This window comes from Phyllopteryx taeniolatus, chromosome 16, assembly GCF_024500385.1.
Source record: "Phyllopteryx taeniolatus isolate TA_2022b chromosome 16, UOR_Ptae_1.2, whole genome shotgun sequence".
In the NCBI taxonomy this organism is placed as follows: Eukaryota; Metazoa; Chordata; class Actinopteri; order Syngnathiformes; family Syngnathidae; genus Phyllopteryx; species Phyllopteryx taeniolatus.
The window spans coordinates 21,881,849-22,002,609 of NC_084517.1; the positions used below are offsets into that span (position 1 = coordinate 21,881,849).

At 45.1% G+C, this 120,761-nt stretch overlaps 10 protein-coding genes and 1 non-coding gene across 17 annotated transcripts; 6 read left to right on the forward strand and 5 right to left on the reverse strand.

Moving 5' to 3' along the window:
* The first annotated feature begins 3,682 nt into the window (after positions 1 to 3,682).
* On the forward strand, positions 3,683 to 17,169 carry iqck (IQ motif containing K). 4 transcript variants are annotated; one of them, XM_061748841.1, is made up of 10 exons: positions 3,683 to 4,105; positions 4,634 to 4,725; positions 5,011 to 5,179; positions 5,257 to 5,354; positions 6,126 to 6,178; positions 6,294 to 6,371; positions 6,529 to 6,613; positions 11,311 to 11,422; positions 12,140 to 12,158; positions 13,904 to 14,078. In XM_061748841.1, exons 1-10 carry the CDS (start codon positions 4,021 to 4,023, stop codon positions 13,944 to 13,946), a joined length of 834 nt encoding a protein of 277 aa, XP_061604825.1. In that variant the 5' UTR covers positions 3,683 to 4,020; the 3' UTR covers positions 13,947 to 14,078. The 4 variants fall into 4 exon arrangements, with proteins under 4 accessions (XP_061604825.1, XP_061604823.1, XP_061604822.1 ...); XM_061748839.1 differs by lacking the exon at positions 12,140 to 12,158 and adding an exon at positions 17,031 to 17,169 and having other exon boundaries at positions 3,805 to 4,105; positions 13,904 to 14,093; XM_061748838.1 differs by lacking the exon at positions 12,140 to 12,158 and having other exon boundaries at positions 3,808 to 4,105; positions 13,904 to 16,780.
* Positions 16,929 to 32,038, reverse strand: gprc5ba (G protein-coupled receptor, class C, group 5, member Ba). Its single transcript, XM_061748837.1, has 4 exons — positions 31,696 to 32,038; positions 24,524 to 25,552; positions 23,215 to 23,354; positions 16,929 to 21,016 (listed from the first exon to the last, which is right to left on the reverse strand). The coding sequence occupies exons 2-4, from the start codon at positions 25,548 to 25,550 to the stop codon at positions 20,972 to 20,974; spliced, it is 1,212 nt and encodes a 403-aa protein (XP_061604821.1). The 5' UTR covers positions 25,551 to 25,552; positions 31,696 to 32,038; the 3' UTR covers positions 16,929 to 20,971.
* Positions 32,039 to 39,574: 7,536 nt separating this feature from the next.
* On the reverse strand, positions 39,575 to 44,230 carry proza (protein Z, vitamin K-dependent plasma glycoprotein a). The gene is made up of 9 exons (XM_061749738.1): positions 44,071 to 44,230; positions 43,361 to 43,483; positions 43,143 to 43,285; positions 43,051 to 43,075; positions 42,736 to 42,849; positions 41,795 to 41,929; positions 41,606 to 41,721; positions 41,064 to 41,181; positions 39,575 to 40,373 (listed from the first exon to the last, which is right to left on the reverse strand). The coding sequence occupies exons 2-9, from the start codon at positions 43,440 to 43,442 to the stop codon at positions 39,835 to 39,837; spliced, it is 1,272 nt and encodes a 423-aa protein (XP_061605722.1). The 5' UTR covers positions 43,443 to 43,483; positions 44,071 to 44,230; the 3' UTR covers positions 39,575 to 39,834.
* A 2,066-nt stretch (positions 44,231 to 46,296) lies between these two features.
* On the forward strand, positions 46,297 to 58,229 carry gpr139 (G protein-coupled receptor 139). Its single transcript, XM_061749211.1, has 2 exons — positions 46,297 to 47,073; positions 57,250 to 58,229. The coding sequence occupies exons 1-2, from the start codon at positions 46,926 to 46,928 to the stop codon at positions 58,227 to 58,229; spliced, it is 1,128 nt and encodes a 375-aa protein (XP_061605195.1). The 5' UTR covers positions 46,297 to 46,925.
* A 17,067-nt stretch (positions 58,230 to 75,296) lies between these two features.
* LOC133466615 (lipid droplet assembly factor 1-like) lies at positions 75,297 to 79,234 on the forward strand. The gene is made up of 5 exons (XM_061750529.1): positions 75,297 to 75,454; positions 75,557 to 75,657; positions 76,511 to 76,679; positions 77,438 to 77,583; positions 78,882 to 79,234. Exons 2-5 carry the CDS (start codon positions 75,583 to 75,585, stop codon positions 78,948 to 78,950), a joined length of 459 nt encoding a protein of 152 aa, XP_061606513.1. The 5' UTR covers positions 75,297 to 75,454; positions 75,557 to 75,582; the 3' UTR covers positions 78,951 to 79,234.
* A 1,623-nt stretch (positions 79,235 to 80,857) lies between these two features.
* LOC133466613 (ER lumen protein-retaining receptor 2) lies at positions 80,858 to 87,364 on the reverse strand. 2 transcript variants are annotated; one of them, XM_061750525.1, is made up of 5 exons: positions 86,726 to 87,364; positions 84,827 to 84,927; positions 84,573 to 84,731; positions 83,178 to 83,430; positions 80,858 to 81,786 (listed from the first exon to the last, which is right to left on the reverse strand). In XM_061750525.1, exons 1-5 carry the CDS (start codon positions 86,814 to 86,816, stop codon positions 81,752 to 81,754), a joined length of 639 nt encoding a protein of 212 aa, XP_061606509.1. In that variant the 5' UTR covers positions 86,817 to 87,364; the 3' UTR covers positions 80,858 to 81,751. The 2 variants fall into 2 exon arrangements, with proteins under 2 accessions (XP_061606509.1, XP_061606510.1); XM_061750526.1 differs by lacking the exon at positions 86,726 to 87,364 and adding an exon at positions 85,559 to 85,689.
* A 513-nt stretch (positions 87,365 to 87,877) lies between these two features.
* On the forward strand, positions 87,878 to 90,749 carry si:ch211-139g16.8 (immunoglobulin superfamily member 6; the record flags this gene model as incomplete). Its single annotated transcript, XM_061749955.1, has 5 exons — positions 87,878 to 88,226; positions 88,985 to 89,085; positions 89,174 to 89,221; positions 89,795 to 89,911; positions 89,979 to 90,749. Coding segments are annotated over 5 exons (669 nt in total), but the record flags the coding sequence as incomplete, so codon positions are not given.
* Positions 90,750 to 90,876: 127 nt separating this feature from the next.
* mfsd13al (major facilitator superfamily domain containing 13a-like) lies at positions 90,877 to 95,956 on the reverse strand. Its single transcript, XM_061750520.1, has 7 exons — positions 95,552 to 95,956; positions 95,160 to 95,474; positions 94,191 to 94,592; positions 93,953 to 94,107; positions 93,792 to 93,875; positions 92,715 to 92,858; positions 90,877 to 92,094 (listed from the first exon to the last, which is right to left on the reverse strand). Exons 1-7 carry the CDS (start codon positions 95,747 to 95,749, stop codon positions 91,953 to 91,955), a joined length of 1,440 nt encoding a protein of 479 aa, XP_061606504.1. The 5' UTR covers positions 95,750 to 95,956; the 3' UTR covers positions 90,877 to 91,952.
* A 210-nt stretch (positions 95,957 to 96,166) lies between these two features.
* On the forward strand, positions 96,167 to 102,922 carry cdr2a (cerebellar degeneration-related protein 2a). 2 transcript variants are annotated; one of them, XM_061750524.1, is made up of 7 exons: positions 96,167 to 96,574; positions 98,819 to 98,931; positions 99,528 to 99,676; positions 100,023 to 100,178; positions 100,253 to 100,567; positions 100,884 to 101,139; positions 101,993 to 102,922. In XM_061750524.1, exons 1-7 carry the CDS (start codon positions 96,496 to 96,498, stop codon positions 102,233 to 102,235), a joined length of 1,311 nt encoding a protein of 436 aa, XP_061606508.1. In that variant the 5' UTR covers positions 96,167 to 96,495; the 3' UTR covers positions 102,236 to 102,922. The 2 variants fall into 2 exon arrangements, with proteins under 2 accessions (XP_061606508.1, XP_061606507.1); XM_061750523.1 differs by having other exon boundaries at positions 96,174 to 96,574; positions 100,881 to 101,139.
* Positions 102,923 to 102,965: 43 nt separating this feature from the next.
* trnal-uag (transfer RNA leucine (anticodon UAG)) lies at positions 102,966 to 103,047 on the forward strand. Its single transcript has one exon. It is a non-coding gene; the product is annotated as a tRNA-Leu (tRNA).
* Positions 103,048 to 103,779: 732 nt separating this feature from the next.
* sdr42e2 (short chain dehydrogenase/reductase family 42E, member 2) lies at positions 103,780 to 119,565 on the reverse strand. 2 transcript variants are annotated; one of them, XM_061750521.1, is made up of 15 exons: positions 119,384 to 119,565; positions 115,782 to 115,866; positions 114,719 to 114,770; positions 113,089 to 113,297; positions 111,842 to 112,214; positions 110,155 to 110,250; positions 109,813 to 109,870; positions 109,603 to 109,721; positions 109,452 to 109,527; positions 108,633 to 108,715; positions 107,688 to 107,825; positions 106,808 to 106,873; positions 106,336 to 106,399; positions 106,183 to 106,256; positions 103,780 to 104,711 (listed from the first exon to the last, which is right to left on the reverse strand). In XM_061750521.1, exons 5-15 carry the CDS (start codon positions 112,205 to 112,207, stop codon positions 104,451 to 104,453), a joined length of 1,401 nt encoding a protein of 466 aa, XP_061606505.1. In that variant the 5' UTR covers positions 112,208 to 112,214; positions 113,089 to 113,297; positions 114,719 to 114,770; positions 115,782 to 115,866; positions 119,384 to 119,565; the 3' UTR covers positions 103,780 to 104,450. The 2 variants fall into 2 exon arrangements, with proteins under 2 accessions (XP_061606505.1, XP_061606506.1); XM_061750522.1 differs by lacking the exons at positions 113,089 to 113,297; positions 114,719 to 114,770; positions 115,782 to 115,866; positions 119,384 to 119,565 and having other exon boundaries at positions 111,842 to 112,313.
* Positions 119,566 to 120,761: the final 1,196 nt, after the last annotated feature.

Genomic DNA, 120,761 nt, shown 5'->3' on the forward strand with positions numbered 1-120,761 from the left:
TAGTAGTCTTCCACTGATTCATGTTGCTGGACGTTGACATTTGTTATTTATTTTTCATTACTGCTACTGTAAAGTCTCTGTGTGTGTGCGTGTGTGTGTGTGTCCTTGAAGGTCAGAGGTCACTAAACTTTGTTTCATCAATAGTCAGTTGGCTCAGTGAACTTCGTGCCGCCGATGGCAGTTTTTTTGTTTTGTTTTGTTTTCTCCTCTCGGCTTCGGTTTAGCTCCTGCGGCCCATCTTCCATTTTCCACCGGGAGCCGAAAATGCGGAAGAGGCATCGTAACGTGCCAGGAATTGTTCTGACTTGTACGTTGGCCGCTGACTCAAGTGGCCAAATGTCAAGCTCAGTTTCGAGTGTTTTCACCGATTGGACGGAAGGAGCGGATCACGATCACGCTTGCAAAATCGTCGCAGTTTCCGAGACCCGGGTGTGAAGTTGAACTCGCTTCTATCGCCCTGTTGTGTTGAAAGCAAATTAAGCTGTCAGGCGTGTCTTTTTATTATGCGTCACAGTGCTGCAGCTATTAAATCTTTTTTTGTTTGTTTGTTTTTTTAGAATCGAGTATTTCACTGATTAGCCCATCGATTAATCAAGTGATCGGAAACAAATTTGTTTTGCATTATTAAACACTAACATGCATGTGAGGTGCCGGTATTATTTTGACCACTTGGGTTCACCATCTTCACTGTAGTATCTGTGACTGAGTGTGTATGGCTTTAAAAGGCGGGGCCATGCCTGGTGAGCAGTGTTGGGGAGTAATTAATTACATGGAACGCAATTACATCATTTGATTACAAAACTTGTAATTGTAATCTGTTACATTATTGGGAGAAAATGTCACTAAATTACAATTGCTTTTGGCAATTTCCATAATTAGAATTTTAGTTACATTTGAAAAATGATTTGTTATTTTCCATATCACTTCTAAAGTCGACGCTTGCGATTGGCTCTCTCTGGTCATGTGCCTTTCTGCTGTCGTCTCAAACGTCACAAAAGTCTCAATATCACTTATATGGGTTGTCATATGAAGCAATATTGTCAAACTTGGGCACATTTGTCATTACGTCAACATGGTATCATGTTTTCCACCTGCTGTACACGTATAAGGCAAAACAATGCATTTTATTAATGATATATCTACATTTCATCTTGTTTTGTTTCTCAGTTTATTTGTGTCAAGAACAAGTATGTGGTTAATTCCAAAATAATGATCTATGCTTTTAATCTACTTTTTTAGAGTAAACATCCAAGGGTCCTGTTGATTCATTCATTCAAAATTAAGGAAAGTCCCAATTCCACATTATTTAAAAAATAAAAAATAAAAATAATAATAATAATAATAATACTTGAGTTGTACAGCTTTTAGGTCAAATTATTTCTTGGTTTGATTTTCTTCTTTATTGTCACAAAACCCTGACATTTCAGGGGTGTGTAGACTTTTTCAACCCATTGAAGGTGTCATCCTGCCCCTGTTTTGGCTCTGATTCGACCGAATACACTAAAATTCTTGGTTGACTTTGCCCTTCCCCGTTGGCGGCTTTTAAAGACGGTGTGAAAGGGGCTAAACCGCAGATGTCATCGCACCTTTTGTTATTGTTATGGCTCTGATGCTTCCCAAAAAGCCAGAAAACTGTCAGGTGGACTTTGTCCGCCCGTTCTGAGTCTGTGTCCGTTACTCCAGTGACACTAGTAACGAATGCAAAGAAAGGTGACCTTTATTGTGAAAGCAGAATTTTCGATTTGCACCTCCAAGAAATGAGTAAATGTGTTCACAATCGATTAGTCCGAGGAAACTATTGCAGCATGTGGAATTCATGAAAAAAAACAACAACAACAACAACAAAAAAACTTTCCCAGTATACTAGTTCCTAGTATTCCTAATTTCCTAGTAGAGTTTATGAACACTGGCGGGTCGGCAGATTCGCCTGGAGACCCTCGAGCAGGCCGTCGATCTCGCCGCACATTTTGCTGACACTGGAAATAAAATTTGCTCTGAGAACTGTCAAAGAGCGAGCGCTTTCGTCCAATCGTCTGCCCTGATGCAGTTGATCTTCTCTTTTGGAAAACACACACGCTCCTTTTGAACTTTGCTCATAAACAAGGTTGGATGACCTGAAAGTGGCAGAAAAAGCAGCAGGGGAACAAATGCCCTCATTTGCATTGCTAACAGTAGCTTTTCCTATTTCTGTTTTTTTTTTGGTTTTTTTTTGTCCAATACTAAATATCAGCTCCTAATTATGATTTATTTTTTTAATGACCAGTTTAAACGTTCTCATGGGCCTTTAATAGCGCCGGAGCCATATTTTTGTTGTTCCCCCCCCCCCCCCCCCCCCCCCCCCCTCATTATCTCCTTTGTTGGTTAATGTTCTTTGTTTTCTGAGCGTTAAGAGGAGCCGTGTCGATTCCCCCGAGAGTTCCATGAAAAGCGTCGCCTACTTTACAGCGACGCTTAAATAACACAAGTCACTTTCTAGAATGGAAAACAAAATGAAATTAGCCCCCTTGGGAATCATAAAGCCGATCATCTAAATCATTAAATATGACATCATCTCCTTGTATTTATGGACTTTTAATTGAAATGTTCACAGCATCCTTTTTAATATTCTCAGCAGTAATGACATCCCAATGACTCTTTAAAAACAACCTCACGTCCTCCCCGCAGGCGGAAGACGTGAATATTTTCTCAGATGCAAAAGTGCTTGAGCTGGAAAGAGCAAAAAAAATAAAATAATACAATTCTCGCCTGGTGTTAAGGAAATGGCCGTGCAAGAAGCGGCATTGTTGAATGTCAGGCGTTCCACTACGTCGCAAATTTGTCTCATTTCTGCAGAACTCGTTTGGAAACAAGGGGAGCGGGAAACCTTCCATAAATACACAAATGGTCCCAGCCGAACCCTGAAATGGCAAAAAAGTCAATTCAAATAAACCTTCCGGGCAATTTTGACAAGTCTGGCTGTCGCAAAAAAAAGCCCCTTTTAGGTCCAGAAGTGCCAGGAAATCTAACACTAGCTATATAAGTTACTGTGCGGGCTCCCTCTCGTGCTATGCAAAAGAATTTCTGCCCAAGTACAGTTCACTTGTATTTCACTTTTAAGAGCAATACATTTGAGAACTATTCGTTTTCAAACATTCATTTCCATACAATTTTGATGTAACTTTTATGTGCAATCCTTTTTAACTGAATCATGAGGTACAGTTTTAAAATGTCCTATATTTAAGAGCAGTGTTAACGCTCAAACTGTGCATCATGTTGATCTTGACGGGGAGGAGCTAAGTTTAGCCTGGGTTGATAGTGGAAATCACAGAGACTTCGCCGAGTGTGCATGTGCACGAGCACTTCTGGTGCATTTTGCAAGTGCAACAGCAAATTAAATCACTTACTCCAAAATTACATAAAATGTATAAAACTACAAATAAATAAAATGTCTTACAAATACCTAGAATAACAAAATGTATTAAAAATAAATAAATAAAAAATTAAATGTCTCACAAGTACCTAGAAGAACAAAATGTATTAAAAATAAATAAATGAAAAATAAAATGTCTTACAAATACCGAAATAATGATGTTAACTGAACAGAGGTACATGAAACAAGGTGACAAAAACATACATTATAATATGAATAGTTAGGTCTTTAAAGTGTTTAAAAATGTGCAAAAGCGTTAGTAAAAATAAATACATAAAATCCAAAGTGCTGTAATCCAATTGGTTCCATTTTGTTGCCGTGTTCTTCCTCAACGCTGCAGGCTCAGTGGACTGTTGTTTGCGCTCGGCGGCCCCCTAGTGGTCACTTCCTTGTTTGGCATTTACAGCCGGAAGTGATTCGTCTGCACTTCCTTAGCAACGAGCGACTGCTTAGCAACCGCTTGGCAACAACAAGACTGTGCCGAAAGCGACGCCAGCGACGATTTGGATTGTTTTCGAGGCTCATGTTGACTCGAGGAGCGAGTTAAAAGTGGTAAATTCGAGTCGTTAAATTCGAACTCGCAACGCGGAGCAGCTCCAGCCAAGCCCAAAATGTTGAGCTACCAACCTGAGGAGTCCCCACGAACTCCAAACCCAGCTGGTGCCAAAAGGTCCCTCTGGGAGGAGGTTTGTGCCGGTAAATATAAATAAATACAATAAGATCAATAAAATGTGTTAATATTTGAGTAGTAGTTCAATTTCACGTGGTAAGAGTTGAGTTATATAATATGTACACTTTCAAATGTTCCTGTTTACCAATAGCTGAATTAACTGCACTTCAAATGAGTGTGTTGATGATTTAAAAGTGGAATATTTCATATCGCTTTCATAACATTTGCGTATGTTATGTGTTATGTGAAATTGTCTTCAATGTGCAATGGTGTGTGTGGGTGTGACGACATGATGACAGTCTCTTTATTCACCTCAATCTTCATTTTTCTTATCCTGCAATAATGTTTGTAGGAATGGTTTAATTTGAAGTCAACTATGGAACATTTTTATTTATTTTTTTTGGGGGGGGGGGGGGGGGGGGGATGGTCTGACAAAGTTGTGGGTGATGTGAGATCGGTCAGAGCGTCAAGCTCAGCCTTTGTCAAGTAGCAACCTCCAAAAAGAAGCGCAAAGACCCAAAGCATCCGATTGGCGTCCATGTGTTTGTTCGGAGACTTTGAAGCAGGCCTGCCATGTCCTCCCGGCGCCGTCGGAACCGCTTCGGAACCTTCCAAGGACAGCAGCGCATCGCGCACGCCCGCCAAGGTCAGCCTGTCCGAAGCTCGAATACGTTCTGGATATGCACTGTTCTGGAGTTTTCCCAAAAGTTGTAAACAGCTACGAGCAAACAAACTTTATTGCGATGTTTGGTTTGATTTCGTGTTTTAAATTCAGCGATTGTTTCGTGTACCACGAGAGGGCGCCAATGTACCACCCTAGCGGTCCCTCTTGCCACTGAGTAAAGTGAATCCATTGAATTTCAGTATGGGTGCTTGTGAACAGTGTTCAGGCCTCGCTTGGTCTGACGTCCCGCCGCGATTGTGCCCGCAGGTGTGGACGGAGGACGAGGAGGACGAGGAGGAGGAGAACGCGCTGCTGTTGGACCTGGACCCGCTCCTGCACCACCCTGCCCACGCTGGTTTCTCCGTGTTTGGGGTCCATCCTCCACTAAGCCACAAAAAAGGAAGTCAGCCTCCTTTTTGTCCTGAAGCGTTTCAGCGTAAGACAACATGGACGTCACTCGTTTTGTTTCGACCACACAAAAGGTGGTTTTGGTTGCGTTTTTGTGCGCGGCAGATCCCGTCACACAGTACATGGAGGAGAAGGTTTTCCCCGTGCTGGTGCCCGCACTTGAGGCTGTTCTGAAGGAAGTCAAGAAGCAAGGCTCTTTGCAGGTTGGCACTTTCCATTTTGGCTCAAATCGTTTCTGCCAAATGCCCTGGCCGCAGAGACGATGACTTTTGATAGGATCGGTTGCAAGTTTTAAGTAGTACTGTGTCACAATTGTAGTCATTCATGGACACGTTTATGAAAAAGACATATTTTACATGGAGAGCTGAAGCTACTGAAAATTATTGGACTTTATCCTCCATCCAGTCATCCATTTTCTACCACTTAGTTTTATTTTATATTAAGGCAACTTACAACGGCACACATTTTTATTGTAATATTGCCTTTCAATTTCTCTAATTTTTCTTTATTTTTTATATTGAGGCAATTTATAATGGCAGACATTTTTTTTATTTCTGTTTACTATATTCCATGTATTTTTACTTTCAGTTTCTCTGCTTTGTCTTTATTTATTTTTTTATATTGAGGCAATTGATAAAGGTGCTGCTGTTTTTTAAATTTCCTTTGCAGTCCATTCACTTTGTACTACTTTTCCCATTTTTGTTTAATTTCATTTTATTTTATGAAGGCTATTCTTCGAGGCAAAACTTTTGCCTTGAGTTCAATTCCTCCAGTTTTCCCGCTTATTTTTTTTGTGTGGGAATTCCTAATGGTATCACTTGATTGTATCATTTATTTTCTAGCTAGACTACTACTTTATTTTTTTATTTCATGTGTAGAGGGATTTTTTTTATCATTGTGGTAGTGATGCTTTTTTTTTTTTTTTTTTTGCTTTACCAGCATGCTAACAATGAATTTATGTGGTTGTTTTTCAGAAGAAAGTAATAACCTTTAACCCCATCGACTTCCTGGTGGAGTGGCTCTACAAGTAAGTCATGTCATATCAGATGACAATGTGATATTTGGGCAAAGATTTGAATTGTGTTGATGAGCGATTTCGACGTTTTCGAGACTTTGCTCTTCTCTGCCTTTCTCTCGGCCAGCCACAACCCCCGCAGACGAGGACAACCCCACCGACAATTCAACAACATCCCGTTCGTCCGAGCCTGGCTTAGCATGCAGTGAGTGTCATTGAAAAAGCAGCAACAATATTTGTCATGTTAATTATCATCACGCAGCAAGAATATGAATAGCCCCGCATTGAGCTTGATGTTGATTTGCACACATTTGTGATTTGTATTTGCAAATAACACGGGTTTGTTTCTTTGACTTTGTCAGCCCGAGGCCTCCCGTGCCTCTCTTTCTGCAGCTGAGCGACGAGCAGGCGGCGTTGGTCATCCAGGCCTTCTGGAGGGGCTACAAGGTGCCACACGCAAGACCGCAGCACACGCAACATGCATACAAACACACAACACACACAACATGCAAACGGCACGCGGGAAGGCGACAAGCCCAGATTCGCACCCGCAGCCGGCCGCTCTACCGGAGCAGGAGAGCGCCACAGGATTGTGAGGCCTGCGGGGAGCAAAACGTGAAATGGATTCATGTATTCAGCATCTCCTTGCTTACGTCTGCAGTCGACGTCAGGCTTCATTCTGTCATGAACGCGACAAAGGCTGTGATGATGATGATGATGATGATGCGTGGGCTCAGGCTCAACTCGACAACAGCAATTGAGCCACGCGGACAGTAGGTGGCGGTAGAGAGCCAGGCACCCACTGTCACTGTTCAAACGGTCGTTGCAGCAATTATTCGGTTATTTCTTTGATTTCCATCTTGGGTGCACGCACTAGTCAACTCTGTGTCCTCACTAGTAAGTCAATTCAGCTCCCTAGTAGAACGCTAGTAAGGATTTTTCCACCACAATCACATTTCTGCACACTATTAGCACAACTCTGGCATATTAGGAGGACAACTACATGTCACTAGTGAGTTAAAGCTGTGCACGAGGTGATAACTGCATGCTCCTAGTACTACTAGTGAATCACTTGATGTTACCTAGTAGAATATTAGAATGTCACTTGTGGTACTAGTAGCACACAGCTGTCAACTAGTGCACAGTTTTGTCTCCCTAGTAACAGTTGTCCGGCTTAGTATACCAACGTTGTCCTACTAGTGAGTGCAAAGAGCATACTAGTACATGGACCTTAAATTGGATATCAGGGATATCGAATAAATGGTCAAACGGCTCTCCAAATGTTCACCAACAGGCTCCGCCCCATTTGAAAGAACAACAGAAATGGTTCCGATTGTTTCGTAGTTGTCCAAATGACGGAGAGCATTTTTGTTTTGCCGTGGAGGCCTTGAACGCAGCACAGCTCGGCTGCAAGGTTGGCTGAGGGTTTTGGCGTCTTTGAGGACACAAGAGGATCATAACTTATTTAAGATACACAAGATATTTCGGGCATGCGGTGACTCAGTGCGTGTGTGCGCGCCTGCGCGTGCGTGTCTGTCACACAGTGCCTTTGCAAGAAGCATGTGATCATTTATGGTCGGAACTACTTATTAGCTCAATTTGTCTTATGGCCACAATATTAGGTACAACTGCACAACTAATGTGGTCTTTCCAAAGATATTTTAAATGCTCTGTTTTGATTGACAGCGTCAGGGAGGTTTTAATTATTGCGAGCTGAGAGCTGTTTCTAATCTTATGCTTACCAAGGGAGGCAAAGGATTAGATGAGTTGCTCCTTCTGGTGTGTGCGACTTGGCCACTGGGGGCAGTATAATACAGTCATGCAGACACCAACGAAAAAGAAGTAAGACGCAGTAATATGAGTCATTTTCTGTAGAGGATAAAGAATATATGCCTGTAAGTATTGTTACGTTGTCTGTCCGCATGCGTTGATGCACCGTTGAAATATCCGTTGCCTAAAGGTTATAACGCTGCAACTATCGATGCTATTCATTCGCCTGTCTATGGCGTTTTTCATTGTGTGTTAGCATTCGGCTCGCAGAACATTCGATTAAATGATGTCATTACTTTGTGCTTTTTTCAAAAGTACGTAGAGTGCTATATTTCTTCTGGGGCAAATGAAAGTCGTATCTCAAGGCACCACTGTATTGTCAAATGAAGAGCTGTCTGCCGCCATCTTTGTTGTAGTGCGGCTCTTCTATTGGCTCCCATCCCATTGTGTAAGTGTACCTAATGCTGTGTCTCGTGGTTGTATCCATGACTAAAAACTGCCTAAGACTTTTTTTTTTTTTTTTCTTTTTTTTCCATGGACAGAAATATTTGAAAAAAATCCCTTCTATTTTTAACAGCAAATATTTTTGAGGGAATCGTAGCCTTGTTGGATTACCGTTTCTAGTCATCCAAATTTGCTGCTTGTCAGCCCTTCGCCGCCCCAAGCTTTCACGCGCACGCACACACACACACACACACACACACTCGTCTGTTATATAACCTGTGTGACGCAGCTTTGACTGCAGTGTAACACAGAGGAATCATAAAGTGTTTTTTTTTTGGCGTGTTTGTGTGTGCGCTTAATGTTATGCATCTGCATCAAAACATTACACGCAGTGTACACGAGTGGAGAACAAGCTGACGCTTAATGCGATTGTCGCTCCTGCCGAACTCCGCGGAGTGCTGCGGGGGTCTGAACGCATTGCGTAATCGTCTTTACATTCTGGGCCTTAGCATCGCTCGCTAATCCATTCATCCACGCTCGCACGTATGCATACACACGCACTCGGCTGACGGCTAAGACTTCTCCTTCTGTCAGCTGAGCCAGAGTTGTCCCTGTGTGATAAGAAAGCATCACATTTCGGCAGTCAGCGCGAATCGTATCCTGTGCGCACACGACGGCCTCCGCAAATGACGTCCAGTCAGTGCCGTCGTCACGTGACCGCCAAGCTATTTGTCACGACGTTTTTTTTATTTCCGCGGGGTTCTAGCAAGCGTAATGGCCGCACACCCAAAAGACAAGAAAAGGAAGCTGTCAGCAAGGAAATGATGTAAAGCCTTTAATAATGCAAAGGATCTGCGAGGAAGCAGTCGTTTTATCTCTCGGCTTGCCGAATCGTTTCCTGTGGTTCCGCCAAGTCAAATGGCCCTTTTGTTGCTTCTTCCGCACGTGAGCAAATTGTGGCCAAACAGAATCGGCGATTAGGCAAAAATTGGAACGGGTTGTTATTCTGTCAGGCGACCCCCAAAACGCTTCAGGGCGCAAGTTTTGAACCTGTTCGAGTGTGAATTGGATTTATTTATTTTTTTCAGACCGATACCAGTATGAGTATTCACTCTTGAGTACTCACCGATACTAAGTACCTATACCACTAGTACTTTGGATACATAAAATTGTAATTAACACAATGACAAATAGTGAACTTTCTTTCGGGCGCACACGATGATTCGCCGATGTGCCAAACCGCCGCAGTGCAGTGCCGACGACTGGTGAGGAGGACTTATTCCGTGTCAGATTTTTTCCCCCTTAAGTATCGGTGGCTGGTCTAAGTGACCTTCATCAGTACCCGATACCTTGAAATACCTTGCACCACTTTGCTTCACTGTTGCTATGGAGTTGTTTTGGTGATGAGCAGTGTCGTGGTTGTGCCATAACAAACTGTCAAACACTTCTAGGGAAAAGTGCGCATTCAACATGAATGTGATTTGACTGATTCCAAACACAGCCACATCCCAGTCAAGAGGGTGTGCACACTTGTGCAACCACATTGTCAGCATACAAAAAGTCAGAAGGGATAGGCTGCTTTGAGTACAGGGCCTATGGAAAATGGATGCTGAAATGTTCCTTCAAGTCCACATTCGTTCATTGGCTGAGTCAAGTTATCCACGTGCGCTCATCGTGTGACGTTTATGGTCCCCAAAAAAATAAAAAATAAGTGGGGCAGCGTGAGTGCTGATTCCACTTGACACAAGGCTGAAAAGAGCTGAGAGTGGCACACACACACACACACACACACTGGCGGTCACCCAGTTTGCTGTGGAGTCCAAAGCAGAAGTAGGTCTGTGTTTCCGGCCGAATGAGTCGCTTGCCGCCGTCCGCGAATCGTTTGAATAGAAGGCCCCACGCGCGGCCACCCTCGCGCCGGAAACCTGCCAAGTGGGCACAGACGCACCCACCGCCCGTGGACTCTGCAACGCACATCCTCGCGGCAGGATGACAAAACGGAATTTTTCACCGCTTTGGCTTCATTCTCTGCGGGAAAGGTCACGCGCGGCGTCGCTCGCTCGGATGACGACAGCGCGAGTCAGCGAAAAGCGAGCCGCTGTCCCAGTGAAAGCGTTGAGCGAAGGCATCGAGAGTTGAATCGAGTCCCGGGCAGCTTTGCGCCGAACAAAAGGCTGCGCCACGACCGCCGAGAATGTCACTTTGTGGCTTTTGAACTAGGAATGCGCTCCACGCGTTCCGCTCGCTGCTGAGCATTATTTTCACTGTGTGCTTGTGTTGTTGTTGTTGTTGTTGTTGTTTTCTAATCCCTGTCGTCATGCAGACGCAGCGTGAGAAGACTGACTCCAAAGTCGAAACCAATTCATTCCGTGAGCGTTTGCCCATAGGAAGCAATGTCATTTTAATTAAAACATTTTTTTCATTAAACCTTAATTAACTGCACAGGCCATGTTTTAAGTAACATTTCAAAATTCCTCACTGTATGAAACCTATAAATAGAAGGCAACCACTGTCAAGTAAAAGTAAAGCTACTCGCCTTGGTGTTTTATGGAATTAAGCGTCATGTCGGCAGGCAGCATAAAAACACATTTTGTGGTTTTGTTTGTGTGTGGGCCATTCCATTTAGTCGTGGCCATTTGCTTGTTTTAACTCTCTCAAAAGCAACTCAAATATGGGCGGCATGGGCAGACATTTTCTGGGGGGGAGGCGGCACTCCCGCCCCCCAAACCTGCTCTCGACGACGTCAGGGGGTTCCGCAATTTCGGCGCGTCGCACAGGGCGCGGATTTTTGGGACAGTAATATCTCCGGCGCCATTGCACTGGCAGCAACTTGATGAAGTTCTTGATGGTGTTTGTGTCTGGGGATAGCGCATGTAGTATGTACTGTACTTGTGTGATAATGTTACCGTACGCGTGTGTATGTCATGTAGGTCAGGGCACAGCCGCACGTGCAGGAACTGCGCCAGTGGCAAAAGAACCTGCGGGAAACCCGCGACATTCCCAAGGCCGTCTCGGAATTCTGGACTCGGATCGAGAAGCGAGGTGAGACGGAACGCGTCGCAACGGCCACGTACGCTTACGCGGCGTCCGGTCAGGGAAGCCGCGTTCGTGCGGATGTGGCTCGCAAGCCCACAGGATGAGGATGCGTAGAGGCCACACGCTGGGAAACGAGGGCAGAGATGGAGGGAGGGAGCGAAAAGCAGAGAAGGACGACAAGTGCAGAAGAGAGCGAGTGACTGCAGGGCTTGGTATGTGTGTGTGTGTGTGTGTGTGTGTGTGAGAGCGACACACATAGAAAGAGGATGGGGGCTGGTGACACGAATGAGAAGAAAAAGATGCAGAGGAAGGAAGGAAGGCCTGTGTGTGTGTGTGTGTTCTTGTCTTTGTATGCTTGCACGGCACAGGCCATGACGGCCACCTTTTTGTGCGGCCATTTTTGGGCTTCACACAAGAAACATGCTACACTGTGTGTGTGTGTGTGTGTGTGTGTGCGCGCGCGCGCCAAGGACGAGGCTCATTTCTCTGTACAAGATGAGATAGCGTTTCTGTCACAGCCGACATTTTCTCCATTCTCAGCTGTTGTGCACACACACACACACACACACAGGAACAGCTCCTGATCCAAAGCATACCACATCATGCCAGTTCTTTCTCGCTCACTGTCTGTGTCTCTTTTTCTCTCTATTATTTAATAATGTATTATTGTTGTTTCTATTTCTGTTTCTCTCTCCACACATCCATCCATCCATCCTTTCAAAGGAACGGCTCGTGATCCAAAGTAAACCACATCATTTACTATAACCCCCCCCCCAGCCCCCCCTCCCCCGTCCCGCCCTCCCTCATCTTTGTGTCGAAAGGATAGGATCAGCTCCTAATCCAAAGCATACCACACCATAGGTAATCTCCCCACCTAAACCCACGCCACCCCTTTTCCTCTCGGCCTTCACTGGCACTCGTCTGTGGCGACGTCCCCAGATTTAAAAAGCCAAAGAAAAAGCAAAGTCCGCTTGTGCAGTGACTCTTTCAGATGCTGAGCGAGCGAGCGTCGCGTTTCGTAAGTGGGCACACGTCGTCCCCGCCTGACTGTAAACGCCGCCGCTTTCGGCTCACACGCATTCCTCACCGCAGGACGGCTGCTGACCTGACATTCTATCTAACGGGGGGCAGGGGGGGCCGGACTGTCTGCTGCCCCCCCTGAGCCCCGAGCCCACTCTCTCCTTTCCAAACCACAACAACAGATGGATCAGCATGTGAGTCAAATCACAGTTTGATTCCACTGTTGTTTAGGATGTGATGGCACAGAAAAAGAGAAGCACAGGATTATTATTATTTTTTTTTTTTTTTAAAAAGACCCCCGCCTCGTTAGAAAAAAATACAATAAAATCAAATAAATCCCCTCCCTGATCGCACGCTCGCTCTCCAAGCCCATCCAGCCGCCATTTCGCATTTCACAGCACGACGTCGGCAGCGGTCAGGCGGGAAAACGATGAGCTCCCCAAGGGACGCACGGACATACTTTGAGGTCACGGGGTGAAGGGTCGGAGGACAGCTGCAGCGCTCGGCACCTCGGGAATCACGTAACGCATCTTTTCGCTCGGCATGTCGGGCGCGCGCTGCCGAGGCCGATGTTCGCGTCTTTAGGTGGCTATGAAAGGAAATTCTTGTAACGGGAAATTATGTTGATAAAGTAAAAAGCATCATTAGGGAAAGGAAAACAATAATGACATTTTGAGATCAGTCACAATTTTTACGAGAATACATTTGCATATTTTCAACATTTGTCATATTATATCAATAGTCAGATATTTTTCCCCCAAAAAAGTTGTAGATTTTTGAGAATAGTTGCATATTTTCAAGATTAATGTCAAAATATTACAAGTTTAGTCCTATGTTCACCTCTTTGTGACCACGTGCGTGAGAAAATAGTTTAAGGACAATGTTCCTCAACGTACAATTGCAAGGAATTGAGGGATTTGGTCATCTCCGGTCTATAATATCATCACTGCATGGAAGCGGCGAGGCCGAAAACCGACATTGAATGCCCGTGACCTTCGATCCCTCGGGCGGCGCTGCATCAAAAACAGACATCAGTGTGTAAAGGATATCACCGCACGGGCTCAGGAACACTTCAGAAAAACAACGTCAGTAAATACAGTTGGGCGCTACATCCGGAAGTGCAACTTGACACTCTACTATGCAAAGCAAAAGCCATTTATCAACAACACCCAGAAACGCCGCCGGCTTCTCCGGGCCCGAGCTCATCTAAAATGGACCGACGCAAAGTGGAAAAGGGTTCTGTGGTCTGAGGAGTCCGCATTTCAAATTGCTTTTGGAAATGGTGGACGTCGTGTCCTCCGGGCCAACGAGGAAAATTCATTTCAATGGTGAAAACAGATTTGAGATAAATATTAAAATTTAGATGTTGCGGGTGTGGTCACCGAAGGAAGTCAAGTATGACTTGAGAAGTCTTTTTATGCACAATCACCCACAGGCTAACAAGATGTTCCTTTTGTTCGTCCGCAGTGGGCGCAGCCACGGCAGAGACCACCGAAAGCACGGAGTCTGAGAATTCCGACTTGTGCGTCAACGTGCTGTCTCCCACGCCGCTGAGCACGGCTTTCCCCACCCCCGCGATCACCCCGGACGGCGGGGAGCGGCCGATGCCCGGCCTGCCCGGCGCGGACGGGCTGAACTACACGACGTCCGTGTCCAGGTCCTCAGTAACACTGTCGCCAACTTAAAGCAGACTCGGGAGCCATGTCGGAAAAGTGCCAGGACTGGTGTCACAAACGATATTTCAAACCCAAACTACGAGTTTTCCCCTTCAATGTGGGCCAGACGATCAACCAGCGCGTCTACCAAGAGATCCTGCGGCGAAAGGTTGTGGCAGCTTCACCATGACAATGACCTGAGCATCGGACAGTTCCTGGCCAAGAAGAACATCACCGTGCTGGTTTAAGCTTCCTAATGGAGCCGTTTAGAAGCCCCGGACGACATCAAGATGCCCGTGATGATGAATAATCCTTTGGGGGAGGGCAGAGAAGGCTAGCAAAGTGCGTTTGACTCCAGGGGGAACACCTCCAAGGGGAAAACGTGCATTTTGGGTTTGAGATCGTTTGTCACAATAGTCCTGGAAGCTTTCTGACATACTGAAACATTGAACAGCCGGACATACAAATGTTTAGAGAATGTCAAATTAAGTCAAAGCTAAATTTTAGGCTCATCTTGAACTTTGACCCGACATCCCCAACTTTTTGGGAGTAGCGCATGTTTTACAAATGCTAACTGACAAATTCTTTTAGCGTCGGCGGATGTCGCGGCGACCGAAGCCGTCTGTCACACGGGCCGTTAAAAATCTTGTAACCAATCAAACGCAGCCAAGCGGGATTTATGCTCCGACATGCGCGTCCAATCGGGTTATTGCTTCCTTTGCCTCCGTTTATGCTATCGCCTCGCAGTACTTCCGCTTCACGTGTCGTCGTACGCTCAAAACCAAAAAAACAAGTGGAAATCTTCCATTGAGGCCAGGAAGCGAGAGCAGAGGAAAAGCGAGACGCCATCGTGCAGAGCTGCAACTTCTGTCCTGTTCATCAGGAAATGATCGCACTGGGGAAGCAGATGATAAACACAAACCGTTTTTTTTTGGGTATTTTTTTTCTTTTCAATGACAGCTCACTTTGTTTAGGAAAAAAAAAAATGTATTGCATTCAGATTTTGCTCCCTGTTAAAGAGTCCAGAACCGGTGGATGAAAATACTGTGATTTGAAAACAACAATAACAAATATTTTGTACATTTTAATGAGGCACTAAAAGCTGCAATTCTTGTATATGCAGTATGTTAAAATGTTTGCGCGTTAACAATTTACTAAAGGAACATTTTAAAATGATAACCTCAGAAAATTATTGTAGTATGTTAATATAAATTACCACATAAATATAATGAGAAATATCAGAAAAGTACCAAATTATTTGTGCTTTTTTCATATTTTCTCTTATTTTTACTTTTATTTTTTTTTAAATGATTCTATTAATAATAATATTCCAGCATGTGTGCTTGTCCCAGTAAATGTAGTTATTACTGTTGGATGCAGATCATCAGCTTTTCTTTTTTCTTTTAAGTGTATAAACCTTTTACGCACCTACCAACGCACTTGCTTACTTATTACTTATTTTGACTTAACTCTCTTTTTCTTGAATTTTTGAAAAATCATGCTTCTACACCAGTATGTAATACTTTAATACATTTTCCTTTCATTATATTTAATTATAACAATTTCATGACATTTATTGGCATATTGGCTGGTACAAATCCCATGGTGTGACCACTTTTAACCTTTTTTTTTTTAATTTGGAAAAAATCCTTATTTGAATTCTATACCAATATGATATACTGTATTTTTCTTTCATTATATTTAATTATAACAATTTCATGAGTTTTTGGCATCCTTTTTGGCTCCTAATAATAATAATAATAATAATACTGTGAAGATTGACTGTCGTCGTGGTGGATTGCAGCAAACTGCGTCATGGCGAGAGCTGTTCCTAATAATTTGCCTCTCTCACGAAACCGTTGTGGAAAACAGCGAGACCACTTTGAAATGATCAGTTTCTCCGATGTTGCTATTTATAGCCGCACGCTGACTCAAGTGAACTTCTTTTTGTTTCAGTCCTGCTAACTATTGCTTGGGTAACTCCCAAATTTCTTCTATTGGGTCCCATTTTCTGTCCTTCCTCGGCCACAAAGTACGACCTGGCGATTTGACGCAGCGTGGCCGCGCCGCGCGTCTCCCTTTGCGGCGGTTTGGGTTCCCGGGAGACGGCGGCTGCTCTCGTTGGGCGACACGATGGGTTGATCCATTTCATTCGGACGACATCTGATATTGTCGAGTCTAGCGCTTCTGGGCCTGACTGAAACTGGATCGCAGCATTTGGTTGGCGGTGCGCGCCCGCAAAAGATTTGATTTGTTTAGTGAGGCTCTAACCACATTTCACAGTCTATGGAGTCGTCCCCGCATCTTTAATAATGCGCTTGGAACTCGGTTACAACTACACTTTCATTCGTCCGAGAGACTGTACGTGCTGCTGTTTTGGCTAGCGACCGGAGTGCAAATGGCTCGGCTGTGTGCACAGCAGCATCTACCGACTGAGGTCGTTACAGTTGCTGCCTAGCTACTTCCCCTTCATGTCACAAAACTGCCATCAATCTTCTTCAATCAATCTCCCCAATCTTTTGCATTTGATGGAGGTCAGTCAGCCGCCAGGTGTGCGGCCGTGAGCTGCCAACTGTATAATTTGTTTGCGACTGTCCACTTCATGGCTGGAGCAACGTTGTGGTTACAGCTCGCTCGCAGAAACTTTTTCAGAAATCGGCAGAGGGCTGAAGATGTACTCTGTTGTTTCATTTCACGCCTCTCGGTGGCTTGCTTACTGGCAATTAAAAAGTCCTCATTCCGTATGTCCCTTTTCATGAGGCCCTGCTCACCTGGATTCTTTCATATGCACGCGTAAAAGCGATAGGGGGGGAAAAAAAATCACATCCAATCGAAAGTACCTAAACATTACACTTTTATTGAATGTTTTTCCTGAATTAGTGACACAAAGAGTGAAGTGTTTCTTTTTGTTTGTAATCATGATATTTTAATTGTTGTAGTGGTGGGGGGGAGGAGGACTGAAGCTCGACATGGGCATGCCGCCTCAGTGCACGGTCACAGCTGTGAAAACCAACACCACCCCCCGTCAGCGGTCCCGACGGAACGGTCTGAAGGCGACGCACATCGAGACGGGACAAGGACGAGTCAAACTCGGGGGAGGATAAGTGAGCTCGACCCCCACCCCCGACCCAAAACCACCCTGACCCCGCCCACCTCCACTTAACAGAGAAATGTTGTGCAAATTCACCACATAATTAGACAAAGATGATATATCAGTTGGAAGAGTCCGTACCCCCTTTCAAAGTCTTTTTCGGGTCGAGCGATGACATTTTCGTTTTGAAAACCCATTCCCCTTCTGACTTGAAGCTTAAAAATCCGCTTCCGTTGACAGACACTGAACGCCTCATCCGATGTACACTGAAATTATGATTGTTGTCACATGACCTGCACATAAATAGTTAGTATTCAAAAGTACATCTGAGAGAAAGGTCTTATACAAATGGTGCAGAGCATGCACACATACTGTAGGACAGTGCAAAATCTACAAAGTCACATGTTGTTATTTCTTTTTCTTTCTTTTTTTTTTTTTAAATGCTTGACATTGAGTGAAAACATCACAAGTGTTGAAAACGCTGAGACTTAAGTTTCATCGTGTGCTGCGGACCCTCCGAAACGTTGTTGCAGTCACTCACCCGTGCTCATGTTAATGCTCCTGTGACCCGTGTTGACCCTTGTTCCGCTACACCTTGTAGTTAACCCTTGTTCCCGTTAACTCGTTCACTGCCGTGGACGTTTATATTCGGCGACCGGAAACCAAGCGCGTACCGTCGCCGACGTAGGTATTCATCACGTACATTTTTCAACGGCTAGGCGTGGAAGAGGGTCTCGCCTAGCTTGTCTGTGAAATTCAGGTTTGTGGACCCCTGTAATGACTGAGAGATCCCTGTAGATGGCGGTGTTGCATTTGCTTTGCTTTTGAGATCAGCACCGCTTTTGATTAAAAGATCAAGATTATGAGGTCAACCTCAGTTTTTTTACGTCAGTTATGACGGGGGACATGTTAAGAAACCTCAAACTTGAACAGAGTCTGGATATGTATGGTCTCAGTTGCGTGGAAAGGAGGAGGGGGCGCCAGGCCCAGCCATCAAAATGGCATCCAAACGGGTTTGGATGGGCACTGAAACCGTCCCCCCTCCCTGTTGATGAATGTATTTTGATCAGACATGAAGTTTGTGAGGTCGTTTTCTCCACTTGGGTCGGAAAGCGGTGTTTTGGGTGAAACCGACCCGTGTTCTACTGCCGATTACTTAAGAAAGGAAAAGCTAGAAACAAACTTTTTTTCTGGTGAATGAGAGACAACTCTTCTGGTGCAGAAGACAAGTTAGTGTCGGTTTTGAAAAGATCAGATCAGCCTAAAACTGCTGGCAGTGAATGAGTTAAACAAGGTTCCTGATCATGTTCACCGCTCTTTCCTGTAGCCCATGTTGTCAATCCTTGTTCCCGTTGCCCACGATCCCATTGCCCGTCTGCCACGGTTCCTGACCATGTTAACCCCTTCCTTCCTAGCCCCTGTTAATCCCTGTTCCTGTAGGCGGTCTTAATTGTTGTTCCTGTAGCCCATGACATTGTTCCTGTGTGTTCGCGTTGCCCATGTTAACGCTTGTGCCTTACGCCCATGTTGTTGAACCCTGTTCCCGTTGCTGATGTTAAACCCTGTCCATGTTGTCCATGTAAACCCTTGTTCCTGTTGCCCAAATTAATTCTTGCTCCCGTGGCCCATGTTTTTCAACCTTGTTCCAGTATCCCATGTCGTTAACTCTTTCATCTTGTGTCCCACTTTTGCAACTATTCCTGTTGCCCGCTCTACTAACCCCTGTTCCTGTTGCCACTGTTAAATTGTTCCTGACCATGTGAACCATTGCTCCTGTGTTGTACAGTATATTCACCCAAGTAGTCGCGCTCATGTAGCGTTAGCAGTAGCACCCCCCCCCCCCTGTTCTTGTGGCCCGCACTAACTTTTTTCTACCCTGCTTCAAATCTTAACCAGTGGCACAAAAAGCTCAAGGTGGGAGTGGTGATGAGATTTTTGATCCACTGATCTTGACCCACCACTTGTTCTTGTACCGCAAGCTAACCCCACCCCAGGTTGCCAATCTTACCCCCTGTGGCCCACGTCGGGCAAGCGGCGTTTGGGCGTGTCGTGTAGCGTTTCCCGTTTTGGAACAAACGAAAACGCAGCACGGCGGCCTTTTCTCGCTCGGGTGTCGCTGCGAGGGCACCACAATGGCCGCCGCTTGGCTGCTGTTAAGCGGCTTTCCTCCCCCTGGCCCCGCGCTCAGCTTTTGGTATCAACTCACAACAGTAGCTTTTTTTCTTACTGCATGAAGTGCCACTAATTATTATTCACAGCCATTTTTTTTTCTCTGATGCGCAAAAAAAAACAAACAAAAAAAAAAAACACTGCCTGGACTTGACACCATGCTGCTAAAAAAATGTAATCAGAAATATTGAAAAAAAGACAGTAAGAGCACGCTAATGCATGAATGCAAAGAAACAAAAAAAGTTAAAATAGTAGTTATAACATTAACATTATGTTATAATTTGTCTAAACCAGTGATTCCCAACCACTCAGCATGCAGCACATTAGTGTGAATTATCATTAATATACTCCAAATCATTTATCTTTGTTTAGCTCGCTATGCTAGCGCTGTATAGTGACGGGCAGAACAATGAAATTCTCTTCCAGTAGATGGCAGAAGGTCCAATTCACCTGTGTTCACCTGTTGCCGTTCATACAACCGAATAAGATAAAGAGCTTATTCTGCGTCGTCCTTTCTGCCGCAGATGTCAGGCGATGCCCCCGACTGCATGTTTTACGGACATACATACGTAGAAAAATTGTCTTAATAGCTTTGTGTTCAATTGAAGCGGTAAGCGGTTTATTTGTGACCCAATGAAGACAAGATCATCTTTATTTCAGTACATTGTATACTTGTGGGGACATTTTTGTTAAGTGGTGCGCCCCGGCTCGATCAAGGTTGGGAATCACTGGTCGGAACGTCTTATGGTTAATTCATAATAGAATCACGTAAACAAGCAAGCTGGGCTTTTTGTGTATGTATATGTATATATATATATATATACACACATCAGTTGTACAGTATGTACACAACTTCTCCAGTGCAAGCCGGTGAGAGGATGAAGGAGAAGCAGCGTTGACAAGGAGACTGTGGTGAAACGAGAGTCGTCCTCCAGACGCGAGGAAGAGGAGGAGGAGGAGGAGGTGGGCCGCTCCCACTCACGTCCACGAACGGCGATTTTGTCTGATGGATGGAAGGAAGATTCCCCAGTTGCACTCTCCCTCCTCCTCCCTCTTCCAAGCTGGCACTGCAAACGTGATCTGGGCAGTCCTCGCTCCATTTCCGATAAAACTTCCCCGCCGCTTGACCCAGATTCAACCAAGCCGCCGGTCGGGACGCTCGCTTCCAGCGCCGCTGTGCAGGTGGTGCTTTTTTTTGTGGCCGTGTCACTTCTCGTGTCCATGCAAAGAAATGTGTGTGTGGGGGGGGGTTATGTATCATCATACAGTCTTGAAAGGGGAGGGGGCTTGTTGTTGTTGACACTGCAAGGACGGATGGAGGACAGAGCCAATTAAAGGACGTTCACAGTTGCAAGGATGATTACAGTGCTGCAGTCGAGCCGAAGAAGAAGCCGTGTTTTTTCTTTGGCCGTCTGCCGGTCACAAAGGCGTTCTCGAGAGATTGGTGTGCTTGAAGACGTTTAGCTCTGTCCCCCATGGCCTCCTTTCTATACGCAGTGTTTGCTTGGCACACATTCTGTACAGAGTGAAAGTGGCATCCGTGTAGTTTTCTTTTTTTGTTTTTTTTTTGTTTTGAAGTACGCTCGCCGCCCCTCGCGCGTCTGTCCGATCCGGCGCCGCTCACCACAGCTGCCTCCCCGTGTAGGTGGGAGGGGCCGAGGGCACCTGCGGGGCGGGGCACAAAAAAAGCCAGTTTGTTAAATTGATGCCAATCTCAATCCTGAATTGTAAATATGCTGAGTCATTATACGCTTCACAGCCAAACGAACAATACAAATTCAATTTGTATTAAGGAAAGCAAATGTATATACAAAATACTTTACTATAAATAGAGTAGAATTCTTCTAGTATTAAACAAAAAAAAGGTAAGCTTCTTTTTCGGTTTTGTTCACGCATGCATCGTCACACTCGTTAACATGTGCGCCGCCATCGGTGGAAAACGGTATCACACTGAAAAAGCGCAAAAGCGCAATTCATCCAATTATTTTCATAAGATTACAAAATACAAAAGTTGTCATTTCAATTCATATCTTATGCAATACAAAGTTGTGATTTCTCCCAGTAAACGTGTAAATAATTTTAAGAATTCTACTGACTGACTATTAATATTGAGAATTAATTATGTTATATGTGATGTTGCAAAACCATTTCCAAAACAGCAGAGTCTAGATTAAATAAATAAATATAAATATAAATATTCCCCTTTAGGTAATAAAAGGAGTATAATTAAATGCATATGTAAAAACGTGACATTTTAAAGTTGTTTTTTTTCTCTCTCACGTTTTGTTTACGTTGTAATACTATTTTCCAAATTGGGATTGTTCATCTGAGAGGAGTACATTGGATATAAAAAGTCTACACACCCCTGTTCAAATTTCAGGCTTTTGTGATATAAATGCAACAAAGTGCTTTACAGAAATTCAAACGGACCAAATAAATTACTAAATATACAATACAAGAAGTGTACCCACCCCCACACATTACATTATATACTGTATAATTATTATTATATATTATAAATAGACCAAAATAATTCATTTCAAAGCATTTTCCAACATTGCAAACTACAACCTATATTTTTTAAAATCTTTTTGAGAGGAAAAGTAAAAATAAATGAGATAATTTGGTTGCACAAGTGTACACACCCTCTTCTTTCTATCTGGGGACATGGCTGTGTTGAGAATTAACCAATCAAATTCAACTCAAGTTAAATGGGCGTCAGCACACACCTGCCGCCATTTGAAGTGCCTCTGATTAACCCCAAATAAAGTTCAGGTGTTCTAGTAGGCTTTCCTGACTTTTTTTTTTGTGTGTGTCTTTTAGCAAAAGCGTGAAGGTTTTTGCGCCAACACTGCCTGCTATTTGGAACTGCTTGCTCGTGCTGCTCCCACCGCGCTTCACTGTAGCTATGATGTTTATTTCCGGTGTGAAGAGTACAAGAAGTCCCTGTTGTAGCTTTAATACATGAACGTGCGAGGCGGATTTGTTGGAGCCGTTCAGCGCTAAAAGTTGAACGACAGTGCAGTACTAAAAATAGTGTCAAGGGGCTATATTTTAGCCGGCGTGCCGCCTCTGCATCTGCGGCGCGCTTTTGTGGTTGCGCGGCAGCTTAATGGGAAGCCCGAGCGCCCATTCGTCGTGTTTAACGAACGGCGGGACAGAAAGCGTGGCGGCTTATATACGCGCGCTCGTCCCCGCTCGGCGATGCGCAAATCGACGTCAGCTGAGTGACCATTTGTGTCAAAAGCCAGGCCGTGCATGCGCTTGCAAAACACACACCTTGACAATGGAACGCCATCTGCGCATTTATTCCAAACCCTTGAGATCCAGTGTACTAGTGCGCTCGTTGTCCTTATACTAGTAAGGCAATTTAGCACACTAGTAGAAAGACTGTCTTACAAGTAAATGTTTTTTTTCAATTACTGTATGTTACTGCACACTATTTTACTTAATATATCTGATATCTTGGATATCGATGACTAATGACATTCTAAAATTCTTCTAGTTAGTATCTAGTGCATCACTAATTGTACTAGTAGTGCGCAGATGTCAATTAGCTCACAGTTTTGGATCAATAGTAACATGTAGTTGTCATACAAGTAAGTTGTCCTCATTGTGAGCAAAAGCATCCATGTACACAGAACATAAGCCAGATATCAAGAATATCAAATTCTGCGGAGGACATGGAGGAAATGCGCAAACAGCTAGCTTTCCGTGGGCCACGCTGGAACATGCAGACACTCACAGCTGAAAGCTTCGCTTGGTGGGATTGATGCGGAGACGCGCGCGCGCAATTGTGCATGCAGTCCAGTCGGCGGCGCGCCAGCGGCGTTGCGCACCTGCGACTGGGAGGATGTACTCACCGCTCCCCCGTTCAGGATCATGGTCATCTCGGTGGGCTGGTAGACGTTGCTGCGGAAGGGGGCGCTGGGCCTGGCGCCCGTGTTGCTGTTGTGTTGTCCGCCGCCGCCGCCGCCACCGCCACCGCCGCCGCTTCTCAGGCCTAGACGGAAACATTAGTCACTCGCTGAACGTGACTTGAGTCATCGCACATCTTGAGCTGAGTCTACAGATATTTTCCTCCAGTTCTTCTACAATCAACCTCTGCCGAGTCACCAATTCACATTCTGTGTCTAGTTTAATGCCGAACAATGCAGAGTGATACCAAAACGGCAAAATCAAATGAGGAAGTGCGGATTCTCAGTCATCAGGTCATGGTAATCCGCAAAGGTTGAACCAAGGCAACTGCACTGTTCTTGTTTGTTTAAGAAGTTTCACCTTTAATCCAAAGGGCCTTCTTTGGTTCAAAATTTCCAACGAGGTCTCCTTCTAACGCCCTCAGACAAAAGCTGGTTCACCCCAAGGACAAAATCCAGAAAAGCAAACTCGGTGAGGAGTGAGGAGTGCAATGACCTCTACACTGGAGAGACTAAGCAGCCGCTGGGTAGGCGCATAGCGCAGCATCGACGGGAGGTTTCTTTGGGTCCAGAATCAGCGGTTCATTCAAAGCGACATTCCTTCGAGGACGACAATGTCCAAATGCTGCATAGAGAGAACGTTGGTTTGCAAGGGATGGAAAAGAAACTCAAAAAGCCGTCTATAAACAGAGGAGGAGGTTGAAGGCATCACCTAGCGTCTGCCTACGAACAGTGTCCTGAACCCATCTACCCCCCACCTCCAAAGATCGCCTCATTCAGCGGGAAGAGCGACCCTCACGAGCTGTTTTGCCACAAGGCGAGTAAACGACTAATTGGTATGCAGGACGGTCGTTTCACTAACCGCAAGGACGACGACGTCCTATTGTTGACCCACTGAGGCATAAATAGAGGAAATTTGGAACGGAAGAAGCCTTTTGGATTAAAGGTGGAACGTCTTCAACAGACAAAATCAGTCCAGTTGCCTTGAATCTGAGGAAAAGCACCATCTCTGGAAGAAGTATCTCGAAAAAACAATCACTGCCATACAAATTGCCAAGCTTTAAATCCCGCAGATTTGATTGCAGCCATACGTCATGAAATCACTTCCCTACAAACATGGAGAAACCGCACTCGAGTTCTCAGTGGCTCATTTCTGAATTTACAGTTTGATGTACGTACTTGCTGCATTTCACATTGGCTCGACTTGCTCGGTTTTCCACTTGAAAGTGTGAAAACCGCGTAAACATTTGCGTACCTGCAGTGTTCTCGTCGTTGTATCCGTAGCCTTGGTTCTCCACAAACTGCCTGTGAGAGAGCGGGATGTCTTCGTCGAAGCTGGTCTCCCTCATCCGCGTGGAGTTCTGCGACGTGTCGAAGTAGTCCGGGGCGCTGGGCTGCGGCGGCGGCTTCATGCACATGTGCGCCTCGGGGATGGCGTGGAAGATGAGCAGCAGCCAACCCTGGGCCACCAGGGCCACGGCCAGCGCCGGCTCGTTCCATTCCGGCGACTTCCCCAGCCAGGCGTTGCCGTAGAGATAGAAGCCCACCCAGGCCACCCACAGCAGCAGGGACAGGAGGCAGGTGACCAGCAGCCAGACGGCGTTGCAGCGCCACTGCCGCGTCTTCCCGCACAGGGCCAGCGCGGCGGCAGTCAAGGCGGCTAGCAGCAGGGCTAGCACGTAGCTGCAGGCTAGCGAGAAGTCCATGGGGAGGTACTGGCAGGCGCCCCGGCCCTCCCTCAGCACGGTCAGGAGGAGCCACTCGGCGGCGATGATGCCCTGCACGGCGCTCAGACCCAACGCCAGGCCCGTCAAGGCGCATCCGCCCGGGCTGCGGTGCTCCCGTCCCACCCGGCGCAGGCGGACCCCCTGCACCAGCAAGCAGGAGAAGCAAATGGCGAACAGGAGGCCCCACAGGGCTCGTCGCAGCAGACACAGCGACTCGTCCCGCTCGATCAGGTAGGCGAAGCTCAGCCCGAACAAGCCCACCACGCCCAGGAGCAGCAGCAGGACGGGCCCCGCGCCGCTGCGCTTGTCCGCCTCGCCGATGCGCCGCAGGCGGCACAGCAGGACCGAGGCCAGCAGGACGGCCACCAGCGTGCCGCCTGCGGCCACGCCCTCCACGGCCACGCCCCAAACGGCGTCCAGGTCGCAGAGGAGGGTGTAGGGTCGCCCCAGGCCCCAACCGCAGCCTGGCGGGAGCGCCTCCGAATCGCCGGGGTCTTGGCCGCTAGCCGCGTGGCTGAGCAGCAGCAGCAGCAGCAGCGCCAGGGGGAACGCCATCTCTTGAGAAAAAAAACGTGAAAGTTCAAAGGTGAGGAGAAACAATGGCCACGGCCGGAAACGAAGCACAGCAGCTCGCCAATGACTGCGGCCGGTTTGCGACCCTCATCGGACCTTTTAGGAACCTTTCAAAGGCCAACACACCACACTCGCAACCCAGAGAATGGAAAAGGGTCAAAGGGTCAAAGGGTCAAGTCACTCTTAGGAGTGCTGGAACCAACAAAATGCAAATTGAAGTTTATTGTCACAGTCCTGGGCGGCCGCCTCACAGGGGTTCAATCCCCGGCTCCACCTGTGTGGAGTTTCCATGCCCCCCCCCCCGTGCCTGCGTGGTTTTTCTCCGGGTACTCTGCTTTCCTCCCACATCCCAAAAACATGCATGGTGAAGACTCTAAATTGCTCGTAGGTGTGAATGTGAACGCGAGTAGTTGTTTGTTTCTATGTGCCCTGCGATTGGCTGGCGACCGGTTCGGGGTGTACCCCGCCTCTCGCCCGAAGATAGCCGGGATGGGCTCCGGCACACCCGCAACGCAACGCAAACAAATGACTCCTGAATCTCAAACCAAACCCAACCGAACTAAAGCTCCACAAAGAAGAAACCAAATTGAAAGTCTTGGATCTTGGATCACTTTAACTGGAAGAAATGTTTTTTTTTTTTATTTCCTGAGATCTCCTTTTTTCGGAGATGTGCGGATTTCTCAAGCATGCGACATTTTGTATTTTTCAATATTGGAAAAACGAGCAGTGCTTTTCTCCACAGCATCCCACTAACAGACATATTGTCAATGAAGCGTCATCATACCTGTCAAGGTAGAATTTTGTGTCTAGTGTGTCCCCACGCTAATGATGATATATGCTTTTTATCGTAGCACTTGTTTACCACCTGAAGCAAACGATCATCATTGAGTTCTTCAGCACCTCAGGAGTGTTCTAATATGCGTATTGATGTTTACAGCTCTTTCATGTACATTCACACCCGCACACATTTTTAACCCTCCCCATTTCCCTGCTGCAATTTCACTTTAGCGCCCCCCCCCCCCTACCCCTGTGGTGCCCCCCCCCCCTCCCCCTTCCTCACTCACATCCCCTGCTGAACCAGGGATGAGTCAACAAAACACACAAGCGCGGACAGAAGCAGTGGTTTGCGATGTGCACGCCACCTTCACATTCAAGACGCACTTGAGCTCCTCCAAAGGCCTCGTTTTCCTGCCGAGCCCCCCTGGTAACCATGGTTACCTCCCCCATCTCGACTCAGACGAGCGCGCTCGCTCGTCCGTGTTAAGCAGCGTGGACAGCTCCTCCTCTGTCTCGCGTTTTCCTTTTTTAATTCGGTACCTTTCTTCCTCTTTGTCAGCTCCTAATGAGCGAGCATGAAGGAGAACACAGTGGAGACATGAGGCAGGAAGACCCTCCCCCCTCCCGCCCCCTGTCACGCTGTCACTCCTTCTCGCACAGATGGTTGCTCTGGCTGCAGGACGCACACGCGCACACAAACACAAGAGCCAGTGGCAACACACACACGCACTCTCACATGCGTGCAGTCACATGCAAAAAGTAGAAACAAAATAGAAGCTCACATGCACGCACAAGATGCCGCAAAGCACACGAATCATCTTTTTTGGGGTCTATTTGTCTCGCGTGAGTCACAAAAGAAGCACACAACTGAAGGTGACCCATAGAACGCAGTGGACGTGACACTGTTTGCACGTTACTTTGAACTGATCGTTTTTTGAAGTTTGAAGTTGTTGTTTTTTTTAACAGTATACAAGCGAGTCTGAATTTGGAGTTGTGCACCTTCAGTGTAGTACCGCGTTTCTCCACAACATCCCGGGCAGCAGTGAGCTCTACCGGAAGGGATGCAGCGTCATTAAGAGCACGAAGACGAGGCAGGGAAGGTCCTCAAACTGCGCGTCAGTAATAGTTGTCCCCACAGAACAGAGAACATTTGCGTGCGATTATTTTCCTTTGCTTTATTTGACTAAGACTGATTCTTAGCCCGTTTATGGCGTTTCATATGATACGTGTCGAGATGAAGCCGAACTTGGTTCACATGAAGTCATCAACCGCGCCGACTCTAACGAGGACAGGCGCTATCGTGAATGGAAGGATGATTTCTGTGGGAAAATAGAAAAAAAAAAAGCAAAGCACGTTCAAGTCTAATAGAGCTAAAAGAAGGAAACGTTTCATTCTGTTTCTCTTTCTTGCTCCGTTTTAAGAGCCTCTGATTTTGGCTTCCAACAATGCGGCTCCTCCGCATCTCCTTAGCAATTACATCCCTCCGTCCTCCATTTTGGCTCCCCCCTCCATGCGCTCCCTTGCCTCCGTTCTGCGCGTCTTACGTAACGAGAGGGGGAAGGATCCGGCTTCGGCCTGTTGTGCTGCTGCTGCACAACTGGCAGAAGCTGCTGCCGTCTTTGCGATCGTTCCCTCTTGTGCCCCGCAGAGGTAGTTCGCCATTTACTACTGCTGTTCCAATGTGTCGTGGGCACAAGCTGTCCCCTCTTCCGTTTGTGCCCCCGACCTTTATTTAGCCAATGTGCATATTTTACATCAGACGCTCGCGCACAGCACCAAACAAAAATATTAAGCCGAGTGGAAATGCAGGGTAATTGTAGAGTGGTGGCGGTCCGAGCTTGAATGGCGCCCCCTCCCCTGCCCCGCCCACCATCTCTTCTACAGAGGGTAAATCCTCATACAAACAACAAGGATTTACGTGTCTGATGCCAATACAAAAGCATTTCACAGAGCACTTCCTTTGGAGGGGACCGCCGTGCCCCCCCCCTCCAGAAATGCCGCCCTGTGCACATATCAGAAACCACCGCTGCCCAGTTGCGGTTAACTGTTAAACTGTTAAATAATTCCACTTTGTGCATTTATAACAACCAAGAAAGTTTGCCTTCGAAAAGTACACAAGCTTAATGCTAACACACAATGCAAAACGCCATAGACGGGCTAACGAAGAGCTTCATTAATATTACTCACAGGCAAATATTATGTATCCTCTATGAAGTTGAAGTTCCTGTGCAAAACGGGACGGCGAGGCGACCGTCCCGTTTTGCCGAGGAACGCCGCCGCTCGGGACCGCAGCTGAATGCTGCGTTTACTTCCGGCAGCGAGTACAACTTGGTTTAGTACTGTAATTCTCCCATCTTAACTCATGCAGCGCTTGCTCCACTAAATAAACATTTAATATAAATATAAATATAGTAAATATTCGTGAAAGATAAAAAGGCTTCACATTTTTTATTGCCACTCTCGGCTGAAGGTTGCTGTCAAACTAAACCTACAGCAAAGAGATATATATATATATATATATATATATAAATATAAAGTATAGTATTACAGAGTGCAATTTTCCATTTGTTTCACCGCTGTCTAATCTTTGGTGCTTATTATGCTTGAGCTTCTTCTGCTATCTTGAGCGAGAATAACTGTGTGTGTGTGTGTGTGTGTGTGTGTGTGTGTGTGCGTGCGTGCGCGCGCGCGCGCGTGTGTGCTTTCTACTCGAGCAACTTTAAGTCCTCTTACTCAGCGACCTGCTGACAGGACACATGCTCGTTGTGAGGAACTTTCCAGACAACGGCGCCGTTGTTCGCGGAGCAGACGCGGTGTTATTTTTTGGTTTGTCGCCTTTTGGGCAGCAAGCAGGCGGGCACACTAAATGCAGGACGACGTACTTGGCGCCCCGGAGGAATCTTCCACTCCCTAGTTGAACATCCATTTGCGCCGTCTGCTCACCGCACCGATGTCATTGATCCTTTTCGTCTTCATGAGTGATCTACGATGCAGCGGCGTAGTAAAAAGTCGCTGGTGATATTTTAGGGCTCCGGGGGGGTCGGTCGCAGGGGGGGGGGGGGGGGGGGGGGGGGGTTGCGTGGAATCAACTACAGGGTGAGCGGCAACATGCGGAAACATGAAAGTAGATTTGCCAGCCTCTTCGGGGCGTCCCCGATCGCCCTAATTAGGTCACATTAGCATGGGACAAGGACCTTATGATAATTGACTTGGCAATTAACAGTGCCAGTCATTAAGATGCCCCCCCCCATCCATGAAAACATAACGTGGCTTGTCAGATGCGGTTTGGAGGGGAGGGGGGGGGGGGGGGGGGCGGTCTGTCCAAAATAGACAAGGAGTCACGCCGAGGTGTCATGTGGCCATCGTTCACTCTTTTATGGGATATAAAAATACACAAGACACACACTCAAGTGACAACAATTGATTTGCAGGAGTTCGTTGGCATCACAAACGAGAGCGGAGCTGGCACGGAAGATGACAAATGCGCGTGAGTGTGTGATCTTTGTGCGTTGACTGCATGTGGGTTAAATGTGCGTGTGTTTGCGAACTGCATGTGTGTGTTGCTTGTGTGATTTGTGTTTGTGTGATCTGTGCTTGTTTGTTTGTGAGCTCTGCGTGTGTACGTGATGTGCGTGCGTGCGTGCGTGGAGGAAGGCTTGATGCATGGACACAAATGCAAAGGGGGATCAGCGACGTCCCCGCGATTTGAAAAGCAAACAAACAAACAACGGCAGCGCACACGGAGTCCTCGCAGCATTCCGACTCTCATTGACACCTTTGGACAATTCGATGAACATCGCATGCGTGTTTTTGGAAATGGGGGGAGGGAGCTTGAAGCTCGGAACCCAGCACCTGAGAAGTGTGGGGCGGGTATGCTAAACGCTAGCGTCCCGTGCCGCCAATATCGTAACCCAATTTCCATTCGTTCCAGTGTGGAAGATTCGATTGTAAATCCTGACAAACAGGATGTGAGCCAGAGTGAATTGAAGCTTCTGGAAACAAAACGTCTTCGGCGGAGGTCATCCGGACGTGCCTTGAGATGCGAGTTTAGCAACAAACATTTTGGGAATTTTTTCAATTAAACAAATAGCGCTATAATATTGCACATCATAAAGTCCTGCTGTAACCACCTCATTCAATAGAATGTAAAAAATGAAACCGTGTTCGTCGACATTTTTCGCTTCAATTCAGTGGACGTCGCGCTGCTCCTTCTGGTGTGTGAGCCTTGACCACCGAGTGGCAGGATAATAGAGACAAACCGACAGTCATTTTCCCCAAAGGGTAAAGAATATCAGCCTGTGAGTCATTGTTATATGGCCTGCCCACACGTGTAGCGCCACGGTTTGGGTTCAAATATCGACACTGATGCGTTGCGTTAGCTGGCGTTGGCGTTTTGCATTGTTTGTGAGCATTAAGCTAAACAGACTTAAGGCTAATTGTTTTTATGTTAGGGGAGTGGCTACCGGCCGCTTGTTGGGAAGTGAAGTGGAAGTGGGAACTTGAGTTGTATCGTAAATGTTTACTCACAAGTCAAAGCAATAAAAAAAAAAAAATAGATATCGTCCGACCGCCAAAACTCGCGAGTCGGTTCGCTTGTATCTCAAGGCGCGACTGCAGTCCAAACGGGGTTCGTGTACGGCACGTAGCGTCCCGTCCCTCGCCGGGTGACAAACCTCGGCCTGTTACGCGGCAGCTGACGGTCGCGAGGCTCGTCGCGTGTCGCCAAAAATCACCCGTCGGCGCTCAAATGGCATTTCCAACCCGGTTGGAGGCAGCGGCAGAGTGGGGTCCCCACCAACAGAAAAAAAGGGGGGTGGGAGTGCTCTCCTGGTTTTAGCTGACCTAAGGAGCAGCTGAATGCAAACACACACGTAGAGAAAGCTCTTTTCCCAGACCGACCCCCCCCCCCCCCCCCACACACACAAAAAAACAGCTCCCCTCTTCTCTTGACAATGTCGGCCGCTCGCATGCACGGAGGCTCCCCAGGGCCTTCCAGAAGCGGGTTTGTTTGAGGAGCCATTGTTACAAGAATGACACCTCACCTCTTAACAATGACGGACTGCTTGACACACCCCAAAATATACAAGTGCGCGCGTGCGTGGTGAGGGGGGGGGGGGGGGGGGGCGGGGGGGGGTGACATGGAGGACGCCAGAGCCAACCAGAGTTACACTAACATGTTTCTTTCTTTGTTTGTTTGTTTGTCAAATGATGCTGTGTTGTGCGCATAAATGCAAAAAAACCTGGAAAATCCTGCAGCAGCACACACACACACACACACACACACACATTCCCTGCAGGTTATTCATGTCCCCCCCACCCTATTTCTGGTGACATGATGGACACCACCGACCTTTTCTAATCGATGCAAATAGATCCGCTGGCTGCTGCTGGGCGCGTGAAGGAGATGCGGTGCGCGGCGTCGACCAAAATGTCACATTTCGGAAAGAGCCGCGTCGCCGGCCCAGATGCTCTCGGAACCGGCGGTGGTCGCGGTGGCCCGGGTGGCGCGGACCGGCCAACGAGCAGGTCCGACCCAGCAGAGCGTTCGCTTAAAGCATCTTGCGCCCCGCGCAGGATGCGACGTGCCGCGGCGTCGTTCGAGTCCACTTTGACGCTCGCTGCTGCACAAACTGCGCTCCGCATAATCACGCGCGTGAACATGAGCCCCCACCGGCCCCCTCCTCTTCCTCTTCCTCCCCCTCCTCTTCCTCTGCGCATGCACACACGCGCGCGCGCGCCCGCTCGTCCACGCGCAGGGCACACCAAATCCACTCCGCGCGTTCTTATAAATGAATTGCTGTCCGACAGACGCGATAGTAAACTGCTTTTAATGACTTCCTCTCAGTATACTGGATGCGCGCGTGTGTGTGTGTGCATTCACAATCCTCCACGCATGCGCAGTCGCGCGTTCCAGATGTTCCGCGCGCTTGTTTTGGGCTTCAGTTCCTAGCTTCATTGAAAATGTTTGTATTTGCTCACTTTGTTCCAGACGAGAGAGGTGAAGTAATGTTCACAGCGCAAAGTCAAGTGAGGACTTCCAGGTCGGCCCTTTCGCAATAAACTTGCTGTCATGCACCAAATACATCAATAATTCAATATTCGATGAAGTTGCAGACCTAGTTGAAAATTATTACAGTCAATTATTTATATAAATGATCCATTTTTTTATTCCTGCCTTTATAGAAATAACGTGCTATAGAAAATGGATGGATGTATTATATATATATATATATATATATATATATATATATATATATATATATATATATATATGTATATAATGTGCTTTGTACGTTCTGTTTTATTCTTCAATTGTTTTTTTTTGTTTTTTTTTCCCCATGTCCACAAGTGTACAAATTCCACTTTGAGTTTATGATGTACTTCTATTCCCGGGCGAGGGGGGATCGAAGTCATCGGCTCGGTCGGGACGGCGTCCCAAGTCGTCAGTCAGACAGATTGATGGATGGATGGACAGATGGGTGGATGACGATAGCTCGATGTGAGGATAGCCGGATACACAAATGGATCCGAGGATGGGTGTGTGATTAATTCGTGAAAGATTCATAGATGGATAGATAGCTTTCAGCCTCTCTTATTGTGAAACAGTGCCTTGTTTCCTGTAGACCAGGGTGTCTCGTTGGCATCGGCTCGGGAAGGACGGAGTACCGCATGGGTCTGTTGTTAGACACCCATTATTTAATCTTGGTGCCAAGGAGTCAGATATACAGATGGATGATGATAGATGGACAGATTGATGGATGGGCCATATACTGTAATTAGATGGCTAGATAGCTAGATGGATGATGACGGATGGATGATGACAGATGGAAGATGGATAGATAGCCTCTCTCATTGTGAAACCGGTTCCTTGTTTCCTGTGTAGTGTCCTATTACAGTGTACTTAACTAACCCTTGGTCGCCTCAGCTGCTCCAGTCCATCTCACTGAGGGGATGGGTGGGGGGGAGGGGCTTTAAGAGGGCGACATCCCCACCCCCCACCCCCCACGAGGACTCCCATCGTCCCTGTCGCTTGATTTGTGAACATGTTGTTAGAATTTGAAGGGGGTGGGGGGGACGTTCTAGTGTGCTGCTCGTGTTAAATCATCGGACTAATAATAGCCATATCTCTCCATCCACTTAATTTTATGGGATTGCATAAAAAGGCTGTTGGTGTTAATCTACTGACTGGCTTTGTGCATTAGTGCTTTAAATCCTGCTTTTGGGTCTGGGCCAGTCACACCCACCTTTTGTTTTTTTCCACCTTTTCCCCACGATGCGCTCGAGGGTGTTGTCTTTTATTGCTTTATTCTCCCTACATTTGGCATAAATCCCCGCAAAGCGATGTGACAAGCGGGCCGACGGGAGGCGAGGAGGGGGCGTCTCGCGCAGACTGGCAGCTGACAACTTGAGGCTAATGTGACAGGTGCAGCCCAGGAGAACCACAGCACGGGAAGATGAGGCGGGCGGCGACCGCGGAGATTAACCGGCGGCTCCATTCGTCAGGTCGCTCAATATATCATCACCGGCGGCCATTTGTGCACAACAAGGGGGGGGAGGGGGGAGGAGGGTCGTTATCGCAGCCATCGTCATAAATCGGCTGTAAATGTGAACGCCTCACGATTGGTAATGGTTGTCTTCGATTACGTGACAACAGTTTAAGGGATCATAATTTGACATATTTGGACTAGGTCGCCTGGTCGGCCTCACAGTTCAGAGGTTCTACAGTCACATGTTTGCCTTTTAAAGGCTACAAAATGCCGTCGTCAACGATACCAACAACCTGAAATGACTGAGAAGACTTCCCGTACCACCCCACAAATCTTAAGACTCTCAAAAGAGAACGCATCAGCTCAGTTGTTAGGCCGCTCGCTTTCTCACTGATAATGGGTTACTGAGCATCAGAGCCGCTCCCGAAGACATATGGAGTACCGCAAGGTTCTATTCGCGGACAGCAGTCATTTGGTCTGCTCATGCTGCAAGTTGTCAATAACTTTTTCCGTTGCATATTTACGGTATATTCCTGTTACTTGCAGATCATGTGGTAATGCATTGCGGTGTCTCATACGTAGACATATTGATCACATGATAGGGCGTTCCTAGTTTTCGACTGTAAGCACTACTGGAAGGCAAAGACCCTTTGAGATGACAGTGGGGGTCTTTTCTGTTTTTCCTGCTCAAAATCCGCTAGGTAAATTGTTACGTTAAAGCAGCCAATGAGGGATTGCTGCTGCTTCATTCAGTATTCATGGTAGAATAAGAGTGCGGTCATGTGACAGGCTCAGACGTTGACTTGCCGATTTAGAGCTTGTGTATCGATAGGAACAATAGTTTGTTGTGTTTGGAGCAACACAACTGCATCGGTTCCCAGAGACCGACACCGGGATGAAAGCCAGGATGTTTTAACTATGACAGGACGCAGGTGTCCAAAATTAGCAGGAAGAGAGTCTAATTTTAAACACACACAAAACGTGTTTCCAGACACTCCTTGCATCTCAAACAGGCTCTTTTCTTCCAGGGCAGTGGCTCCAGTTTCATTTCTGTCTATGTCGCTGGCCGTCCACCTCGTCCTTTTTCTTACGAATCGGGCAGCAGAACCGTGACTGACGTGATTGTGGCAAAGTTTTAAAACAACTTGGCTAGCTATCACAAGAGATAAGTCAAATTGTTCATAGCACGATGTGAGCTGAGGTTTTTTGAATACAATTATTCGCCCTTTTAAAATGTACCTACCTACAGGGCAACTTACTTTAGCTCCCTCATTTATTTATTCCCTTGTTAGCTATCATTTGCAGTCTATCAATCATTAGCATAGCACATGAGAGTTATTCTATTTGTAGCATATTCTATTTAGGTTATCATTAAAATGGTCTGCGTCTTTTCTTTCTTTCTGCCCATCTATCATTCCTCCAGCCACTAGCTAGCTATCATTAGCACAACACAGGAGAGTTATTGTATTTACATTAACTTAACTGAAATTATTTAGCTAGTTTATATTTACTGAATGGCGATTAATAGAGCGACTTCCAAATCTATGCAATGTGTCTACAATCAACAGTTATTTGTATCTGGTCAGTAGAGTTGCACTTTCTGTACTTTTTTCATGAGAATACCAGTTAGCAGTTAGCTTAGCTTTGCTTTAATGTAGTTGGGTTTTGTTTTTTTTGTCCACTTTCTGTGCTCATCAAGGCTACCATGGATAAAATAGAAACAAAGGCACGCTAACGAATAAATGCTAGCTGGTTAGTTTGTAGAGTTGTTGACAGTTAGCATCCTCGACTGTCTGTAAGATAATATCGCTCATTTAGATTGGGTCATTGTGGAAACTTTTGTCCGGCTTTTGAGACAATGGAGCTAAGCTAAAGCTAGGAAGCTAACGTGAGTCTTGACTACTGTGACGGCGTGAACCCTGCGGCTGTTGCTTCCCTCTTCAGTGGTCGTGACCTTTCAAGTAGCCCAACCTCACAGATGGCTGGCACATATAAAAGGGTTTAGTCCCTTTTTTTGTATTTATTTTTATTTTGAGCTAAAATCGTTGCATAAAATGATTGAAACGCTTCGAGAAGCGTCCCTCGCATGAACCCCCACGTACACATGCACCACGTCTGATTCGGTCAGTCGTGTTCTGCACGTGAGCTCCTCATGTTTCTCCAAACAGGATTTAACCCTTGCTAGGTCAGGCTGAGGTCAGTGGAATAAAGGAGACCGCAGGATTTATCTTCCTCCTCTATCACCAAAACACCGTGACCATATGTTGAAAGCGACTCAGGGGCGGGGTGGCAATTGGGAAATTTGGTACAAAGAACCGAACGGCCGGAACTGGATCTGAGCTCTGGACGGGATCCATCCATCCATCCATAGGGACTGCATTTGATCCCACATTCACTCGTCAGTTTTTATGTATATACAATGCCAAATATACAAAGTTCAAAGGAATATGTCCATTTCAAATCCATCCATAAACATACACCCATATACCGGCACTAAAATTCCAATGTTTACGTCTTCCCCGTGAGCCTCGTTCATTTTGTGTATGCTAATTAGCCAGTGTTAGCATGCTAAGCCTTGGCTCTGGTTGCCTTCCATTGTTTCCCCACCGGCGTGTTCGCAAATCCCCTGTGAGAATGCTGACTTGAAGCGTTGACTTCAATCCCCTCGCCTGCTTCCAGCGAGCGTGTCTGGAATTTCAGCGGCGAGGTTACGTAAAACACTGCAGCCTGCCTCTCTTGTTCTGCATCAGACCGGGCCTTGACCTCCAGCTCTCAAGGGTTGCTTCCATGCTCATTGCGCAATTACCCAATCAAGTGGGAGCTGGCATGGGGCACAGATTGACTGGGGGGGGGGGGGGGGGGGCAATCACACTGTTAACCCCCCCCGTGTGGAATCAGACGCCACACAGACAGATAATCCCCCACAAAGAGTCTGTTTTGAGGCTGCGTGCATACGTGTTATGCATATACTTAGCACTTGCAGCATTTGGGGTCACAGCATGGGCACGGATTACCGATTTAGACGGACAGGAGCCACATTGTCGCCCACGACTGGCGCACTTTCACCTCACGCCACGACATCATCATCACGTCAAGTTCCAGCACAGTGAAAAACTCCAAAAAGTGGCCGCTTCCCCATGAAATACATTTGAATGAATTGAAACCTCATTCATCTGCTTCAGCCGCCCCCCAAAACAAAATTCAACATCATCAAAGAGAATGGACAGAAATAAACCGTTTTTAATCAAGTCCAGTCTCGAGTGCCTAGTACTACTACTGCTATTACCAACACGAACCCCACTGTCAATAGTACTACTATCACCACCAGCATTACTACTAGTACCACCAACATCAACCCAACCACCACCATCATTAATGTTACTATCAACACCACCTTTACTACTAGTATCACCAACACTAACCCGACCACGGCCACTACAACTACTACCACCAGCAACACTACTACTACATCACCACCATTTCGAGCACTGCCACCACACCACGACCACAACTGCCAACAGTAGCAGCAACCGTAGTAGTGCTTCTGTAGGTGATGGAGGAATTGATCGTGCTCTCGTGTTTGAGCCACGAGAGCTGGAAGAGAACGTTCCACCAGCTGCATCCGCCGCGATATCCTGACGAGGGCGCCCGCGTGTTCCTACAGTTCGTCTTCCTCCGTCAACGACGCAGACGCGCGTTTTGCTAACAGTTTGGCCTGGGCGGAGGTCTGCAGTCAACTGAAAGATATTCTAGTTACGGCATTGGCACAGTGACAAGTCTCACGATGGCATACGAGAACGGCACACTGGCAATGCCGCCTGACTGTTGCACATCGCAGAAGGTTGTGCTGTCTATTTTCCATGACGATATCAACGGCGCTCGCGACAGGAACGAGTCGGAGGGGACTCGGGGAAGGAAGGAGCTCCTCTTATAAATCAGCGGTGGAGAGAGCGTGAAGGAGCAGGCCCATTTTTGGGCGCAAGGAGCCATCTCCTAGGCGAGCGTCATGGCAACAGCCGACGTGGGCCCCCGGCATTCAGCGCTGGCCTTTTCAAAAGTGGCAGGCCAGGTTGTTTTGTTTTTTTGGGGAAAGTTGAGCGTCTCCTACGTTCCTTGTTGCTCTCATTCTTCCGTTCCCTTGGCGTTTGTCGCCCCCCCCCCCACGTGACGCGACCACGAAAGGCAGGAAGGGCTGTGAGAAGACTGCCGAGTGGGAATCTGTGGGAAAATGTTGCCAAACAACACAGGGTGACTGGCACGGAGGGCAACGTATTGAGATGCACGGCATAAAAGACCAGAAACTCTTCGGGAAAGACTTGATTCGTCGATAGTGGCGGTTATGTGGCGCGTATTACGTGTGCATCCGTCACCATCCGCTTGGTTGAATGCATTTTTGTGTTTAATTCCTATATGATCCATTGAATTGCTCATACTGCACTCAGTACCTCCATTTTTTTTGCAAGTCGCTATAAATTCTATTTGCTGTTTTCTTCACAACGTTAACGCTTCATATTCTACAAAAAAATATTTCGGGGAGACCAAAATCCTGTTAACAGGCAGATTAACAGATGAACAAAGGATTTTTAAAAAAAATCTCCTTGGTGGACGTAAAAAAATATACTTCACAACCATCTTTGCATATTTGTACAGGGGTGTAAACATGTTTTTATGAGTGCTCTGTATTGATGGAAATATTAAGTATGAGTCTGCTCATCGGTTATGATTCGTCATCGCTCATCGGCCGCTACAGTTTCAGAGGCATTTTATTAAAATAGATATTCACACATTTGCAGTGGTAGTGATCCGTTTTGATTAACATTATTCATTCAGTCATTGGCTACTGAGCAATTTGACTCATGTGTAACAGACCCAAAAATTTTAATTGAACTGTGATTTAAAAAATGAAATGTAAACGAATATGAAAATGCACAAATATAACTAACTGCTACATACTGAGGTGAGACATCTAATATTTCAACATTGAAAGAAAAACTGGAGATCATGCAATGGTTTTAAAGTTGTGAAAAAAAATCATGATTATTTTAAATATTTAACAAATATTAGAATTTCCAGAAATTTGCAGGAAATTCTAAGTGCAACAGACTGAAAGGTGTTTCTAATATTGATTCATTTTCAACTTCTGTACCGCTTATCCTCACTAGTATTAAAAAAAGTGGCGTTATATGTCGTTAATTTCACTTATATAAAAAATTATTAATTAAACGATTATTTAAAATATTTTTTAAAAACAAAACTAAATACAATATCTAATTTACAGGGTTTTTTGACTGCAACATATGCTGTTTTTAGTGTTTCAATATTTAAAAAAGACTGTTGTAGTCATTTAGTTTATTTCAATTATAAAAAATTAAATAAATATAACGAACTATCTTAAATTTAAAAAATTTAATATTGAAATTTACTGGAAATTCTAACTGCAACATACTAAGGTATTAGTAATATTTCAATATTTGAAAAAAAGATGTGTTTCAGTTCTAAAAATGAAACATAATTTAAGTCTAATAATATAATAAATTATGTAAAAACATTTTTAAACATTTCTAGAAATTAACTGGAAAGTTAAACGCAACATACAGAGGTGTTTCTAATATTTCAACACGTAATGAAATAAAGACAATGTGCACTTAAAAAAATATATATATTAAAACTTTCTAAAAATGTATATGAATTCTAATTGCAAGACGCGCAGAGCTGTTTTGAATGTTTCCACAAAAAATAGACTGCGAGATGACGTGTAGTTTATTTCAGTTATGAGATTACATGACATGCATGTGAACAAGTAAGAAGTCAGTCGTTCTCTTCTAAAGTGGTTACAAGTTACAAGTCAGTGCATTCTTTTTACGATATTGGGGCGCCGCCTTGTGGATAAACGATGAAGTGTACAACATCGGGATAATACATTGGGGTTGCTGAGAATGCGTTAAATGGACAACACAGGTGCCGTCAAGATGGCTTCACCTTGCATGTTGCAATGTATTCCACTAGAGGGAGCTCATGAGCGACTGCAGCCAGCCAAGATGGCGCGAGACTTTCTGAAAGATGAACCCTTTGCTGCAATTGGCCCCCGGCGGCTGGCTGACCACGCCGGTGAGGAAGAACGCCTCCCCGTACAAGGTGAGCAGCGGGCTCCCGCCGCCGAAGCCGCAGTCGGCGTTGGCGCGGGCGGCCGTGCAGCCCATTTTGTTGTCCACCAAACCGCCGTGCGTCTCCAGGCACCGGGGCAGGCCTTCGTACGCCAGCCCGTTGAGCGTGAGCGCGCCCTGGAAAGAAGACTCCGGCGGCCGGGGGTCTTTCCAGCCCGTCGCCGCGGCGGGGAGATCGCCGCTCATCAGCACGCTGTCGGCGAAGTCTCTCTCGGGGAGGCAGGCGGCCGTCGCCTCCTTCCCGAAGACGATGCGGCCGCGCAGCTCCACCACGGCCAGGTCGTTCTCGGGGCGGCCCGCCGCGTAGCGGGGGTGCGGGTGCGTTACCTTCACGTTCAGCGTCTGCTCGCCGTCCTCGCTGGTCATCTTACGCTTGCCTGGAGGGAGACGCCCGCAACAGGTGAACATCCCTCAACTGTCTTTCTCAAAGTGGAGTACCACTCACTCGTGGAATGCGTTTATTTTTTTTGGGGTGGTACGCGAAAGTATGACTTTATTTATCACAAGAGAATTATGACATTCCATCACTTTCATGTCAACAAAAAACATTATTTCATGAAGCGTATAAGGGCGTTTTCCCCCCAAATTATGATTTTTCTTGGAAAAATATCTATTTTTCTCACGATTGTTTTTCTTGAAAAAACTCCCAACTTTAATCCTGTACGTTTTTTTCCAATTCAAAATGTCCGCTTACCCTAAAAAACTTTTTTTTTAAATTTTGTTTAGTTTTTCCGTACATTGTACGTACAATATATACTGTTTAACTGAATCAGCTTTTTTTTTTTATTTCTATATTGAATCGCATTGTTAATGTTCAAACAGTGCATAATGTTACAGTGGCTTTCAAAAATATGAATTACGTACTTTTAGGAACAAAACCGCCACCTTGTTTTAGAAGACCACAAAGGCCTACCACACTACTGTCTTTTAACATCGGTCAGGATGGCGGTTGGACCGTGAAGAATTTCTTTCTTTGTGTCAAAAGTGTGACACGCACTGTTGGAAGCACCCGGCAACCGTTTTGATCGGCGCAACGCGTCTTTGACGCGCGTGCGTGTCCTCCTCACCCACGGCCACTTGGAAGGCGTCGTACTTGCTGGCACACTGCGCCGAGGTCAGCACCAGGTTCTCCTTGAGGATGACTCCGCTGCAGAAACCTCCCGACTCGGAGCTCTTGAGGAGCGCCTGCCGGCCCGCACGGACACACGCGCACGCACACACACACACACACACACACACACACACACACACACACGACAGCAGCGCCGCCGCCACGGTAAGCGCTCAATTCACTTGGCTTACTCCAGACGTCATGAAATGAAATGGATGCGTACCAAATAAATTCATCTACTGCTTTTGCTCAAATTCACTTCATAACTTAGGTCAAAGTAAAAGAATGTTCAAATAATGTGCTTTCTTACTTTTTCATGTATTTCATTTGCCCTCAATGTACCCTCTATCTCGAAACCTTTGAGCTCACCCATTTATGCATATAAAATCTACTCATTAGCATTTTGCCATTTTCGTTTGTGTTTGTTTTTTGTTTTGTTTTTTTCCGGGTTGTGAAGCCGGCATCCTCGAGCTTCCGCTGGGTTTGTGTGCATTGTACCTGCCAGGGACATTCTCCCGAGGCGCAGGCGAGCCCTTGAAAGTCGCTGCGGACGTTGGCCGACCGTCTGTCCTCCCAGCGACTCAGACTGTTCACCTTCCCGCAAGGATAGCGGACTGAGGAGGAGGACGAGAAAGCGTGTGCGATTGCGCAATTGACTAAGGGCGGAGGTCAAGCCGTTGACATTACCCGCGGGCTCGCACTTGTTCTTGTCCGTCGGATGGAGCTTCCAGCCTCTTGCGCAGGAGCACTCGTAGGAGGTGTAGCCCGGTTTGCAGAACTGGGAGCAGCCCTTGCCCTTCTCCACGACGCACAGAGTTTGGTCTGCAGGATCGAGTAAAGACACGGCATCGAGTCGGGCTGCGGGATTCATCGGCTTTATCTGGCAGGACCATTCATTTTCTTAGAGAGGCGCTAGATTACAAAAACAGATGACGTGTTGCCAACATGGCAATTTCGTCTCTTAGTCTAGCGATTTTTTTCCAATTCATCGAGTTCATTTATCAGGATGATTTGGTTTTGTTTTGAATCATTTATTTTAGAGAGGTGCTAGATTACAAAAGAATACGTGTTGCCAACATGGCGATTCGGTCCCTAAATCTAGCGACTTTTCCAATTAATCGAGTTTGAGATTACAAAAGCAGATTACGTGTCGCCAGCACGACGATTTGGTCCTTATATCTAGCAACCTTTCTGGTTCATTGAGTTCATTTATCAAGATGATTTTGTTTTGTTTTTAATCAACTATTTTAGAGAGGTGCTAGATTACAAACGATTACGTGTTGCCCACATGGCGATTCGGTCCCTATATCGAGCGACTTTTCCAATGAATCGAGTTTATTTGTCAAGATGTTTTTGTTTGTTTGTTTTACAGGGGTGCGAGATTACAGCGCCCCAAATGAGTTTAGGTAGTATAGAAAATGGAAGGATGGGAATTTTGGAACATTTTAAAATGTTAATTTCTTAATGGACAGTTATCCAAGAGGAAGCACTTACTGTACTTTCTTAAAAACTAAAACTGTCATTTACTTTTTTGTATATGCAAAGGGGAAAAAAAGTCGATTTTATTTTAGGGCCATGTTGCCCAGTCCTTCGGACAAAGTGACTTTGAAACGACGAGTAGGCCTGACCGGTTTCGCAGTGGACCCCCGAGAAGCCCGCCTTGCAGACGCAGTCGTAGCCTCCCACGCTGTCGGAGCACAGGGCGCCGTTCTTGCAGGGGTTCTCCACGCACTGGTCTCCGTCTGACCACACGGGAAACGGAGCAGCGTCACACGGAGGCTTGCGGAATTGCGGGAATTTCCAAAGTTGGGAAAACCAGGAACGTACAAATGTGAAGGTTGGCTGAAAATGTCTACACTTAAGCCTGAATATGACACCTTTCGATCTTAGGTTTCCTGGAAACGCCGACGGGAGGTGACGCGAAAAGCAAGCGCAGCACTTACCGATGTAGACGGACCAGAAGATGTCCTGCAAGAGAAGGTGAAGGCGGTCAGCGAGCGCTTGAAGGAGCTGGCGGCGAGCGTGCCGACCTCACCGTGCGGTACGAGTCCTGGAAGTGCTTCCGGGCCTCCTCGTACGTGCACACCCTCTCCATGCAGGCCTGCTCCAGCGTGGGCGGCGGCGAGCTCCGCTTCGGGCGGGACATCAGCGAGCTCGCCTGCCGCTTGTCCAAGAACACTGCGTGAGGACGAGGAGAAGGAGGTTACTTGTCTGTGCCACGTGACGGGCTTCTTTCGTTCCCGCCCTCCTCACCGGTTTGCGGGGGGGCGCCCAGGGCGGCCACGGCCCCCGCCAGCAGACACGCGAGAGCGCCCATTGGTGCCGACGTGAGCATGGCGACGCAGAAGATGCGGGGGGATCGGGGCTCGTCCGCTCCTAGACACAAGAAGACAAGAAATGAGACACACCCGACGGGCAAAAAGGAAGCGTGCCGCCGATCAGCAGTTAGGAGACAAAAGAAGTCCGAAAAGAGGTTGCAATTATTGCACATCGTCCAACAGGACTGAAATTGAAACTGCATCAATTCAGTCGCGGTTGATGGCAGTTCTTTAAAAGGAGGCAAATTAAGCTTGGCGGTGAAATTTCAGGATCAATAAATTTTGTCCTAGTTTATCACTATTTCATGATTTATTATCATTTTAGCAAAACACACAACACATCACATATTATTATTATATATATTTTTTTTTAAATGTCATGATGATAAAAGACATAAATGTAGTTTATTCTGGGTGCATTTTGATGACAGCTGGCTCGTTTGTTTACTTGCACTCTAGCTTCGCTTGTATGCACATCAGACCCAAAATCACGAGCAAATAACGTGTGTCATAATATTGCTGCCTTTAGCCTTTAGCATTAGCCCGCACGAACAAAGATGGAGGCCACCAATCGTAAACAAACGAGGGAGGAAAACTCGTCAATGGCTTCATGGGACATTCGGGCGAATTCTTCTCACTACTCACCTCCACCGAACAGAAGGTTCGGAAACACAAACACAAACGCAACGAGACGAGACGGGAACCTGCGGGCCTGTTGATGACGCCCAATAATAAATATTCATACGACGGATGCGTGACGGAGCCTCGTTGTTTCTTCAGGCCATGGATTTTGGGCGCTGTCATGTCGGGAGATGTCCGGCAGAGGGCGCTGCAGGACAAACATCAAAACTGGAAGGCAGCGCTCACTCGACGACTCCTGTCGATATTATTTTCAATAAAAAATAAATACTTAAAAATATATGTAATATTAATATTATTTTCAAATGGAAATAAACACCTATATTTAGCTAATATTCCATTTTATTTTGTAATATTTTATGGTATTTAATTTTTTATTCTGTCAATAAAAATAAAAATTGCTCATTTAAAACAACACTAGTTTTATTCTGTTGTTGAATTTGATTTATTTGCTGTTATTTTTAATACAAATTGAAACTAAATGAATCATTTTAATAAATACATCTCATATTACTTTCAACATTTTCAACTAAGATGCAATGGCAAATAATTTATTTTACAGTTACCTTTTTGTCTGCGCGACAAAAATCCGGATGATTTGAGTTATCAGCTTGCATTTGGAGTTGCTGCATATTAGGATGTCAAACATTGCTGTCAGCGACTCTTATGATTAAACACGCACTGACAACAATGGCAGCTCTCGATGGCCTTATCGCCATGGCTATTTGTGTGCTACACCTTACGCTGTTTATTGCAGAGATTTTGTTCCGGACCCAACCGTAATATAGAGTGATCTTAGGCATTTTTATTATTTAAAGTACTTTAAACACATTTATATTTAATAAAACACATTCAAAAAAAAAATATTCCTTAGTAGCTCTCCTCACTCTCTCGCTGTCATGAAACGTGAGAATAATGGATAACATCTCTTTGAGAAAACGAAAAGAAGACTCAGTCGCATAGTCCTCCAAATAAGAGGCACAGCGTGCTTGCTTCAAGCTATTTAATTGTCACGCCCGGTTGAAGTTTACTGTAAAGCTGACACGTAAAAACAAAAGAGAATTTAGCATCGTATGTTCCAACACTTAAAGGTTCAACCCAATTATTTTGTCTAATCAAAGTCAGCTAGCCTAGTGCTAGCATACTGCATCATGTGAGACGCCATAGAAAATTAGCATAGATTTGACACTACTGCTACTTCAACACATACGGCGCAGCGACGCATACAAACAGAGCATCCAACAATACTCATGGGAATATATTTTCCCTGTTCTGTGGGAACAATTTTTATCGGCCGTATGCGGAACGTCATGTGACCAAAACCCGGAAAACAGGTTAGCTGACTGACCGTGTACGCTACATGACTACATTTGATGACCTCATTGTTTGAAGCTGAACTGGCTAAAGTTTGGTTTTCTTTATGGCTGGTGTCTTCGGACAAAAGTTAAATACAAATAAAGGCTAAACATCGAACGCACACGATGCGATCACGCCTCCATCGCAGAGCCACAAAATTGTGTGTAATCGCGTTGTTTTGGGGACATGCGCCAGCGAGAATGTCGCATTAAGTCGCGGTGAGCGGGCCGAGGCTCTGTCCCACTTTTGGACATTTCTTCCTTTTTTGGGGGGGGAAATCCATACCAATTAACGCCAGCTGGACATTATTTATTTAAGTCTTAATCGCGGTGCCCCAGTCCCCTGAAGCGAAATTATCGGAGAGGAGGTGTGAGTGCACGTGACGCACTCCTTTCCTCACTCCTCCCTTTACACACTTGCACCCTCTCGCCTTTTTCTTCTTGCCTGGTGCTCGTTTGCAGAAATCATGTGAGATGGGCGTTATTATCGTTTCCGTACGCCAGCGCTTCCACGCTCAGCGCGACCTTCTCTGCTGACCTCAGAGGCAAAATCAAAAGCGCTGACCTACAACTTACATTTTTTCCCCCCCCTTGAAATTGTTTTCTTTTATTCCCAATAGACTTCCTTTCATAGCATTTCTCTTGGCCGCACTGCTACCAGTCTTTCATTTTGTTGTCCAATGCGATTGCAGCCTTTGAGTGTTGCCATGTCAATCTAATCTTCCCATTATTTCAGTATCCATAGATTTTTGGAATGTAAAATGAGTGCCTTGGCGCCGTCAAGATTCCCGCCCTTTTTCCACACCCACGACTGCTCCGATTGCTGGAAATGTTCGACCTGTCCAGCACTCGGAGGGGGGGGGGGGCTTTAAATGATTTGGCATGTTTTTTTTTTTTTTATAAAAGAATATTACATTTAAAAAAAAAATGTTTTTACATTTTTTTGGGATTGTTTTTTCCTTTTTTCAGGGGGAACCAACCTTGGAAACGCTGAGTGATGATTTATCCCTGACTGTTCAATAATTTTGGGGGTTGGTTTAAAAACTTTTCCATGTGACCGGCGACGCTACCGGCCGATGCTAACTTCCACTCCATCTTTCTCCACGTTCACTCGTCACGTGTCTTCCCTTCTCACACATTCCCTCGTTCCTCCTCTCTCTCTCTCTCTCTCTCTCTCTCCTCGCTCTCCCAACAATACTCTCCTCCGTCGCACACTCACGCAGCATCCTCCCCTCCCCTCCCCTCGCACTCGCACTCATCTCTCCTCCTTCCTCCTCCCTCATCCGCCGGCACATCTCACCTTTCGCATCCCACCACGTCCCGCCTCCGTCTCGTCTCACCTCCATCGGCTCCTTTCCCCGCTTACCTCCCGACACGCGTCCGCGCGCGCGCGCCCGCCAGCGACCGACCGACCGACCGGCGGACGGCGAGCGGAGGTCGCCGAGCAGTTTGCCGGCGCCGTCCGGCTTCTCGACACCGAGCGCGGCTGAGGAAGAGGACGCGGCCATGGAGCACAGCCACATCTTCCCCGTCGCCACCCCCAACGGGAGCAGCTGGCGCGTCGGGCAGCATCCCTGGGCAGCGGCCCCGGGGTGCCCCCTCGGGCCGCTGCCCGTCGTCTACTACAGCGTCTTGCTGTGTCTGGGCCTGCCGGGTGAGAAACGTGCGCACGAGTCTTATGTGCGGCTTGCACGTGGCTTCCAAAGTTGATTTTGATGTGTGTGTGTGTGTGTGTGTGTGTGTGTGAGTGAGCGTGCGCGCGCGCGCGTGTCAGACTGACCTTGTGGCAATCACATGCGCATGCGTCTGAATACTTTGACGCTCTGTCGTTACGGTCAGCATTCGCATGAAAGAAGAAAGATTTCAATAAACGTGACCGTGATGTCAAGTTCAAGCTTGCAGGAAGCCCCCCCCCCCCCCCCAAAAAAAAATCGCCCCATCACCTCCAAGAGCAGAATATTTTCACATGGCGTGAAATATTTTCACTCAGCTCAGCTTTGACCTCTGCGACAAGTCAGCGTTCGCAGCCGATGAATTCACGCCGATCAGTTCGTTCGCAGGCGTATTTGACTCGGCGAGTCGCTTGCATGGCGCGATCTGCGAAAGGTTACCCGAAGCGAAGTGTTGCGTCCGTGTGGAGGTCAGATGAAAGAGGAAGACGGCGCAGCCAGTTCGTCATAAAAATCACAAAAGCTTTTTGTTCTCACCGGCTCGGCCGACGAGCGTAAGTTTATCGCGTCGTTCTTTTGTTTTTGCTACAATTTGGCGCAGATTTCCCACATTTTCAGGACGCCGTCGTCGTTCATTTCACGGTGACATTCGGTCGGTGGTTCCGGCCTTCCCGTGTGGAGTTCGCCAGTTCTCCTGGCGCTTGCGTGGCTTTTCTCCGGGTACTCCGGTTTCCTCCCGCATTCCAAGGTTCATTCAAGACTCCAAATTGTCCATAGGTGTGAACGCGCGTGTCTAAATGTGCCCTGCGATCGGCTGGCAACCAGTCCGGGGTGCGTACCCGCCTCTCGCCCAAAGTCACCTGGGACGGGCGAGCCGCGTGTCGAAAACGGACGGACGGAAGAGGTGTACAATCGGGCGCGGTTCCAAATCGGGATCGTCGGGCCCGCCGAGTACCGACAGCCGTTCCAGTTCATCCCGAGAGCGATGTTTCGTTTATGTCTGACCTCTTCCTGTCAGCCATTTTGGAAATGACATCATTGTCGGATGTTGGTCAATGGTCAGAAGCAGAGACCTGTGATTGAATTTCAGGGTTCAGTGGAATATTGGAGTCGGCAGGACTGCCTCACACTCAGACGTTCCAGGTCGGAATCTCCGCAATTACACCGAAGCCAGTTTCTTTCTGTCCATTCTCGATGAATGGCATTTCAATTACGACTTAAACTTCAAAGTCGTCTCTTTCGGTCCGGAAGTCGGACGTTTCCGGATTCAAGCCGCAGCGCGACATTAACGAGGCAATTTTGTCTGCCCGTGCCGAACAGGAGTTCTTTTGTGCACAAGTTAAAGCCCCCTTTTCACATCTCCATCGTTATTCCTCCCAAGATGCCGCAGGAACAATCGCCTCTGTCGCCAGCGTTTTATTCCATCGCGCCAAACGCGACGGCGGCCGGCTGTTTGTTTAATCAGCGTAACCCGAGAGAGTAATGGCATCCCGCAACAGTTGTCTGAATTAATGGCCGGCTTGAGTGCGGCGGGCTGATACTTGGCGGCAGCCGGTGCAACTCATTCAATCATTATGACGCCGCTCGTCGCTCTCCGGCCGGGCGCATAAATGTTTCATGAGCGTTCCGCGCGCCGACGATCGATCGCGGCTGTTAGCTTCGCGGGGACCCCGCGTTTCACGTTTCTCGTTGCGTCAACTGACAAGGCTTTCTGGTTACGACGCAATCTGGAGATGAGCTCTCACATGTGCTCTCCCAATTGCAGAGGGTTGTGCATTCAAGGGGGATAATCGAATGCTGGGTGTCGCATCTGACCTTTTTAGGGAGGTCACGTCGATCGCGCCGACGTAAGGGCGGCTGAGGGTGACGGGAAATGGGATTACGTGGCGTCAAGTAGCGGGAAATGATTATTGCGTGACAAGCGAGCGCGAACGCGCCAAAAGAGATCAAGGACAGCCAGACTGGAATTTTGCCATCGGAAAAGAGAAGAGCGATTAATAAGCGACGAAGCAGTCAAGTTGCACCTCTGCGCCAAAAGACGAGAGGAAGAGCAACCTGCAGACGGCAGCTGAGACCAATTGTCACCTTTTTAATCAATGACGTTACCGCGCTTCTTCTTCTTCTTCTTGCCTGTACTCGCTCGCCACAGCAAACAGCGCCGCCGCCGTGCAGCATCGCGTACTCCTCGCAAAGCTGCAGCTGCTATCGCAACTTGTGTCTTTACAAAAAGCCGCCCGAGGGGGATTGGATGAAGATTGTCGCGAGCGGAATGGAGCCCATCCCAGCTATCTTCACACCCCGAACTGGTCGTCAGCCAATTGCAGGGCACATAACAAGAGTTACATTTCATGCAAATTTCCATGACGTTGTTGAAAAATGTTGTGGCTTGGATTTAAAAAATATCACGTAAAAAACAGCAGTCCTGGAACTCTTCTGACACAGTCGGAACATGATATATTTATATAGTTATACGAAACTTTACGATACTTTGATAATGACACAATTCAAATGTATTGCACGGAAAAGAAAAAAGAAAAATTGTACCGAAATAAATGTTTAAAACGAGCAATTTCTACAAATTAAACGCAAATGTTTTGAACTTTAAAGGGAAATACAACTGAACTGTAGTTGGCAAGGATTCTGTCACGTTGTAGGAAAAAGGTTGTTCCTTGGCCTCGTTGTTTTCTACCCGTAACCTCCGTCAGTCGCCATCTTTTTTTTTTTTTGTGTTCATGTCGGTGACTTGCTCAAGTGTCCAGCCGCCAATTTCCAGCTTGTCCGCCCACATCAGGGGGGGTGAAAGGTCAGGGACGTGGAGCGCTTAACACTCCCCCCCCCCCCGATCCTTACTTGGAAGTCCGGGCCGCTTAATGAAGTGATCGCCCTCATTGATTTTCTGTTTAGGTTATTGATCTGCCAATCGTCAGCGGCGTGAGGGCGCGCGCGCGTGTGTTTGTGGGGGACGAGGGAGCGGCCGCTAATGGGAAGGGAATGAAAAGGAGGCCAAGGTGTTGTCATTGTTGCGGTTGTTGTTGTTGTTGTTGTTGCTGCTGCTGCTGGAGCGAGAAAATCAATATCGATTGAAATCGACGAAAGCCAGAGCGAGCGGTGTCCGGTGTGCAATCGGGACACGTCGCGCGCTAGATAAGCCGCGCAGCGCACACACGAGGGCAAAGGAGGTGTGTGGGGAGTGTTTGAAGGCCGAAATCTGCGGCGCTGTTGATGCTCGCGTTGTTTGAACAGCTGACAGCAAAAGGCAGCGGCGGCAAACTGTCGCCGGTTCCGGGGCGAGCCTCATTGGCTCCTTTGGCTTTCTTTTCAAACAAAAACTCTAGCATGCAGCGCAGCATCAGGGAGCGAAACGTGAATACTTCAATATGGATTGTGATGTACGTGGCAGAGTTGCGTCGCGTCGCTTTCTATCTTTGCGACGGGAGAGTGGCGGCCACGAACAAGGGGATTAAGTCGGGTGAGTCTCTGTCGCAAACGCTAGCGATCGCGTTGTGCGAGCGCTAAAGGGGACGCGAACATCGCCGAACATCAATATTTCAACCGGGCAAATCGGCCGACTTCCGTTTTACCTTTGCGCTCGTCTTTCTATTTTTGACACACTCGCACACAGATCGTCTCACACTCATTTTGAAAACATCTCGCTCACACCATTTTTGCACGCAGTTCATCATATTTTCTCACTCGCTCATTCGTACATTTGCCGTAGATACATTCACTCCCTCACAGTGCGCACAATTTACACTCACGAGTCACCCAGTCACTCACAAACACCATAAAAGGATACACTCACTCATTCACCCACTCACAAAAAAGTTTCATTCATTGAAATTCACTCATTCAGCGAATGAGCCGCTTTAGATTTTCTGTCACAGATATTTGTTTCGTATCATGAATCGGGTTTTCCTGGTGCGGATGAATAAATGGAACGTCGGCCTTTTTCCAACCGCCGCTTTTCTTTGTCCCGGTCCGGCGGACCTTCCGGAATCAAATATGCAGAAATAATAAGTGCGTCAGGGCGAATCCCTGTGAGGAAACGTGTCTTCTTGCATCTCTCTTCTTCGTTAAGAACGTCACGCTTTCCCTCACAGGAGGGAAACGTCCCCGATCGCACACGAGCTTATGTCATGTTGTCGTTTTTTTTTTTTCTTTCGTTAAGATGAAAGCTTTGCAGCTGTGATGTGCGCCTGCTTTTTTTGTTCGGGGCCAACGCGGGAAGAGTGTGGCCCTGCTTCCCGTCCGCTCTGACACTTAAAGGAGACAAAAGGTGCTGAGGAAAAAAAGGGCTTGTCATCATTACAAAGTGCATGCGACCTTTAAAGCCCCCTTTGATATTCAGCCCTTCTCTGTGTGTGTGTGCGTGTGTGTGTTGCCGCCGCATTGTCATTGTCATCCGTATCTCTTTGCATCTTTCCACCCCCTCCTCTCTTTTTAACACACCCCAGCCCCTTTTCATGTCTACTTCCTCCTGCACTCTTATCAGTCTTCAGTTGGCAATTGTTGAAGGGGGCAGCGGGGGTGTCTATCTCCCGGGTAGCATCGGCGATGTTCAGGCCCCCGGGGAAAGCTCGATGACTGCGGCGTCGCCTCGCTGCACGGACGATTCTCGAACAATCGTTTTGGATGGGTTTTTACAATTCACGGGCAAGTCCGAAGCGAGAGTTTGCGCGCCTTCGGTAGAAAGTAGAGGTGGGCCCGAGTCGTTGCTTTGCGAGTCAGCGGTCGGTCAGTCTCGAGTCCCGAGTCCTAGACTTTGACTTTCAAAGCCGTGGACTTGCCTGTCTCGACTTGGGACTTGAGTCGGGACTCGAGACTGACTTGTGACTTGCAACGCAATGACTTGGTCCCAGCTGTGCTGGAAAGAAAGACAATATATAACGCTGGCTAAGCTAGCTGACTTAGATTTTTGATTTTCACCGATTACGGGTGTGTTTGGAACGTATCGGTTGGGAGTCACTGTGCCGTGCGTCTGGCACGTTTTGCCTCGCCGACAGGTCGCCGAGGGTTAACGGCGCGCCGTGTTTGTTTTTTCGACACCAGCGGTGCGAACTCGGCGCTTTACTGCTGAGGATGAGTCAGCCGGGTTCCGCGGCCCGGGGACTCGTGCTGCGCCGTCGCCTTTCCTCGCTAAACAACGGCAGCGGCGCCTCGGCGGGAGGGTGGGGGGGGGCAACAAAAAGCACTCGCAGGTAAATAGACACAAAGGGGTGACCTATGCAAACGCACGCTCACACACGTGTGCGCAAAAGCACACAAATAAACACACACGGCATCCTATTATCTGTCCCACCGGCCGTTCTGATGGCCTCTCAGCTGGAGACAACCCTCTTATTACCTGCGGCTACAGATGGGGACATTTTGGAGTTCTGTGTGTGTGCGCGCGTGTGTCCGAGTGCGCGCGCGCACACGCCAGCCGCCTCTTCTCCCCCAAGGTCGAACGCAATACTTGTCTATGTGCTCCTGATTTGTTCACATTCGCAATCAACCCTCGTGGATAATCATGGAAATTCAATTCATCAGTTTCAGTGCCGTCTGACTCGACTCGCGCACTCACAAGAACTCATCCCAGGCTGCTAGGCTATAGCTATCTGGAGTGGTGTGCAAATATAAGTATGGCAAATATGCAATGAGATAAGCACCTAATTCTCATTTCATACTTGTGATAATATACAGCGGCAAGCATACAATTGGATGAATGCATAATTCTCGTTGGATATTTCCCTGCTACTCGATATAGTTGTACCACTATAACGGTAAAATTCCCACATAGGCAGCAGATGGGTGTAAAATTTGAATGTCTTATTAATAATATTCATGAAACGATATGACTAAACCCAGTGACCTCACGTTATCTTCTTGTAAATATAAATTTAGCCTCGTTCCTATGTTTCCCTCGCACATGCTTCAACTGCATGTTCAGCCGTGCCTGGATGCCCCCCCTCGAGACGAGCCCGTTGTTTGGCACCTCGCGCCTGCGGAATGGCGAGCGCTTTCATCTGCGCCCGGGCCGCCTCCCCCGTGACCGCACGGGCGACATCGTTCATTGAAATGAATCGGGAAGCCGCGTGCCAGCGAGCCACGGCGAAATGGAAATGTCAGACTGGCCGTGAATCTCTTTTGTCCGAGGCAGGGGAGCCCGGGCGGAGTAATACCTGAAGCCCGGCGGCCGTCAACAATTCCCCGCAGCTCTCGGTCTCCGACTGGCAGTTTGGCGGCCAGAGTGCGATAATTGGCAGGCGGATTAGAGAAAGCGAGCTCTCGGATTAAAGGTCAGCGCTATTGTGCAGGATTTTTAATAGAGCTCATCTGAAAACGGTCGAGTCTGAGCTGCCAACTGGGACGCATCCAATTAAGATCATTCTTCTTGGAGAAACCGAAGCGTACGAAAAGACAGTCGATGCCTACTATCAGCTAAACTACAAATTGGGACATTAATGAGAGTTATTTCAGAAATTCCAGTTGGCTTAGCAAAGCTCAAAAGGCAAAGAAAGCACCTGGCAAAGCATTTGAACTGCCCGCGGACCTGCAATGCTAATGCTAAATATAATGCTATCACATTAGCAGTGCAGGTCGTTACTGTTCCCCTTAAGTCTTGTCGGTAGCGTACGTTTCAAGCTATTTTCCACTGTTCAAACTAATCCAGTTAAGTCCTGTAAGTGTCAGTGGCGCAAGTGTCAAGCTGTTGTTGACCATTTTGAGAATTACATTTAACTGAGGGACGCTCGTGTTAAAAAAAAAAAAAAACACAACATCCCTATTGCACGATGCCTTCAGGTTGCGGCTGGTCTCCTTAAATCGAATCCAAATGTAAGTTTCGCTCGCATGACTTCCGAGCTGATGTCGAGCGTCAAAACTAATCAAGACGACGAGGAAGTTTGCTTTTTTCGTCGTCGTCCTCTGTCTCGACCGGTTCGAAGGCCAATCGAACGGTGGAGCTCTTTGAATTGAAAGCGAATAAGCAGATGGGGAAAAAAAAAACAATGACCTGTTGATGAAGACAAACAATCAATCACGCAATCACTGACCGGTTCACCTGAGAGCAATTTAACGTGTGTGTGTGTGTGTGTGTGTGTTGTCGCGTACGTTTGGCTTCATGTCTGCTGCTGGTTTCCACGTTAAAGGATTGCCGCATGTCTCGTGATCGTCATTTTTGTCCTGTGTGCGTGCGGTTGTGTGTGTCTCCAGTCTGACAAGGACATTGTAACTGGTGCCGCATTGGTCATTTGGAATTAGCTGATCGCGGCTGTGACGTGCGATGTCGTAGACTTGAAGATGGCCGCTTTTAATCCGATCTCGGTTCTAATACCAAACAGAGGGCGGGACCACAGGGATACACACGCGCGCGCGCGCACGCACACACACACACACGCACACACACACACTCAGCGAAGTGCATTTGATGCCGGAATGCAAATCAATGTCAAAATGCATCTTCATCTGTAAAAAGATTGGCGTCGTGCTGCAACAGCACTTTTGAGTACAGGAAGGTTCAAGTTATTTCCGATATTGTGTTTGGATTGTTCATGTCAATTTGCATCATTTCGGAATATGAATTGTGTATTTTTTTTTTTCATATGATGCCTGTAAAATGAGACACAAACACAAACACCCGATGTTTTATTAACAGAGGCATTTGTTCTGCAAGTAGCTTTAGTAAGATTAGCCCGCTCTTATCAAATTTAAATTGCATTTTGTCGCAAAAAATGATGCGCTGTAATTGGTTGGATTATTTAAAGTCCCTGTAAAGTTAAAAAGAAAAACAATGTCTTCGAAATTTGACTCATCACAGAGAAAACAACAATGCCAAATTTGAATGGTTTAAAAAAATCGCATCGTATGTACAGTAAAATGAGGCTTCAAAATCGTGAATTACGAAGCCCGTCTTGCCGCTCTCACACGATGAAACGACGGCCCGCTCCACTGTCAGTTGACATGTTTGCAAAATAAAATCCGCTTAAAGCCTCTGGTGGCTGGAATACATCTCACCGTGTCGTCGTGGGGCTTTTACACACTGTGACAACGGGGCGCTCTAAAGCGGCCACGCCAGCCCGAAGCCCGTACCACGCCCTACTTGTCAAGTTGGACTCCCCGCCTCACTTTTCAGATTTTTCTATGTAATGTGCGCATATTCATGGCGGACAACGAGGCACTCTAAAGCGGCCACACCAGCAGACTATCCTAAGGGAAGCTGTATTTTCGGGGAGTCGGCGTAGCTATGTATAATTCTTATAAAATGGGGAAGGGGCTACTCGTGCTGGACTCCGAAGTGGGTCACGTGGCGCCATTTCAGCCACGCTCCAAAAAATCTGAAAACTGAACTGGTGAAAAACAGTTTCACGCTGGAATTCCACAATTGAGTGCTACATAGTTGTCAGTCTTTGCATGTTACAGCAATTATCGTGTATTAGTTCATTTTGTGAAAATGCATTATGAAAATAATCCATCCATTTTCAACACCGCTTATTCTGGTTGGGGTCACGGAGCGCCGGAGCCTATCAGGCGAGTGGACCACTACTCCATCAGTGACTGGGTCAAATAATAACATGTTATTATCCCATTCAAATGGCTAATACAGCTCAAAATGCACGTCGTGTAGTCAACGTCTCGAGATCAGATGATATTCCGGGATATTAGTGAGGAGCTTCCTTTGGATCATCCACAGCTTTAAAGAAAATGTTAATGTTGCTGCAACACTGTAAAGTGCGGTTTTATGAGATTCCCTATAAATATTAGCGTCCTTTGGGAATCCATTGTACTGAGGGCGTCCTCTTTTGCCGCAGCCTGCACGTGCCAATTATCCAGAGTGAATGAATCCAGACTGTTTCTTCTTGCGATTGTCAAGCAGATGTGAGCACAAACGGGAGGCCAGTTGACATGGGAGGGCTTCAAAAACAAACAAGGTCATCGTTTGCTGCACCGGAGAAAACTGCTCCTCCTGTCTGCTGCACTTTAAGTTATTGCTGTGATAAATCTTTCAGGAGATTTCTCTCTACCTGGCAAAAACAAAAGAGAAGACTGCACAAAGCGATGGGATGTCCTTGTTCTTTGGTGTAGAAGCTCCGTTGGCAGAGGTGGAATGTTGCTTGTGGTGAACTCAGTGGCCTGCTGAGGATGTCTTGCTGCATCTGAATTCATCTCCACTTTCTGTTTTGCTTCTAGTTGACCTCTATTGAAGTATTTTGCCAAAGGCGCAGACTGGTGCTTTCCGCAGGTGCACGTGGAGGGGACGGCTTCATACAAAATCTAGGCAGACACATCGCTCACTCATTGACTTTACTACTGAATTTGCATAGGTTAACATTAGGGGGAGGACAAGATAGTTAGTCACATTCTTAGTTGGCCGGATGTTTTTGGGGCGGTGCTCAAACGGGTTCGTGCCGACGTCACCTGGGAACAGCATGAGTCGTCCCTCCCCCGCTATATTACTAACGAGCACCTTATATGGCTATTTGGTGGAATTGTGAGTTAACTAGTAGTGATAGCTTAGCTTATTTGTAGCACTACATCATGAAGGTAGCCATCAAGCTATGCCTACAACCCAAAAAAAGGCATCTTCCGTGAAGTGTTTGGTGTCATTTGGGCTAGTGTCTCTGTTGCGGTGACGCAGCGAGCCGACGGCCCTACTGCGAAGTGGCCTGCTACTAGCGGCTAGGCTAGTACGTATTAGCCGCTAGTGGGCTCGCGGACCGACATTGGCTCCACCCAAAATTCCACAGCCTTGCTCCACACAACAGACACTTAAGGGGAAGTTAAACATTTAGTACGTTTGCTTGCCCACGAGCTAACAAGATCACGAGCTAAGGAATAAAGGATTTAAAAACACTTTTCTCTGTGGTGTGTCAAATTTATTTAAGACATGTTTTGACCTCTTTGGTGGGTCTTTCGGTGCGCTAGCTTTATACTAACGCACGGGGAGTGCCGAAGCTAACAAATAGCATCTATGTGCCTTTGTGTCGCTTGGGTGTACGTACTGCAGAACCATGTTGCCCCTCTAAAATGTAGCTCCCTACTAACATCCCAAATTCTCTCTTTTCTTCCTTCCTCCCCCTCGCCTCCATCTACCAATCACCTCTTTAACCTTTCCCGTTATTCCCTGTCTTTTCTACTAACCTGGTATCATCATCATCATCATGACAACCCCACCTCTGCAGCCAACATCTTGACGGTGGTCATCCTGTCCCAGCTGGTGCTGCGTCGTCAGAAGTCGTCCTACAATTATCTCTTGGCGCTGGCGGCCGCCGACATCATGGTCCTGCTGCTCATTGTTTTTGTCGACTTCATACTGGAGGACTTCATCCTGGTCACGCCGCTGCCGCCGTCCGTAAACAGCGCCGTGCAGGTGCTGGAGTTCTGCTCCATCCACACGTCCATCTGGATCACCGTGCCCCTCACCGTCGACCGCTACATCGCCGTTTGCCACCCGCTGCGCTACCACACCGTCTCCTACCCGGCGCGCACGCGCAGGGTGATTTTCGCCGTCTACGTCGGGTGTCTGCTGTCGGCCGCACCGTACTACTGGTGGCCAGAGTTGTGGCACAGCTTGCCCGCCGTGGCGAGCGGGGGCGGCGGCGAGAGTAACGGTCGAACCGCGGCCCAACACGTCCTTGTGTGGGCCCACTGCGCCACCATCTACCTCCTCCCCTGCGCCGTCTTCTTCACCCTCAACGCCGTCATCGTGCGCAAGCTGCGCCGCCGCCGCAGCTGCTTCCGTATGCGCGGCTACTCCACCGGCAAGACCACCGCCATCCTGCTCGCCATCACCTCCATTTTCGCAGTTCTGTGGGCGCCTCGCACCCTCATGATACTTTACCACTTCTACTCATCGCCTCCGGCCTCGCCGGGCGCCGGACGCCTGCTGCACATGCTGACGGACCTGGCCAACATGCTGGCCTTGCTCAACACCGGCGTCAACTTCTTCCTCTACTGCTTCATCAGCAAGCGTTTCAGAGCCATGGCGGCCAACGTGCTGCACGCGCTGGTCCACTGCCGGAAGCAGCCGCAGCCCTTCTACGCCAGCCACAATTTCTCCATCACCAGCAGTCCCTGGATCTCACCGGCCAACTCCCATTGCATCAAGATGTTGGTGTACCAGTACGACAAAAACGGGAAGCCTATTTGTATTTCCTCTTGAGGGCTTGGGCTCAGTCGTGGGTGGGGCGGAGGGAGAGTTGGCGGTAGGGGGATCGTCGGGGCTTTGGTCTCCTTGGAGACCATCTTGCCTCCATGGGACTCTTTGAGAAAAGGTCAGCCTGCATAGCGGGAAGAGCGGTGGCACTTAAGCTAGCTTTGAGGCAAAACAAAGCGTTATGACGGAAAAGCATGCTATGGCGACAAAAGTTGTTTCAAATAATGATGCGGAAACCAGCATCTCTTTGCAAAAAATACAATCTCTAGACTCTTGACCTGGTCATTGCCCCAAACCACAGACTGATTGTCCCTTATATACGGTTTATGAGTCGCCATCTGTACCAGCGTAGTCGCAGCCCGGTGGGGGGCATCAGAGGCTTTGGTGCCAGGAGTTCACCAGTCAGCGCTCGCTCTGCGCGACTTTGAACACCTGCTACTTTGCGCGCCAGAATGTTCCCGTAATTCCACCGATCGGGGGGTGCTCAGGCACAGCCCCGAAAGGCGCGTCCAGCCGTTATCCTACAAAAAATGTCAAAGTCTGTCTAGTTTGAATATGCAGAAGAGTCTCAAAGTAAGAACCTTTTCTTTTTGTCTGGTGCTCGCTCTGGAAGTTACAAGCTCGTTGTGACAACTCTGTATCTTCTCAGTACAATATGTATTTACGCTAGACTGTTACTGTAGCTTGACAAAGATGTTCAGTGGTATGGCTATGAGCTAGTTATCGTCGTTTCCAGTATTAGGAGGAGGAAATTTCTGCCATTAGTGGATAGTCCTCTGTGAACTAATAATGGCCCTGGATGATTTACCGTCAGCCATTACCTGGATGAGTATAATGAATGTAATTGAACTTCTCTTTAACCCTTTATCCAACCGAGACTGAGCAGAGGGCAGGACAAGACAAAATCCTTCTTTCCACACTTTGTTACATATTTTGAACAAATATAACTGCTGTGTACTGGAAGGGGGCAGCATGGTGGACTAGTGGCTAGCACATCTGCCGCACAGTTCTGAGGTTTAGGGTTTGAATCTCAGCTCCAGCCTTCCTGTGTGGAGTTTTGCATTTTCTCCCCGTGCTTGCGTGTTTCCTGCATGTTAGCTTCATTGAAGACTAAATTGTCCTTTGGTGTGAATATGAGTGTGAATGGTTATTATGTGCCCTGCGATTGACTGGCGATAAGTCAAGGGTGGAGCCGACCTCTCGCCCAAAGTCAGCGGGTAGGCTCTTGCTCACCCGTGACCCTAACGGTGCGCTCGCGAAACGTGAATTTGTAGCAGGAGTTATCAAAAAGTATGGGTGCCAAAAAACAGCAACGATATTTCATCTTCGATTGTTCTTCTCAGAAACTCCAGGACGTTGTGATCCAGTATATTCTCAACACCGATTGGCTGTTGTGATGCAGCCTCACGCGAATTTGTGGCTCCAGTTGGAAAATTGGGGCGAATCAGAAAAGAAGCGTTTTTGTACTTGTCTTTTTGAGTGCCGACCACAATCTGGTAGAAGTCAACATGCAACCCCGTGAAACGAATTTCTGGGGGTCCTTGGTTCGAGACGACACCGACGCAAAGTTTTCAAGGCTACAAACTGTGCGCAATCAACGAGTTTGCCGGGGCCGCATTAGACCACGTCATCACGTGGCACAACGAATGGCACGCTTGGGTATTGCCGTACTTACCGTTTTCACTTGATTGTTTTATATTTATGACCTAAAACTGTTTTTCATGCAAATATTTACTGTGATTATGATTTTACTCTTGCACAAGCGTAGGTTAGACCACAGCACGTTCCGATGTCGAAATTTGGCTTCCATCGTAAACCGAGGACCCCCTGCACACAAAATACTGTAAATTAAACGACTACTTGGTGCAAAATGACATTTAAACAAATCTGCGCGCCCTTCAAATTTGTTTCTCCCATCCATACATTTCCAAGTAGCGACTTTGGTCTCGCGGGCACAATCCACCCCAAACTCATTCGTCGCACTGACAACAACAACATCTGTCCCGAGTGTCATAAAAGTGAGCGCGTTGCGATTCCAAAAGGGTCCCGCAGACACCTTCAGGCCTTGCATTCGTCCATTCATCAGAGTTGGCGAATTTGTTAATACCCGCCGGGAGGGATTAGACACAAAAAGATCTGAAGCCGATGATTGTTTGATGCGGGCTGATTGCGTTGTGACCTTCACATTCAAACGTCCCACGTACGTTCACATCTTTATTCCAGCTTGGCAATTCATTACGCAAAACAAACAAACAAACAAACAAAACCTTGCTGCAACTGCAAAGTATTTTTTGAACGTATAATAGTGATTGCATGTTACCATGGTGAAACGGCAAGATGCTGTGTATTGTTGGTGTCTGATACAAGTCAACATCATGGCGTATGTTTTATAGATTTTTATGAACGATATTGATGATATCAGAACGGTAATGGAAGTTCTTTCGATGTAGGAAAGGTGCGCACGTCTCTGCCCTGGCTGCTCAGTACAACGTGAAGAAGGGAACAGACACAGTCCGCCAAAGAGTCTTTGACTCGCTAATGCGACATGTCGGCAGAACGACGATTTTCCGTGTCTCGTTAAGGAGCAACAGTTGGGCTCATGTGGTTGGTCCGTCTCTTTCCATCAACAGTAACTGCTCCCCTGTTCCTCTTCAGGTGCGCGTCCGCACAGATGAGCTCAGCCGTTTCAGTCCACGTTTTTGTTGGGCTCAAATTGATTTTCCTCCAAATTACAAAGCGAACCTGCCACCTGCTCCTCCGCTTCCTGCTGTTGTTCCACGCACGCTCTTTGTTTCCACTTCATGTCCGACGCACCTGCGCAGACTTCATTTTCAACTGTTGTCCTTGTTACCGCTTGACCAACAGCCGGTGCGGTAAACAAGAAAACCGGCAGATTCGTATTCAGTTTTCTTATTCGTTGTCATTTTAAAAACATTACTTATGTGGCAAAATGTAGCATTTTCAGTCCAGCGGGTTATTTTAGTGTATTGTGGCAATAATTGCCTTTTTCTTTAGGGTTGTACAGGAGCAAGTCCCTCTTCCTGCACAAAACACGAGCATCACTTTTCCTGCACAGAACTGGTTTGTTGCTCAAATGCATGATACACTACAAGCTGTGTCATTCCTACCCGTAACATGAGCATCACTGTTCATGCGCACAACTTCAGCATTCCTGCGCAGAATACGATCATCAATATTTCTGCGCAAAATATCACAATCACTTTTCCTGCGCCGAACACTAGCATGACTGGTCCTGTGTCAAAACACTTAACAATGTTCCTGCATGGATCATAAGCGTCAGTGTTCCTCCATAGAACATGAGCATCTGTGTTCCTGCGCAGAATACTGGCATTACCGTTTCTGCTCAGAACATTAGCATCATGGTTCCTGTGCACAACATCAGGATCCGTGTTCCTATGCAGACTATGATCATCGACGTTCCTGCGCGCAGCATTAGAATAGTTGTTCCTACACAGAACATGAGCGTCACTGTTCCTGCGCGTGACATGAGCATAGCGATTTTGTACGCATGACATCAACCATGCCGTTCCTACGCAGAGCACGAGCACACGACATGAGCATTGTCGTTCCTGCTTAGAACAGAGTGTCACTGTTCCTGCAGAGGTCATGAGCATTGTCGTTGGAGACTATAACGGAGCGTCACTGTTCCTGCACGGAATACAAGCATCAATGTTCCTAGGCACAACGTGAGCATTGTTGTTCCTGTGCATATCAGAGTAGGCAGATTCGATTGACATGGCAGCACAGAGGCTGAAATCTGATTGGATTAAAAAAACAACAACAACAACATCCACATTTACTGGAAACAGTGCAGCCAAGAAAAAATCAACACAATGAAGACTGTTGGGAATAAATTCATACAATTTCATGGAACAAATATTACGATTTAGGTCAGCGTGAATGCAGTGTTGGGAAGATTACTTTGGAAAATTACAATTACAAGTTACCCTGTTGAAAATAACTTTCAATTACTTTCTCAAAGTCATACAACAAATTACATTAGATTACATTTCTTAATTTTGATTGAATGCATCAACCTTTCCTTGAAAAAAAAAGTGGACTAAAACCGTCTCAAAATCTCAGAAAAACTAATAGATTGCACCACATGGTGGCACTTCGAGGTCCTATTTGGAAAAATACGTCATGTTTGGGACGACGGCAGAATGGCACATGACCAGAGAGAGCCAATCACAACTGTTGGCTTTAGAAGGACGACGTGATATGAAAACAAATCTGAGCTTTTGCGGCTATTTTTCAAAGGTAACTAACATTGTAATCATGGAAATTTCCAAAAGCAATTGTAATTTCATTACATGTCATTATTTACAACGACTGTATATACATTTTGTAATGAAATTACATAATTTCGTGACATGTAATTAGTAACTCCCCAACACTGTTTAAATGTAGGTCAGTGCTTGCTAACAATAATAATCTTTAGGCGCACCACCGCTGCGTAGTTTCTGTCTTAAATTGTTTTTCTTAAAACATATTGCAAGTGATCGTCTTTCATTTCACACTGCGCACTTTAGAACGTTTGCGTTGAGGCCGTGGCTGGGGATTATTGGCGAGAGACGCGGGACCAAAAGAAAATCAATCGATTGGCAGTCGTCGTTCGGCGAGCGCCTCCACCTGCGCTCCGTCAAGGTCCGCAAAGCAAAGGGTCGTTGCGTTTTGTTTAGCGCCCGGGGAGCACTTGCGCGACATGCTAAAGTTAACGTTGCCTAACGAGTCGGCGGTTGATCATTACAAATTACGATCACACACACACACACAGAAAAAAAAAAAAAAAAAAGGTTCACTAAGCCCGAGCTCCGGGGCGCCCCGATGACATTTGTAACAACACATGCAGCCGTTTTGGCTGTTTGGGGCCATGTTAATGTGACATTTGCACGAGGGGGCCATCTCCCGCTTCCCGAAGCCCGCCGGGAACGAAGTCGGCAAGCTGGGAAACCGACAAACAAGCGATGAGCAGATAGGCGGGCGAATAATGGCGGACGGTTTGGCGGGTGTCACCTGCAGGTGTCCTTTATGCAGGAACAGGTGCGCAAGGAAATCCTGAAAAATAATGAGGGCAAAACGGCAAACTGTATTATATTTTCTTCAGCCACACACTTAAAAACACGTGAAAGAGTTTAAATGCAAAAGCAGATATAGTGAAAAAAGAAAAATACATATAATATATATTTATGGTTCCAGGTTAAAGCTGATCATTTTTATATTTTCGTATGACAATTGAGAGGCTAATTTGGAAAAGAAAAAAACAAAACCTTTCCACTGCAATGGTGAGTGTTTTGCTTTGTGAATACAAATGAATGACAGGCGCGTGCGCTCCAATTAGGGGTGGCAAGAGTAGCCGCAAATTGTTCTCAAGTAAGAGTACGGCTAGTTCACAATAATATGACTCAAACGTAAACATTAAACCAAGTACGAAGTGAAAAAACAATTCAAGCACGTAACTGATGGGAAACTTTTTCAATCAAAGCCTGAACGTCAACTAGACAAAAATAAAAAATGGGAATGTGCAAATTCAGATCTTTAACTTTAACTTAAACAACAATAAATGTAATCTTTATAAAATGACGTAAATTAAGTCAAATTCTGCTACCAGAAAATCTCTTAATTTAATTGTCTTTTCAGGAAACAGCACAGTAGGCTCACCAGGCAGATATTACTTAGTTGATCTTTTCTTTTTTCTTTTTTTTTAACCAAGTCTTAGGAAAATTAAGTCCCTTTGAAAACGTTGCTTCTGTGCGAGGCCGCGTAGACTTTGCGTGCGGTCATGTGACTGCCCGCCTCCGTTTGATTGGTCAAATGGAGTACAACCCTCACGAGTAGTTCCGCTGGATTGGTGAAGCAGAGTCACGTGACAGCGCCCAAGTCTCTCTGACAAACCAAAACATTCAGAACGCGCAAACAATAATGGGCTCATAAAAATAAAAGTAGCGAGCGGAATGTAGCTCTGTGTAATAGAGTACTGTTGCTTCTCAACAAAAGTACTCAAATAAGAGGAAAAAGTACAATTCATCCCAAAAATGTAAATCTTGCGCTTTACTACACACCTCTGACGAGAACTACAGTCACTTGAACTAACCCTTAACCATAACTTCCCCTTAATCGTAACCCTTTAAAGGGAGGCAAAAGTCTCATTGATTGCAGGAGAATCGGCCATCTCAAGATGGCGTCGCCCGACTTGATTGCGGCCAACATCGGCGAAAGGCTTTCTTGCAGAATTTGCGGACATCCTTTTTGGCGAGTTTCATTTTGGTTTCGCAGGGTGAGGAATTGCACCACGGAACGATGTGGTGGCAGGCAGCCTGCTCGCCGGCGCGGCGCTCTTTGTTTCGATTTGATTTTTGTCTCGATGGCGCTTGTCGGCTTTTGCGCTTGAACTCTTCACATCGTCGATCACGGGCGGGGATAGAATTTCCTGCTGTCTCCTCCCGCTACACCGTTTTTGTGGGCGTTAGAAGCTTTAACAAGTGCCATAGGAATGTATCAAATCAAATATGTATTTATATGAAATGACAACTATATGACAGCTAGAATGACGTACAGCACAGTAATGTAAAAACGTGTTTGTGAATGTACAACTGATGCTTTTCGGGTTGTGATTTTCTATTCAATGACGTTTTTGAGAAGTCTTTTACCTCCTTCCATGGCTGTGTTGAGTTAAAAAAAAAAAAAAAAAATACATAAATAAATAACATGTTTTTAGATTGTACAGGAGTGACTATAGGCTTGCATAATTAACTGTTTCCTGCTAATGAATGTATTATCGACTTACAGGTTATGTATTATCGTGACGTGGGAAAGTATGCAGAAAAGCCAATATTTTTATTGAAGAAATAAAAAAGAGTGTCTCTGAGGACTGTGATGAATTGTGTTGTTTACCGCGTCTAATATCGACTCCTTTGCTTAAAGCAAACTAAAGTAACCTTAAGAAAATATGCTCCCTTCTGTACAGTACACTGGTTGCACCAATACAGTCTGAGACAAGCGTCCTGGGGCTTTTATACTTTGACTAAAGATTCTTCCAAGTGTAACTTCAGGGCGTGAAAGCTAGCAAAACTGACATTTTACAATTCTGAGTCAAACTAAAACTCCTCTTCGGAAATTTTCACAGAGATGACATCTTTTATGTCAAAAGCTCGATCCCCTCTGAGCCGCCAGAAGCGGCTGGCCAGCTGACCCGAGACACTCGGCAGGTGCGTATGGAACAGCTCGGCGAGGTAAGGCACGTGTGATCAACAAACAAATCAAAGAATATAGGTTTTGTGCTCCCTCTTACGTGCTCCAGTTAAGAGGCGAGCAGCAGCACTTTGAGCCAACCAAAGTGCATTACAGTAACCCGGCCGAGGTGTGATAAGACATGGATTGCTGTTTCGAAGTGCTGTCGTGCGAGATCCCATCCAATCTAATTTCCAATCAGTGTCCAATTTAAAAGCCAAGCTTGGGACTGTTGGCTTCACGTACTGTGCCAAGAGGCCGCTGTGACCAAACACCATCAGCTCTCTCTTCTTGTCATTCAAATTTAAAAAGTTCAAGGCCATTCCAGGTTTTAATGTCTTTAATACAAAATAAAAGTGGCTTTAGGAGAATGCATCGTCCTTTGTTCATGAGACAAAGAGTATGAGCTGACTGTCATCAGCATAGCAATGAAAGGAAATCTCATGCTTTCTCAAGATGAATCCTAGGGGCAACATAATAGAAAGAAAAGAGAAAAAAGCAGGGGTCCTGAAATTGAACCTTGTGGAACCCCATAGAATAGCTGAGCCAAGCCTTACACATCCAATTCTATCCGCCAGACAGGGTCTAACCAATCCAAAATGGTTAATTCATGTTACACGGGGAAAGTCCAAGCCTCCTTACATACATTGTGTACATTACGCTAATGCAACCGGGTATTTCATAACAGCAACACACTTCAGCTTGTGGAGGCGCACTGGTTGAAGATTAAAATGTGCAATCTGATCCATCGTCAGTAATGCGTTTGACTTTTGAAACAACCTCCTCCGCCACCGGCAGCCCGATCGCTCGTCTCGCTCATATTCTCACTCTGCTAATTATCAATACACACAGCTGACGACGAGCTAATTAACACTCCTCTCACCAAAGAAATCGTCTCCCCGCAGAAGTGATAAGGTCACCAGCTGCTGAATCAGAGTGCGCGTGCATGCGCGCGTGCGCGCCTCACAGATCCCAGACGACTGGCCTAGTTCTGTCAGTCCACTCAGACTTTCAACTCCTCTCGTAAGACGGAGGAGGAAGTGAGAAATGTTCGCGAAGGTTCCGTCACGCGCGAGAGGTGTGAAAATGCGCCAGGCTGATGAGGTACGTAAAGGGATTTCAAGAGATGCGAGGATGGTGGAGAGCCGGAGGTGCGAGTGCGTGCGTGCGTGCGTGCGTGCTTTCGTCCGCCGGGGTCGTGGTGCTGATGCGGTAATAAAGACAGATGAGCTCGTCTGCCGCAGCTGTGATTAGGGCTGCAATTGTGTGCGTGTGCGCGTGCGCAGAGTAAAGTAGAATGTCTTTCATCCTTTGGCCTTTTTGGGTTTCTGCGCTCACTAATAAACTGTCTATCCAAAAAAAAAAAAAAAAAAAAAAAACCCTTCCCCACCCAACCCATTTGTAATGTGAAATCATACTGGCCCAAATTGAGGAGGAGGTGGGACCATTTGGACTATTCGCATGCGGTACCTTGACTTCAGAGTGTTTCAAGATAGAAGCCGATTATTTTGTATTTGTTTTTTGTCTCGAGCTGCGACCAAACGAGTGAGTGAGTTAAGTGCGCTAGTGATGGTGGCAGCCAAGTTCACAACAAGCGGCGGTTTGCCAAGGTCGTCAACAATTATTCCAAAAACAGGCCAAGTGTTGTTTGTGGACACTCCTAATTGAAGTTTACTTTAAAAACAAACATAAAGCGAAGAGAATTACACGTTATGCATTTAACCAAAGGACCAACTTTCTCTTACTAAAGTCCGCTAGTTTAATGCTAACAAACAATGAAAATGCCATAGACGGGCTAACTGAATTAGCATCGGTGTCACAGAAATTCATTCGAAACCTTTCAACATTTGAAAACAAATGGCAGCTACACCTACAGCAGTTCTCACAGGCATATATTCTTTATCCTCAGCAAAAAAACAAAAATAGTAACAAAAGTATGTCTGTATGTCTTGTAAAGCCATCTGGTGGTCAAGGTGCACACACCAGAATGAGCGGCACAATGCCCATTGAATTATCATGATGCACTAACTGTTATGTTTGCAAAGCCTTAAGTCTGTACATTGTATTTAACTATGTTATTTAACTATATTATTACGGCAAAAGTACAATAGTGGGAAAAAAAATTTTGTTTTTTTGGTGGTGGTTTTAGGGTGCTGGAACAGATTATTGACATTTTTGGGAAAGATGATTTGGGGTATGAATGTTTTGAATTATAAGTGTGGTCAATTTAATGAATTAAGCTTGTAAGTCAAGGCACCACTGGGCTTTTTTTGTTGTTGTTGTTATTTAATTTTCAAAAAAAAAAAACAGTAACCCAGTTCAATATTAAATGACATAATCAATAACAAGGAAGGGGCGCTACGGTAGACGAGTGAAGGGCGGAAACTGTATGCTAACATCTGGTTTTTTGTTTGGCAAACACGTTTAAGGCAAACAGCAGCTCATGCAGTCAGTCACGTCGTCACTTCATGTTTTGTTCCCCCCCTTTAGCGACCGTTGCCGTCGTACTTGCCGCTCACGTAGGCGGCGTTCTGTTGTGTGGTGTGAAGCTTCAAAACTTGCCAAGTTTGTCAAATACCCGTAAAGGTTCACTTTCAACACGGGCCTCAATTCAAAGCTGGACGGCGGCGTATCCCAAGCACCCAAATCGAGCGTCAGATGAGAGAGCTGCTAAAAAAAATAAGACGAGAGAGCTGACAGGCGACGCGAATGCTGATTTCATGCTTCTCTCATGCATATCCTTTATCAAATTGTACTGTCACAACTACAAAATGGAATTTCGACTTGTTGGACAATTCATTAGGTACACGCAGCGATGGTAAGATGACGTTGGAAATGTGGTTGGTTCCAATTCCAAGTTGACCTGTTGCAAATGGAATAGCACTGAAACTATTCCAATGACTTTCTCAAACTAGTTATACATTTGATTACATTGAAATTGCGTCGCTTGGCCTATTTTAGGGAGCTCAAGCAACACACACACACACTTATTTGGTATTATGTATTAATGCTGAAGTTTTGTTGTCTAAGACCGACGTTCAGACCAACCCCCCCCCCCCCCCCCCCCTAAAATAAATGTGTGTTTCCAAAACAATCTTCGAGGTCATATTTGGAAAAACAGCCCAATGGCACAGAATCAGAGAGAGCCAATCACAAGCGTTGGCTTCAGAAGGCGGAAGTTGATATCGAAAAAAATGTAGCTAAAATTGTAATCATGGATACATTCAAAAACAACTGTAATTGAATTACACATTTTCTCCCAATAAAATGTGCAGTTTTACTCTGTTACTGTGTTTACTGTGTTACGTGCAGTGCCACATATTTATCACACCGGTGAGCGTTCGTTCTACGCTCAGTTTTGAGCGACACTCTCAGAGAGATCTTCATTTCTCAATATGCTAATGAAGGTGGCGTAGCATCAGAATGAGCGCTGAGAGCACGTAAGGTCTTTGGGTGGTCATTTTGTTCTGCCGAGCACAGCGCATGTATGAAGCACAGGCCTGAACACAGTATTCTCATTCAATTGAATAAATACGTGTATGATACAGCATTTTTTCCCCCCAACAAATATACACGTGATGAAACTAATTCCCGTCGCTGCTCCATTCTTGTCTTGTCAAAGACGTCAATGATCAGTTGCCATTTTGCGCCGCTTGAAGCGAGCAAACGTCGGCCCGGTGGAAAAGACGTGACGAAGCCTCGCCAATCCGGCCTTCATATCCGCCTGTCTAATTTATAAGCCGCCGCGTCCGCTTTTGATGTGGCTAGCCGCGCCGCCGTGATGTCGTGGGGAGCGGCTTCAAACGAGCCGCTTGCTAACAAGCGCCCGTAACAAAAGGTCACCTGTGAAGCTGGCGTTTGTGTGATGAGCGAGTGTTGAAAAAGCAGACAACGTACATGAAAACAGCAAAATGTACGCTTGCTGACAGGGTGGACCTTTCTGGCAATTGAATAAGCTCGTGCCGGACCGTCGCTTAGTAACATGATTCGCTTAACAAGCCGACTGTGTACTGTATAACAAAAATATTACGGCTGCAACTCACGGTTATTTTAATAATCCATTGATCGGTCGATTATTTTGGGGATTCATCGACCACTCGGACAAAATAAACGTTTTCATTTCCATCCCTTTATTTAAAACAAAAAAAACGGCATTAGTTCAAATAGGCAATGCAGAAAATACACGGACATAAATGGATTTTGATTCATTTACTGGTTTGGTCCGTAACACTTCCAAAAATGGGCAAACATATTGATCATTGTTTTCCAAAGTAAAAAGCGGATGTTTGCAAATGTCTTTTTTTTTAAATATATATATACATATAATTCAGTTCCGCGTTCATGGGACGACAGAAATCGGCAAATGTTGAGAGGCTGAAATTTTATGGATAGAATTCTTTGTATGTTGTAAAGCATAAACAGAATTAGATCCATAAAATACACACATAATATAATGAAAAGTATGAAACCCAAGTGTAAATATGTATTCTGTTTCAATTTCCAATGATGAAAGACAAAATGTGACTGAAATGGAAACTAAATAAATTGGATTTGAGTATGATTTAAGCGCTGAATACACACATTGTATTTGTCAGAGCCGTGTGTGGCGCATGCCAAAATCACGCACATCCAATCACCCCCCCCCCCAAAAAAAAATTCATAATAATAATAATGATAATAATAAAATGAAGGAAACACATGAAGAGACTCTTCATTGTTCTGGTATGTGTGCAAATGTGTGTCTGCTTATAATAAGACTTGAGAGTTTCATTATTGTTCTATATATATATATATATATATATATATTTTGTTTTTAATATATATTCATGTCTGATTCCGATAGGGACACCAAAGACACTTTATGGTGACATTATCCCATTTGCGGATTTTGCCTATTTGTGTCAGAGCTTGACGGCGAATAGCAAAGGTTCGCCGTATTAGCAATGAAGTGTCTATTATCAAGTCATATAATATCATTCAAGAAAGGACAACGGATAGCGCAAGAAGCACAAAGTCCACTTTCCCCCCTGGAAGACTTACGATGAAGACCCTCTTACCCCGGATGCCCTCCTTATCCTCCAGCCCGAAAGGTCAGACCTCATTGATGACAAAGTGATTACGTACTATCGTGTCCTTTGCTGCCTCTTCTCCTTCTTGCTCAATTGGACCGAGCGTGTAAATCTGCATCAGTCTTAATCTTAAAAAAAAAAAAAGAATAACAAATGACACTGGCTGCAACAATAATCCATCAAAACTCAGCTCCATTTTTCCTTTTTTTTTTTAATACTATAAACTCAGTGACCTGCAGAAATTCCATTCTCCTTCATTATTCAAGAGCTCCTCATAGATTTTACATCTAAAATGAAAAAAAAAAACTTTTCTGCATTGAAGGCTGCTTGCTGGGTGTTGAAACGTTCTAAGCGAACAATATGGGAAACACTTATCACGCATACCGCATAATGGAGCCCTCTCGTTTAGCCTTGTTGGCAGATTTGCTCGTTATAGCAGACGTAATTCTTACTTTTGTCAGAATTTTAGTCTGCTTCATTTGTGAATACCTTTAAAGGGCAAAACTAATTCTATTCGGTCACCTGTGAATTCTGCGACAGGAAAGGAAAATGTCATAAAACATTAAAAAAATGAAAAAAAAGTCAGTAATTCATTATCGACCATGAAACACGGCTGAAGCTTGTTATGTTCTGGGGTTGTTTCGGTAACTCCTTCGCAAGGTGTCTTGAATCTGTGCAGGGTACAATGAAATCTCAATGTTTCATGTTTCACAGTAAATATTTGGTTCTGTCAATGTTTTTGAGATGGTAACTGGCTGATGGTGTTACTGAATTAATGTGCTGTTAAAGTTTAGGGCTGAGTGCATTGTTACCCCTAGATTTCTGACCTGGTTTTTAGGTTTTAGAGTAAGCGATTCAAGTTGACTGTTGACATTTTCTCTTGGTTTTTATGTGCTGAAGACAATGACTTTGGTCTTGTTACGTTGTTTGAGTTGAAGACAGTTGTTTTGCGTCCTCGCAGTGATCTGCTCGAAGCTGTGACAGAGAGAGTCCAAAGGCTCGTATTCACCGACTCCGGGCACCATGTAAAGACTGAACAAAAAGGGTCCCGAGATAGACCCCTGCGGGATCCCACAAGTCACCGCCATTTAGTCAGACCAACAGTTTCCAATTCGAACGATGTAATTCCTGTCCTCAAGATAGGATTTGAACCATTTTAGCACGAGACGAGAACTACCTAGTCCTCTCGCCTCTGTAACAGGATCACATGGTTGACTGTGTCAAACGCAGCACTCACATCAAGAACGACTCAGACTGAGAAGTTACCTGCTGCAGTGTCCTAGACGGATGTCATTTGTCGGGAATTTATTCAGTAGAAGAAAGTCAGAGAGCTATTGGTAAACCACTTTCCCAAGGACTTTACCTAAAAACCTGAGATTCGATATGGGCCAATAGTTGTTCAGCACTGTGGCATCAAGACTACACTTTTATTGGAGTGGCCCTAATGATAGAATCTTTCAAGGTCCTGAGAAATGATCCAGGTTGTAGTGAAATACAAACTAAATGAGTAAAGTGAGGTAATAAACTGATCAGCACAGATTTTAGAACTCGATTGAGCACGTGGATGAACTCCGTCTGGGGATGGTCTCCAAAAGCTAAGCCCAGAATGACGAGTACTGTTTATGTGAGCTTTGACTCTCCTCCAATGGCGGCGGCCTTTAACACACTCCGGGGAGCTCTCTTTGAGCTAGTAGCACAGGAAGTGAAATCCCTGCCCCCTCCCCGTCATTGAACAAAATGACCACCACTGACAATGAAAAGCGTCCCGCTGCGGGTGGAACCTTCCTGTGCAACTCCAAACAAAGGCGAGAGGGGGGCGGGCACGAGTGAGCGATGCAAGCTAGACCGCTTTGATGGTCGGGTCTTGTTAGTATAGACGTTCACAAGTCAAAAAGGAGTCAAAAATAATAAACGTGAAGCAACTTCCTTTTATGTTCTCATAAATTCGGTGAGGTCAATAATGCAACACATGATAGGATCTCGAAATCCACGCGAGAGGTGGACGCGCGTGGGTGGACATTCAAGCGCGGGAGATTTGCGGCTATTTCACGCACTCCATCCCTCCCCCGACCCCCCGACATGACCCCCCCCCCCCCCACTTCCTGTCTCACTGATTGGATTCTTACAATCAGCTCATGCAAATTGGAATAGCCTGACAAGCCATCAATCACATCTAGGGGGCGCAATTTGTTGAGCGGCTCGGCGCGTGCCACTTGACACATTGTTCCGTCAATACGCTCGCAGACAATCTCATACATCTTGCAGTTGTGTGTGTGTGTGTGTGTGTGTGTGTGTGCATGTGTGAGTGTGTGTGGGACACACATTAGGAACATTCCATTTTCATCAACTAGTGCTCCACTAACGGACGTGACAGATTGCGTTGCCATGGAACAACTCTGTTACTTTCATCGAAGCTGACATGGATTTGCTCATAATCATAATCATCATCATCGTCATCATCATCATCATCATCATCGTATCACTATTTGCTTGTGAAATGACTTTCAAAAGTTGAATCATTCTTATCTGTCAAGACTATTACCTAAATCTAAATCTAGAATCTAAAATATTCTAATTATGATTATTACTATGTTTTTTTTTAATATAAAAAGATAAAAATATGGAGAACTTCTCCAATCCAATTGAAACAAATCACCGCTCAGTATTAAATATAAAATCACAACGTACTAAACTAAGTTTGTTTAGGCAGAATTCAGAGGGATCAATTATTGGAAAACAAATATATATATTTTTTTAACTATATACTTGCCACAATTCGGTTTCCTAGGCAACTTGGGTAAGCATGAAGCAGAAAAAGGACATGGAGATGTGGCAGAAAACAGAAGTCAAACAGAAAACCAAGAAGTACACAAATAAAATATCTTACAAGAATACTTCACTACACTACATGTAATATTACGCGCCGGAGCCGATCCCAGCTATCTTCGGGCGAGAGGCGGGGTACGCCCCGAACCGGTCGCCAGCAACTCGCAGGGCGACAAATAAAATATGATATATGAATATGTCACGAAACCGTATTTAATAACTAATCAGAAAGCCCTAGAAAATTGTATGTTTGCTTGTTGCTAGGCAGAATGCAGAGGGTGCAAATATTAGTGACTTAGTCTAATAAAAATGCGCAGAAGGATCCACGAGGAAGAAAAAGGATCTGTCTATCACTATCAAATACTATTTTTCATTAGTTTATTTATTGACTTTTTATGTACAGGAGTTGCAAATGTAAGTAGATGCAATAAGTAAGTCGTTTGGTAGGTAGATGATGTGGTATGCTTTGGATTAGGAAATATTCCTTTCCATAAACAAATATATACAGTATTGTACATACTAGATAGATAGATAGATAGATAGATAGATAGATAGATAGATAGATAGATAGATAGATAGATAGATAGATAGATAGATAGATAGATAGATAGATAGATAGATAGATAGATAAAAAATCGAATAAAAAGTGAGCGTGGCCCCGATATGGAGCGAGGCCGCCATGATTGCCGCCTGTCGTGGAGTCCACGCCGCTCAGTCAGTCTCCTAACAACAGAGCGGAAAACCTGCTCGCCGCGTCCCGGAGGCCATTTTGAGGCGGAACAGAACAAAGGCGGCCTGCAGCCTCCTCTGCTGGATTGCTACTCGAGAACGACGGCTGCGAAAGGGAAATCAGCGCCAGGCCCAAGGCGCATATTTTACATGGATTAAAAAAAAAAAAAGTCATAAAAAGTATACATGCTGAAATAATGATTGGATTGGAATTGGTTGATTGTGTCAACAAAAATCAATCAATATATACACGAGGACAAGACCAAACCTTCAGGCTTCTGCTAGAAAGTAAAGAAAATGTCAGGAAAAGCCTACTAGAACATCTCCACTTTATTTGGGGTTCATGAAAAGCACTTTAAATGGTGACTCTCGATTAACGAGTTTGAATGTGATTTGTTCATTCCCAACACGGCCGCACCCCCAGTTAGAAGAGGGTGTGCACACTTGTGCAACCACATTATCTCCATTGTTTACTTGCCTTCTCAGAAAGCTTTCCCTTTTTTTCAGTTGAGAGCGAGAGAGGCAGAAAAATAAGTTCCATTTTTCATTTGTGGTTTTATTTATTTTGTACAATTTTGATGTTTCATTTTACTTTATTTCGTCAAGTTTCTCCTTTTTTCTGTAATCGTGTTGTGAATTGAACATGGAATTACATGTATTTCTTTTTAAAATGTAATAAGGGGTCCAAAAAAAAAAATATATATATATATATATATATAATAATTATGTATAATATAATGGTGTTGAAATAGTACTTTCAATGGACAAATTTGTATTAAAAAGATAGTTTTGTACAGGTATAAGAACAGAAAAAAAATTTCTCATCCCAGTGGGAAAATAGTTTTTACAGTACCCAGACTGTACACCAGGGGTCAGCAACCATTTTTAATCTGAAAACGATTTATTTTTGTGTAGCACTTTGGAAATAACACATTTGCTCAAAATACCGTTACTTATGTTATTGTTAATGATTAATGAAATATTCCCCCGTGAAGACACAGATGTCCGACCACTAACCGCGGGCAACACATCAAGTATACCTGGGAAATCACAATGTCCCACTACAATGTTTTTGTGCTCCTCATCGGGTCGGTGAGGGCCACCTGGCGCCCCCTGTCGCACGCCATTGGAAAAGCGTTTCTGCAAGCATGCAAACGCTAGATGGCAGCAGTGTTCCCAAAAGGACTTTTGGAGAGCAAGCAAAGGAGGAAGGAGGAGGGAGAGGGAGGAGGAGAAAATGGAGGAGGAGGAGGAGGAAGTGGAAGAAAAAGGAGTACAAGAGAGTGTGTCATGTCTGACGAACATTCTTTGAATGCAACTTCTGGCAACTTGTTCTCAAGCAAGTTTCTCCTTCAGGTTAGTATCAGTTGAGAGTTAGAAGTGTGTCTTAACTTTTCAGTGTTCACTTTGACGAGCTGCGCTTGTGTCTGTGTGTGTGTGTGTGTGTGTGTGTGTCAGGCCAAGGACGTGTGCGTTGTGTTGAGATGCAGCCGAGCAGCAGCAGCGAGATGTGGGAAGGTTGGAGTGCAGTGACCAACCAAGTGTGCAACGACCCCAAGGTAAGGAAACGTTATACACAAATATAATACCCTAGTACTTACCAGTGGTGGGAAGTAGTAACTCTGTAGTTAACACCAGAGGCCCAAAATTCTACTCTGTTAATATGACTTGAGTCAAAGTCCAAAGCAGTCCTCCAGATAATTACTTGAGTAAAAGTAGGTGAAAAAAAAAACGCATCCATTTTCAAATGGTAGTACTTCTTCTAAAACAATAACAAATGGAATTGTTGTAAAATAACAAATGAACTTGGAGACATGGTGAACGAGTGCAAAAAGGGATTGCTTGCTTGTAGGCTGCAATGCAGACATTTTTATGCAGATGTGACGTGAGGCCGGCAGTGTTCCGCCGTTGTTTCTGCCGCAGTTCGCATCATTTAGTCACTGCCAAAACTTGCCTTCTCCGTTGGGGCTGCGGTCATGTGACTGCCCGGCCCCATCTGATTGGTCCAAAGAAGTCAACCGTCGCTCGTGGTTACGTTGCCACAACGCCCCCGGGCGCAAGTCCAAAACTAAAAAATCGCACCGGCGTTGATAGATCGGACAAAATACGAGTAGCGGGAAAAGTAGTTCGTTAGTTAGCGAGCTCCATGTAATGGAGTAAAAGCAACATTTTTCTTCACCAAAATAATCAAGTAAAAGTCGAAAGTATGTCAGTATTAAGTACACGTTCTCCCAAGAATTACCTGACAAGAAAATGAATGGAGCGCATTCCTGCTTTGCAGGGCTTGCTTACGGCTACTTCACGTCGTCGTTATTGTTCTGATGACTTTTGCGGCTTTTGGTACGAAAGTCGGTTTGACCGAAGGAGGCCACGTTGGAGCCTAACGCTGTTGAAACGAACGCGCCTACACAGGTGACCCTGCTGATGAACTCGAGAGCGGTCCGCTACCTGAACAGGCACCCGCTGCTGGCGCTGGCTGCCATGTTCTTCTGTGCCACGGCCGCGGTGCCCGTGGCGCTCTTCCTGCTTTTTGCTGTCGCCACGCTCGTCATGTCAGCTGTCGGCTTTGTTATCTTGGAAGGTAAACAAATGTGTGTCGTGGAAACAAACCATGTGTCAAATTGGGAAGTATTTTTACGTATTTAGTTGTCATTTTTTTGTCAGATTGATATTATTTTTCATTAAGGAGAGGGTTTTTTTTTTTACATTCAAAATTCCATGTGATTTTCATCATTTTGGAATTTTAGGTTTTAACTTAACATATTTTTTCCTTCATTTCATTCAATTTGTATTTTAAAGATTTTTGTAATTTTTGGGGTGGTTTGGGAATTTTCATTTTAATTTCAAATGTTTTTATTTTCTTTTTTTAAATACAATTTTAGAATTCAATTCAGGTTTTCTGTTTATTTTTGTTTTTATTTTAAATTTATTTTTTGTCTTGAATATATTTTTTATGTCAGTTTGATTTTAAAAAAAAACTAGCTTTTGGATTTAAATATTTTAAATGTGTTTTTATTTTCAGCTATTTAAAAAAAAAAAAAAAAAAACTAGCTTTTGGATTCAAATAGTTTAAATGTGTTTTTATTTCCAGCTATTTATTCATTTTCTATACTGCTTGTCCAATTTTATGTTGTTTTTAATTTGGTTTGTTTGATTTTAAATATATTTCCTTATTGTTTTAGTCTTCATTTCAAATTGGGTTTTTAAAAATGTTTAAATATTACAAAAAAAAAAAAATTCAAATAAATGTACTTATGATGTATTATTCTTTATTTTTTAGCTTGTTTTGAATTGAATTGAAAGGAAAGGATTGAGCGGCAGGTCTGCGGTGCGTTTTAGGCTTCCTGCTGTCGGCGGCGGCCGTGAGTCTGCTGTGCGCGCTGTCCGGCGCGGCCTTCTTCTCCGTGGCGGCGTCGGCCGTCTTCGCCGCCTTTTACGCCGCCGTCTCCAACATTCTCAACTACTGTTACAAACATCAAACAAAGGTACCTGCGCCACACCAAAAGCTCTGTCGTACACAGAGGAAAAAGATTAGGCTTTACACGATCAGGATTTTTGGGGCCGATCACCGATCAGCGAGTTAAAAAAAAAAACGATAACCGATCGCCGATCCGATCACAAGATGGAGGAATGTGTCTATTTAAATGAGCTGCTCATTTACTGTATATACTTGTGTACTTAATTGCTCCAAAAATTATATTTACAATGAATAATGTATCTTTGTTCCTCAGTATCATCTTTATTTGCCAAGTACGTCCAAAAAACTCACAAGGAATTTGTCTCCGGTAGTCGGAGCCGCTCTAGTACGACAACAGACGGTCAATTGACAGAGAAACACTTTGGAGACAGAAAGACATTGACGAAAAACAGGCACTGAGCAATAAAGGGTTAATAGTTATCTGGTAATGCCGGTACATTATTTTTTTTTTTTTTTGACAATTGTGCAAAAGATGCAGACTCCTCTAGCACTTCGAGCAGTTCGAATGACTCATATTGCAATAGTCCGGTGCAATGAGCATAGTGCAAAGGGCGCCGAGACTTCAAGGAGTGGATGCGGTTTAAAGCGACGAGTAGCGCGATCGTCTGGGACAATGTCGATTGTGCAAATGTTGCAGATGCTCCTCAGTCGGTGTGCAAATGGAGCAGATGCTACTCTGGCACGAGTGGGCAGTATTGGTCAACAACAGATGTGCAAACAGTGCAGCGTGGCGAGACTACGACAGTGAGCGCACGAGTCGTGTATCATTGGCCCCACAGAAATGTGACGACGAACTCAAGTCCCCAAAAAATAATTGGCAGCATGTTGCAATGGAATTGTAGGTGAGCTGTTTAAGAAGTTGATCGCAAGAGGGAAGAAGCTGTTGGAATGCCAGTGAGGATAAACGGTCTTCTATTAGATGATTCATTCCCCGGCCCCGCCTGTGTGGAGTTTGCATGTTCTCCCCGTGCCTGTGTGGCTTTTCTCCGGGTACTCCGCTCTCCTACCGCATCCCAAAAACAAGCGCGGTAGGTTAACTGACGACTCTAAATTGCCCGTAGGTGTGAATGTGAGTGCGAATGGTTGTTTTGTTCGTATGTGCCCTGCGATTGGCTGGCCACCGGTTCAGGGTGTACCCCGCCTCCTGCCCGATGATAGCTGGCATGGGCTCCGGCACGCCCGCGACCCGCGGTTCAGAAAATGGATGGACGGAAGTATCGGCGAGTACTCGAATGTAAGTCGTTGTACTCGTACTGGGCCTCCTGAAAACTTCACTGCTTTCCTGTTCGATGTTTTTGCGTACAGGCAGCGAAAGAGTACGAGAAGGACGACGACGACGAAGAGGAAATGACGCCCGACAACACGATGCAATAGTTCTCGTCTTCGTCTTCATCGTAAACCAAATACGGCACAGCTCACAAGTCCGACTAACGGAACATTTCATTTACTTTTTTCTATGTCAGAATACCCAACAATATTTCGGATATAAAATGTCAAAAATGTATTTATTTTCATTTTCTTTGTTACAGCAGATTATCACGATTGGATTTCAATATTTATATATAAAAATGAACAACAAAGCTGTTACGTGACTTTTCTTGCAAACCTGGATGTTTTTGATTTGCGGTAAAGCTCTTAATAAAAAATCTTCGACAACACGAATGGTGTTTTTATTTTTTTGATGTATAAATTTGGGTCACCAAATAAATTATTTAGACAGCCCCACAAAATGGGCCAAAAAAAATGTGAGCAAAAATGAAGGTTTCCTTCTAATTCTTAATTAAATGGGTTAGGGTTAGTAGGGTTAGGGTCATGCCGTCATGTTTTCTAAGTAATGTCAAAATATTCTGAGAAAAATTTGTAAGATTTTTTTGTGAATATGTCATCATGAGAAGAAAGTTGTAATGGTATATGAAAAATGTGGTAAAGTTTAGAGAAGAAAGTTGCAATTTTAGGAAAAGAATCGTGTACTATTAAGAGGAAACAAAGCATACTTTAGAATATTATTTGTAATATCACATGGAGAAAGTCATAAAGTTAGAATACAATCATAATATTACAATAATAAATTCATGTTACGAGAAAAAATAAAGATGTCAGAAAATGACAAAAATAAAGTTGTGATATAAAAGTGAGAAATGAATGAATAACAAAATATTTGCAAATGTTACTTGTAATATCACAAGAAGCCATAAAATTATGAGATTATGAGAAACTTGATGTGTACCAGTCGATTCTTTATACTCGATTCCATTATGTGGCCAAATCATTTCCAGAAGATTCTAGCGACTCTAATTTTAAACCCTAATCCTGTCTTGAAACCCTCCTTAGAAACACTTAACACCGTCTTAAAACCCTACTTTGAAACCCTAACCCTGTTTTGAAACGATAATTTAAAACCATAAAACTCTCTTTAAACGCTACTTTGAAAAACCTACCCTTGTTTTGAAACCCTAATTTAAAAATGTAACCCTGTCTTAAAACTCTAAATTCACACCCTACTTTGAAAGACTAACCCTTTATGAAACCGGAATTTGAAACCGTAACCTTGTCTTGAAACCCTAATTCGACCCCATCTTAAAACCTTAATTTTCAAACCCTACCTTGTCTTGAAACCCTAATTTCATACCCTACCCTGTCTAGAAAGCCAAATTTTAAACTCTACCATGTCTTGAAACCCTACTTTGAAACCCAAACCTTAATTTGAAACAGTCTTGAAACTCTAATTTGAAACCTAACCCTAACTTGAAACCCTAACCGTCTTGAAACTGTCATTTGAAACCCTAACCCTTTATGAAACCCGAGTTTGAAACCCTAACCCTGGCTTGAAACTGTAACTTTGAAACTTAACCCTAATTTGAAACCCTAAACATGTCTTGAAACCCGAATTTGATACCCTAACCCCATCTTGAAACTGTAATCTGAAACCCTAACCCTTCATGAAACTCAAATTTGAAACCCTACGTCTGTCTTGAAACCCTAACCCTGTCTTGAAACTGTAATTTGAAACCCTACCCTTTCTGGAAACCTAACCGTCTCGAAACTGTCATTTGAAACCCTAACCCTTTAAATTGAAGTGTATTTGAAACATATTTTTATTCATCTTTGCATTACAAGACCTGATGCACAGTGAGTTTTTTAAAAAAAAATCAACTATACTTTTCCTTTCATGGCTTTAATGGTAAAGTTAATTTCCATTTGATTCCCGATAAATGTATTTCCATCCGTATGTGCTGAATCCAAGTTTGCGCTTGAGTGCCATCAAAAAGTCAAACACTCAATGGCGATTCTCATAAAATCTTTAATGGAGGCGATATCATGCAGAGAGAAAAAAAAAAAAGGAAAAAAACAAACAAAAGCTTAATATCCCTGGAGGAGTAACCAACTTGGATCATTGTTGGACATTAAACGTCACTTGTACTCGAGTGTTCAGTAAAGTGATGACAAAAATGGCAAAGAAAGTGGTTGGTGACAACTTAATAAAAAAACAAAACAAAAAAAAAGATTGCTGGTATTGAATTATTTAGACATCTGTTAGCGCTGCCATGATTAAAAGATATTTTGTTTTATAAATTGGAAAATGTGTTTGTTGGCCTTTAAAATAGTTCCCAGAAAGGATACATACATGCATGAAATAATATGCCTACAAAAAATGAGAAAATTAAAAAAGAAAATACTATGAGGAATCGGACATGGCTGTTATGAGGCACGCAGATACGCCTTTTTTTTCTCTTTTTTTTAAGAAGACTGTACATTTGTCCATTTCCTTACCGAGAGTCGCCCAACTTGTGACTTTGTAAGAAGAAAAAAAAGGAGAAAAAAAAACAACAAAAGAACATGGGGAAAATAATAAAAGTGTATGCACCTCACATCGATGGAGAAAAGAAGCCTTTTCTCCTATTGGAACAGCAAAAAAGGAAAAAAAAGCTTTAAGGCAAGAACGCTGAACACGGAAATGTGACGGTTGACCTCGGAATGACGTTTGTTCAGCGTGGTCGTCGCTTGGCGTGCGCCGCCGTGTGCCATCCGTCGGCGCTCACCCGTCAACAAGACTCGCGAGTGTTTCCCCCCCCCCCCCCCCCGTTAATGTTGGCGACGACATTCCGGATTTGTTGTCTCGGGCGGCGTCGGCGTCCCGAGTGCGCCGCCCGCCTGAGACTCCGCGTCGGGCGGCCTTACGCCGGCAGGCTCAACTTCTTGCCTTTCAAAACTGCAGGCACAAAAACAAAACAAAAAAGATTCAAGCGTTAAGTCACATAAAGCCTCGCCAGGAAAAGGTGAAAAAAAAGTTACAATGATCATCATCTTGTGATATTGAAAGAATATACAGCGGCACCTTGATTTATGAGTGACCCAAACAACGGTACCGGCTCGGAGTATCGGAGCGCTCGTTTGACTCCGAGTGCAAACACAGACGTAAAGTATCGGCACCGATACAGATCATTTATTCTTCTCATCGTACGACTTTTGTCATAATGTGAATTTATCTTTCATTCGAAAAGAAAAGTCGCAATTTTACAAAAACAATGTCATGCTGCAGGAAACATGTTAAAAAGATTTGTTGTATTACAGAAGAAGTATCACAAGAATAAAGTTGTAATATTACACGAATGACGTAATGTTATGATAATAAAGCCAAAATGCCGTAATTTTGTGAAAAAGGTCGTTACATCAGGAAACACTGTTCGAAAAATTATTTTAATGGCTTGAAGTCAAAATAGCAAAAAAAAAAAAAAAGTTGCTGACTTATACGGAAAAAAAAGTCTAGAAATTTCTTTTTTGACAAAAACAAGTTGTAATATGACTAGAATTAAGCTGTTAGTGAAATACACATGCAACAAAATATTCCAACGCTACTCTTGTAAAATTACTTCTTTTCGAGTAAATTGCTGACTTTTATGATTTCATTGTATAAGCATTCCATCTTTTTTTCTCATATTGGGAGACCCTTTTCACTCAAAATTATGATTACATTCTCATAATATTATGACTTCATTTTTGTAATTCTGACTTTCTTCTCTTTTTCGGGGGGAGGGGGGGGTCTGGTCCTGAATGATGATTCCGCTGCAATGAGAAGCATTTTGTTGTTAAATGTCAGATTTGTGAGATATGATACGCCAAATTCCATCCTGGTGTCACCGGGCTGAAAGAAACAGGAGCGCCTATGTTTGAAGCCATCCGATTTGGACACGGCAATTTCGTTTCCTCAATGACGAGCCTCTCCGATAAAACGTCGACTTTGTCCGCGCCCGTGGGATTGCGCTTGGTCGCTTTTCAGAGGCGCCGACGGCAAAACCGAGGCGAATCAGTGACGGCTTCGCTTCGACTTCTCATCCAGAGATTCGTGAAGACGCTCGGCCTGCTCGCAGCCAACATTCGCGTATTAGCCACGGCTGAACTTGCAGAAAACATTGTGGACTTTGTCTTCCTCCTCTCTAAAATGCTGTCACTACATCTTTTCCTGACAAACATTTTTGTAATAATTATTATACACCTGTAATTTTGTATAAATTTGCACAATCAAGTCCTTAAGATGCCCCTCCCCCCCCTCCAAACACTCGTCACTGATGAACTTAGTGGCGGTAACGGCGGGAAACCAACCTTTGGTGACATAAAGATAGAAGAAGTCGCAGTAGAGGACCGTCTGGACCACGCCGGCGACGATGGCGATCATGTCGAAGAAGCCCTCGAAGTAGAAGCGCCAGATCCAGTTGAAAAGGTAGAGGGTTCGGTACAGGCCCAGGCAGAACAGGTAGTGGGTGGTGATGGTCTCCGCCTCGCCCGTCTTGCTGATCATGAAGAGCTGCGGGAGGATGGCCACCGACTCCAGGTAGATGGAGAACGTCCACAGGATCTGAGCACACAGGCACCACACGACACGCTTGGATATACCCTGCAAAGTTTTTGTTGAACATATCCTCCACTATTTGATAAAAAAAAGTCATATTTGCCGTTTCTGTGTTCAGGCTACAAGATAAAAGTGCTACTTTGGCGCCATTTTAGTGCCATTTAAGACAGGCCGCGGTTCTGTCAATGTAAAAGTAGTGCTTTGTTGCCATCTTGCAATATCCATCTTGTAGACAAGATGGATATACAGCTCATGATCCAGAGAAAACCACATCACGTGTCACCTACCCATGTCAGCTGGAGTTTAAATAAAATAAATAGAGCGTAAAGAAATGACATGAAAATGGGGAAATAAAATCACCAAAATATCCCCAAAACAGTTTATCACATGGGTTGTGTTCCACAAAACGCCCCACAATAGACACAATTACTGTATTATTTATATCAATTTTAAAGTTTCACATATGCAATTCAATGTCAATATGTGATACTTTCGAGAGGTGCAAGTATTTATTTGTCCACTTGATGTCATTGTCCACACATTCGACAACTACATGCTTTTATAAAAAGCAGGTGTGACATGAACACTCATTCGAAACAGGGCCCCTCTGCGAGCTAAACCATTATTGCCGTGTCTCATAGCGACTGTCTCGGCATTTTAGGCAGCGCACAACATCAGGATGCATGCCGCTGCATCCCAAAATTCATTGCGGTGCCCTTTAACAACAAGTTGTAGAAAATCAAGCTTAACGTTGCTCTTTGCTTGCATTTGTTCCATATTGTTATGGGTGTGTGCATTAGCTATCCTGTAGTAGGTTGGTATTTGTGAAACTCAGTGGCTTGTGTGTTAACCAGCGGCAATCCGGTCACGCTCATTACGTCTTGAAGCAACTTGGTGACGATTTACCAAATGTGCGAGTTAAAATCGCTCCGTAGGATTTATTTTCCTGCAAAGTAAAATGTGAGTCACAAAGTCAATTAGCCAGCAATGCTAAGCGAAACCAAGATGTGCAGGTGAGTAACTAGAAGACACTGATTAACAAAAAAAAAACAAAAAAAAACATAAAAACCTCTGCGAGGCACTGAATCGGCAACAATTGTACCGTGAGGGATTACTGTAATTCCGTTTCACTTCAAACAAAAACGCACCTCAAGCGGGGAAAAGTCATGGTTGATGAGCACAGCCAGACCCCCGACAGGTACCACCAGGAACTCCACCCTGAAGCTGTCGTGATTTCCGTCGTAGGTGGCCCGGAACTTGACGTAGATCAGGTAGACGGTGGCGTACGCGCAGCCGATGTAGATCACCTAGCGAGGCACAAGCGTAGCGTCATCGTCTCAGTTCGGGGCAGTGCTGGTCGATCGCTTTCTGACACCCGACGTAGCCGAGTCGTGCGTCTTACTTTCATGCACGTGTTGTAGAGCGAGATGAAGGAGGTGAGCAGGTCCAAGTAGCGTGTGGTGAACACCATCGCAAAGAGGATTTGACTCTTTCCAGAGATGCCTTCAAAAACAAGCGGCGCATCGTTAATAACTGCTCAAGCTCACGTTGGAGTAAATGTAGCCATTGGAAACTTCAAACATGCGAAAAATCATGAGCCACAACACTTGGTGAACAGCGCCACTTCATGGATTTACAGACGTAATGATAAGCGTCGCTCAAAAATGATTACTTTATATTACATGTACATCGCTAAGATGCTGATAACATAGCTACCTCCAAAACAGACCAAGGTAGGAATTCCAAATTTAAAGTGGTCACACTGATGCAACACGCTGATTGTCCAGTTTTGAATGTTATATTTAACCCCAGACAGGTTTCCTTTTTAAAAACAAGGGTTACATGCGTTATCAAGGTCTGAAAAAAAATTATTTACAAAAAAAAAAAAGGGGGTGCGGGGTGCTTTTTTTCCTCTATATGTAGAAACATACAGAGGAATGCTGCTTCTCTTCCTGTGTAAATTGGCTTCTGTGTATGTAATTACATGTCTTCCTAGTTCTTCTTGATGGTTACTAAATACTAATCTTATCATCATCATCATATCATTATTATCATCATCATCATCATCATCAGTAGTAGAAAGGGAACAACAGGGCTCCTTTGGCCATTTTCAATGTAAATTTGTATTATTTACCATTTATCTTCCATTCGATTTCAATGAATGAAACCTTTGAAATAATCACTTGAAAAATAATCCATCCATTAATTCATTTTCTGTTGCGCCTATCCTCACCAGTGTCGTGGGTGAGCTGCTTCCACCTGAACGAGAAGTAAAATAAATTTAATACAATCAGCATCATCTTTTCCTTTCGGCTTGTCGCCACAGCGTGTCATCCGTTTCCATGCAATAAATTAAATATAAACGCTCTTTTGTTATTATATTGGGAGGGGAAATTCTATGTATATTTTTAATCCCCACATAAAAACCTGATACGTGTATTTGAAAACAGGTGCATTCAAGTTCCTCTGTGTGTTGGAACTTTCAAAAGTCAGATGCCTAATTCTTTCCTTTGTAAATTATGCGTTATGTATTTTCAAAATAAATCACTTGAAATTTCCCTTTTGAAGTTACCACCTGAATGTTAACTGGTCACTGTTAGCGCCTCCTAGCTGTAACCTTCTCATTTAAAAGTCACAAACCAGCCGAACAAAGGAAGCTCATCTTTCAACAACAGCGTGACAGAAGACAGCAAAGTTTGTTTTTAAATGAACGTCGTTCGTTTATTTGCAACTCGTTTATTTACAACAATGTACACACACACAAAAAAACACTCTCAGACGTGTTAGCATGGAGGCTACTTCCGTAGCGCATTCGAGAACGCCACGTCAGACGCCAGACAGGAAAAATCGAAAACCGAACGCCAAACGACAGGCGTGGGTTGAGGATAAACGTGATTGAAACAACAGCAGCACCGCATGCAATATTCGCAAATGGAAACTTATAACTTACGCAGTTACGTATAAATCTGACTGAAAAAAATATATCAAAATGTCCACAAATTGTAACTCGCAGGTTAGCAAGTTGGTGTAACTCTAGCATTTTAAAATTTATAAATGTGCCGAAACGTATACATAATCAGTACAGCAACAAAAGTCATTTGCGTTCATTTGGGCTCTTTACGACATTGATATTATGCGGATGATGTCGGCGTGCATGCTACTCATTTCCGCACGTGAATGAATGAGGGTCGCTAGCTTGGTTCGCAGCAGCGCGTCGAGCAGGCGTTCATTTTTCAGCAATAAGCCGCCGATATGCTCCAAATACGACATCATCGGTGGAGCTAACGTGGCCGCAACTCACCTGCACACGACCTGCTTTTCCATATCTTCAGCAGCAGGATGATGATGGCTGCCAAGTGGGAAAGGTCTCCGGTCAGGCGGAAGACGTTCATGGTGCCCAAAGTTCACAGCCCGAACGCCAACTTAGATCGACTTCCTCCGTTAAAAAGTCAACTTTCTCCTTGTATGTCCTCCAGCGGGACCGAATTGCTGTTTTCACTTAACAAGCAAACGGAGCGGCGCGGTCCTCTCCGGCTTGAAAATATGGCGAGTGTGCAGGTCGACGTGGAAGGGGGCGTGCACACAACACATGGACGACTTGCCATTGGACAACGAGTTTGATTGACGACCCGACAAGCCACGCCCACACGCATGTCACTAGGGTGGGACCACGGACCACAATACTGAAGCTAAATTACGTTTTATTCACAAGGGGCAGTCCAAAAGTCATGAGCACAATTTCATTTCATCTACTAATAATTATTGTTTCACAGTCTCTAGTTGAAATACTTGTTTTAAGTTTTTTTTGAAGGATTTTGTTTCAACCAATTCTTTCCGTCAGCCATTTTGGAAATGACGTCATTGTCGGACGCTCGTCCGAAGCCGAAAGCTGTGATTGAACTTGTTGCCGCGGCTAGGGGAAACGCCACAAAAGATTTTCAAAAGGTTGCAAAATGTGTATGGGGACGCTGCAATAGGCCCGCCGCACGCTCAAAACGTGGCTGTCCAGGATCAGCCTCAAACTATTCACAGGATTTGCTTGTCACGGAGGTCGCTCAAAGCAGCCTCGCCTTGTATAATATATACAGCACATTATACTTTATACATATATTATTACTATTTATTTATTTGGACTGTTTTAATTGGGAAAACGCTGCCTTCAGTCTTCGTAGAACAGAGTTCCAATGTCAGGTTAGTTTTGTTGCGAAGACACTTGTTGCTCACTGGGATGAAACAGGAAGGAACTCGCTGTTGAGAAAGCGGAATTTACCCATTCCGCTTACGCCTCGTGCCCACCGTCATGAGATCATTCACTGTTCGTCCGCAGACATGGTCCCATTGTTTTGGCTTTCTCTCGTTTCTCTCACCTGCCTGCCGCCAAAAGGTACGCGCTCGACCTTTGACACACGTCACATACAGATGCCGCTTTTATTGACGACGCTACCGCATTTGACTTCGTCAATGTGTTCCCGAAGGTGCGGCGGAACCTCAGAGGTGCCTGTCACAACCAAACCGCGTCATCTGGCACGAACCGGGACAAGACGCCGTGATCCGGTGCTACGTGCATCCCGACTGCTCGGCGCGAGGCCTCCGCTACGAGTGGTTCGCTTTCGAGCGCAAATCCCACGGCCGTCTCGACCTGGCCCACAAGCGCCACAAGTACAGCCTGCAAGAGGCCACTTTACAAGTGATGTCCCTGACCGCCAACGACAGCGGGGTTTACTACTGCGCCGCCACGGTCCAGGGCGAACCGGCACCGGGGGCGCAGTACGTCGGCCTGGGAACGACTCTTGTTGTGAAGGGTAAGGTAGTAACGAGCGGACGTTCCTTTTAACATTCCTAGACAACTATTGTATAAGCTAGAGACGTGAACAACTGAATAATAAAACGCAAAGTAAAACTCCCTCACCCTTTGATGATGCCTGCTGCCACGTAAGAGGGAAACGATACTGTCATCAAGAGGCGTTTTACGGCTATTGCTCGGTTTAAGAAGCGGACGGAGGTGCCGTGAGATACGATCGATCCCATTCATGATTTTTCCCAGAGTTTTTGTCTTTGCTTTGAATTGCGATCATAAATTTGAGAAAGGAACGCTGCATGGCGGCAGTCAACTCAATTCACTTCGCAACTGGCGGCAGTTTAGCAGATGGTGAACACAAATTCTGATTTATTATTGCCACTCCCACTTGAGGGAAACCCCAAAGAATGAAACGTTACGCGTTTAAAGCAACCACATAGATCAGTCCATTTAGCTTCATGCAAAATGCCATAGACGGGCAGCTAATGAATAGCAAAAATGTTGCGGTGTGTAGACAGTCCAACAATACTCACAGGCTTATTTTCTTCATCCTCTGCCAACAACTACTAACGTTTATGATTATTTTGTTATTAATGATTTCTGACATCGCTTGGTCAATTTGGTTATTATTGCAGCCGGGGTTATCCGAGGTTAACGCGCCGATCATCCGGTATACAACAGCAACTTGCCCAAGGTTGGGCTTCCCCTTATGCAGAAGTGAGAAAAAAAATCGACTTTCCTAAAGTTTGCTTGTGCTCCCAGAAAAGACGAAGCTCATGGTGGGTCACGTTCTGTTGTGGCTAACGTTCGTCGTCCTGGCCGTCTACAGCTCGGCAACACTGACGCTTAGCATTCAAAAGAAGGTAACGTATGCGAAGCGCTTTTTGTGTATTTGTTACGATACACTAAATATGCATTTTGAAGCCTCACGTTCCTCTGTGTACGTTTCAGTACGGCCTCAATATATGCAACTGCAGACGGACACACAAAGGCCACAAGGTCAGTTCTATGTTTATGCGTTTGCATTTTTTTGAGCTTTGGGTATAAACAATTCAGAGTAAAGGTCAAACAAGACGGGGGAGGGGTACAGAACAGGAAATAACGTTTGCATTACACCACCATCAGTCACTCACTTCTTTTCACTAACGCTACATTTACGCTAGATTCGCCATGGCCCCGGCAGTCCCTTTTCAAAGTGGGGTAGCTAGTAGGGGAGGAAGCGTATTTGTTCCCCGGTGAATCACATTTGCCACTTCTAAAGCTAAGCCGCGCCGCGGCAATCCCGTTGAACGTGCTCTTTGGCTCGTTTTAGCGCAAGAGATGGCTTAGTCCTCGTGAAGCGCTCGTCGGCAATGTTGCCAGACACGCTGACGCCGGGCCCGGCAGGGGAGCTTCATTCCGCTCTGCCGGCGCCGCAAACGTGCTTCAAAGCTGCCCGGCGTCCACGTTGCATCCGTAAAGAGCCGTGACAGAACGGCGCGCTACGTTTCCGGGCAAAGGGGGCTGCCGTGAACATCATGTAAACGGAGCCGAAGCACAAATAAAGGCGTTATTTTTTGGGGGTGTTAACAGAAAAGCACAAGGAAAACAAGAATATTCCACGATGTGCTGCAAGAGATGCACCACAGACGCGAGGTGAAGAGGAGCAAACAGACGGCGAGGAGAAACCCTGCGCCTGCGCCGGTTCAGGTACGGTATGCGGATGAGAGCTGTGCTCATTTCTGTCGTGAGATTTTGACATATTTATGTTTTGCAGGTGCCTGCTGCAGACTTAAATATCACGCCTGATGACATCTATCAAAATGTGTAAGACGTGCATTATAAGACGCCCTGCGTTGCACCTTTTCATTTCCACTTCTGGACAGAAGTGGAAACAAAAAAAGAACATTGAACAAATGTTGATTATTTCTGGGACTGGGAGACGTCACACCAATTTGCGAATGTGGCTCGTCGGAAGGCACGCGCGCTTTTTACGGTTTTGCCATCGTACGCTCACATACAGGGACTCTCAATGGCCAATTGTGCACGATGCGGCCATACACGGCGGCGGCCCATGAGCGCATTTGATCCAGTCTGCCGTGCAATTCGAAAAACAAACCTCATCGAAATTGTTCTATATTGATTTAACCCAATAATGCTCAATATATAAAAGGAAACATTTGTACGTTCGTTCGTGGCATATTCTTTCATTCGTTTAGTAAGGCCCTACCATTCCCAAAAAAAAAAAACACTTTGATTTCTACTTTTCCCCTGATAACTTTGCTGAAAATGGTCAAAAATGCTTCTGATTCCATAATGGTAAATGGTCATCTTTTACAAATCCGACGCTTTAACCTCGTTTTGATTGTTAATTTGAACTGCAGTGTGTTGGTGCTCAAAGGCAAAATCCTAAAAACAAACTCAATGTCCGTAAACCTCTCGGCCTCCTCGTGCTTTCTGTATGCGAGTGTGAATCGTGTCTGTGCAGGCAGCGCGAACGGCAAAGACGGGAAGAGTAACCTATTTTTCAATAAAAGACTAAAGCCAACTTGTGCTTGTCATTTGGTCAAGACAGTCTTTATCATTCTGCACGTCAAACAAGGCACATTTGATCCCATGACACTCAACTGAGGTGAACAGTTCCAGACTCTGGATAAAAGGTGCAGACACAGGAATTGATTTTCCCCATTTAATGAATCCCAATGGTCCAGTCCGTCTGCCCGACGTCAGCAGGAAGCCAAATAGGCAGAAACACAAACTTAAGTTGCCACTTTTTTTTTTGGACTGCGTACAAGGAAGATATAAAGTTGTAATGTCATCTCCAAATGGTGCGTGCAACATCTTGGAATTCCTCCTGAACGCACGCCAACAAGCACCTGGGAGAACCTGTTGACTTACACAATTTGGCAAATGGAAACTTCGCTCCACTTGGCTGAAGTGCACTCCATTTACCGTTTAGACATCAGCTTAGGCAAATAGGAAATTGCTCACATTTTGAATGACTTGAGAGAATATCATTTTGACTCGTCCGGCTAGGGGAAGAAAAAAAAAAAAACAATCGAAGGAATATTCTCCAATTGGATGGTGATGGAATGTCCTAAGTCGAACCAATTACAACATATTAAGTGTTAAAAAAAAATTGTATGCCCCAAAAGGCCAAAAAAGCTTATCAAGACAAAAAAATAATAATACATAACCAATAAACTCTAAATCCAAGAAGATGCTAGTACTGTAATTAGCTTGCGCTTCGAAGCACGTCGTCTGTTGATTTGAAGGAATTAACCGAAGAAGCTGTCAACAAAGTGTTTTCCGTTCCCATTCCGAGTCAAGACCTCTTCGAAGCGTGCGGAGCTTTATGTCCCGTTTGGAAAATACAACAACTTGAAGTCAACCAGCTTCACGGTACGCTTTGGGATCTGTACTCGGGTTTCAACTGCAGAATTATTCAGGGACTCAGGAGGCTCATTAATAAGCCGACGGTGGGAAAACGGCACTATGTACATCCAGATCTTCCCCTTTTTTTTTTTTTATCTTTTCTGCTCAAACATTTGACTTAACTGAAATTGTTAAGATATGGAGTCTGCCTGGGGGTCACACATCTTCACACGAAGCTAGATTACAGGTTTTGTACACATTCCCCTCACCCTTTCAAACCCCCCCGATCATCTTAAATAGCCACACATTTACGAGTCACCTGTGAATATCATTTCCCCAACGCGAGGACGGTCAGGCCTCGTCCTCGGTATTGTTCCTAGCTGTCAATGTACTTGCTGTCCACGGTGTGACTGCTGCGTATGGAGAAGGGCCTCCACGCCAGGACTTGCACGGCAGCGACGCACATGGGCACCGCGCACACCATGTAGAACATGACGCTGTGCAGACTCTCCAACTCTCTGCGAAGGAGACATCATTCTTCATTTGATGTGTCGGGGGAAAATGCTTCGGCACACACAGTTGGAGTTCAAAATGAAATTCATTGACTCTGAATGTATTTCAATTTCAATGTGTCCAGTTTTCCGTACTGTATTTAAAGCTAATGTTGGACGATCTAAATCATTCATTTCAGCCGCCGTGTCTTCTGTTGTCAACGGGCAGATCGCGGGCACGTGAGGTCTTTTAAAAATTAACATTTCTTAACGTGATAGTTGAATGCTCAACTCGGACGTGTGATGGACGAATTTTAAAACATGAAAATGTGCTTCTTCTGACATAGTATTATAATCTTGTCAATTTTCAAGCCAACAACTTTGAACATTCAGCCGGAATTTTTCAATCTTTGTACCGCGCCGAATTCTATTTAATTGACGACACCGAGCGGGACTTGTCTGAGAAAGTTCAAATCAATTGCGTGGTGAGTCAAAACTCCAGTCCAAACTTTTGACGCCAATAAGCAGTTTCCAGAGGCAAACCTTAAACGAGCACAACGAGCGTGACTCTACGGAGAATCACAAACAGGCTACTAGCTAGCTTCAAGTGTTTTGTTTCCATTTTAAGAGCAAGATGATGTATTTGCCTTGGGTTGATGTCCCTTCCAGCATCCTTCAGCTGCTCATAGCCGAACTGGTTGAGAATGTTGATGACTAACATCGGCGCCAGAGACTGCGCGGGCTTGGTGAACAGGGCGTTGGTCCCGAACACCATCGAGGACAGCGGGGAGCTGCAAACGCAACACAACCATTGGCACCGTTAAACTAGCGCGCATATGGGAGCCTGTCTTTGAATCCGCTCAAAAAAATATATAGCAAATGCGTAGAAATCAAGGGAATAGAATACATTAGGTTTTCTTTTTTTTTTAAATATTCATGATCATTTCATTCAGCATTGCCTAAAAGATGGAAAGTAGTCATTTGTCAAAAGGCAGGAAATCAATAATACATTCATTTGAAATAAGTAGCTTTGCTAAACTGAAATAGTTTCATTTATATTCATTCAATAAAATGTTCCATTTTCCTATCTTTACTTAAATGCATTAGAAAAAAACGAGTAGGTTGGAATGAATCAGAAACTTTGTTCGCCTTATACTGTTGAAAACAAAGCGTGCTGTAACTCAAAGTGCATTACAAAAATAAGAAATGAGCTCGCGGGTTGCACCGAAGTCCACATTGCACCCGAGTTGTTGTTTTAACTTTGGCAATCATCAACTCGACGGCTCTCCAACAGAAACAAATTACGGAACAGAAGTTGAATAGAGAAGGACCCGGAACCTTTAAAGCGCTGATGCCCAACACTGCCACAGGAAGCTAACCCATTTCATTTGGATTTCGTTGGTGCCAAATGTATTCAGTCACTCCAAATAACGTTTATTTGTTCATCTATCTATATGTATAGGGACAGGCACAACAATCAAATGCTCTCCCACAACCACCACAAATCGTCCATATTTACGTGTACAGTGGTGGTACCTCCTGGACTTTGAATCTGCACGCCAACGTACCTTCGTGGCGGACCTGTTCCTTCTGCACCGACTCGTTACAACGATCCATTTTTAACCAAACAAACAGACTTCCAACCTAACTAGTTTCACTCTGGTTTGTAAAAAAACAAAAACACTTTCACTCTTGAGGCGACATAACGTGTGTCGCTCGTTTACCTGCGCTTGTACTTCTGCATGTCGGTGTCGATGATATCCGCTAGCGGCAAGCTGAACAGACTGAAGGTGGCTTGCACCAAGACCCTGCGCAGAGGCCGACGACGGTGAGCCAGCGGGCGACCCCGGCGTTCTCATGAAGAAAAAAAAAATCTCTCTCTTACATGCTCAGGGTGAGGAACAATGCCAGGATACGATAGTTCTGGGGACCCAGCGCGAGCATTAAAGCCCCCATGAAGACCTCCAGGTAGAAGGTGTACAGGATCATCCTGTAGTAGCCGAGGCTGTGAAGAAGTCTGTCGCAGCTCAACACCAGCAGCTGCGGTGGACAGAAGTCATTTGGATTTTACACGCGAAACGTACACGACGTGCTCACCGTGCGCTTTAAGTTCAAGAAACTACCTGAGGGCAAATGAATCCGGCGCCGTACATGACGCTCCTGGCCAGCGACGAAAGCACTTCCGAAGGAATCAGGTGCTCGGCAAAGATCAGAGTGAAATTACTAAAGAAAGCCAGCATGAAGACCTGGAAAAAGTTCATGAGCACAAAGTGCCGGAAGTCCCCGTTGATGAGGATTTGCCACGTCAGCGTTTTCACCGTGGCGGGGGGGCACTCGGAGTCGCGGGACTCCTCGGACGCTTTGTCGTCGAACTGGCTGCGGCTGCGGAGGCCCGTGTAGAGCATGCAGCCGCAGCTCAGGACGGCCACCGTCACCGTGAACCCCTGGAAGGCCGCAAAGTCCTCCATGTTTTTGGACAGCAGCCCGCAGAAGAGCACGCTCGAGGAGCCCAGCAGCGACGCCACCTGGGAAATCGGGAAGAAGGCGCTCACGACAACGCTTTTACGTTTGTCTTCATTAGGGAGGCACGCGTCGGCTCAATACCGGCCCCCATACTTAAGGAAGAACGATCTGACACATAGTCCTCCTCGCCAGTAGTTGGCGCTACGCTGCGAAGGTTCGCCACATCGGCGAATCATCATGTGCGTCCAAGAGAAATGGAAGGTCTCGGCGTTCATTGGAATGGTATGCATCAAAAGCGCCGATGCTATCTGCGCTCGATATAGGTGTGTATTCGAGAGTGAATACTCGGACTGAAAAAAAAAGTTGGACTCCAACAAGTCCCGTCCATGTCAACACTCAAACTAGCGACTATCCCTTTTTTGCATTCCAAAAGAATGACACCAACTGCGTTTTCGGGGCGCGCCTCCAACTCGGAGCACAAACAGTCGAGTCGATTCAACGCGCCGAGAACGCGTTTCCACGACATTCTTCACTTACACACATTGTGCGATGTTTTCTCCCCACGCACCGATATGTCTCGTAATGGCTGTACCGCGATATCTTCCCGCGATTCCCACCGCAAACCTTACCTGGCTATACTTGACGAGTCTCAGTCGGCTCCGGTGGTGGCCGGAAATCTCGGCGAAGAGGGCGCACTGAGCCAGCAGCACGAAGGTGAGCAGGCCGTCGAAGGCGCACAACGCCACCGTCAGGTGGACGCCGCTCAGCCAGTCGCCGGGGGCGTAGAGCCGCCACGGGAACCAGGCGATGAGGAAGGCCAACGCGTACAGCGGGGCGCCGTACAGGATGGAGAGACGCCGCTGGGCGCAGCACGCCGCCTTGGAGTTGTCTTGCAGGTATCCGAACAGAGGATCGTTGATGGCGTTCCACAGCATGTACACCAACTTCGTCCGGGGACGAGCACAAATCATCACGCTCGAAATTTAAGACTGCGCATATTGCGCAACATGGTGACACTCACTTGTGATCGGTGGAAAGCGCCCTCGGATATCTGATACTCGTTGATGAACAGCTTCACGTAGTAGAAGCTGAATATGCTGTTGATCATGGTGGAACCCAAAGTGGTCATGGCGTAGGCCAGAGCCGCCGGGTTGAGTCCCGGGCGGAGCGCTGAGCGTCGCGTCTGCCTCGCGCCGCCTTTCGCCTCCGCCGCCGCCATGCCGGCGCTCGCCCGACTGTCAGGTAGCCGTCAAACGCACTTTTGGCTGGCCATCATTAGTTACACAAAGTCAGGAAACTGAAACGGAACCACGTGTTCTTCCAGTTGAATTGCCAACATTGAACAAGATTGCATCCTGAACACAACTTTTGTCCAGCGGGCGGTGCGTCGATCTGGGCCGCGTGTTGATTGGTCGAAACGCTTCGCCCCTTTTACTTCCGGAAATGATTAATACCGGAAACGGAAACCCGGAAGTTACGACCGACTATTTCAATTGAAAGAAAAATCTCTTCAACTTTTATAATTTGCCGTTCTCTCACAACATTGAATGGGGGAAAGAAGACTGAATTTTCTTATTTTATTTGTATCTTTTTTTTTTTTTTTTCAATAGTACGATAATACAAAAAAATAAAATAATAATAATAATAACAACTTGCTGATTGGGCCGTATAAGTACCGGAAACGCGAAGCTGGACGTTTAAGAATAACTTTTAAGAATATATATATATATATTTAGCACTTTTATAATTTCCCATGACTTCAGAGTATAAAACGGTAACATAAACGATTCAGTGCGTCGTGATCATGATTAGTTTTCTATCGGTCGCCACCTGGTGGTCGTCGTTGTGTATTCGCGACGTGCCACGTGGCTCTCGTCAACACAAGGGGCGGACGCGGACGTGTTGCAAGTTGCGGGGAGAGAGCGAGCAGCTGAGGGCTTCTCTTCCTTTCTCCCACTCGTCCAAATGTTAACTGAGGGGATTCTGGAGGACGACGTGGACAAGAATGGAGCTTCGTGGTGCGCTCAACGGGACCTCGAGCACGGTCAGAGCTGCTGCTGTTTACGTTGAAAACAATCTTACACTCGCGCCACCAAACCAAAAGTCGATTATGCATCTTCCGCCATCTAGCGGAAGAGCATTGAATTGTTCCGCTTGTCACTACACGTCGCAGGCATAGATGGTGCTTTTCAGTCAATTCCTCCAAGTTTGCTTGCACTGTCAGAGTCGAGCTTTAACAGGCAGGGTTACCGAAAATAAAATAAACCGTCTATAAATAGAAATGTATGAGTTTTTGTGTGTATTGGCTCTTTGTTGGTGCGCAGGTTAGCGGCCATCACAGTTGGAGAGAATGTTTAATGGCTGCACTTTCAAATGCTGAAAAAAAAAAAAACCTTTTTAATTCTGATATGTGGCAGAAATGAATACTTTCTGTACTTATTTATTATTTAACCCCGGGGGGGGGGGGGGGGGGGTCATGTGACCTCCTCTGTTCTTTAATCCGGCCCTCCGAGCATTTACATTATTAAGAATCACGTGGTATTTGTTGCATTACTTAAAACATATTTAGCATTTTCTTTTTACGTCAAATCACTAATAGTAGTAAGATCAACAATTTTACTTGCCGCTGGTGTTGGGCGGAATCGTCGCGTCTCCAAAAGCGTTTCAGCGAACCGAAAAAAAAAACGGCACGTGTGTCAAACCGTAGTCAACATTTCCGATTGGTCGCTCTAACTGACCAATAGTAGCCAGTGATATATTAATTTTTTTTGTCATTTTGATGAGATTTCCATAAAAGTGTTCGGACAACCCGCTTTACAAACGAAATTGTCTTAGAACATTTCCTTGGGTTCACGCATCATTTTGGGTTGATCTTGCTGCGCATCTACCATCTGAACTATTGAAATAATAATAAACCACGTTTGTGTCGCATTTTCCCCCCCAACACCCAAAAGCACTTAACATAGATGCAAACCAGTAAATGAAAGCGACAACCTTTTGCGTTTCCTCCGTCAAAGACGCGCCGGCGAGTGTTAACCGCACCGAGAGAGGGGAAAGTCTTCCCGGGTCCGCCTTCGTCCGCGGTTTAATCTTGAATGGCCTTCCCCAGGCCCTCAGTCGCTCTGCGGGACAACACGGCCTTGTTCACATAAACCGTGGATACGGCTCGCCTAAAATGGCCGCCGCATCCCACGATGCAACGCAGCCATCAAAGCGCACCGTGGCGTGCGCGAGAAGGCTAAGATATTGCGCAGTGTGGTATTTCTTCCTCATAAAGTGTGTTTTGGCCGATTTCTGTGCTCAACTGTGTGTTGAACTCCACAGCGCTGCAACCTAACTTTGTTTGTTGAGGGGCCGTTTCCCGTCCCGCCCGCCACTTCTTCTCGATCGCTTACTCATTGCCCGATTGTTTGCCGACGCGAGACTCTCCAAGACGTTTGCGTGGCTTGATCTTCCGTTGCCGAGCGCGTCCGCCTCATTATTCCCGCGGGCGTTCCCTCGGTCCGAAGAGCGTTCCGCCTTAGCGCGTTTGCCCGTCCCCGTGGCGTGAGTCGCCGTTTCCTGCTAACTTTGACATGACACGGCCCCAAAGACCTTCGCAGTCATCAAACACTTTGATGTTAACTGCTCTTTATTGAGACTTGGAAGTTCACTACGCTTACAGTTGTTATTTCAAGTCAATTCCAACAATTCCCGTGGCATCGGCTTGCCAACGTTAAAGGAACAAATTCAATACATTTATGAACCGATGTTCCACTACGCAGTATATTTAACTATGCGCATTGTGTTTTCCAATTTTTAAATAAAAGAATAAAAATATATATATATATTTATTTATTTTTTTGGGAAGGGGGGGGGCAACCCCAAAAACGCTTATTGTCGGTTTAGCCGCACTTTTCAATAATTTTTGGGGTTTAAAAAAAAGATTTTTTTTTGCAATGCAATAATAATGGTCATCAATTATCTGCTGATTTTTCATTCTGGCTCAGTCCCTATCCAACGCAAACAGTGGGCGTCCGTTATGGGGATCTGTCCGTTTTTGAAAAGAAATCAAATGTGCCCCCCCCCCCCCCCCCCCCCCCCCGAGCCCACACTTGATCGAGAGGATAAAACTGAATCTATAGACTGTAGGAATATTTCCAAACTAGATTGTGATGTTGAAAAGCATGAGCGCCGGCAAAGGAAGCGGCGCGCACGGCGTTCGTTCCTCGGACTCATCCGTGTGCGGCAGCAGGACGCGTGTTGTGTTGCGACGAGTTCAAGTACGTTTTCCCGTTGTTTGGGACAGATCTCCATTTGGCCGCCAAGCTCGGCAAAACGCTTCTGGACCGCAACCGCGAGCTGGAGCAGGCGCTGCAGCAGATGTACTCCACCAACCGGGAGAAGCTGCTCGAAATAGAGGTGACACACACACACGCGCGGGCGCGCGCACGCACACGCGGAGTGGGTGAGAAAGTCATCAGTGGTGTTGACCGTTCAAGAGCGGTGTTTTGTCCATTGCTGTTGTTGTTCTGTTTAGCAGCATGTGATTTTCTGAATGAGGCCGCACAACAAGGATCGGGATCGAAACAGAGATTTCGTTGCAAATATTTTGGTCGGTTTCAAATTGTACAATGTTATTAGTCAAAGTCGGACGTTGCGCTGTATTTAGACCGAGATTTTGGTCTCGCGTATCCAGAAAGTCTGAATGAAAAAGAAAGTGTCAGGTTGCAGCGGGTCACTGAAGATAAGAGCCTTCATTTGTTTCCTGCAGCGTGCGAGCTTGGTGATTTGTTCGGTTCGCTAGGGTAATCCCCGTGCGTCTCTCAAACGCTCATCCTTCGCTAATGACCTTCTGAAAACGTCGCGTTCGCGGGGCGGTGTGACAATCCAGACCCGTTGCTGGTTGCCCGTTAAATGGTTTGGAGAAACAAGAAGCTTTGGGAACGCTTTCCGAGCCTGAGGTGGCACCTTAACAGACCTAAACATGGAAACGTCTTCCTTTTGTTGTGCACTAGTACCTAGCCAAGCAGGTGGAGCTCCTGCGTCACATGAACGACCAGCACGCCAAAGTTTATGAGCAGCTCGACCTTTCCACCAGGGATCTGGAGCGGGGCAACAAGAGACTAGTGCAGGACGAACGCCTGGCCCAGAACAAGATCAACAGGTCAGACTAGCGCAGTCTTCGATACTTATGTAATGGGCTAAAAAGTCCGGCAAAAAGCTCTGCATACGGTGTTGTCAAAGTTAAATTTAATTTTTTCTTTTGATTTTTTTGGGCGTAGTTTCCCCACATGAATGTTTCAGCTGTAAATGTAAATGTCAGACCAAGATAACCCAAGTAAGCATCAAATGCAGTTTTGAAATGGTGATTTAGACGAACGATCGCAAACGCCGCCGCGTTCACGATCAACGAGCTCGTTCCCTCATGACTACAAGGGGATTTTTATATGGTTCACTTATCAGTCAAATGGAAAATAGTCATTGCTCTTTCTCGCTCTGTCTCTTTCCAGTCTGGCCGAGTCCATAGACGGGCTTCAAACGCACGTAGAGGGGCTGCAGAACCAGCTGGAGGCGCTCGCGGAGCGCAACAAACAAGAGCAGCGACGCGACCTCGCCGCGCAGAGCGTTTCCTGTCTGAAAGAGCTCTACGACGAGCGCCGTGACGGGTACAGTGAACCCTCGTTTATCGCAGGGGACACGCGTTCCAAAACCCACCCACCACTACTTTGTGTCAGCTCAGGTGTGGACCCGACCGTAGGCGACAAACGGAGGGATTGCGGTCGCCGCAGAGATCCGTCTCCGATCGAGATCGACGGCGAGACCCAGAAGAGGAGCACGAGACCCTTCTCCGCTCGGTCGACGCTCTCCAGGGTCAACTAGCGGCCGAGAAGACCCGTCGGGAGGCGGCGGAGCGCGACGGCGAGCTCGCGGCCGAAGACAAGCGAGACCTGGAGCGGCGGCTCGACCTGTCGGCGGGTTGCCGGGCTCGGCGGGCAGAGCTGGAGGTCCAAGTGGAGCAGCTGAGGCTCCTGTGGCGCGCCGACTGTGCCAGCAGGTGAGTGTTAAGCACACCAACTTCAAAAGGCTTGATTTACACTCCAGGGGCACAGTTCGCTTTTTTTTGTCAACCTTCAAAAGTCTTGAATAAGTGGGGATAAACCAACAATAAGCGTTTTCGGGTGGTTTTATCTAGAGCTGCGTGTCATCTGTGAAGTCGTGGAAAAATGATTAGATTTGCATAAATTAATGGTACATGATGGATAGAAGGGGCCGATAACGAAGCCCTGGGGAACGCCTGAAGTAAGGCGACCAAGCAAGTAACTATTTTAGGGGCCTGATTTTATGTTCACCTCTCATCCTACCTGAAGCAGGAAGCCAGGCCAGCTCCTCCTTCCCGACACCGTGTTCTTCACCTCCGAAAATAAACCCCAAGAGGGTGACGGTGAGTCGGAGGAGGCAGACGAGGACCAGAAGAAGTTCCAACGCCGGCGGCAGAGACGCAACAGCGACAGCTCTGCGAACGCATCCGACGATCACGACAAGATGTGCGCCAGGCGAGCGGATGTGGTGAAGCGGAGGGGCATCTCGCTGCTCAATGAGGTGGATGCGCAGTACAGCGCTCTGCAGGTTGGTTGGAGCGCCACAATTCGTCGCCCGTGCGCTGCAAAGGTTTTGAACAGTGATGTTCGTCAACTACAAAGTGTGGATTTCAGCAAATTGTCCTCTATCCTGAGCTAGATAAAGTCCTTAATAGCCTTCTTGAGGATTATTATCTAAAAAGCAAATCATCTGCATCATTTTACTGTAATTGATAAGAACATGAATCAACATTGAACATGGTTTACCATTTCACATCTTTGTGATGAAAAGCGTCACTGGCTTCTCTCTGCGCTTCATCTCGACTGCATCCTGCTCGGCCGACACCGACAGCAGCGCTACCGCGACTGGCAAGAGCGTCTAGCTGTCGCTGTTATCGCATACGCGTGTTTGATATCATCTCACCATGAAAAAGGTTGAAATCTTTGCTAGTTTTCATAAAAGCTCTTTTTTTCCCCCCTCTCACCTTCTCCTCGTCTGCGCTCCACTGGGATAACTCTGCTTCATTTTCCTCACATTGTGCCAATATGTTTTTTTTCCCCCCCGAATCAAATGTGCACATGCGCAGGAAGAAGATGGAATAGTCCATTGTGTGAGAAGGGACGGGGGGGGAGGTCAGTCGACTCGATTGTGATAATTAAGCATTTTTGATTTGTTTTGAAGCGCATGAATGAAGACTTTAGGGGCCCAGTGCCAATGAACTGAGTTGAAGTGTGTCGAGGAGCTCCATTTAGACAAATGTATTGCTTTGTCACCATCTTGTGGCATCGAGATAGACATCTATAGGCAATTGCAAAATGTATAAAACAATGTGATCTACTGTAGCAGGGGAACAGTGTACAGCTCGTTTGTGCAGAACGTGCATATTTTTTTTTTCTCGTAGGTGAAGTACGACGAGCTGCTCCAGAGGTGTCAGCGGCCGAACGCGGGGCTGACCCACAAGTCGGTGCAGGCGTCCCGCGGCGCTCGCCCGGGCCGCCGACTCTCCGGCTCGGCCGGAGAACTGGCCGCCCGGTCGCAGGAGCCCGAGTACAAAGTCCTCTTCAAGGAGATCTTCACCTGCATCCAGAAGACCAAAGAAGACCTGCACGAGAAGCGACTTGTCAGGGACGCGTCTGCCGTGTGATCGTATCGGTCGTGGTCCTGGAATGTTGCGCCCTTTGTTGGTGGGTTTTGCTTTCAAACCCTCCGGGCGCTTCGGGCGTCTCCCACACGGCGCCGACTTTATACTTAAAACGCTTTCGGCAGTCAGCACTGATCTTTTTTTGTTGAGCGTTTTTTTTCTCCCTCAATTACTTGAAATATTGACAGTATAAAAAAAAAAAAAGGCATTGTTTGTTTAGACCAGGGGTGGGCAACAAATTTCCTATCAGGGGCTATACATAACATTATGAAAAAAGAAATATGATGGAAAAAGTTCATTATTATATAGTAAGAGGATTTCTGTAATATTTGTTTTGGTGCTTTTTAAAACCAGTGAGGTTTTATTTGGTTTTACGTCAAAAGTATTTCAATGTGTAGTGCTAATCCGCAAGTTTTCCGCCCACGCGTAACACGCGAAAGCTGTCATGTGAGAAGAAAAGTTGGAATGTTATAAGAGGATGAAAAGCTGAGTGTAATAATTAGCTTATTGTATTATTATTATTATTATCCTTTTTTGTTTTTGTACAGTGACATACTTTGGAAGAAGGCAACATGAGCGCTTTGCACTTTTATTTATTTTGGACTAATTTTATTTATGTTTTTGTTGCTTATTAGTAGCGTTGATTGAATTGAAATGCTCTGATGTAAATTAAAAGAAAGTGCGCCGGTCTCTAGTTGCGTCTGTAGAGAGCAACGTTCCTCGGCCTTACGACGGTAGCGTGGCCGAGTGGTCTAAGGCGCTGGATTTAGGCTCCAGTCATTTCGATGGCGTGGGTTCGAATCCCACCGCTGCCAAACTTTACTTTGCCATAATTTGCCCCCACCGAACAATTTATTGAGATGAATGAAAAAAACAAAATAGCCCCGCTCATAGTTGGCGACTTGCTCGTTCACCTTTGTGCTACACCAACACACAAAAATATGTACTATAGACCACTTTTGTACGCATTTTGCCACTTCACAGAAAGAGCAGCTTGCATTCAGTGAACAAACATTTGAGTTAGCTGAAAAGAGTTTATTCCCTTTGTCGCTTATTTATTATTTTTTTTTTTTAGAAAACAAGGTACTCGGTCTTCGCTCAGATCCCAAAGTGGCGTAAAAAAAACCCCAAAAAAAGGCATCTATACCTGCTAACGTTAACAATCTTCCAACATCCCTGTTCACCTCAAATTGAATTTGCTGATCAGTGGCTCCCTTTTTTTTGATGAGATGACAAACAAAAAACAGTTTCGAAACAAATCCTCCCCATCAAATGGCTCCATATATACGGTCCCGTATATGTATATGTTCATATATCAAAATTTCAATGGAGCCACCTGATCAGACATTTTTGCAGTACAATAGCGCCCTCTTTTCTTTATTGCTCGTGAATGGAAACTAGGGGGCGAAGCTGTTGCACAGTTAGATTCATATTCATTTAATACTTTTTGCACGTCCACGTTGCACCTTCGTCACAGGGAAAAGCAAACAAACAAACAAACAAAAAACATTTGAAGACTGGGTGCATTCGCCGGATAATAAAATAATACAAAGATAGTGAGTTTTGATTGACAATTTGTACCTTTACGGAAAAGTTTTATTGTCAGTGTAATACCACTACGTGATTTATTAGGTATTTCTCAGTGATAAATTTATGAAATTAATAAAAAATCTAAAATAAAATGAGCGTCACTGATAGTGTAGTGGTACACTCGTCAGTGCTTCAAGCTGTGAAGAAAATTGACATTAAATTGGAATGAAATGAACACTTTAAAAAACAAAAGTAAATACAAACAATACATTTTAATCATTTAAATGAAATTAAAACGCACATTTTGAATTCAATTTATGGTATTGTATTTACTTACATTACATTTGTTAATTGTTGTTATTATTATTTTTTTAATGTTATGCAGTGAAGAAAATGTATACATTCAATTTAAAGGAAATTCAATTTCAAAATACATTTAAAGATCAACTTAAAGCTTTAGTCTAAATAAAATTAAAATAGAAATGAAATAAAAACTCAAATAAATAAGTAAGAATTCGCAATTTTGAAAAAATGAAAAGTAAAAATCCAAATTATAAAAGAAAATCATCTTTTCTAAGGCACAATGGAAGCTCACATTAGACGGCGGCCACTGCTGACATATTTGATTGTGTGTACACGAGTTAACGTGAGGCGAGCATACTTGAGAAACATTGTACGATGTTGGTGTTCAGCCAGCGAGGCTCTTACACGGCATGCAGCTCAACATGACGAGCAGCATTCCCAACGCCGTCAGCAGCTTCATCAGCAGCACCGCGCGGGGTCCGTGCGGCCGGGGGGCCCAGCGGACCAGAGGCGAACCCGAGCGGGCCTGTCGGGATTTCAGGTACTGCTCCACGGAGTCCGCCAGGCTGTAGGATTTGGGACGGTAGCCCAACTCTCTGCGGGCCTTGTCTATCTTGAAGGTGTGGCTTACTGCTATGTTCCTCACCTGTGCACAACACCAACACACACTCCAAGTCATGTGTACAATCGCATCAGACTTCATTTTCCCCACCGCAGGCAGCGGCTGATGTTTTATTCACGGGGCGCATCATCGATCGCGGCCGTCCGACAACGAGCTTTGGTTTCGGCCTCATCACGCATTCATGAGGAGGACCTTTCGGGCCGTGACTGAGCCTCTTTAAGATGGACGCCGGGCCTCCTTCCTGCTTCCCCGATCCCCTCGGTGGGGTGACTGCAAAGCTTATTCTAATTATAATAGCTTGATGTTTTAAAGCGTCCAAAAAGTGTGGAAAGTCTCTCCGCGTGGATTTTTCTCGATATAACCCCAGACATGACACGGGGGAAACATTTGTGGTCAAAAAAAAAAATCGGAATGACGCACGCTGTGGCGGTTCCTGGGGACTTAATCCACCTCTGAAGACCACGGCTAACATGTATGTCACAATTAGAAAACATCTGCGGTCTGGAGTTCACAATCAATATTTATCTCATACGAATGACAAAACATTTGAATAAAACACATCATACTCACCAGAGATGCTAATTATGAAATGTATTAACTTGTACAGATCGCCAGAGATGCGTTTTGCTAGTGGAAGTCGGCCGAGACGGGTTTTGCTCAGACCAACCAATCAGAGGACAGAGAATGCTGACGTCATCGAGGGCCAGCTGAAGAATCTCAAATCTGATTGGTTCAAGAAAGAGTCTGATTGCCAATACCCTTGAAGTTACACCAACCAGCACTTCTGATCGCGAAGGCCCTGGGCAAATTACATTGCCATGGCAACGTTTCGAGGCTGGCCAAAAACAATCTACTGGAAGCAGAGCAGCCAAGAGAAATGCGACAAAATGAAGAGAATCGACTGACAGGAACACATGAATACGATTTCGTGGAACGGATATCAAAAAAATAAGGTTGTCAATGAAGCTCGCCGCTTCTGATTGCGTTTAGGCCAGCGGAGAAGAACTTGCTGGCTTCAATAATTCTCGGTAAAAATGATTCTTTGGCAACGATCGGCTTTGTAGCTCACCCGCCGCAACAACAACAGATTCAATCATATATCACTTTTCATGTTTGTCAACACTTCCGGGAGGCACAAAAGCCAGCACGAGTTGTCTTTGAGTCATTTAGAAAAACTAAATGGCTAGTCTGCGTGTCATGGTGAAAAGGTCGCGACCTCTACATCACGATTTCTTGAGAAGTTGCGCTGGATCGGCTCACGGAACAGTCGGGCACGCAACCGCGGCTGCTACGTGGCCTCAATTGAACGAAATTGAACTGAAACGAAGATTCGACATAATTCAGGCAGACGAGGGCAGAGGCCCGCTCGGAAAATAGGAGATTATATAAATGTTCGTAATGAATCGGTTGGTGAGTGTATTTGCATATTCGGCTACCATTTTATGTTCATTTAAATACTGAGAATGGAAAAGGCGAGAAAAATCGAGAAAATTACTTCACTTCTGGTGAACAGGAGCGGCACCTCCATCGCCGGTCTCAGGAATATGTGCAAGTATTCCACCAGAATGGCTGCGAGAAGAATGAGCGTGGTACGAAACCACGCACTTAAGAAGAACGCTCAATGTGTGGAACGTTAGCGATGCGCTACCTGCTGAATAGACGAGAGAAACTGGCAGGTTTATCAACGGCCTGCTGTAGCCCAATCTCTCAAACTGCAACAAAAACAAGAAAGCATACATCGTCAATGTAGTTCAATTAAACATTTCAAATAATAAACAAAACCCCAAAACTGCTCACAATTTTAAAGACAAGTCTGAGAGTCCTTCGGTTTCTGTTATCGTCAAAAGTGTGTTCTCCGGCTGTGCTTTTGGTGGGGATTTTGGATTTTCCACAACAGGTTATTTTTAGCTCGGCCAAGAGAATATTGCAAATCTGGTGGCGACTGGTTTTCCCTTGTGGTTCAATAATCACAGCAGGACTCAAAACCGGCTGCCACACTCGAAGAGTACAAAATACAATCATGACGGAGTTACCGATTGGCGGACGTTTCAAAAAGAAACTTCAATAAAAAGGCCAATTTGTGAACCGTACGAGACACCGGAAAACGTTTTTGAACTTACTAGAGGTGTCAACCACTCAAAGAGGTTCACTGAAAGTCCGTCGTTGATGAAGTAAGCCTGTCCGCTCTACGAAAAAGACAACAGACGCCCGTTAAGACGGCATTTGGACATCATTAAGTTGACAAGAAAAACAAGATGCAAAACAAGATACAGTCGGGCTGGGCGATTATGGAAAAAGTAAGGATCGCGATTCATTTCACTGAGATTGAAATCACAATTAAAAAAAACACGATTATTCATTGATTTCGAAATTTTGAATTCATGTAACTCAACTTTAAATATCATTTAATAGAACAACCAGAAAAGAAGTTAGTAGCAAGTAAAATAATAATATTTACAAAAAAAATAGAAATACAAAAATAATAAATACAGCCATGGCTAAAAACATTGTTTGTCTATTATATGTATTTGTTACCCAAAAATCCTTCTGTGGATATTCTGGTGTTTAGCTAATAAAAGTAATGTTGGCTAACCTCGTTGACCTAAAACAGGAAAATATGATGCGATACGATAACGCGTGATATTAGGCAAAACAATAATATCATATATAACATAACAGAAGTTAAGATGTGGCATGATACGTTAAGATATTTTGCACTGCGATACAATAACACGTGGAACAATACGATAAAATAAGAAACGAGTGCAATACCATACAATTCAGATGCGATGCGATAAAATATGAGCCGGTACGATATGATAACTTGACGCTCCACTAAATGATATGATACAGTAGCATAACAAGCTACAATAACATTAGTTAGAATGCAGTCCAATGTGACACCAGACGATGTGACGCAATACGATGCGATAACGCACGACGACGTGAAGCGCGATGCGGTGTGATGCCGAGCGTTCGCAAGTGTGCGTACACACTTACAGCGACGCAGCTCCGCTTGGCGGTGAGGGCGTCCGCGGCCAGCGTGTGGGCCAGAACCAGGTTGTCCACGTGGACCCAGTTCATCCTGGCCCGCCGATCGCCGAAACGGAAACTGAACAAGCGACGCTCCACGTTCACCTGACAAACCACAAAGATTGCTCAATCGGATATTCCCCAAAACTGCCCACGTAAAAACCATTACGCCACGTGGAAGCGATTTTATTGCATTTTGCGGAAGGTGAACACTGAACCCGCCTGAGTCTGCGCGAGCGACCGGGTGAGAGCAGCGGCCGACAACAGGCCTTAGCGCCTGTTCGCATAACATCACTTCGAAGAAACGAGAGAAGACTCTCCAAATAAGAGCCAAAGCATGCTCGCTTCGAGCTGTTTATTTGCCCCGCCCAGTTCAAGTTTACCGTAAAACTGACGCATAAGACAAAAGAGAATCAAACATTGTATATTTAAGCAACAAAACGTTCAACCAAACCATATAATTGTGTCCCACGAAAGCCCACAAGCTTAATGCTCACATAGAATGTGAAAAGCCAAAGACAGGCTGACAGAAATGAGCGTAAAAGTTTAAGTATTTCTAAAACGTCAAACAACTGCTACTTTTACACCCACGGAGCAGCAACACATACCGACTGTAAAAACCCATTAATCCAAAATGATTGCTTAGAGAATATGGTGATATAGTGGGGGAACACAAAACAGCATTCAAAACGGAAAGGCCAGCTTGTATCAAATGAAAGTCAAGTGAAATTCATTTTTCAAAAACTCGACTGACAACAAAGACCGCATGCATTCCGACTGCCCCGCAGAGGAAGCACGGGAAGAAAGGCGGAGTGTCACCGGAGAGCGACATTAATAATGCAAACTCGACCGGCGGTAACGCAGACGTGGTGCGTATTGCTGTGTGTGTGTGTGTGTGTGTGTGTTCCTCACCATCACTCTGTGTAGGTGTCTGCGCTCTTCGGGGCCGTAGATGCCGCAAGGCCGCAAGACGCAGGTCCTCAGCAGACCGCCGCCTACACAGCGCACAACACAAAGCACGGACGGGAGGGCTTTTGTTTCAGCCGTTCCGTTTTCACGCTGCTTCCGCATATTATGGTATAGTCCTGTCCTCAAATGGGACTTGTTTGCTTTCTCTCAAAATTCGACACACAACAGCAGGGAAGCTTCAGGACAAATGTCTGCAAATGTCCTCGAGGGGCCAAGACACAGCTCAGACTGGAATCTGATCTCTGGAAAGATTTCAAAATGCCCGTGTTCCAGCGTTCCCCATCCAACTTGATGGAGCCAAAATGATGTGATGTTTTTTGGAATTAGCCAATACCCTGCTATATTTGCCGTTTGGCATTCGGTAGTTGTTCGAACTATCAACTTTTCCGGCATGTGAGTGGGACTGGTTGTTTGTTTGTTTGCGCCCTGCGATCGGCTGGCAACCGGTTCAGGGTGTACCCCGCCTCTTGCCCGATGATAGCTGGGATGGGCTCCAGCACTCCCGCGACCCTTGTGAGGAGAAGCCGCTCAGAAAATAATGGAGCAATCTGTCACGTTTAACATTTTAGCTTTGATTCAATGATTACATTGGATTCAAGCGAATGAAATGACATCAACTGAATGAAAATCAATTCAATCAAACTCAATTTTACGAAAATATGTTGGTCTAGCGGTTAGCAAGTGTGACCCAATAGTTCATACATTTCGATTCATCCAAGACTGTAACTTGTCCGTCGGTGTGAAAACCGTGGCGTTGCATACCTTTGAGGGCGCACCCGTTGGCAGAAAGGACCATCTGCTCCGCTATGGCTTTCGTCCTGGAGTAGTGATCAATGTGCTGAAACATCCAAGAACCCATTTGATACACCTACGTTTTTTTTTTTTGACTTGAGTCACATGAGAGCCAACTGACCCTGTCGGGGGGCACGCGGGGGACCGAGGCCTCGTCGCCATCCTCAATGGGCTCCCCCGCGAATACTGCATTGGTGGTGCTGGTGTACACCAGCCGGGGGATGCTCCTTTCTTTGCACGCTAAAAAAAAAAAAGATAAATAAATAAAAATAAGAACGTCATCAAACTGTAAAGTATCATCGCCATGTTGCTTGGTTGACTGCGTGCTCACCATTTATGACGTTCGTGGTCCCACCCACGTTGACGGACTCCACCTGCTCTTTCCTCAGCTGGGAACAAAGAGGATGACAAATATTCGTAGTGGTTGTTTTAAATATGCCATTTACAATTGTACAGTTTTATGTTCAGTTTGACAGTAAATTGCAACTTGGAGTGGTAATAAACAGCTCGAAGACTCTTTTTTTTGACAAATGATTTACTATCTGCCAAAGTGATCCTTATTGTGAAGCAAGTTGAGTTCTCTGACACTATTGAGAAGTTGTATCTAGAATTTTTGCCCCAAAGTCAAAGCAAAAAAAAATTGGAAGGATGATGACGATGATGAAACATTCACCTGTTCCGGGCCGGACATGCCGTAAGATGCGGAATGGAACACGCAGTCGACCCCCTCGCATACGTGGAAGAGAGACGAATAATCCCGGATGTCGCTCTGCCAGAACAAGAGAAGTCAGAACCGACCTTGAGGTGATTTATGTTTGCATGTTGTCGGCACTGAGGAAATTTGGCCAAACTCCAAATGTGCTTAAACTTCAAGTGTGTTGGAGTGTTCAGCATGAAACAGAAATTGCACAAGTGCATTTTGATGTTTTTTTTTATTTTTTTTTGGGTTGGCTTTTTGTTAGTGTATTTTGTAAAAAAAAAAAAAAAAAAAAAAAGCATGACAAAAAGCCAAAGGTTACCTTCCAGAGCCTTCCGTAACGTTTTCAAAGTACACCGGTGCCTTCCGTGACCAAGCTCTAATCATCTTTCGGCAAAAATCGGCACTCTAAAGTATTTTTAAATCAAAACATTTGATAATAGAATAGAATGAGAGAAATAGAATGTAAATAAACAGTTGGTGCGTCATGAGTTCATGCATTCATCGTGCGGCTCCTTCTGGTGTGTGCGCTTCAGCCACTAGTGGGCAGCATAATACATGAATACGTATTACACGAACAAGACGGTCACAATTGCTCAGTAACCTGCAGTAATAGCAGTCATTTTACGCAGAGGATAAAGAATACATGCCTGTGAGTATTGTTATAATGTCTGTCTAAAGGAGTTGCTACACAGTTTGTGTTCAAATATTGGTTACTTAACGGATTATAACAGCACAACATCGATGCTAGTTTTGTTAGACAGTGCCTATGGCAATTTTGCATTGTGTTAGCATCAACCTGGCGGACTTTTGCCACACAAAGTTACGTGTTGCTTGGTTAAATACACAACATTCTTTTTCTTTTATGTTTAGCGTTCCAGTAAAATAGAACTTGGAGTGGCAATAACAAAATTTATTCACTTTCAAATGATTTCCCATTGGGAACATTTGTTGAAAATGTGTTCAACTTCGGCCGTTCCATTTTACTGCTAATTGAAAAGGTAAAACAAGTGTAGGTGAAGTGGCAAAGTGCACATGGACTGCCTGTGGGGAGGATTATAATTAAGTTAATAGCATCATGAGGTGGGCAGGTGAAACCCGAATCGCGTCCTCCGACCTCTGTGGCCCGACAGCAGCCGCCTACGCGTCTCTTTCCAGCGGACGGCTGGCGACGTCTCGACGCGAGGGGCCCCGCAAGCGGCTCCATGTGCGCGTGTGTGAACAGGGAGCTGCGTGCGCAAACACCAGACGCCATCTTCTTGCTCGTTAAAGAAGCCGAATGAAAAGGAAACTTGGTCTCATGTTACTCAGTGTCGTTGATCAGCTGTGGAGTTTCAAGGCTTTGTACCGCGCTAGTTTAAAAAAAAAAAATAATAATAATAATCATAATTTTTTTTTTTTTTTTTAAACTATCAACAATGGGCTAGGCATATGGCTGAAGTACGAGGTAGTTCTTTTCCCTCGTCTGTGTTCTGCGTAACCCTAATAACTGCCCCATGACATTACACAATTGCCCTGGGACTTGCTTAATAACATCTTTTTATGGCCACTTTTGAACAGTCAAGAACAAAATTGGCAAGCTTTTGTGGGCCACATAAAATGATGCAGCAGAGCGCATGTGGCCCGCGGGCCTTGAGTTTGACACCGGCGGTACATAGTGTACCTGATAGAAGAGCGCTCCATCAGGAATGTCCCAAGAAGGCTCGCTCCTGTCCAGGAGGATCACAGACATGCCCCGGGCAGCCAGCGCCCTCCCCAGCCTGAAGCCGAAGTACCCCCCACCTCCGGTCACCAGCACCGTGCCGCCAGAGGAGCCCCGACGGCCCGCTTTCGGGGCCCCGCGGGACGCCGCCTCTCCGTTCGGCCGCCGGCGGAGGGCGGGGGGCGCCCGGTCGCCCCGGGACGTGTGGGTGCGAGGGGGCCGCACGCTGGCCCGCAGGCGGCAAAGGGAGACGCCGTGGCGGGGAAGCTGCTTCACCTGGCAGAGGGAGCCTCCACTCTCGCTCATGTTGGGAGCACACAGCTCCATGGACGCCCTGGACGCAAATCAGTCCATCGGGCCTTCAGTTGACGGTCCCATCTCACTTGTCCCGCAGCGGGAAAAACTATTTCATCTCGCGCCATGGACCGTACCGAAATGTGACGAATATGTTTAGCACGTCGTACCATTTTTCAACTGGATTACACAAAAATCATCACTACAGAAAGAAAACAAAAAGAGATATGAGGGAAATACTACTGAAAAGTACTGTCGTGTTGTCATTTCATTTATTATTCATCAAAGTGATTTTTTCTTACCATATTTTTCAAAAATGTTAGTACAGTATTAGACGTTTGTTTATTAATGATCATTTCTTTTTATGTTTTTCATATATTTGTTTATTTTATAAGATTAGATCAGGTATCCTTTCGCAATCCTGAGTGGGGAGATTCTAAAACACTGTATATTTAATATCACATCATTACAAAGATACTATCATTACCATATTGTATTTCGAATGACTATATAATTTTTGTTCCCATTATTTATTATATTTTTTCCTGAAACTTCTGTTACTTTGTTGAGCTATGTCAGTGGGGTAAAACTATTATAATGATGATGATTATTATTATTATTATTATATAATAGAAATGACAAAGATACAGAATAGTTAAACAGATAAGCAATATAAAAAAATAATTACTAGGATCTCAGCTGCAAATAACGGGCATAATTCATCGACATCCACTGAATTACAATAAAAATGTACATAAATAAACAGAGAATTTATCATTATTATGTTGCTAATACATAATACAAAATGCAGCTATTCTATTATTCAGTACAGCAAATTGATGGAAAATGCTGACTGAACAATAAATAAATAAATGAATAAAACACAAGCAAATGATTTGGATGAATGAACTTACGTATTGGTTATGGCCGTGGTCCGGTGGCGTCCACGCTACACAACATGCCGGCCAAGCGGCAGTCTGGTGCCGGCACCTGGCTCACCTGTCGGGCACACACCTGCACACGCTGCTACCGTAATGCATGACAGCAGCGGGCAAGCTCTTTCTTTGTGGGTCCGAGTTCCTTCTGGTCAGACAAACTTTGGAGCTTTTGGAGCACCTGGAAACTGGTAGAAACCTCAAATCACTCACACGCTGCATCACATTAGCACACAGTAATCGGAACGAAATCATGAGGTGAGATCTACACATTTCAATTCATCGCAAATGTCAAATTGGTTCCACTGTCCGAGTCATTTACAAGTTGTTGCAATGGCTGCCACATCAATTGATATGTTCAAAATCATCCGTTCCACTGACCGTTTTTTTGACTTCACTGAATACATTCAAATTCAACACACATGGCCATGTTCGTTTGTGTCAAAACTGAAACTGGCGCCATGTAAAAAGAAAAGGAAATTACATTTAAAATTGAACTGAATCATTCATATTGATTTGCCAACTTAATATTGTTAAATTGTTTGTTTCAAAACACTGTAGAACATGGAACATATAAAATAAAACGCTGCAATGTAAAATAGGTATTGTTATTTCTAGTTATTTTGAAATGATTAATAATCTGTTCCTCTCATGTTGTATGTACTCTTGGTGATTATATAAAAAAAGATTTATTCATGTTGCAATTATTAATTATTTGTCATTCTCCAATTGCTGAGTGAGGGCAACGTAATGTGTAACCTCCCCCCCCCCAAAAAAGAAATACAACAAAATACACAATTATACTGTAAATGTTTTTAATCAATGAAAGTATTTATTGTGTAATTACTCCCAGGTGTCAATCTCATATTGCTATTAATAATAGTCAATACAATATTGAACAATAAAAACAGCTACAAGCACAATATGAAATGTGTTTTTAAACTCCTACATCCCTGCAAGTGCCAGTCAGAAGTGATTTCATCCTTGCAAAGGCAGAACTCGTGATCCAGTTCTCGGGTTGGATCTGTGCAGGTGCACCTAATGTTGCGGACGTGGACTTTACATGACGTCACCTGCTGCAAAATCTCGGCGTAAAATGCATCCGAGGCGCTCTCCCGAACTGACAACGAGCTGACTTTGGAGAGGCCCGAAAAGGTCAAACTGTTAAATGATGTAAAGGTGACGCGGCAGCAGCGCGACGCTCTTCCTGCGCGCTTTGCTGTCCGTGACCGTGTCACCGGAGCCGTCATCTTTCATTTAGGACAACCGACAACCCGATAACCTCACTTGACTCTGGACCTCGGAAAGCAGGAGAAAGCACTCCAGTGAGCCCATGATCCAAAGCATACCACATCATCTATGTACAGTAGCTACCTACTGTATACAACAGTTCCTATCTTCCGACCCATCCATCCAATTATCTACGATCTCGCCATCTATCTCTCTCTGTTTGACAAATCACTACGTGCAGTTCTTCTCTCGTTTGCCTCAGCTCTCGGTGATGGATAGATGAGTGGATGTTGGTGTGGTGTGTGTGCGCGAGTGACACTCCCGATAAATGATGCCCTGCACTCTCCTCAGTCAATCGGTGCCGTGGCAAAGATGTCACCTTTTCTAACTCGCAGTGTCAGCAAAGATGGAGGAAGGCGGTCGAGGAGATGCTGCGCCGTTGTCCACAGGTCACATAGAAGAAAACAACACACAATCAAATGTGTTTAGACAAAGAAAAGTTCCTCGGATTGCACTCAACAGTGTGCTATTCCTAGCTGCAGGGGGCGCCAGATAACAACAACGTCCACGAGGCTGCCTGCAGTCTAATCACATCCATTACAGCGGGTCCTCGGTTTACGACGCGAGCTCCATTCCTACGATGGCAACGAACGGTAAATCGAATTCTCACGTCAGTCTGAACGCGCCGTAGTCCAAGCATTTAAAAAATAGAATAAAATATGCATACATATTTCAACAATATGCATCATACTCACCAGAGATGCTGATAATTAAATGTATTCGCTACAAACGTATTTTGCTTGTTGAAGTTGAGTGTCTGACTGTTTTTCTCTGACCAACCAATCAGAGGACAGAAAGATGCTGATGTCATCGAGGGCCAGTCCGCTGGCCCCGTGAGGACAAATTTAAAATCGGATTGCTCAAAGAAACGGTCCAATTGCTCATATTGTTCAAGTTCCATGGGTCAGCACTACTGATTCTGAAGGCCCTGGGCAGATGACATTGACATGGCAACACACTGAGGCTGAAATCTGATTGGACAAAAACAATCATTTCAGAAAGCAAGGTAAATGTATCTCAGTGCTTCCGAGTAAAAGTTAGGAACATAAGAAATGCCTATAAATTGAAAAAATAGGTTACAGTGACCCAAGAACAAATGAATGAACTTTGCATGATTTCCAATGGGAAATGATTTTTAAAATTTTGTTTAACTGCAACAACTTTTTTTCCTTCAATGGTGTAAATTGATTTCTATTCTCAAAATCAACATTCAGTGTGGATTCGTGGAAAGTCCCAGCGGCGATGTCAAGAGGGACTGATAGCGGAGAGGGCGGCTGAAGGAGAAACAGTGACGGACGGATCAAGTGCCAAGAAAAGCTGTCAAAAATAAAATTAATTTTAAAAAAAAACAGGCGCTCTGCATGCAGCTCACCCGCACACACCTTGAATGACAAGGACTCAGCTCCAGATGGGCAGAAAGAACGTTTCTGGTGGTGCCACTGATATCATCTCACTTTTTCCTCAAAACTGTCAGGAAGTAGAAAGATTTCATCAGCAATTTTAGTATCTCTCAAAGAGAACAAGTCAATATAAAATGCAGTTTGAAGATGATGATGACGCCAAAGCCACATCTAATATAAAATATTAAACAGACAACAGACAAAAAGTGCTTTGCCAGCAAGTCGTCCAGGTCCTGCAGTGATAAGCAGCCCCAGACCAACGCACTGTGACCACCATGTTTGACTTTTGGCATGTTCTTTTATTAAACGGTGTGTTATTCTTACACCAGATGTACATCTTCCAAAAAGCTAAACATTTGTGTATTTGTCAGCTTGCTAGCTCGTCATGTCATTGGTGGAGAAACTTGGCGTGGGAGTGGGTTGCATGTAAATTAGCCCCACGGTTACATAACAGTGTGGCTTGATCACAGACACGTTTTCAGAAATAGGCATAAAAGATTTACTCGGTTGTTTCATTACATACTTGATGGGTGGTCAGGGACTCCAACTATTTGTATACCAGCAATAAAAAGTCAATTTTCCACAATATACCCCCCTTTAAGTGTTTCGAAAGCTCGTAAGTGGAGCAATTACACCACCGCTTCAGATTTGAAGCATGGCTCTGTTTATCAACTGCTTTCAATTGAACAAAAATGGAAGAACGAGTGTGCTGACTGGTGTATTTTAGGTTCCGATGACTAATTGAAGTGGATTAGTCATTTCATTTCATGCCCATTTCAGGCGAGAAGGGAGACAGAAGGGCACTCTGAAGAGGATTTCCAGCTAAATCAATTAGCTGAAATGTATATTTCTCCCCCGTGATGAAGTACAACCCCAATTCCAATGAAGTTGGGGCGTTGTGTTAAACATCAATAAAAACAGAATACAATGATTTGCAAATCATATTCAACCTATATGTAATTGAATACACTACAAAGGCAAGATATTTAATGTTCAAACTGATAAACTTGATTGTTTTTAGCAAAGAATCATTAACTTGGAATTTTATGACTGAAAGACGTTCCAAAAAAGCTGGGACAGGGTCATGTTTACCACTGGGTTACATCCCCTTTTCTTTCAAAAACATTCAATAAACGTTTGGGAACTGAGGACACTAATTGTTGGAGCTTTGGAGGTGGAAGTCTTTCCCATTCTTGCTCGATGTACAGCTTCAGCCGTTCAACAGTCCGGGGTCTCCGTTGTCGTATTTGACGCTTCATAATGCGCCACACGTTTTCAATGAGAGACAGTTCTGGACTGCAGGCAGGCCAGTCTAGTACCCGCACTCTTTTACTACGAAGCCACTCTGTTGTAACACATGCAGAATGTGGTTTGGCATTGTCTTGCTGAAATAAGCAGGGGCGTCCATGAAAAAGACGTTGCTTGGATGGCAGCGTATGTTTCTCCAAAACCTGTATGTACCTTTCAGCATTAATGGTGCCTTCACAGATGTGTGAGTTACCCATGCTATTGGCACTAACACAGACCCATACCATCAAAGATGCTGGCTTTGGAACTTTGCGTCCATAACAGTTCGGATGGTTCTTTTCCTCTTTGGGCCTTAGAACACGACGTCCACAATTTCCAAAACCAATTTGAAATGCGGACTCGTCGGACCACAGAACACTTTTCCACTTAGCGTCGGTCCATCTTAGATGAGCTCGGGCCCAGAGAAGCCGGCGGCGTTTCTGGGTGTTGTTGATAAATGGCTTTTGCTTTGCATAGTAGAGTTTTACGTTGCACTTACGGATGTACAGCCGACCTGTATTTACTGACATTGGTTTTCTGAAGTGTTTCTGAGCCCATGCGGTGATATCCTTTACGCATTGATGTCAGTTTTTGACGCAGTGCCGCCTGAGGGATCGACGGTCACGGGCATTCAATGTTGTCTTTTGGCCTCGCCGCTTACATGCAGTGATTTCTCCAGATTCTCTGAACCTTTTGATGATATTATGGACCGGAGATGATGAAATCCCTAAGTTCCTTGCAATTGTACGTTGAGGAACATTGTCCTTAAACTGTTTCTAACGCACTTGTTCACAAAGAGGTGAACAAGTGCGCCCCATCTTTGCTTGTGAATGACTGAGCAATTCAGGGAAGCGCCTTTTCTACCCAATCATGGCACCCACCTGTTCCCAATTCGCTTGTTCACCTGTGGGATGTTCCAAACAGGTGTTTGATGAGCATTCGTCAACTTTCTCAGTCATTTTTGCCACCTGTCCCAGCTTTTTTGGAACATGTTGCAGCCATAAAATTCCAAGTTAATGATGATTTGTGAAAAACAATAAAGTTTGTCAGTTTGAGCATTACATATCTTGTCTTTGTCGTGTCTTCCATTAAATATAGGTTGAACATGCTTTGCAAATCATTGTATTCTGATGTTATTTATGTTTCACACAACTTCACAACTTCACTGGAATTGGGGTTGCACAACGGTGATGGGATGAGGCCCATGCTAGAGTTTCACAAGGGGAATGAAATGTAATAGAAGCTCCTAAACACATTACAACCATTCTGGTGGGCCGCATGGTGTCAAATGAGAAATGGAACATATTGTGACATAGGAAAGGACCTATATGGGTTGCCGTTCGTAAAGCAGCAAACGCTTAAAGTAACATCGTTTTGTCACATTTAGCTTAAAACAAAGTTTTGAAAACATTTTGTGAAATTCTTGAGTCACTTTGTTTGCAGATTCACAATATTTGTCAACTTAGAGATACAGTACATTAAATAGTTATATCTACAGTAAATATTAAATGTTGCACCTCAATGGTAAATTGCAAATCTAAATGTTAAATCTCAATTTAAATGTCAAATATAAATGTTAGATCTAAATGTTAAATATGTTTACTTTTAATTTAAATGTTGTTTAATTTAAATGCTGAATCTAAATCCAAATTTGAAATTGAAATGTTAAATATAAATTGTAAATTGAAATGCTCAATCTAAATCTAAATGTTACATCTATAACTAAATCTAAATGTTAAATTTCAATCAAAAATTTAAATATAGATATAAAACCTAAATACTAAATCTAAATTTCCAATCTAAACATCAAATCTCAGTCTGAATGTTAAATCTAAATATAGGTGGAGAGTCTAAATGTTAAATCTAAGTATAAAGGTTCAATTTAAAATTTAAATCTCAATCAAAATGCTAAATCTCAATTTGAATGTTAAATATAAATGCGAAATGTAAACGGTAAATCTGAATTTAAAAAATGTAAACTCTGAAATCATAATGGCAAACGACTGGCATGAAAGTGAACAAAGTTTTTGCTAAAAACATTGTTTCAAGTACTTTACAGTGTGCAATGTTGACCATGAGTTCGTTAAAAAGTACACGCCCATTGGCAAAAGGGGTGTAGTTTTACTTGGAGTTGGATCTACTAACCTCTATTTATACTTGTTTGACAGTGAAGAATGTTACAACACGACATAAAACAATGTCTGTAGTGTTAACAAAGGTATTATGGGAAATTATTATGGGAAATTATTCACATTATGGGAAATTATTCAATATTGATTCCGCAGGTGTAGGTATACCTGATGCCTTGTCCGTTTTTGTGTTCGGCAATAACAAAAAAAAACTGAAGCCCAGTGTGGTTACGTAAAACAAACAAAGATGGAAAATAGGCGACAAAGTGTTGCTGATAGCGATGAGTCAGAACGTGATGCAACCTCTGGGTGTCATTCACTCCCCACACCCTGCTGTGAATGACAGATGTGTCATGTGGGCAGCAGACAAAACAAAGTACTCAGACGTGCAGACGATCAAACTGGCAGCAGGCTTGTGGGTGTCGTGCAATGACGGCGTAGAAATGATCTTCAGCTCACCTTTAAAAGAAAAAAAAAATGGAAGGAGGATTTCACAGAATCATCTTGGCTACGGATGACTGGCAGCTCGCCAGGAGTATGCACCGAACGGAATGAAAGAAAACACAATGTATGAAAGGACGCAAGGAGCTCTTATACAAACAAACAGAACCGTTGACTAACGGTTCCAATACCTTGACAGTCGAAAAAGGTTCTGGATCTGAACCTCGGCTCAGGCCCGCCTGTGGGAAGTTTCCAATTTCAGAAAGATTTATGTTACGTTTTGTCCATAGGTGTGAAAAGAACCACCGGAATAGTTGTAAAGGACTTTAATAAAGACTTAATCTCAACTGTGACTGACCAATTCAAAGCCAGGATACAGAGCAGTCAACTTTACAGTCGAGTGGGTGAGGCTTTGAAGATGGGTAATTTGTCTTGGGGCAAAGTAATACAATGCGGCGTAATCCACAGGAAGGGCTCAGATTTCACTGTTGTCTTCCTCCACGAGTCACAGAGAGCAGACTTCATTGACTTGATACGTGATAAGGCAGAACTCTCACGGGATCATGTTTTAGCATCTTGCATGAATGACTGTTGGACACTCTGGGACTGATTGCATCATCAACAAAGCCTTAAATAGCGAGGTGTCGCTGACTGTGGCTGACAAACTGTGATTGGCTGTCATGACAGAAATAGCAGACTGTGACAAGACTGATTGATCGATTGATAACAGGACTAAAAATGATGAGGTACTTTTTGCGCTATCTGCTGGATGAGGAGAGCACTGCCCATTTTGTCCTAATTATTCACCCAGCCAGTTTTATCAAGGGACAAAGTCAACATTTGGTCCAAAGAAGTAAAACATTATCTGTATTAAAAATCTCTCCTATATCTGCACCTTTAATGTCATATTTTGTTCATATGGTAATATGCTATAAATGTTTTGGTTGGTAGAAAACATGAATCAACTTTGAGGACAAAGTGTGACTTTTTTCCACAGCGTTCCTCAAAGACTATGTAACCTTAAAAAAATGAAATGATGATTAACGTTCCAAAGGAGGCATGATAAAATAATTAGAATGCTAAAAGCTCAAGAGCATGAAAGATT

Excerpts from the sequence above, each read along its gene's own strand:
- cdr2a (XM_061750523.1), top strand. The coding sequence starts at position 96,496 with ATGTTAACTGAGGGGATTCTGGAGGACGACGTGGACAAGAATGGAGCT. Across the intron at positions 98,932-99,527 it reads AGAAGCTGCTCGAAATAGAG|TACCTAGCCAAGCAGGTGGA; the intron begins GTGACACACACA and ends GTTGTGCACTAG. Across the intron at positions 100,179-100,252 it reads TACGACGAGCGCCGTGACGG|GTGTGGACCCGACCGTAGGC; the intron begins GTACAGTGAACC and ends GTGTCAGCTCAG.
- LOC133466613 (XM_061750525.1), bottom strand. The coding sequence starts at position 86,816 with ATGAACGTCTTCCGCCTGACCGGAGACCTTTCCCACTTGGCAGCCATC. Across the intron at positions 83,431-84,572 it reads ATGACTTTTCCCCGCTTGAG|ATCCTGTGGACGTTCTCCAT; the intron begins GTGCGTTTTTGT and ends CTGTGTGCTCAG. Across the intron at positions 81,787-83,177 it reads CTATCTTTATGTCACCAAAG|TTTTGAAAGGCAAGAAGTTG; the intron begins GTTGGTTTCCCG and ends TTGTGCCTGCAG.
- gpr139 (XM_061749211.1), top strand. The coding sequence starts at position 46,926 with ATGGAGCACAGCCACATCTTCCCCGTCGCCACCCCCAACGGGAGCAGC. Across the intron at positions 47,074-57,249 it reads GCTGTGTCTGGGCCTGCCGG|CCAACATCTTGACGGTGGTC; the intron begins GTGAGAAACGTG and ends CCACCTCTGCAG.
- mfsd13al (XM_061750520.1), bottom strand. The coding sequence starts at position 95,749 with ATGGCGGCGGCGGAGGCGAAAGGCGGCGCGAGGCAGACGCGACGCTCA. Across the intron at positions 93,876-93,952 it reads TTGTTCCTCACCCTGAGCAT|GGTCTTGGTGCAAGCCACCT; the intron begins GTAAGAGAGAGA and ends GCCTCTGCGCAG. Across the intron at positions 92,095-92,714 it reads GGAAGGGACATCAACCCAAG|AGAGTTGGAGAGTCTGCACA; the intron begins GCAAATACATCA and ends TCTCCTTCGCAG.
- proza (XM_061749738.1), bottom strand. The coding sequence starts at position 43,442 with ATGCTCACGTCGGCACCAATGGGCGCTCTCGCGTGTCTGCTGGCGGGG. Across the intron at positions 43,286-43,360 it reads GGGCGCCCCCCCGCAAACCG|TGTTCTTGGACAAGCGGCAG; the intron begins GTGAGGAGGGCG and ends GTCCTCACGCAG. Across the intron at positions 41,722-41,794 it reads GAACAAGTGCGAGCCCGCGG|TCCGCTATCCTTGCGGGAAG; the intron begins GTAATGTCAACG and ends CCTCCTCCTCAG.
- sdr42e2 (XM_061750521.1), bottom strand. The coding sequence starts at position 112,207 with ATGGAGCTGTGTGCTCCCAACATGAGCGAGAGTGGAGGCTCCCTCTGC. Across the intron at positions 108,716-109,451 it reads CAACGGGTGCGCCCTCAAAG|GCGGCGGTCTGCTGAGGACC; the intron begins GTATGCAACGCC and ends TGCGCTGTGTAG. Across the intron at positions 106,874-107,687 it reads CCAAGCGGAGCTGCGTCGCT|AGCGGACAGGCTTACTTCAT; the intron begins GTAAGTGTGTAC and ends TCTTTTTCGTAG.
- gprc5ba (XM_061748837.1), bottom strand. The coding sequence starts at position 25,550 with ATGGCGTTCCCCCTGGCGCTGCTGCTGCTGCTGCTGCTCAGCCACGCG. Across the intron at positions 23,355-24,523 it reads CAACGACGAGAACACTGCAG|GCCTGAGAAGCGGCGGCGGT; the intron begins GTACGCAAATGT and ends GTTTCCGTCTAG. Across the intron at positions 21,017-23,214 it reads TGATCCTGAACGGGGGAGCG|GTGCCCTCGGCCCCTCCCAC; the intron begins GTGAGTACATCC and ends CCCGCCCCGCAG.
- LOC133466615 (XM_061750529.1), top strand. The coding sequence starts at position 75,583 with ATGCAGCCGAGCAGCAGCAGCGAGATGTGGGAAGGTTGGAGTGCAGTG. Across the intron at positions 75,658-76,510 it reads AAGTGTGCAACGACCCCAAG|GTGACCCTGCTGATGAACTC; the intron begins GTAAGGAAACGT and ends GCGCCTACACAG. Across the intron at positions 77,584-78,881 it reads GTTACAAACATCAAACAAAG|GCAGCGAAAGAGTACGAGAA; the intron begins GTACCTGCGCCA and ends TTTTGCGTACAG.
- iqck (XM_061748838.1), top strand. The coding sequence starts at position 4,021 with ATGTTGAGCTACCAACCTGAGGAGTCCCCACGAACTCCAAACCCAGCT. Across the intron at positions 5,355-6,125 it reads AGAAGCAAGGCTCTTTGCAG|AAGAAAGTAATAACCTTTAA; the intron begins GTTGGCACTTTC and ends GTTGTTTTTCAG. Across the intron at positions 6,372-6,528 it reads CGAGCCTGGCTTAGCATGCA|CCCGAGGCCTCCCGTGCCTC; the intron begins GTGAGTGTCATT and ends TGACTTTGTCAG.